Genomic DNA, 102342 nt, shown 5'->3' on the forward strand with positions numbered 1-102342 from the left:
CTCTTTTCTCATTGTCTATTAACCCTACCAAGTCTCAACCCTAGAATGTTCAATATACATGATACCTAAAGAAACCTATCATATAAACCTATATGGTATCCGTATCAGTATAATAACATAAATAAGAACAAATTAATTGTAAGGGAGCGCTCACACTACCGTCGGTGTCCGACAGGTAGTGTCCGCTCCTAGTGTCCGCTCAAAATCTGTCACGGATATTAGGAGCGGACACTAGCTGTGTCCGTGACACCTGTCATTCATTTCAATGGGCATCGGGTGCGTTCTTTTGCACTCCGTGCCCGTCCTTCCCTGTCCGCAAGTAAAGATGTCTGACTTCTCAAGCGGACAGAAGAACCCTGCATGCAGTAGTCGGACATCTTCACTTGCGGACAGGGAAGGACAGGCACGGAGTGCAAAAGAACGCACCCGATGCCCATTGTAATGAATGACAGGTGTCATGGACACAGCTAGTGTCCGCTCCTAATGTCCGTGACAGATTTTGAGTGGACACTAGAAGCGGACACTACCTGTCGGACACTGACGGTACTGTGAACGCCCCCTTACCCAAAAATAATTTTATTAATATTACAAATATTGAAAAAGGAAAAACAAAAGTTAAAAACAAAAGAAAGTTGAATCGAAAGATGAGTGGAAATCGCAGTGTCACATGTAAAATATGATAAACAGCACATGTATGACAGTGCTGTCAATATATAATGCATAATGCCTAGACAGATATAGACACATTTAGAACAAATGTAATTTGGGTGACAAAAGTAGTCATTCATGTATATGAGAACACCCAGCAAAACAAGAGTTAAATATGATGAAAGGTAAGTACTAAACAAATGTTATTAGCATCATATAGTAAGGAAAGTCTTTAAAAAGTGCTACAAAAATATACCATATACATGTGAAGGGAATCAAAACCTGTCCAAATAGCGTGCCTAAGTACAAAATAACTCCTAATAGAGCGTGCGTACCACTGCGACCTCCACCCAGAGCCCCATCCTCAATGACTACTCTACTCTGTGCCTCTTGCATCTACACCCCATGCCTCTGCCACTCTTACCTTTCACCTCTACCCCTCTGTCTTCGTTCTTCTCTCCAGACCTCAGATCTCTCTACTGTACCCCTCCGTGCCCTTCGTCTCTCTCTCTATTATCTTTCTGGCCCTCTAGGTTCCCTCCTCTACCTATGTATGACTCGCGCCTTGTGTCTCTACTAGAGATGAGCGAACACTGTTCGGATCAGCCGTTCCAAACAGCACGCTCCCATAGAAATGAATGGAAGTGGCTGGCACGGCGACCGGCCGCCGGCAAAGTGTACGTGCCAGTTGCTTCCATTCATTTCTATGGGAGCGTGCTGTTTGGAACGGCTGATCCGAACAGTGTTCGCTCAACTCTAGTCTCTACCCCTCCATGCTTCTACCTCTTTGTGCCTCGCTTATTTACCCCTCCGTGTGTTGTGTCTCTATCACTCTGTGTTTCCAGCTTTCCATATCTAGAGTATACACAGTCCTTACACATACTGACCGTGGAGATGTTACATGACAGATACGACTTTTAAAGATACCTCTAAATACATAGATACATACAGAAAGACATGGATATATGTGTGTATGGAAACATATATAATATAAAAACATTATATATATATAATATACAAACATGCTGTCTATACATATACTATTTATAGACATACAATAGTGGACAATACATACAGGGTACCTTCACCTCTGACGTATTCTTTGTACTGTGTAGAAACAAGTATAAACCAAGTAAGGTATCTACAAAGACGTGTATGGTAGAAGTAATAGTGGGCATACATATGTTCTGTATCCATAGAGGGCCAGCATAGACTATAATGTCCTCTGGTGGGCCCAGGGACCCCCGTTTGTCACTTTATCACATATTACAGATATATAAAGTAAGATAATAGGGGATAATAAAATAAGCATTTCTATCAGGGCCAGGTGTATGGAGGTGCTAGGTAGGATCAGTTATATGGACCTAATAGAATAGTGTCTGTACAATAGAAGTCACTGGCACAATAACAATATACATTGCTCTTATTTATTAGGAGACAATTAACCAATTAACCAGAAGATCTTCTAGTCCAGTGAAGTCCATCATGTTAAGTCATGCAGCAGTGAGATATATATATATATATATATATATATATATATATATATATATATATATATGACAGAATTGATATATTTAGTTTTTTTCCCCCATAAACCTAAATATGAGTCATGTATGGAGCCTATGTAATCACATTGTTATACATCTGATGTAATGTGATGATCTCCCACCAGCTTATACTGGAGCTCATACATTTGTCCTGGCCATACTCATACCTCCCAACTTTTGAACAACCGAAAGAGGGACAAAATAGCGCGTCGCGGCAAATTTAGCCCCGCCCACTTTTGTGTTGACCCCGCCCACTGGGACGCAGATCTGAGTTGAAATCGGGACATATCTCCCTCCAACCGGGACCGCGGGACATGTCACCCAAATCGGGACTGTCCCGCGGAAATCGGGACGGTTGGGAGGTATGCATACTGTCGCCTCTTTCCTACCTTTAAAGAGGACCTTTCACCATATCTGGGCACATGCAGTGTTATATACTGCCAGAAAGCTGACAGTGCGCTGAATTCAGCGCACTGTCGGCTTTCCCGATCCGTGCCCGGTGTAAAGCGCTATCGGTCCCGGTACCGTAGCGCTTTACAGTCAGAAGGGCGTTTCTGACCATTAGCCAGGAACGTCCTTCTGCCTCGCGGCGCCAATCGCGCTGTGCTGTGGAGCCGGGAGGAACGCCCCCTCCCTCTGCTGATAATACTCGTCTATAGACGAGCTGTGTGAGCAGAGGGAGGGGGCGTTCCTCCCGGCTCCACAGCACAGCGCGATTGGCGCCGCGAGGCAGAAGGACGTTCCTGGCTAATGGTCAGAAACGCCCTTCTGACCATAGAAGAGCTACGGTACGGGACCGTAAGCTCTTCACACCGGGCACAGATCAGGAAAGCCGACAGTGCGCTGAATTCAGCGCACTGTCAGCTTTCTGGCAGTATATAGAACTGCCTGTGCCCAAAAGTGGTGAAAGGTCCTCTTTAAGGGCACCCCACAGGGAGCTGGGGGATGGGAGAGAAGCTACAAGTGTCCCATTGCACATGAAATCTTATTAAAACTGACAGGAGACATTAATGTAAATGTTTCCTATTTCCTATAAACAGGAAGAAGCTGATGTGCAGAGAGACTAATACTGGTCAGTTACTCACAGTCGCCCCCTAGTGTTACCTGTAATACAGTCTGTGTAATGATCAGTCATGTCATAAGATCTTCAGTATTAGATCCCGGTCACTTACCAAAGTCCTGCCGTCTGCAGAGCGCTCACGTGGACGTCTTCTCTCATCTAATAACTGACGGCAGATAACTGATTTTTCAGATTCCTGTCCTGCAATCCTATTGGTTGTGGCTGTGGTTACCATGGTGACATATGATGCAGGCTGAGGCGTTAACCCTTTAAGTACCAATACTTTTTCAGCAACAAGGCCTTTTTATCTTTCTATAGACATTGCTGTGTGAGATCTTGTTTATTGCAGGATAAGACACATATTACTAACTCATTCACTTGTATTAACTCTTGAAGGAGCAGAATGTGAAACACCAATTCCATTACTGATTTTGCATTTTACATTTTTTGCTCCATTCGCTATGTTTATTCATTTTACTCAATGGCTCAGTACAATTAAATTGATAATCAATATGTATAGATTGTTTTTGTTTTTCCAACATAATAACCCATCTCATAGAAAAAATAAAGTTTTATGTCACCAAAATAGTCATACATTTTTGTAGGGCAATTTATATTATTTAATCTAACCATTCTGCAGTAGATATTATTGATTTGCTTTTAGTTTTGGCGTTGAAGAAAGGGGGGGGGGGTGGAATTCCATTTTTGTTGTTTGTTTTTTTTTGCAAAGGTGTATATAACATGTTAACTTTCTTATATCTTGATGAAGGTAGCTTTTTTAGTTTTACAAATAAATTCCTCTTATGTGTAAGAATAAATAAATTATTGCAAATTTTTTAATAAAGTTTTTTTTTACCATTTATACATTTTTCCCAGCATGACGCTTTACAATGTGCTCTTCTGATCAGTAATCTATTGCCTTTCACTATAGTCATTATTAATGCCAGCTCCCGTGACCCCTTCACTGTCTATACGCACACTCAGGGCCGGCTCCAGGTTTTTACGGGCCCTTGGGCGACAGAGCCTCAGTGGGCCCCCTTGTGGAACAAATCACAAGGAGCAAACTACTTGTCTCTTCAGAACCTGTCAGACAAATATCTTAGACTTCTCACATTTCCACCACCATCCTCAACGTTTTACAAAAAAAATACAGGTAGTTCCCCATAGAACATGATTATGCAGCTATAGCCCCCCATTAGGTAGTATCCCCCATGGTGTAGGCATCCCCCTGTAGGTAATCCCAGTAGATTCCCCCAATAGGTAGTTTCCCCATGTTATAGGCATCCACATAAACCTAGTGCCACCTAATAGTAAATGCCCCTATGCCTGGGGCCAGGAGGTGATTGATTGGGAGAGGTTGTCTAGATGGGAAGGGGGGATGTGGCATGTAGTCTACTGTCATTATTAGGGGTCTCAGCACAGACTGCGGAGGGTAAGAGCCTCTTCTAAGATCCCCTAATAGTGACAGTAGACACCTGCTTATTACTCAGTGAGAGTGTCTTTATTTATTTATTTTACTTTACAGGTTGAAATAAAGAAGATTGGACTACTTCGGCTAGAAAATTATTGCTTTTTTTTTTTATATAATAAAAGGATTAACGAGGGTTCTCTGGGGAGTTTTATTTCAATAAAGATTTTTTTAAAGTTGTGTTTTTTTCTTACCTATTGTTGGCTTAGTAGTGGAAGCTGTCTAATAGACGGCGTCCATTACTAAGCTGGGGCTTAGTGTAAGGAAGCGTTCACACTACCGTCGGTGTCCGACAACTAGTGTCTGCTGCTAGTGTCCGTTCAAAATCTTGTGTGGACATTAGCAGTGGACACTAGCTGTGTCCGTGACATTTTGCATTGATGTAAATGGACATCGGGTGCGTTCTTTTACTGTTTGTTCTCAAAGATGTCCGCTTGAAAAGTCGGACATCTTTGGGAACGTACAGTTAAGGACAGACAAACTGTAAAAGAACGCACCCGATGTCCATTTAAATCAATGCAAAATGTCATGGACACAGCTAGTGTCCGCTGCTAATGTCCGCACAAGATTTTGAACGAACATTAACAGCGGACACTACCTGTCGGACACAGGTGACATAGAATACAGGTGACATGTCATTTTGGCTGCACAATAAATGCCGTAAAAATGAATCCCGTAAGAAAATCGCACAAATGCACTTTTTCTTCAAATCCCACCCATACTGAATTTTTTTTGAGATTCCAAGTACATTGTACAGAATAATTAATGGTAGCATCATGAAGAAAAATATGTCCTGCAAACATTAATCCCTCATATGGCTCTGAGAGTGGAAAAATGAAAAAAAGTTATGGGGTTTGGAGGGGGGTAGTCAAAAACGAAAATCAAAAAATGCCGTTCGCGGGAAGGGGTTAAATGTTCACTAACTTTCCAGACAATTTAGTCTCATTTAATAGAGCATGTTGTTCTGGACCAAAATCTTATGTATTTAATTAAAATGATGCTTGTTTTTGTTTCAAACCTCTCTAAAGTTCCTGCCGACTGGTATCTTCCTTTTAGCTAATTTGTTGCTAAGGGTCCATTCACACGGAGTAAACGCACGCTAATTTTTGCATAATACACATGTAAAGAATACATGTGTAAAAATAAGACTCCCATTGACTTCAATGACATTTCTTAGAAGTGTAAAAAACGTGATGCGTTTATGTTGCCTTTTAGCATCGTGTTCTGTATTGTGTTCTGTTCAGCCATCAGGAATTTTTGTGCCCCTTACCGGCAAAATTTGTGGGCCCCTTCCTCCCTGATCTTAGTTTCCTGTCCTGTGGTCCCCATGTTGCATATATAGTGTTCCTCATTGCTTCCAACACTGTATAATGCTTCACAGTGGCCCTATATAGTATAATGCTTCACAGTGTTTCCACACCGTATAATGCTCCATTATGTCCCTCACAGTATAAAATGCTCCATAGTGATCCCATATGGTATGCAGCCCTTTACAGGCATATCTGCGGCCCGCACAAAAGTCTCAAACTTTGTCTCTAAAGTTTAAAGACAAAGTTTGAGACTTTTGTGCGGGCCGCAGAGGTGCAATACTCATGCGGCTACTCGCTGCTGTGTAGACGTGATGTGACGTGATGACGTCACATCGCGTCTACAACTGTTAGCGCGAGAGAGAGAGTGCGGCGGGGGAGCGAGGACTCGGAGTCGTCGGAGAAGGTTTAATGTGTGTGCACACAGAGGTGGAACGTGAAACTGAGGGCAGATGAAGGAAGGGACGGCATGACACTGGGGGCAGAGATGGAGAGGACGGCATGACACTGGGGGCAGAGATGGAGAGGACGGCATGACACTGGGGGCAGAGATGGAGAGGACGGCATGACACTGGGGGCAGAGATGGAGAGGACGGCATGACACTGGGGGCAGAGATGGATAGGACATGAATCTGGGAGAAGAGATGGGGGACATGAATCTGGGGGCAGAGATGGAGGGGACATGAATCTGGGGGCAGAGATGGAGGGGACATGAATCTGGGGGCAGAGATGGAGGGGACATGAATCTGGGGGCAGAGATGGAGGGGACATGAATCTGGGGGCAGAGATGGAGGGGACATGAATCTGGGGGCAGAGATGGAGGGGACATGAATCTGGGGGCAGATGAAGGGTGTATATGTAAACAGATAATTTTCTTTTATGAAACTAAAAATCTTCTCAGAGAACAAGGCTGACTGATCACCACTTATCATCTAAAAAAGATTGAAAAAAATCATAGCAAATAAATGTTTAGTTTTTATTTGCTGTATTTTTGTTAAATATATTAGTTGCTGTTACATATTACTACTTCATATCTTGTTTTCATGACTGCTGTTAAAATACGTGTGTGACATTAGCTGCTGTGTGCGGCCCTCGCAACAACCTCTTGTTACTCATGCAGCCCTCGAGGTACCCTGAGTTTGACATGCCTGCTCTACACTGTATATGTTTCACAGTACCTCCACACTGTAATATAATGCTCCACAGTGCCGTGCACAATATAAAATGCTCCACAGTGGCCTCACATAGTACAAATGTTCCAGAACAGCTCCACTGTAAGGATTGGAGTCAGGGTCAGGCAGTGCAAAGTGACACAACTGGGAAAGCAACACTGTGCAGCTAATGACAAAAGGGGTCGCAGGCCCTACAGCTATAACTATGCTGTAATATCTGAGATGAGGCAAACCAATGCACTTCCTAATTGAAGTGCGCCTACCACGGCTCCTAACCTTCTATCTGGTGGCTAGGATAAGGGGAGAGGAGGCCCTGAAAGTCCTAGGGACTGGAGTCACGGGGTCACACCTAAACAGAAAGCACAGTGTCAATGCAATGCAAAACAAAAGACCAAACAGCATAGAACCAGGGAGGACCACAAGTCCCAGCAAGACACAGAAGAGAAGGCGAGGTCAGACGAGCAAGAGGTCAAGCCAGGAGATATAATAAAAGGTACCAAATCAAAAGACAAGGGATAGTCAAAAATACAAGCCGGGTATAAAAACCAAGAAACATATAGAATACAAACAGACAGGGAATCAGACTGAGCAGGGGGACCAGGAAACCCAAGTGAATGGCTGGCAAGGATCCATGCCTGGGTGGGGTTTAAATAGCAGCAGAGAACACACCTGATGGCTAACGGCATGGAGACTGAAGGCAAGGAAAAGATTAACCCTTAATGACCTAAGCACACCCAATAGAACTCCTAACACGTCTCCCAGGGAGACGCCGCGCAGCAAGGAGACCGCGGCTACTCCGTATCCTGACATCCACACTGTATAAAATGTTAACGAGATGCTCCACACTGTAATGTTTCACAGCGACCCCACACAGTTTAATATGCTCCCCCCACAGTATAATCTTCTCCCCAGAGCTCCCATAGTATAATGTTCCACAGTAGCCCCACAGAGCATAATCTGCTCCCCAGGATCCCCACAATATAATACTGTACAGTGATTGGAAGCCACAAGCCGCTTCAGTAGAGGAGGTCGACGAATCCCACAAAATTTGTTTCAACAAATATTCATGAGTTTCACCCCCAGGTTCCTTTGAGTGAATTATTATACTCTGGGGTTTCCTCAGAATATTCGCAGCCTCAGAGCATTCTTGGGGTGTCTTGCAGTCTTCCAGTGTTCTTTTTAGGCCTCTTGCTGATGTCATGTCTCCTGGGGTCACCGCTGAGGCCCAACGAAACTGAGATTGGGCATCAGTGGTCATGTGGGGCGCATTAACATCATGATACATTGACCCAGCGTTATGGCTTCAGTTCACCCTATGCAGAGGAGTAGCTAGGGTTTGAGCACGGGTGGGGTGAACATATCCAAGTGGGCCCCCAACTTAGGTATAAGTAGGGAATCACTTATCTATTATTGATGATTTATGTTGAGGATAGATCATTAAGGGTGCGTTCACACAGTGCAAAATGGAGCGTGATCTGGCACGTATACGGTGTGTCAGAGTTTGAGCGCTCAAAAAGATCCCATTGATTTCAATGGGAGTTACAAGCGTATGCGCCGCGTTATTTTGCGCAAAATAACGCGGCGTATACGCTCGTAACTGCCAATGGGATCTTTTTGAGCGCGCAAACTGTTGACACGCGTAGACATGCCAGATCACGCTCCACTTTACATCATGTGAACGCACCCTCATACAAATGAGCTGGAAAGCTACTTAAGGCCAGGTCCCCATATGGCAAAAATGCCACTGAAAAAAAAACATGTTTTATGGTTCCTGCAAAGTGAATGGAATTCTAGCAACTCCTATCATCAAATTGTGTAAAAATACGTTTAGTGGACATGCTGTGATTTCCAAAACCGTTGTGGTTTTGGAAATTGGAGCATGTCAATTATACCTACAGAAACATTGACAATTTCCCTATAGGTATAATGAAAGCATAAAGTCACCTCCTATAAAAAGCACTACGGGAAAAGCCACGATGCGTTGTCGCCACGTTTTTCCTGCAGCACTTTTTTGCTGTGGCCCGCTACATGGGGCCTTAGCCTTAATAAAGCCCAAGTGCCACCTTAATTAAATTAATTGCCCCCTTATATTATGCCCGATTCCCCTTGACATAAATACTGCACCCTTAATGACCTTTTATATAAATGATGCCTCCTAGTGAATCCATATATAAATCACCACCCCCTTATGTTTATATAAATGATGGCCCCTTATATACATATATATACATTTTCCCGAGTATTCGTAATGCCTCCTAATGTCCTCATATAAAAATCACCCCCCATTGTAATAATATCCCCTAATGAGTCCTCCTTTATAATTATAATTCCCCCTCCTAACAACCCCTTACACTATTAAAATACCCACAACTGCGCTAAAAAAAAAAAAAAAAAAGCTATACTCACCTACCTGCAATCCTTTGATCAATGGAATTGCTGCCCCCTCACTGTCCATGCAAAGGAGGCATGATGCTATGACGTCACCGCACCCGCCTGTGCCGAGAAGCAGATATCTTTGTCTGTGGTCTCGGTGTATTGTAAACTGCAAGCCTGTTATCAAGCTCAGTTCTAAGTATTCTACATTTTGAACACCAGGGGGTGTTATAGCAAAGGGATAGTTGTAACATTTGTGTGAGCAAACATTTTTTTTTTATAACAATACTGTATAACGCTACTATAAAATGCATACTTACTTTTTGCCATTTGAATAGATGACACTTTGAGGGGAAAAAATAAATCTGTTTTTGTAAAGGGATTGTCCGGCTCATAGTTTTTTTTTATTATTTACTATTGATGCTCCAGGAGCGATAGATGTAACAATTGCCTGTATACAGATCACCCATGCCTGTTGTCAACTTTTCAAAGCAGTTACGTCCCAATTGTGAAGAGTTCACCGCTGAGTCCTGGGATTGGCTACAGCAGTCTTTTTTCTCACAAATGTGATGTCAATGGTGTAGTCAAACTAACGGAGCTGCCACTGCTGTAAATGGAGTTTTGTTTTTATGTTGTGCGTTGTTCAGTCAAAATGATGTGTTAACTAGAGATGAGCGAGTACTGTTCGGATCAGCCGATCCGAACAGCACGCTCGCATAGAAATGAATGGACGTAGCCGGCACGCGGGGGTTTAAGAGGCCGGCCGCCGTCAAAGCGGAAGTACCAGGTGCATCCATTCATTTCTATGGAGTGTGCTGTTCGGATCAGCTGATCCGAACAGTACTCCCTCATCTCTAGTGTTAACCTATGTTCTGTGGATTGGAACTATTACATTGATACCAAATTTATGTAATATTTTGACACCGTTCCTGAGAGGCTGGAGAATCTTGTCATATGAATGAACAAGCATAACTGAGTACCTTTATGTGTGTTTGGGCCATTTCACCATTTCTTGTATTTTCAGTCTCATTCAGTACTTTACACTTGAGATTGTCAGTGTTTTTCCAAGCAGCCCTTTCCATCATCCGCCCACTGCATCTCCTAGCAGTTTCTTATCTACACCCAGTGCACTCTCTAATGATGTGCAATGCTCTCCCTGTCTAGCTACTTGCCATATACACATACAGTATATTATACATTGTATACATATATACTGTATATATATGTATGTGCATATATATATATATTTATCTATTATTTACATATAAACATGTATCTGAGTGTTGTGGGGAACCGCTGAGGTAGATGCTTGTAGCAGTGCAGGAAACAGGGACACAGACACTGGGTTGCACACAAGTTTGAGTGTCTTGTTGTAGTGTGTGGTGACCAGTAGAGAGAAGAGATGGGGGACAGTGATGACTGTAGGGTGTCTGGGAGGTGTTGAGCGTTTACAGCTCTTAGATTCCTGTATTTGCAATAGGCTGGTGTGTCTTGCTAAGGGCAGAGTATTTGATAGTAAAGGAAAGAAGGTTGTGGTCGGAAAATAGTAGGTGAGAGTTCGTAAAGTCAGAACAGTATGTGCAGAATAGTTATCTAGCCAGCCATGTTTTGGATTTTTTTTTGCAGAACAGCAGATATGGATGACAAACTGATGCAGCACTTGACAGTTTTTGCTGACATACAGCACTGATGCTGAAGACGCATTGATGACACACAGAACACAAAAACCCAACACTAAGCCATATTTTGTGGACCACAAATTACCCACGGTCGCGTGTGTAATGCTTTAACAATAAAATTTGACATGCCTGCTAATTTTTTTTTTTTTTTATAAAAAAGGGGACTTTAGAGCTGTGAAATACTAACCTTTCTTACTCCTATACCCAGCTTTCCTTGGACTCTTACAAATGCTGTAATAGCCTGATGGGGTATAAACTAGAGCTGAGCAATTAGTCAAAATTAGTCAAAAAATAACCAAAACCAAACATTGAACCAAATGACTGAAACCAGGAGTAGGTCTCGTGTGACGTTCTCCTGAAAGGCTTCCTTATGGTGTTGCCCATGTGATCTCCAGATAATCTCTGGCTATCATTGCAAAAAAAAAATACAGGACTTATCAGTGAGGAGACAGACTTAAATTCTGGCCTTCATTGCCATCTTACTGTGCACCCAGTGCCGCACCTCTAATGAGGCAACGTGAGGCGGCCGCCTCGGGCAGCGCACGGGCTAATTTTTTTTTTTTTTTTTTTACTTTGAACCAGTGCAGGAGAGCTGCTTCTCTCTGCACTGGTTCAGACGTCTACGTATCTACGTAGGCGGCGTCACTAGGCCACGTGTGACGCTCGCTGATACCTAGACGTCTGAGTATGTATCAGCGTGCGTAGGCGGCCTAGTGACGCCGCCTACGCAGACGTCAGCCTGCATGAGAAGAGGATCGCAGAGGCGGTGGGAGCAACAATAAGATCGGTAAGTATAAAAACTTCTTTTTTTGTTTTATAATAGGCCGCTACCTGCTGGAGTATCTCCAGCAGGTAGCGGCCTATTTACCTACCTCCCCAGACCTGCTCGCTGCCGCCCCCGCTTCCCCTTGTACTATAGGCCGCGGAGGCCGGCAGTGAGTAGGCCTGGGCAGGCCGCGAAACCCACTACCGCCATTATTATACCCGGGGGTCTTTTCAGACCTCCGAGTATAATAATCAGAGCCCCAGGGAAGGTGAGGGAACATAATAAACAATGTTACTTACCTCTCCGAGAACCGATGTTACTCCTAGCAGGCTTCGGGCCTATATGGTAATGCCCAGACGTCACATGGTCTGGAATATTACCATATAGGCCCAAAGCCTGCCCTAGCAGTACCATATAGGCCCGAAGCCTGTGCTAGTAGTAATAACTTGTTACTGCTAACACAGGCTTTGGCCTGTATGGTACTGCTAGGGCAGGCTTCGGGCCCATATGGTAATATCCCAGACCACGTGTGTCTGGGCATTACCATATAGGCCCGAAGCCTGCCAGCATTAAAGAGGACCTTTCATGGGTTTGGGCACAGGCAGTTTTATATACCGCTGGAAAGCTGACAGTGCGCTGAATTCAGCGCACTGTCGGCTTTCCCGATCTGTGTCCCGGGTGAAGAGCTATTGGTGCCGTTACCGTAGCTCTTCACAGTCAGAAGGGCGTTCCTGACAGTCTGTCAGGAATGTCCTTCTTCCCAGCAGCACCTATATCGCTGTACTGTGTGAGCGGGGAGGAACGCTCCCTCCCCTCCTGATAGTGCTCTTCTATGGACGAGTACTGTGAGCAGAGGGAGGGGGCTCACACAGCACAGCACTATAGGCGCTGCTGGGAAGAAGGACGTTCCTGACAGACTGTCAGGAACGCCCTTCTGACTGTGAAGAGTTACGGTACCGGCACCAATAGCTCTTCACCCGGGGCACAGATTGGGAAAGCCGACAGTGCGCTGAATTCAGCGCACTGTCAGCTTTCCAGCAGTATATAGAACTGCATGTGCCCAAACCCATGAAAGGTCCTCTTTAACATCGGGTCCCGGAGAGGTGAGTAACAGTGTTTATTATGTTCCCTCATCTCCCCTGAGGCTCCGATTATTATACTCAGGGGTCTGAAAAGACCCCTGAATATAATAATAGTTCATGGGTGTGCAACTATGGGGCATAATAGAGCTTGGAGGGTCCACTGTGGCCCTGTAACCTCTATTATGCCCCACAGCAGCCCCCCTGCAACCTCTATTGTGCCACTGTGGGGCATAATATAGGCTGCAGGGGCCGCTGTGGGATATATATATATATATATATATATATATACAGTCCTATGAAAAAGTTTGGGCACCCCTATTAATCTTAATCATTTTTAGTTCTAAATATTTTGGTGTTTGCAACAGCCATTTCAGTTTGATATATCTAATAACTGATGGACACAGTAATATTTCAGGATTGAAATGAGGTTTATTGTACTAACAGAAAATGCACAATATGCATTAAACCAAAATTTGACCGGTGCAAAAATATGGGCACCTCAACAGAAAAGTGACATTAATATTTAGTACATCCTCCTTTTGCAAAGATAACAGCCTCTAGTCGCTTCCTGTAGCTTTTAATCAGTTCCTGGATCCTGGATGAAGGTATTTTGGACCATTTCTTTCTACAAAACAATTCAAGTTCAGTTAAGTTTGATGGTTGCCGAACATGGACAGCCCGCTCTCAAATGATCTGAAAACAAAGATTGTTCAACATAGTTGTTCAGGGGAAGGATACAAAACGTTGTCTCAGAGATTTAACCTGTCAGTTTCCACTGTGAGGAACATAGTAAGGAAATGGAAGACCACAGGGACAGTTCTTGTTAAGCCCAGAAGTGGCAGGCCAAGAAAAATATCAGAAAGGCAGAGAAGAAGAATGGTGAGAACAGTCAAGGACAATCCACAGACCACCTCCAAAGAGCTGCAGCATCATCTTGCTGCAGATGGTGTCACTGTGCATCGGTCAACTATACAGCGCACTTTGCACAAATAGAAGCTGTATGGGAGAGTGATGAGAAAGAAGCCGTTTCTGCACGTACGCCACAAATAGAGTTGCCTGAGGTATGCAAAAGCACATTTGGACAAGGCAGCTTCATTTTGGAAACAAAAATTGAGTTGTTTGGTTATAAAAAAAAAGGCGTTATGCATGGCGTCCAAAAAGAAACAGCATTCCAAGAAAAACACATGCTACCCACTGTAAAATTTGGTGGAGGTTCCATCATGCTTTGGGGCTGTGTGGCCAATGCCGGCATCGGGAATCTTGTTAAAGTTGAGAGTCGCATGGATTCCACTTAGTATCAGCAGATTCTTGAGAATAATGTTCAAGAATCAGTGACGAAGTTGAAGTTACGCCGGGGATGGATATTTCAGCAAGACAATGATCCAAAACACAGCTCCAAATCCTCAGGCATTCATGCAGAGGAACAATTACAATGTTCTGGAATGGCCATCCCAGTCCCCAGACCTGAATATCATTGAACATCTGTGGGATGATTTGAAGCGGGCTGTCCATGCTCGGCGACCATCTAACTTAACTGAACTTGAATTGTTTGTCCAAAATACCTTTATCCAGGATCCAGGAACTGATTAAAAGCTACAGGAAGCGACTAGAGGCTGTTATCTTTGCAAAAGGAGGATGTACTAAATATTAATGTCACTTTTCTGTTGAGGTGCCCATACTTTTGCACCGGTCAAATTTTGGTTTAATGCATATTGCGCATTTTCTGTTAGTACAATAAACCTCATTTCAATCCTGAAATATTACTGTGTCCATCAGTTATTAGATATATCAAACTGAAATGGCTGTTGCAAATACCAAAATATTTAGAACTTAAAATGATTAAGATTAATAGGGGTGCCCAAACTTTTTCATAGGACTGTATATATATATATGGGTTGGGTGCGTGGAGAATTGAGGAGTCAAAGATGTCTATGTTTCAAACTTTACAGAGTCAAGTCACAGCTGAAAGAAGTGGTCATGGCGGTCCAAAGGGAAGAGACTGGAAATGTGGGGAGACTGTGAGTCTTACTGCATTGTATTTATTGTAATGTCCTCCCCCCCCCCCCTGCTGTCTTTGGCTGACAATAAAAAGATGATCGGGGGGGAGGGGGGGGGCGTCTTTCGATCGTCCACCTCAGGCAGCACTGTGTGCACCCTAATAGCCTGTGAGAGTTGTAACATTAAGGCAATAGAAAATAGTTGGACATTTAACTTGTAGCCCATTGTTGTGTAAACAACTTCTTTTTACAACTCCACCCGAAATTGGCCCCAACTCTGGCTCACAGCTCTAGAGGAATCTTCTTACCGCATGTACAAATTTTACTTGAAAGTTTCCAACATGAGATTATTTTTATCTAAGAATGGAACAAAATAGATATAAAGAGTGAAACCAGCACCTTATATAGATCTTACAATGTAATCAGTTGTAAAGTGTCTGGCAATTATAGGAGGATGGGATTAGTTTAGAATAACTTTTATAGAGTGATACTGAATCAGGTTACGTGTCTATCTGACAGCAGGAATCAGCCAAAAACATTACTTGGAGTAGTCTAAGGCTGGGGCCCCACATTGCGAAAATTTGGTTTTACAGTACCTGCGAAGTAGATGGGACTCTGGCTAATCCCATCCACAGATTGCAGAAAAATATCTGTAGCGGAAATGCTGTGATTTCAGAAACCATTGCGTTTTTGTAAATCACAACATGTCAATTATACCTACAGAAATGCCGGATGTTTTCTGTATAGATATAATAGGGCAGAAGGTCAGCAGATGAAAACTCTACTGACTTTCTGTGAAAGGTGCTGTAGAAAAAAACACGATGCATTTCTGCTGTGATCTCTTCTGCAGCACTTTTTCGATGCAGCTCGCTACGTTGGGTCATAGCTTAACCCCTTCCCGACATCCGCCATAATAGTATGGCGCTGCCGGGAAGGACTTCCCGCAAACCGCCATAGTACTACGGCGGCTGCATGGTGCACACACAGAAACTGTGTGCGCACCATGCCCTGCGGGAGTCAGCGGTAACATACGGCTGACAATGCCCTGTAACACCCGCGGTCAGAACCGGGTCCGATCGCGGGTGTTAACCCCTGAGATGTCAGTGGTCATAATGGTGCCGATCGGCACCCCCCACGATGGTTTCGGGGGGGTGCCGGTGTCGGTAGTGGGCAGCCCAGGGTCTGATCAGTGACCCCGGGTCTGCCCCATCACTTCCCCCTCCACGTACCTGGTTGATCCTGCCAAAATGGAAGCTGTTAGCCCCTTGCGTGTGCACGGGGATGAGAGCTTCCTGTACTCTGCAATACACGTGTATTGCAGCGTACATGTAGTTAAGCAGTGATCAGCAGATCACTGCTTCAATCCCCCATGGGGACAGAAAAAAAAAAAAGTTATAAAAAAATAAAAATAAAGATTAAATAAGTTTAAAATAAATTAGAAATAAATAAAGCCCCAAAAATCTCTTTTTCCCCATATAAAATGTTTTATGTAAAATAAAGAAAAATAGAAAAAAAATTACAGATTTGGTATCACCGCGTCCACAATAACCTGAACAATAAAATTAAAACATTTAACCCAAACAGCGAACATCATAAAAAAAAAAGTAGAAAACCGCACAAAATAATGCTTATTCACCACCTCTGCCTTACAAAATGTTCAATAAAAAGTAATCAAATGGTCAGATGAAAGCCAAAATAGTACCAATAAAAAGCAGAGGTCATCCCGCAAAAAATAAGTCCTCAACCAGCTCTGTCTACTGAAAAATAAAAATGTTATGCCTTTCAGAATATGGCGATGCAAAAATAATTGATTATTTCCCCTAAATTGAATTTTATTCTGCATAAATAGCAACGCATTAAAAAATAATATAAATGAGGTATCGCTGTAACCATACCGACCCGCAGAATAAAGGTAGCATGTTACTTATGCTGTACGCTGCACGGGAAAAAAAAAATGCTAAAAAGCAATGCCAGAATTGATGTTTCCTTTCACATCCCACCCAGAAAGAGTTAATAAAATGTAGTCAATAAGTTACAGGCCCCAAAATGGTGGCATTGAAAAGTACATCTAATACCGCAAACACCAAGCCCTCTTATGGCCACATTGACAGAAAATAAAAATCTAGCTTGTCCAATGTGAAGACAAAAAACCCCAAAAGTCGCCAAATCATTAGGACATAAGTGGCTGCGACTAGAAGGAAATGTATAAGCTGTGCAAGCGTTTTCAGGGGACACCCCATATTTAGAGCTTATGAGAGAGAATACACTAGCGCTGATCCCCCAGAATGCGCCTCTTCCCCATCCGTGTCATAGGAGCTAGTGGGAAAATAGATTGGGATTTGGTGTACCCAAATTAGTCTGCACAGCTTACATATTCACTTCGGGGTTACTAATGCTCACTACTAGAGATGAGCGAACACTGTTCGGATCAGCCGATCGGCTGATCCGAACAATGTTCACTCATCTCTACTCACTACAACACTTGATAAATTCTTTGAGGGGTGCGGTTTTCAAAATGGGGTCACTTTCTAGAGGTTTCCACTGTTTTGACTCCTCAAGGGCTTTCTAAATGCGACATGGTTCCTGAAACTGATCACAGCCAGATCTGCCCTCTAAAAGCTCCTTGGCACGCCTTCCCTTCTGCGTCTCGCTGTGCGTCCATATATTAGTTTACACCCACAAGTGGAGTACTATGGTAGTCCGGAGAACTTGCATAACAAATTGTGGGATGCGTTTTCTCCTTTAACCCCTTGTGAATGTGCAAATTCTAGGGCTAAATGAAAATATTAGTAAAATAAAATCAAATTTGAAAATTTCACCTCCATTTTGTATTAATTCCTGTTAAGCACTTATAGGGTTAAATTACTAGGTATATGTTGTTTTGGCTTATTTGAGGGGTGCAGTTTTGAAAATGGGGTGATTTATGGGGGGTTTTAATACAAGAGTCTTTCAAAACCCCTTCATAACTGGATTAGTCCCTTAAAAAAATGGGTTTTTAGAAATTTCTTTGAAAATTTTGAATATTATTGTTTCACTTGTAAACCTTATAATGTCCATAAAAAATAAAAGGGTGACTAAAGTTTGATGCCAACATAAAGCAGAGATCTGGGACATGAGATTTAGGATATAATTGTGGCGGTCTGACTATCTGTATGCAATGCACATCATTTCAAACTTTATAAAATGCATATTTTTCAAAATTTCCACCAAATTTCCTATTTTTTCATACACAAAACATATCAACCAAAATTTACCACTACCATGAAATACAATGTGTTACGAAAAAACAATCTCAAAATCACTTTGGTAAGTTAAAGCGTTCCAAAGTTATTGCCACATAAAGTGACACGTCAGTTTTGAAATATCGAGCTTGGTCAGGAAGTCAAAAAGTGCCATCGGCGGGAAGGGGTTAAAGGACTTTTCTACTGTATAGTGAATAGTTTTGTCATTTAATAATGTATTGTAGCTTTCCATTTCTTAAAGTGTCCAAAATTTCTGCTTGCTGCCAGTAAACAAAGGCATTTAATCACATTGCTAATATCCTTTCCAGGTTAGCTACTCACTGTCATTTTCTCAGCACCTAAAGTCAATGTGACAATTTAGAGAGAAACTAAATCCAAGTTGGCAACAAGTAGGAACTCTTTGTTACCCCTTTTGCGAAAATCCTGCCACGTGAAAACAAATCAATACCACTGATATCATGTCACAGCAATACAAACAAAGCAATGATAAAATGAAGGCTGCTGGATTTAACGTCTAATTTTCTATAAGAATGTTTTTAAAATACTTTTTTTTCTAGTTAACACGTCAGAATAGCCTTAAAGGGGCTCTATCACTAGGAAAAGTCATTTTTAACTAATCACACCTTTGCATAGCCCTTAGAAAGTCTATTTCACACCTACCTTTTGTATGTAGATTGCCTCAGTGGTTTCTGAATAAGTCTGTTTATATTCATATGCTAATTAGACTAGTGCACGATAGATGGTGCATACCTCTCCCTGCTGTTTTCTAGGCTGCTGCTGGGGCTGATGATGACTCGCTTCCTGTTTGCTTCACACACATAGAAGATAATGGGAGAGAGGAGGCTGCTGGAAACTTCCTGAGCTGGCTGGAGGCTCATTAGCATATGAATAAAAACGGACTTATTCAGACACCACTGAAGCAATCTACATACAAAAGGTAAGTGTGGAATAGACTTTCTAAAGCCTATGCAAGGATGTGATTAGATAAAAATGACTTTTCCCAGTGATAGAGCCCCTTTAAGAAAGGCTATTCGTCTCCTACCTTTATCAGTCGCCTCTGGCCCGCCGTTCAGTAGAAATACAGTTTTTTACTGGTATGCAAATGAGTTCTTTTGCAGCACTGGGGGCGGGCCCCAGGGCTCAAACAGCACAGGGGGCATCCCCAATGCTGCCAGAGAACTCTCTCCAGCAACGCCTCCATCTTTAACAGCAACCGCCTCTTCTGCTGTCTTTTTCCGGCTGGGGTCATACTCCGGCGCCTGCGCAGTCGGCTCTGCCATCGGGAAGCAGGCAAGAGTCGAGTGCACAGGCCGGTCGCGGCCATTTTTTGAAGGCTGCTTACGAGTGCATGTACGCTCCTGTAGTTCTATGGAGAACAGGAGCGTACTGCGCATGTGCACATAAGCGGCCTTCAAAAAATGGTCGCCGGCCGGCCTGTCCACTCGGCTCTTGCCTGCGTCCTGATGGCAGAGCCGACTGCACAGGCGCCGGAGTGTGACCCCAGCCGGAAGAAGACGGCAGAAGAGGCGGTTGCTGTTGAAGATGGAGGCGTTGCTGGAGAGCGTTCTCTGGCAGCATTGGGGACACCGAGAGAACTCATTTGCATACTAGTAAAAACTGGTATTTCTACCGAACAGCAGGCCGGAGGCGACTGATAAAGGTAGGAGACGAATAGCCTTTCTGAAGGCTATTCCGATGTGTTAACTAGAAAAAAATGTATTTTAATGTTAGAATTCCTTTAAAACTATCTAAGCGTTCTCATTTAATAAAACATTTGTCTGGGTCAGCTGGGCTTCAGAACAGGTATTCAGCTTCTGAATGAAAATAGTAATGATACAAATTATTGAGAGCCAGCAAAAATCCTAAAAATTGTGCAGAACTGTTATGTTCAATAATTGTTTATGGATGAAGATGACAATGTGACAATATTCTCTTAATTCTCCTGGAGAATAGTCCACTTATGAGAGAACAAACATAGAAAACGTATATTGCTGGTTTTTAGTAAACCTCCCAGTTACAGTGCCATCTAGTGACACTGTTCATACATAACCGCAAACAATCACAGCTCAGTTATTATTCCTTAAAGGGGTATTCCCACCTCACATACTCATCAGTCTTTACTGCTGTAAAATCTTCTTTCTTCCTGGTTTCTTGCATCATTTGGTGGGCGGGGTTTCACATGCAACCTGTCGTTTAGCTCCGCCCCCAAATTTGTGTTTAACTCCGCCCACCCACATTGGACTATGAAGTACAGGCAGCAGCAACTCCATTCTGTGTTACATACAGAGACTGCCTGTCTCTGCCATAATGAACACAATTGAATTAGCTAGCCTGATAACTGGGAGAACAGAAGAAATGAAAGCAGCTCCTCTCCCCTATCTGCTAACAGGAAGCTAGGTCACTGTAGACACAGGAATAGCTAGATACACAGGCTGGCTCCCCTGCACTTAGCCCCTCCTCCCTCCCCCCTGAGAGCAGCAGGTACATCACTTGACTCATGAGCAGCTAAGTCAGGGCTGTGGCCACAAAGAATTGAATAAAGTAAGATAGTGGACAAATGAAGCAGTTTTGCTGAAGCAATGTATTTAGGAAAAGTCTTACATCCACATTAACAAGCAGTATAGATAGGATCCTTGTGATGGGACAACCCCTTTAAGCTGCTCCTGCTCTAGGAAAATAAAAGCTGTGCTGTGGTTGTTTGCTATAGGCAATAAAGACTAAAGGTATTACAGTTAGTTTTGATAAATAATATTGTGAATTACAAAGTAGAAGAATGTTGTATGAAAAATAAACTTCATATACAAAAAACTGCAAACCCTATAAGTATTAAAGTGATTTATTTTCTGCATCAGATATTGCCATAAATGCCCTGTATATAAAATATACATTTAATTTATACGGGTTTACAAATCCTAAATAAAATAGTAGAATGCAAGATGGAGGGTTCGCTACATATAGAAGGTTTGGCCCCTTTTACACAGACAATCTATCCTTAGGACAGGCAGCCAGTGTATGATCTTGGAAGGTTGTACCCCCCAGCATCACCCTTGATCAACAGAATAAAAGGGACAGAGCCCCTCATTACAGACCCTGACCCATGTGCATGTTGCTGTGTAATGGTTGGTTCACATCTGCGTTGGTATTCTGTCCGGGGTAGTGAGCATGGGGACCCCCTCCCCGAATGGAACACCAAACGCAGTTGCAAGCGCTGTGCAGTAAAAGCACACGTACCCCATAGACTATGATGGGGTCCGTGTGCTTACCGCCAAATCTTCGCTCAGAACATGCGGATAGGAAAGTAGTTCACAATCTACTTACCTGTCTGCATGATTCGTGTGGGCAGCGCATGGCAAGCACACGGACCCCATTATAGTCTATGGGGTACGTGTGCTTTTACTGAACAGCGCTTTCAATTGCGTTTGGTATTCCATTCGGGGGGTCCCCATGCGGACTCCCTCGGACAGAATACCAACGCAGATGTGAACGAGGCCTAAGTACTGCAGTGAAGATCCTGTCTGAAGCACCTCTATCCCTTCATTTTGTTTACTTGGGTGAGATCCTGGGGGTGATCCCTAAAGATTAGACATTAATGGCTTATCCTAAGAATAGACCATCATTAAAAAATCTCGGAGAACCTCTTTATGGCCAGGGCCCCACGCTGCATTATACATTACCTGTGACATCAATGGGATTCTGGCTAATCCCATCCACACACTGCAGAAAAAAATCTGCATCGGAAATGCTGCAATTTAAGAAATGCTTGAGTTTTTGTAAATCGCAGCATGTCCGTTATATCTACGGAAACTTTCTGTAAAAAAAAAAAAATACTGCAGAAAAAAATGCAATGTATTTCCGCCGCAATCTTATCGGCAGCATTTTTTGGCTAGCTACGTGGGGCCTTAGCCTGATGTAGGATGGGGAGGTAGAAAGGCTTCTCAGTATTATGTATGGTTTTTTAAAAGACAATTTCCACTAGGCTAAGGCACAATTCTGATTCCCAGTAGAGAAGCCTTAATGCACTTCACATCATATTTACATATTAAATATTTACACCTTTTACTAATATCGATAGAAATCTATAATCTGATCTATTTATGTACATCAATTCTCTATATATCACTGTACAGAATACTGCATGGTATTTACAACGATTGAATGCCACATAACGCTTTCTAAATCCTAACCTAACGTGAAACGGCTGTTCTGGTTAAGCAAGTGAAAGCCACTTTCTTCATAATGACCTCTATACTGCAATTTCAGAGTCTTCTGCGGAGTCATCTGCATAGAGAAGGTCTTCAGTCAATGAATTGCCATCCAGAAGAGTGTTGCTTTCACACCATGGCACTCTATTACGTGGCATGCTGTCATGTAGCAAAGGAGCACAGGCTTGTTCTGATTCACCAACCAGTTCTTCAGAGGCACCCTCCAAAATATACCTCTCTTCATCAAAATTGTTGCCATGGACCTCCACAGTGACCATAGTTGTGTCAGACCTGGAGGGTGTAATGTGTACATACTTGGACTCCACATCCATGGATATATCACTGATCTCTGGATCTTGTGTGAGAAGGTCACTGTCCTCAGGTAAACTTGTATTAATATAAAGAACATCATCTTTGTTCATTGCAGGAGGCAGTTCTTGAAGAAACTTCTCCAGTTTGTACTTCAGTTCTGTGAATGTTGGTCGGTCAGCCGGGTCAGCTCTCCAGCAGAGATACATCAGTTCATACCTTGAGGAGTATGAGAAAGCTTTTTATTAACACGTGATAACTAAACATTGCTGACAATTATAACCCTGCTTTGTAAATGGCAACAGTGAGAACAGATACAACCTGAGTCAGCCTGTTGGATACATTGAAGGCTACCAATGCTATGTAGAAGACAGTAGATTTGTTAAAAGGCAAACAGCTCTGTATACTGTGAAGTGGTGTTCTGGGTTACTGTGGCTTAGCTTCTTGTTCCTGCAATTCAACTACCATTTAAGTGAATGGAAGGTAAGCCACTGTAGCCAGAAGTAGGTACTAGACTGCTCTGACTCTGTACACGGTGCTATTTTCTGTGGCTACGGTTCCAATAACAGATGACCTATGAGGGCGCCAGGAATTGGATCCTTACCAATATGATAATCATGACCTATCCTAAGGATAAGTCATAAATGTCTAAAACCTTCTTCTCACCAGGATCCTCATTTGTTACGTAGAGAGGAGAAAAGAAAGTCTTTTACTCCGTCCTCTCCTGCATTACACAGACAAGCCATTGATTTGAATGGGCACCGTGTCATACTTAATTCCCTTAGTGGTGGTGCTTTAGAGACATTGAGTACTTGCTACAAGGTTTCCCCACAGATAACAGCTGATCACTGGCAGAATCTGAACAGTTTATTGTCAAAATGTGCAGATTATAATAAGGGTGAAATGTGTGGGGCCCAGCGACAAGTAATTGTACATTTACCCTCATTATAACCTGACCTTATTACTAAACACCTCATCGGCAGGGTGAAGAAGTGACAGAAGTCTACTGGAGGTGAGTATTTGTATGTTCAGAAGGCTGAAGAACATGAAGATCCATGCTGGAGCCCAGGGGAGGTGAGTAACACTGTTTGTTATGTTTACTCATCTCTCCTGGGCTTCCAATACTTATACTTTGTGGCCTGACTCTAGCATATAATAATAGTTTTTAAGTGGTGAACCTCAAACATTTTGGGTCTAGCCAAACCTGAATTTTTTTCAAAATTGTCAGCATGTGTATTTCTTTTTTTATTATTGATTGTCATGGGGCCCTTCTAACAAGAAGATAGCTCATGTAAGTTTTTTTAATGGTATTATTTACTTTTACTCTACAGCTCTAAAACTGTACAAAAACATAAAGATATACTAGAAGAATACTACATATAATGGGCGCTGACTATAAAGTGTATAATAAGAAATAGATGTTGACTTTCTGTCTGCTTCTAGTTTTCCCACTCTATACTTTTCTTCTTAGTCATTTTTCCATCTATATATTCCAATTTTCATTATTTAAACCCCTGGGTTGCAGTTGCAAATTTCCACATGTGATTTTATTATACGTTCATAAGAGATAGCTTCTTGTTATTTGCAAAACTCATTTACTCACAGCTCATCCAAGCAGTCTGCTGGTTGCTTCAGCCTGTGTCCCTGAAGTAAGTAGTCATAGATTTCATGGTTCTGAACCCCTGGATATGGCGTCATCCCTCTGGTTGCTATTTCCCACATGGTGATGCCAAACGCCCACTGTAGATAACAAACAGAAGGATCAGGGCGATCTTTCCAGGAGAAATGAATGAATCCTTTCACACTAAAAGGTCAGATACCAGTATCCCACTTGTGTTTAGCGCAAACATGATAGTCAATGGGAATAAAAAATTATAAGAAGGTTTTGTCACAAGATTATGTAAGAGGACAATGGGATTCAGATATGGTCACAAACAAGAAGTTCTGTCTCCACTCCATAACATTCTGCAGTCTGACACTAGTGAATATACAGAACATTTATCGCTAGCAAGAGAGAGTCATTTATAATAAGACTTCTACAGTATATGTTGTAATGAGATAAATGCATTGTCTGCTAGCGATATGCCAAGCTGTGCCCTATAGTTGGTCACATCATTCATTATTTCTCAAGTTGTTTCTAGCAATGCTAGAAAAATAAAATGGCTGTCAACTGGATTTATTAAAAGATCACCAGTAAAGAGCCTGTATAGACTCCCCGGGTTAGGTGAGCAGCTATAATGGTGGCAGACAGTACACTTTGCAGAATATATTGCAGCTATAATGGTGGCAGACAGGACACTTTGCAGAGTATAGTGCACCTATAATGGTGGCAGACAGTACACTTTGCAGAGCATATTGCAGCTATAATGGAGGCAGACAGGACACTTTGCAGAATATATTGCAGCTATAATGGTGGCAGACAGTACACTTTGCAGAGTATATTGCAGCTATAATGGTGGCAGACAGTACACTTTGCAGAGTATATTGCACCTATAATGGTGGCAGACAGTACACTTTGCAGAGTATATTGCAGCTATAATGGAGGCAGACAGGACACTTTGCAGAATATATTGCAGCTATAATGGTGGCAGACAGTACACTTTGCAGAGTATATTGCAGCTATAATGGTGGCAGACAGTACACTTTGCAGAGTATATTGCAGCTATAATGGTGGCAGACAGCACACTTTGCAGAGTATATTGTAGCTATAATGGTGGCAGACAGTACACTTTGCAGAGTATATTGCAGCTATAATGGTGGCAGACAGTACACTTTGCAGAGTATAGTGCACCTATAATGGTGGCAGACAGTACACTTTGCAGAGTATATTGTAGCTATAATGGTGGCAGACAGTACACTTTGCAGAGTATATTGCAGCTATAATGGTGGCAGACAGTACACTTTGCAGAATATATTGCAGCTATAATGGTGACAGACAGGACACTTTGCAGAGTATAGTGCACCTATAATGGTGGCAGACAAGACACTTTGCAGAGTATATTGCAGCTATAATGGTGGCAGACAGTACACTTTGCAGAGTATAGTGCACCTATAATGGTGGCAGACAAGACACTTTGCAGAGTATATTGCAGCTATAATGGTGGCAGACAGTACACTTTGCAGAGTATAGTGCACCTATAATGGTGACAGACAGGACACTTTGCAGAGTATATTGCAGCTATAATGGTGGCAGACAGTACACTTTGCAGAATATATTGCAGCTATAATGGTGGCAGACAGGACACTTTGCAGAGTATAGTGCACCTATAATGGTGGCAGACAAGACACTTTGCAGAGTATATTGCAGCTATAATGGTGGCAGACAGTACACTTTGCAGAGTATAGTGCACCTATAATGGTGACAGACAGGACACTTTGCAGAGTATATTGCAGCTATAATGGTGGCAGACAGTACACTTTGCAGAATATATTGCAGCTATAATGGTGGCAGACAGGACACTTTGCAGAGTATAGTGCACCTATAATGGTGGCAGACAAGACACTTTGCAGAGTATATTGCAGCTATAATGGTGGCAGACAGTACACTTTGCAGAGTATAGTGCACCTATAATGGTGACAGACAGGACACTTTGCAGAGTATATTGCAGCTATAATGGTGGCAGACAGTACACTTTGCAGAGTATACTGCAGCTATAATGGTGGCAGACAGCACACTTTGCAAAGTATATTGTAGCTATAATGGTGGCAGACAGTACACTTTGCAGAATATATTGCAGCTATAATGGTGGCAGACAGTACACTTTGCAGAGTATAGTGCAGCTATAATGGTGGCAGACAGCACACTTTGCAGAGTATATTGTAGCTATAATGGTGGCAGACAGTACACTTTGCAGAGTATATTGCAGCTATAATGGTGGCAGACAGTACACTTTGCAGAGTATAGTGCACCTATAATGGTGGCAGACAGTACACTTTTCAGAGTATATTGTAGCTATAATGGTGGCAGACAGTACACTTTGCAGAGTATATTGCAGCTATAATGGTGGCAGACAGTACACTTTGCAGAATATATTGCACCTATAATGGTGACAGACAGGACACTTTGCAGAGTATAGTGCACCTATAATGGTGGCAGACAGGACACTTTGCAGAGCATATTGCAGCTATAATGGAGGCAGACAGGACACTTTGCAGAATATATTGCAGCTATAATGGTGGCAGACAAGACACTTTGCAGAGTATATTGCAGCTATAATGGTGGCAGACAGTACACTTTGCAGAGTATAGTGCACCTATAATGGTGGCAGACAGTACACTTTGCAGAATATATTGCAGCTATAATGGTGGCAGACAGGACACTTTGCAGAGCATATTGCAGCTATAATGGAGGCAGACAGGACACTTTGCAGAATATATTGCAGCTATAATGGTGGCAGACAGTACACTTTGCAGAGTATCCTGCAGCTATAATGGTGGCAGACAGTACACTTTGCAGAGTATATTGCAGCTATAATGGTGGCAGACAGCACACTTTGCAGAGTATATTGTAGCTATAATGGTGGCAGACAGTACACTTTGCAGAATATATTGCAGCTATAATGGTGGCAGACAGTACACTTTGCAGAGTATAGTGCACCTATAATGGTGGCAGACAGTACACTTTGCAGAGTATATTGTAGCTATAATGGTGGCAGACAGTACACTTTGCAGAGTATATTGCAGCTATAATGGTGGCAGACAGTACACTTTGCAGAATATATTGCAGCTATAATGGTGACAGACAGGACACTTTGCAGAGTATAGTGCACCTATAATGGTGGCAGACAAGACACTTTGCAGAGTATATTGCAGCTATAATGGTGGCAGACAGTACACTTTGCAGAGTATAGTGCACCTATAATGGTGACAGACAGGACACTTTGCAGAGTATATTGCAGCTATAATGGTGGCAGATAGTACACTTTGCAGAATATATTGCAGCTATAATGGTGGCAGACAGGACACTTTGCAGAGTATAGTGCACCTATAATGGTGGCAGACAAGACACTTTGCAGAGTATATTGCAGCTATAATGGTGGCAGACAGTACACTTTGCAGAGTATAGTGCACCTATAATGGTGACAGACAGGACACTTTGCAGAGTATATTGCAGCTATAATGGTGGCAGACAGTACACTTTGCAGAGTATAGTGCACCTATAATGGTGACAGACAGGACACTTTGCAGAGTATATTGCAGCTATAATGGTGGCAGACAGTACACTTTGCAGAATATATTGCAGCTATAATGGTGGCAGACAGGACACTTTGCAGAGTATAGTGCACCTATAATGGTGGCAGACAGTACACTTTGCAGAGTATATTGCAGCTATAATGGTGGCAGACAGTACACTTTGCAGAGTATAGTGCACCTATAATGGTGACAGACAGGACACTTTGCAGAGTATATTGCAGCTATAATGGTGGCAGACAGTACACTTTGCAGAATATATTGCAGCTATAATGGTGGCAGACAGTACACTTTGCAGAGTATATTGTAGCTATAATGGTGGCAGACAGTACACTTTGCAGAGTATATTGCAGCTATAATGGTGGCAGACAGTACACTTTGAAGAGTATAGTGCACCTATAATGGTGGCAGACAGTACACTTTGCAGAGTATATTGTAGCTATAATGGTGGCAGACAGTACACTTTGCAGAGTATATTGCAGCTATAATGGTGGCAGACAGTACACTTTGCAGAGTATATTGCAGCTATAATGGTGGCAGACAGTACACTTTGCAGAATATATTGCAGCTATAATGGTGGCAGACAGTACACTTTGCAGAGTATATTGTAGCTATAATGGTGGCAGACAGTACACTTTGCAGAGTATATTGCAGCTATAATGGTGGCAGACAGTACACTTTGAAGAGTATAGTGCACCTATAATGGTGGCAGACAGTACACTTTGCAGAGTATATTGTAGCTATAATGGTGGCAGACAGTACACTTTGCAGAGTATATTGCAGCTATAATGGTGGCAGACAGTACACTTTGCAGAATATATTGCAGCTATAATGGTGACAGACAGGACACTTTGCAGAGTATAGTGCACCTATAATGGTGACAGACAGGACACTTTGCAGAGTATATTGCAGCTATAATGGTGGCAGACAGTACACTTTGCAGAATATATTGCAGCTATAATGGTGGCAGACAGTACACTTTGCAGAGTATAGTGCAGCTATAATGGTGGCAGACAGCACACTTTGCAGAGTATATTGTAGCTATAATGGTGGCAGACAGTACACTTTGCAGAGTATATTGCAGCTATAATGGTGGCAGACAGTACACTTTGCAGAGTATAGTGCACCTATAATGGTGGCAGACAGTACACTTTGCAGAGTATATTGTAGCTATAATGGTGGCAGACAGTACACTTTGCAGAGTATATTGCAGCTATAATGGTGGCAGACAGTACACTTTGCAGAATATATTGCAGCTATAATGGTGACAGACAGGACACTTTGCAGAGTATAGTGCACCTATAATGGTGGCAGACAAGACACTTTGCAGAGTATATTGCAGCTATAATGGTGGCAGACAGTACACTTTGCAGAGTATAGTGCACCTATAATGGTGACAGACAGGACACTTTGCAGAGTATAGTGCACCTATAATGGTGGCAGACAAGACACTTTGCAGAGTATATTGCAGCTATAATGGTGGCAGACAGTACACTTTGCAGAGTATAGTGCACCTATAATGGTGACAGACAGGACACTTTGCAGAATGTATTGCAGCTATAATGGTGGCAGACAGTACATTTTGCAGAATGTATTGCAGCTATAATGGTGGCAGACAGTACACTTTGCAGAGTATATTGCAGCTATAATGGTGGCAGACAGTACACTTTGCAGAGTTTAGTGCAGCTATAATGGTGGCAGACAGTACACTTTGCAGAGTATATTGCAGCTATAATGGTGGCAGACAGTACACTTTGCAGAGTATAGTGCACCTATAATGGTGGCAGACAGTACACTTTGCAGAGTATAGTGCACCTATAATGGTGGCAGACAGTACACTTTGCAGAGTATAGTGCACCTATAATGGTGGCAGACAGTACACTTTGCAGAGTATATTGCAGCTATAATGGTGGCAGACAGTACACTTTGCAGAGTATAGTGCAGCTATAATGGTGGCAAACAGTACACTTTGCAGAGTATATTGCAGCTATAATGGTGGCAGACAGTACACTTTGCAGAGTATAGTGCAGCTATAATGGTGGCAGACAGGACACTTTGCAGAGTATATTGCAGCTATAAAGGTGGCAGACAGGACACTTTGCAGAGTATTTTGCAGCTATAATGGTAGCAGTCAGGACACTTTGCAGAGTATATTGCAGCTATAATGGTGGCAGACAGGACACTTTGCAGAGTATATTGCAGCTATAATGGTGGCAGACAGGACACTTTGCAGAGTATAGTGCAGCTATAATGGTGGCAGACAGTACACTTTGCAGAGTATATTGCAGCTATAATGGTGGCAGACAGTACACTTTTTTCACCTGTATGTTGGGGAGGCTAAGTGTCCAGTCAGTAACCAATGACTGATAATTTCTCTATAAGATCTCCAGTGAACAGACATATTTATAATGATGCCATTTCTTTTGAAAATTGAATGACATAATTATTACTAAAACAGTACATATAATAAGCAAAAACACAATCACAATAGTTACAGTTCTGTTCCTATTGGATTAACCTAAAATATGAGACATCAAGCCAATTGTATTATATAGTAACACGGTTACTCAAAGTCTCAACTGAGAAGGAAATGACATCTCTATAGATATCATTTATGATTTTACATGAAACTAAAGAAGATCTCAATGAATGGCATATGCAGTGTACAAACCAACATAAAAAGAAATCTGATATCAAAAGAATAGTATGAAATATAATTCACAGAAACAATTGCTTGTCTCCCCCATCCCACTATAAATTAAACATTTCACTGAATACAGACTCTTTGGTAAGACCTTGCAGCGGTAACATATTGCACCGTTCCCTCTGGCTTCGGGGGTATTATATACCGCTAGACAGCTGAATTCAGCGCACTGTCAGCTTTCCTATTATGCCCTATTATGCAGAAATATCAGTGCCATTAGTTTCGGCACTAATGGCACCCAGGCACATACTGGCTAAGATATACATACATATTAATACATGGTTTGTGCTGTTCTGTGTCTTACCACATCACTTTTCACAGTGTAGATGCGATCAGCAAGGCTCTCCACTGCAATCCATTTCACAGGCATCTTTGCGATACGTCCTTGTCGGTAGTAATCACCACTATAGATTTTTTTGGACAGGCCAAAATCAGCAACACACACAGTCATGTCATCTCTCAGCCTAAACAGAGTAAAACACATTTTCATATAATTATACTTTTTAATGTCAGAACATTAAATGTGCTTTTTGGTTCCATGTATATAAGGTTTAGCCAGTTGTAATATGGAAGTTATTAATATACTTTGTGTTTCCATTTTTCACTGTACTCAAAAGCAATAAAGTCTCATGCGCACAACCATACTTTATCTGCAATTGCGGATATAAGTACGCACCCATACATTTGAATGGGCCCATATACACAGCTATAGTTTTTGCGGCTGTGCGGCTGGGCCGAGTTGAAGAGCCGCAAAATATAGAGCAGGTCCTATACCAATCCGTGTGTCATCCATGCAGTTTTTACTGACCTATAGACTGCACATGGATCATGTGCATGTAGCCTAACTGCTAACGCTGGGTTCACACCAGCGCTCGATCTGCGTTTTCAGGTTTCCATCTTCTGCCGACAGAAGACGGAAACCTGGCAGACCGTGAGCGCCGATAAGTGTTTTGTGTAAGATAAAGATGTAAAATGCTGGTCTCCAGACTGAAATCTCTACTAAACTTTGTACATTGATGCATTGTCTACCAGGACATGAAACAGATGTGTGCTGCTTAGTTCATACAGGATTGTAAGCATGGCTAGGTCTCTACAGGTTTCTAGTCTCCTGAATTGTTAGTACTTATACATGGATAACTGAGACAGTCCATTCCATTTACTGAGACAGTGATCACAATTGCATTCTAGTAACACTAAAGACAGAGGAGAATGTACTGAAGGATTAGACTCACATGCAGTTCCGTGCTGCCAGGTCTCTATGTAGGAAGTTTTTACTGCTGAGGTACTCCATTCCAATAGCAATGTCTATCATGAACTTAATAAGAGTCTGCAGAGGTACATGCTAAAAAATTTAAAAAAATATAATATATAACATAAATGTATGTACTTTAAAATCACAGATTGAAGAAAAAAATATATAAATTACATGGCTTGTGTCAGTTAATCGATACAGATGGAAATGTCTGTTTCTGGATCCAGTACATTCGCCTGATGCAGTTTTATGACCTAAATCAAGGAGTGGATCCGAACAGAATGAATAAGATAATGAAGAGAATTGAACTTTTAATTTAATTTGTATCCACTTTTGGCTTTTGCTTTAAAAACTGCATCAAAAATGGACACATAAGCGTGGGGGAATTCATCAAGTTTCCTAGAGACGTAGTGGAGCTGTACTGTGCTATGCTGTTTCTATAGTTCTCATTCACTTTTACACTGTCTACCAATAAGTATTTGGACACCCATGCAAATGAAGATATCTGTGGTCGTGATGTACGTCACGTCTTCCGCCATTACGTAGGAAACAGCATTGGTTGTTACCCAACAAGGGCTAATTGTGGGGTACCATAGAAATGGTTGATCCTTAAGGGACATAGCAAGCGAACTGAATTACCCAAAATCGACAGTGGCCTATGTGATTACGAAGTGGAAGGTGAACAGTGACTGCTGGAATGTGCCCCGAATCGGCAGACCCCCTAAACTGGGAGATAGAGACTGACAAGTGCTGGCCAGAGAAACCGCACACAACCGATGGCTCACATACACCAGGAGTACAACAGGCATCCGGGAGTATTGTGTGGATCAATCCCATCCGTAAGGAAGCATCTGCTGGGTTCTACCAACTATAGAATATGAATAAATGTTGTTTTTCTATCTACCACAGGTGTCCAAATACTTACTGCTTGCTTGCATACTTCAGTCTTGCCCTGGTGGTCAGCATTTATTCCTGTCCGAGCAGCGATTTAATGAGATGGAAATAACACTAACGCTAGGTTCCCACTGGCGTTCGGCACTCTGTTCTCAGGTTTCCGTCTTCTGCATGCAGAAGACGGAAACCTGTCATGCCGAGTCCGGCCGTGAGCGCCGCTGAGCGTTTTATGTTCTCCGCGGCGAAACCGTTTTTTTTAAACTGGACACAGAGTACTGCATGTCCGACTCTGTGTCTGGTTTAAAAAAAAAAACGGTTTCGCTGTGCAGAGCATAAAACGCTCACCGCCGCTCACAGCCAGATACTTTTCAGACCCATTCAAATGAATGGGTTTGAAAGATACCGGCAGATTTCCGTCTGCTGCCCTGTTTTGTGCAGGAAACAGAAACCTGCAGAACGGACTCCCGGGCGCAGATGTGAACGAGCCCTTAGTTGTCCAAACCAACAAATCTTTCCCCTACAACAATAACTAAGGTTGGACAACTTCTATAAGTAGATTTTTTTGTTCACAAAAGTTTTTACATTCCAATGTCTCAAGAAAGAAAAGGATAGAGATGTGTGCTGCTACAGTCATTACTAAGGATACATTGTCAGGTAACTGGAGCCCACCTCCAATAAAAGTGCTATTTTTAGCTTAACAGTAAAGATTTCCTACATTATAGACTTTCTGCCCAGTGTCAGCTAAGAATCTGTCCTCATTACTAGGTATTCTCTACAATGTGCAAGAGATACTGAAGGTCATCTTAGTAGTTAATATCCTCATTTTTAGTATATTCAGATTTATATTGCAAGTATTTAACTTACTTGGGGTCCAGATCCAATTCTAGAGGAAAGAAGGAAACTGTGCAGATCTCCATACTTCATGAATGGTAATATGACCATTGGTTTTGGGGTTCTTCTAGGACCGACTTCTAAACAGACACCTGAAATGGGAAAACATATGCAGTATAGTAAGGCATCAAACTGAAAAAAAATAGGTCAAATTAATAAGAGGCAAACTACAAATACAAAGAGTTTATGGAGGTTAGCCACACGAGAAGTATAGGATGTGTCTGATATTGTATTCATAGGAGTCTGGTTCATGATACATTGATGGCTGACATGATTGTTGTGGAATGTATTAGATTTACTTTATATTCTGACTGAACTCCCTTTGTTCTGTCACTTCTGTACTTTATATATGGAATATACAATAGTCCAGAATGTGAAGTGGCTTGGTACTCAGCCCAGCAAGTCAAACATTATTGAGCCTTATTTCTAGTTTCTAGCACCACCAGTGATCTTATTTTTACATCTAGTTTATCTCACTTTGTCTCTGTCTCTTTATTTTCATCAGCTGATACAGTCTCTGTTGCTCATGGTTTGTCTCTATCTGACTACTGCCTCTAAGCCCAATTTCATGTGTGAGACCCTGAGCGTTTTTCTCCCTATTTCTTCTTCCATTTCTGTTGCTAATGTACATCCATTTCTATCCCTTTGCTATTAGGGATAGATGCTGCTATGTCTGATTAGTTATTTTAATACTTTTCAGCAGTTTGTCCTGTAATACAGCTTGCGTGAACCAACTTGTGCCATATACATAATGGGCAAAATAATTATCAAACACATCACCAATTTTCTAAGTAAATGGTTTGCTAAAGGTACAATTGACATGAAATTCTCTCAGTGGGGAGCGCACATATGCCGGCTCCCATTCAAGTCAATGGGATCTGCTTTTTACGCGCTCATTCTGAACGTGTTTTTACGATCAGAATGAGCGCAGCGTAACTCCATGTGAAGGCTCCCTATATTAGGTTTAATGTAGAATCCTTACCAAGCAGATTAATCACATTTGGATGGTTGAAGTCTTTCATACAGGCTGCTTCACTTAGAAATTCTTCTATTTCCCTTTGTGAGAAGTTGTCCACTGTGGATAGTAAATACAATGTTACAATGAACAAATAAAGGATAAACCAATAACCACCCACTATAATGAACATTATTACATTTTGCTTTTCAAGTTTTCTATGTTAGTTTATTTTTTTTTTCATTATGATTAAACAATGTAATTTTATAATTTTTTTATTCACATTTTGTTATAAAAGCATAAAGAGTGGGGGAGCTTGAATAATGAAAATAACCCAGAATTTGGGAGCGATTTCTACCAACAAAACAGTCATAAAAGCCTTGTATCTGATTTATCAATAATTTTAGACAATTTTATCCTTAAGGGACATGGTTTAGTGAATAAGGGATGTGACTTAGGGGGATAAGGGTGTGGATTTAGATGCAACACTATACACTAAATATACATCAAATTTGTGGTACAATCTTTGCTGTAAACAATGCCGACAACTAAGTTGTATAAGTGAGGCTAGACAGTCTAAAGACATGCTCAGTTAATTAGCCAGCATCAGATACTGTGATAAATCTGCCACTGTTTAAGATTGTTCTAAGTTTACGGTATATAACTATTAGAGATTATTAGTAAATCTGCCCAGCAAGCTTCAGTTTCCTTACACTTCATGGTTTTCACGGCAACTTTGTGAGCGGTGTCATCAGGATATCTAAGTTCTCCCTCCATCACGGATCCAAATTCACCTATATGCAACCAAAAAACAATTCTAAATTCACAATAAGTTCAGAGAGCAGACATAAGATTTTTCATATGATAAAGTAGATTTAGTTGTACTGTGTATTAATGTGCTCCCTAAATACAGGATGGACATACACACTGAGTCTGGTTGTATGACAGATCTTCTGTAGGTAGTAGCCAGTACTCAAGAGCTACAACGTCATCAGATTTACATCAGGCTCTGACCACAATACTTTCTTACCTACCAATGCTTTTTACTGACTCAAACAATTCTCTTATGAAATCATACAAAAGGTGGCTGTAAAATAATGTAAAATTAGCCATATGGTACCGATACCATTATATCTATGGGTTAAACTTTAAGACATCCTCCATGATTTCAAATTTGCCAAGCCCTGCATTTAGTAGACTGCAACATTTACTGAAATGTCCAAGTAGCTAGTTATAATGCCTACCCTCTCCTAGTACTTTCCCAAGGGATAGCAGGTTCCTCTCAACCATCACATCTTCCAGCTTCTGTTGCAGATCTTCACTGATCCCCAGAGTACTCACTAAAAGCAGAAATTAAGCCGCATTTTATTGACAGAATTGTGATCAGAAAGTTAGTTTATGCCAACAGGTGGCAGTCTTTCAACATTTATGTGTAACCTTCTTCAGGTTGGTTACATACAAATGTCAACCATTCAACTAATGCACCAAAACTGAAAAGCACATTCCAGCGCATTGAAGAGTTGCCAACTTACATGTCACTTTGATGCCTTTCCTGTTGTAAGACTTCTTTGCCTTGTAAACTACGATGTCTGAATCATCTGAACTGATAAATGCATGCCTGAGTAAATAGAATAAGACATTGAGATTGAAGTCATGCAGAAATCCAGATACATGAATTCCATAAACTTCCTCCTTTGCAATCTTATTCCACAGTGCTTCATGTCTATATGATATAATACAGTACTGATAATGCAGTAGGAAAAGAAGTAAGGGCTCGTTCACATCTGCGACCGGGGTCTCCGTTATGCAGGTTTCCGTTACCTGCCCAAAACGTTTTCTCTGGCCATGAGCGCCGGTGAGCGTTTTATGCTGAGAAAATGTTCTAAGATATAGAAAAATTAGCTATATATTTCCTAACATATAGCCACAACAAATGACTCAGAGCCATAAGGGAACGTAGATTTCCTGAAATGAATGGGTTTGAACAGTGTCCGGCCGTGAGCGCCGGTGAGCGTTTTGGGCTCTCCGTGGCGAAACCGTTTTTTTTTTTTAAATGGACACAAAGTCGGACATGCAGGACTTTGTGTCCAGTTTAAAAAAAAAAAAAGGTTCCGCCGTGGAGAGCATAAAACGCTCACCGGCGCTCATGGCTGGACACGGTCTGACAGGTTTCCGTCTTCTGTCTGCAGAAGACGGAAACCTGAGAACGGAGACCGAACGCTGGTGTGAACCCAGCTTAAGTCTTCACATAAAATGCTATATAAACTACCTTCCCATGTTTTACTATTATGGGCTATGCTTTAGCAGCTTTTTCTTTTTTTTGCACCAGAACATAGACCTGAATATACTGTAACTTAAATGTATCCATAGAGCTCCATTAACCCAACAGTATCCAAAAAAAGGTGGTACAGAAAAGATAGAGGTCTATCGCAAAATAAAACTATACATATACCATTTGGGGCATAGCACATTACTGCTTCCTACCATCAAGGATGCAGGAACTGCAGTTTAACTGCAAACAATAGCGGCTGTATATATTGAATATCGTCCTCCTGAGGAGCCATGCGATATGCATTGGCGAAACGTGTAGAGGAGCTATGAGGAGTACATAGCCCACATTAGGTCAGAATAGGAGAGCAGTAATATCTATTTTATGCCAAATCCATATACCCTTTGCTTCCCCAAGTGTTTAATTAATCACAGGGGTTTAGAGTGACTGTTATAACCAGTACAGGTTAGGGTAGTATATATATATATATATATATATATATATATATAGATAGATGACTGAGGGGCAGTTGCTCATGGCTCTCCTATCTACATTCTCCTAATTGGGTCACTATCCTTCTATACAGTGACTACAGTTATGTATTGATGAATTTATTAACGCACACGGACACCATCATTCCGTATAGTGTGTATCATTTCTCAATTTTTAGCGCACATTGGGGCTTGTTTGTTTTTGTTTTTTATCTTAAAAAATTAAAAGTTATGTTTTAAATTTACTCTTTCTGTGACAAAGTTAATAATTGAGTAAATTACCCGTCAGTGAATTTATACATATACCATGTCGTATATCTTTGTCTTTTATGAATGGAGTTAATGCGCTGTGTATTGCCATACATTAGCAAATATCTGAGCCATCCATCCAAGTTACATATGTTAGTGAAAATGAAAGATCTGCTCCAACATTCATGCTAAAAATATAATGAATACCTTCTATCTCAGGTTCGTGATAATGTAGAAATACTTTGAGGAAATCTATGTTACCTTATGGCTCTGAGTTATTTTTTGTAGCTATATGCTGAGAAAATGTTCTAAGATATAGAAAAATTAGCTATATATTTCCTAACATATAGCCACAACAAATGACTCAGAGCCGTAAGGGAACGTAGATTTCCTGAAAATATTTCCCCATTAATACAAACCTGAGATAGTAGGTATTCGTAATATTTTTAGCATATATATTGGAGCAGATCTGTCATTTTCATTAATACATGTAACCTAATAGAGATTCAAGTGAAAATCACATCTGTTTAGTCAGGCTTATTTCGTGACCTGATCACATTGTTCTTCATCTCCGCATGCTATAACATTTCTTATCCTAATCTATGCTTCCTACTCTTTTCTTCAGAACCTGACCCTCCATCTAGAAGTTACTCTGAACTCCATGCACTTAGTATCTGTATATTCACAGATACCGGCTGGTGACGGCTGATTCAGCTTCAGTTATATGACCTTTATTAAAAGATGGCTGGACCATTGTACAAAACAAGCCCTCTTAACTATCATATTGTCTCATAGCTTGTAAGCTCTTGTGAGCAGGACCCTCACGCCTACTGTTTGGTATATTAATTCTTTGCCACATTGTAATGTCAAATACTGTCTGTTCATGTGTCATCTGATTTGTAAAGTACGGTGAAATATGTTGGCGCTATATAAAATTATTATTATTATGGCGGGGATGTCATGTACACACACCTAGTACCAAAAATTTCAGTGCTGCGCATCCAGATTAAAAATCCAGTAAAGCAATCATAATAAATCTAACATTGGAACAAAACACAGCGGTCAGATGTGAAGAAACCCAGTAGTGACCGAGCAGGCCAAGGAATTGTTGGAATCTTGTGGATAGATTCCTGGGAAACCCTTGCTTTGTGTGGACGAGCATTTTTCTGCTGAAAAATTCCAAGTGAAAGCCCTGCCTTGAGAGACAAAACATGTGACTGCAGGATACTCTACAAATATCACTCAGCTTTTTCTGTCCCTTGTATCAATACTATTCTAGATTTCTCATTCATAAAACCACAGCAAACAAAGGCATTGGTGGCTGACTGTCAATGGCAGGAAACATAATGGGTACCTGATTTGCTTCTACAGAGCACCTGGCAATGGTCGAGCAGAGAAGGGATATGTAATGAAGGTGCCAACTTGTGAGCAGATCGAACAATCCTCTCAACTAGTGATCTTTTTGAGCCATTTGGAGCCTGTTTGCCATGTATGAATGCCCTCTCGTAACCGCTGCTCCCAACACTTCATCAGGGCCAAGTAAGAATGGCCTAGATGGTGGAAAACTTGTCAAAACAACCACCCTGCTTCTTTAAGTCCAATAATGAACTCCTCTCAATGTTTGCCAACTGAGCAAAATGTCTTCGAGTGCATCATAGAAGACTGTCTAGCAAATAACAATGTCTTACCAAGAGGTACACTAGCCAAAAGTAGCCTCTGAGCCTTGCCACGAGAGGGTGTGAAAATGCTTTCCCGATGTCCTATAAAAGGTTCTCAGTGTCTAATCATAGAACACTTAGAATCATTTACAAACTACAGGAACATAACCGCATGCTGAGATTTGCAGCAATACTATTTTGTTAATTGTCAATATATATATAATGAATGTTTGACATATATCAATGTGAACCACAATAACAAGTTACACTGAGTCATACCTACAGCTGAAATTGCAATAATCTCCAATCTCTGGAAATATTTATTTACATAATCACTCAACATAATTTCCAGCAGGCATGGAGAAACCCAGCAAGCAGGATGTGACATTTAACTCCATCATACATAGGTCCACATGTACTGCTGATTCCATGTCCTCCCAGGGGTTGATGGAATCACAATGACATTTTTGCTATGTGCTTCATTTCCATGTCTTTGAACTCAGGGTTTTTCTGTGCTATTAATGTTATCTCACAAAAATAACAAAACGGAATCCATTGTCTAAAACTTCATACCGATAGCGTGACAGATGGGAGATAACATTCCCATCACGTATTTCTATTCAGTACTATTAGGCTCAAAATAGGAATGATATCATCTAAATGCTCAAAAAAAATTGCAAACTCATTTTCATTATTAATAGGAATTGTTTACATTTTGGAAATCTTATTTTTCTATAGAAATATGAAAAGTCTGATTCCAAGGATATGGGAGGGAGTCCTCTGCTTGCACTATGTATTACATCACTTAAACAGTGGTTACACATGGAGCCCAGTGGATCCCATTGGCTGTTGTTTTTAAAGGGGCTCTATCATTGGGAAAAGTCATTTTTAACTAATCACATCATTGCATAGGCTTTAGAGGTTATTCCACACCTACCTTTAGTATGTAGATTGCCTCAGTGGTTTCTGAATAAGTCTGTTTTCATTAATTTACTAATTAGACTGGTGCACGATGCATCATGCACCCCCTTTGCTATTGTTTCCTATGCACAGGCTGCTGACGATGATGATGATGACTCAGCTTCCTGTTTGCACACACACACATAGGAGATAATAGCAGAGACCAGTGCTGCTGGGAACTTCCTGTGCTGGCTGGAAGCTCATTAACATATGAATAAAAACGGACTTATTCAGAAACCACTAAGGCAATCTACATACTAAAGGTAAGTGTGGAATAGCATTTCTAAAGGCTATACAAGGATGTAATTAGTTAAAAATGACTTTTCCCAGTAATAGAGCTCCTTTAAATTTAAATTCAACAGACCCGACATCCACCATAATAGTATAGCAAATGTCCGGAATAAGTTAAAGTAGCCCTTTTTGTTTGCACTCTTTTAGAATGGTTTTCAAACAGACTTGAAGGAGTATCCAGAAGTGCTGCTTTCCTTTAATCTTGGTCCAATTTATCCCAAGCAATCTTAATTAGGTTAGATTGGGTGATTGTGGAGGATTGAGAGAATGCCAAGAGTGTGCAGTCCTGGTATCAAAGCAAAAAGGGGCAGCTTTGAAGAATGTAAAATATAACATACAATATATTCTGGTTTCTTTAACACTTTGTTTACTAAGTAATTCCACATATTATTTGTACCCCAAAATAGTGCCAAATGAAAGTATAAAGGATTGCACAACTCTAACCCCAGTGCATGACATTAAAACATATTAATCTTTTCAGTTATAACTCTAGTGCCAGTTGATCTTCTGGGTGCTAGAATGGTAATGTACGCACAGCATAGATTTCCTATGTAACTTACAACAGTTTATAATAAATATGTTGGTCCGAAGGGTTCCCGCCTGCCCCACATTGTCAAACTTCACAGAAATTCCCAAGCAGGAGACATCTTTGGTGAAAAAAAGGGCCATGCGCCAAAGATTCACCACATTGTCACCCATCTATGCCAGAAGATTGGCGAAGATGGGTTGCTAAATTCCCTGCATTGTGAGCCTCCCGCTAAAACTATATTTCTAATATATTAAACCTGTCAGCAGAAATATACTGTTCTGACGGTCCATACACAGATTATATGTTGCTGCTTGCTGACACTTGCAGTAATATTTCTGTTACTTCATTCTACTATTCATTCAATTTCCTCCTTTATTTTATAATGGAAATAATGCAAAAGTAAAACTTTTAACATGTATAGACTATTCAGGAGAGGATATGTGGATTTATCCATAATAACCAAAAGCCTTGACTTTATTGACTCGTTCACATCTGCGCCCGGCACTCCGTTATGCAGGTTTCCGTTTTCTGCACAAAACTGAGGCAGGAGACGGAAACCTGCAGGACTCTTTCATACCCATTAATTTCAATGGGTTTGAAAGATGTCTGGCTGTGAGCGGTGGTGAGCGTTTTATGCTCTCCGCCGCAAAATCGATTTTTTAAAATCGGACACAGAGTCAGACATGCAGTACTCTGTGTCCGGTTTCAAAAAACCGGTTTTGTGGCAGAGAGAATAAAACGCTCAACGGCGCACACGGCTGGACCCGGTATGACAGCTTTCCGTCTTCTGCTTGCTCAGAACGGACTCCAGCCGCTAGTGTGAACCTAGCGTAACACAGTCAGGATTAGGATATTTATATGCAGTTGTATAATATATAATATATGAAATCCCAATCACAACTGTGTATTCAACCAATGATATTTCTGGAAATAATTTAGATAGCACAAGAGACTCTCCTCTTTCATATGACAAGTTTTATAATGTCAGAGATATAACTATTTTGAAGTGACCCTCCCCACCCTTATTTTCTCTACATATTACACAGCCCCATACCCATGTACACATACGCAGTAACATTCAGTGAGAGGCAGGAACAGCTATCAATACAAAGACAAGGGAAAATGTGAAAAAAAGCAGGATTTCACAGAAATTATGCAAAATTTAATAATAAAGTATTTTACATATTGTGTTAATGACTCAAATACTGCCAGAAAATCTAAAGATGTCCGAAAGTTTAGTTATGCTTTAAAGATAACAATACAGGATGTAAAACTATACAACATTTATCACGTTCAAGACTCACCCAAAGTCTAACTCCTTTTTCCTATTTATTAATTTAACCATGCCATAGATGAGAAGGAGAAGGATACTTAAGCCACATATAAAACCAAGCAATATCATGTAGGAGCTGACTTGACCGGATGCTGGAGTTGAGGATGTCGCAGATGCTAATGAGCCTACAAATGAAATAGATATTTCAATCAGAAGATGTGTGTTAGTGCTCCAGGCTAAAAAATAATAATAAAAAAAACCTATGAGTTATTGTCTGCTAAACTGAAAAAAATAGGAGCCAAATAGAATTTCTAGTTACAACATTTACAGTAAATACATGTAGTTCTAAAAGGAATATCCTCATTAACACGCATTACCTATTCCCAGCTCAGTATTTATGGCAATATCCATAGGATCAGGGACAAGCCCAATGGGTCATTTTCAACTTGGCTACTGTTCAGTGATAATATCTAGATGATGAACAGCGGCCACGATTGTAAGGTTAATATTAATCATAAAGGTTTGAGGTTTGCAGTGAATGATAAAATAATTAGTATGGCTATTTGTGACATTTTATTTTGGGGTACCCATACCCAATAAACCATGTTTATCCACTTTGTGGTATTGTCGGCCCATACAACTACATAGTATCAATCAATGCGAAAGATATATTGCATGTTTAGAAAGCATCTTAACAAGCTCTTACCATCACCTGGAATAATAACCTGGACTGCTTGGCTGTACGGTCCAATACCCCCCACAGAGTAGCAGGCAACAAACACTGTGCAGGTAGCATTAGTAGCTCGAATAGGAGTGACAAGAGCAGCGGTACTGACGTTCTGAAAATCAGATATGTTCTGCAAAAAAAATAAGTGAGATGTTTATCTAAAGGTACTAAATATTCTGGTGAATAGCATTGTGATTGATAGCTTTGGGTGATTTGTTTAGGGTCATGTTCATAATGTTGAGATTACAGATTCAAAGGTATTGTTTTCATAGTGGCACTCTGACACGCGTTGCGGTGCATTCTCATATGGTGAGACTCATGTTATACATTTATACCACCACCTGTGTCCTTGTATTATATTAATGTTTTTATTCCTCCATATGTGATGCATTAAAGGGGCTCTATCAGCAAAATTTTGCTGTATGAGCCCCACATATGCATGAATAGCCTTTAAAAAGTCTATTCAGGCACCGCTAATGTTATTTTAAACCCCGCACCCATTTAAAATAAAACTATAATAACATATATGTAAATCATATCTTTGCATGCACAGGGGGCGGTCGTGCACGGTCTGTCATCTTTGGTCCCGCCTTCCTCGGTCCCGCCTTCCTCTTCTTTCTTCTTCCAGGGATGTCCTCCTGTCCTGGCTCTTCTCCGCCTTCATCTTCTGTTCTTCCGGTGGGCTGCATTCAAATCCCACGTGTGCGCAGTAGCGCTCCCTCCGGAGCGCTACTGCGCACACACCGGCCCCATTTTTGTTGTAGTTCTAGGTATCCCTTAGTACTACGTGAGCATGCGCAGTATGCTCGCGAACGTCTTCACTCCGGAAGAAGAGAAGATGAAGGCGGAGAAGAGCCAGGACAGGAGGACTTGCTGGAAGAAGAAAGAAGAGGAAGGCGGGACCGAAGATGACGTCGGATCGTGCACGACCGCCCCCTGTGCATGCAAAGGTATGATTTACATATATGTTTTTATAGTTTTATTTTAAAATAAGATTTTTAAAGGCTATTCACGCATATGTGGGGCTCATACAGCAAAATTTTGCTGATAGAGACCCTTTAAGACAACATGAGCCTCCCTCTTTCTTTGTTTGTTCCTTTTACTATTTGCTATTTTTGTCATGTCATTTTTTTTATATCATTAATAAATTTATACCATGTCGCAATTGGTGGTTCTGTCTTTTGACAAAGTGCTTCTTGTTAATATTGAATATACCATACATATACGTTTGTAGCCTGTTAGCATTTGTGTATTATCGTAGGTAGAAGTAGTGTTTGCATACCTCCCAACTTTTGAAGAATTGAAAGAGGGACAAAGAGTGTGGTAAGCGCCGCGGCAAATTTAGCCCCACCCATTTTTATGTTGACACCACCCATTCTCATTAATTTTTCATGTGTCCCCACACAGTATAATCCTCCTACAGTCACCCGTAAAATATATGTGCCCCCCTCCATCTCGTCCCCGTTTCATGTCCCCCCATCTCTGTTCCCAGTTTCATGTCCCTCCTCCATCTCTGCCACCAGTTTCATGTCCCCCAATATCTGCCCACAGTTTCATGTCCCCCATCTCTGCCCCCAGATTCATGTCCCCCCATATCTGCCCAGTTTCATGTCCCCCCATCTCTTCCCCTAGAATCATCTGCCTCCAGATTCACGTCCCCCCATCTCTGCCCACAGTTTCATGCCCCCCATCTCTGCCCCCGAATCATGTCCCCCCATCTCTGCCCCCAGAATCATGTCCCATCTCTGCCCACAGAATCATGTCCCCCCATCTCTGCCCACAGAATCATGTCCCCCATCTCTGCCCCCATATTCCTGTCCCCCCATCTCTGCTCCCATATTCATGTCCCCCCATCTCTGCTCCCAGATTCATGTCCCCTCATCTCTTCCCCCAGATTCATGCCCCCCCCATCTCTGCCCCCAGATTCATGCCGTTCTCCCTGCCCTTCATCTGCACCAAGTTTCATGGGCCCCCTTCATTATGTTCCACCTCAATGTTTAACACAAAAAAACACTAATACTCACCTTCCAACGCTCCCACGCCGCTCTCTCTGCAGTCTCACTAACAGAGTTGTAGGCGCAATGTGACATCATCACATCGCGCTTACACATCCACTAGTCGGAGCGCCACGGCAAAGCAAGGAGCTGAGCTGTAACAGCTCCTTGCTTTAGTCGCATATGTAGTCAACTCAGTTCTGCGTCCGGAGGACACAGATCTGAGTTGAAATTGGGACACACCGACCGGGACCGTGGGACAGGACACCAAAATCGTGAATGTCCCACGGAAATTGGGACAGTTGGGAGGTATGGTGTTTGCCATCCATGAGAAGAAGCCAACATTATGTTGTGGTTTGCATTTATAACAGAATCCACAATGCAGATGTGAACAGAGCCTTAAATTGTGTTTTTTTGCATTAAAAGTTTGTTTAAAAAAGCATTGAGATTACAATGATGAATGATAATTGTATTGTTGTATACATCCACCTAATGCTTACAGTACTGGATGAGTAAGACTAGATTCACACTTTTCAGTTTGTTGTTCTTGCAGAATGACAGATACAGACAAAGCAGCCTCTGTTGCAACAACCTTTTGGAATACTTTGCTGATTTTGCACTTTTGTACTTGTTTCTGAGTTACAGTACTTTATACATTACGGTCCAGAGTAAAACCACAAAAACAGAATCTTATTGCAAGACAAAAAGGATGACTCTCATGTCTAGCACCAGAGTTTTTGGAGTATGTTGCAATAGTTTTAGTTCCATCCATCACATGTCAATGCCCTTTATGTCTAATGAAGAAGTAGATGAGGTGATCTGTGCAATTTCCAGATATATCAGCAAACTCTACACCACACAACACAACAGTGATTTCAACAGTTTAGGCCACTGCCAAACCAAATGTTCTTTCTTTTTTTGTTTCTTTTAGAGGAGTGTTCTCACCTTAGTCTAATACCCAAACTAGCTGCATTGTTGGGGCCTATGATGTAGCTAGTTCACTTCTTCAGACCCAAGAAAGGATTTGCAGTCAAAATGCGGCCCATATATCTTATCTTATATAACACAAATGCATTACAGCCTTAGAAGCTCTATGCTGTCTCTCACAGATGGGGGATTCCGAATGCATGGCCAACTTCTGTGATGTCCATCTTATTGTATCATCTCTTTGGTAACAAGGTTGCTATTTATGTCAGGGTGAGGCTAGGCTGATATCTGCACCGGAATATACATCAAAAACTCCACCACAGGAACTGTAGAAAATCAGCAGAGATAAAAGTTCTGCATGGAGGACTTTTCTCTCCACCAATTTCAGTATAAAAATGGTGGACACCCAGCAGACCCCATTATAGTTTATGGGTCCAGGAGTGTCTTCAGGTAACTGCTGTTTTAGTGGTTTGGCATGTGCACAGATGTGAACCTAGCCTAAGAGATTTTAAGGATGAAATGCACCAGTCTATACTTGTTGCTCTAACTAAGTCGGCGAACCTTCATCTACTGCTTTATTTGGATGCTGTGAGTGTTGTACCTGCTATTGCACAACACCCAGCGCCGCACCTCCCATGAGGCGACCTGAAGCGACTGCTTCAGGCGGTGCTATGCCGGGGCCCGGGGGGAGGGCGGCATTTTTGCTGACCTAAGCCAGTCCAGGACAAGCTGTCCTGGACTGGCTTAGCGTCACCGAGCGGTGGATTGGGGCAGCCCTGTGGACGCAGCGCTGCTCCAGCGGCCACCCCTCACGCACAGGCAGAGAGCAGGTCCTCTCCCTGCCTGCTAACGACGCTCGTCTCTGCTCGGCCCTGCCCCCTCCGGGGGGGGGGGGCGGCTTTCTGACGTCCGCCTCAGGCGACAGAAACCCTAGGTTCACCCCTGACAACACCACCAGGTGAGTTCGGACATGCATTGTTCCCACATTTGCTGTCACACTAGACAATTCTTCATATTTGTGCACCCTTCTTGTTCCTTTTTGTTTTTATATTGGTATTTATTATGAGAACATTAATTTTCCTGACCAACGTATTTCTCTGTAAAATGAGGAACCCTCCTCCCTAAAACATGCCAGTGTCATAGAAGGGCAAGATGACACACCTTAGTTAATGCTTGAGTAGGCATCTTTTGTTTGTTGAGACTGGACCAGAAAGTATAGACCAGCAGGGATATGGTAACAATTGTAAAAACTCCTCACAGGACAATCTGTTTGATATAGCATGGAAGGATGTCATAGGCCAGGGCGCCTCGCTGCAAAAACACAGAATTTTAGCCACGATGGAAACGCTGTGGTAAAAAACGCTGCAGTACCTGCAAAATGGGTGGGATACTGGCTAATCCCATCCACACATTGAAGAAAAAAAATCTGCAGTGGAAAAGCTGCATTTTCCAAAATGTTCAAGTTTTTGAAAATCGCAGGGTATCGATTCTAACGACGGAATTGCTGGTGGTATAATAGGGACAGGGACTTTCTGAGAAAAATGCTGCAGAAAAAATGTGATATGTTTTCACCACATTTTTTTCCACAGTGTTTTTTTTTTTTTTGCTGCGACTTGCTATGTGAGGATTTAACCTTAAATGGATCATATCATTAGAATCCCTTTTTTTTGTAACTAACACATAGGAATAGCCTTAAGAAGGGCTATTCTTCTCCTAACTTTCTTTAGATGTCTTCTCCACGCTGCCGTTCAGTAGATATTCCATTTTCCATCTTTATGCAAATGAGTTCTCTCGCAGCACTGGGGGCGGGCCCCAGCACTCAAACAGCTGACCGCACATGTGCGCAGCCATTTTTTTGTGGCCGCTTACCATAAGAGCTTGCGTAAGCAAGCCAGGCCGGAAGACGACACGTAGAGGCCGGTTCCTGAGAAGATGGAGGCGGCGCTAGAGAGTTCTCTCACAGCATTGGGGACGCTGTTTGTGCGCTGTTTGAGCGCAGGGGCCCGCCCCAGTGCTACAAGAGAACTCATTTGAATAAAGACAGAAAACGGAATATCTACCGAACGGCAACATATAAAGGTAGGAGAAAAATAGCCTTTCTTAAAGCTATTCCTACTTGTTAGTTAGAACAAAAGGGATTCTAATGATAGGATCCCTTTAAAGTCCAAGTCACTGACTTTACATGCACAGTGCAGGAGCTCCTGATTCATGGTGGGACATATTTTAGTAATAAATTAAGTACCCACAGTAGCAATTCCTCCAAACAATTTTTTGCTCATGTTTCTTATAGAATCAATACTAGTAAATTAATAAACCTCAATACAGCATATCATTTTTTTTTTCACTTTTGATATTAAAAGAAAGCTTGTTTGATGTTTCTTTCTTATCTCCGTGTATTACACACATACACTACTTCAGATGCAGCAAATTATTACTTGCCAGTGATAACTTGCTGCAGCAAACACAACAAAAATTATTGAAAAGGTTGAATTAAAGTTTGGTGCCTCAGTTAGTTGACACTTTTAGTGTCAATTTAAAGGCACTCTCTGAGAATTGGGCAAACTATAAAACAAACGTCTGAGTGTTTGACCTGATGGATACCTGAGTAAGATACAGGAGCTAGTATTGCCTATACGGGTATGACTGTACAAAATAAATTTGCCACTAGTGCTGTCCCCTGTGGAAAACCAATCCTATTATGTATTAGGACGAGTTCCTTGCTGCTTGAGGGGCCTTGTCGGGAAAGGGCTTATCGTTTGTTTCTGCCGAGATTGCTAAAGCACTGAATATGGCTGCAGTATCAGTAGATGATTGGGAAGCCACATTCCTCTCTTCACAATCGTCTGATGACAGGAGCTCCTCCCAGTTGCTTTCTAGGATGGGTTTTATGTTTTGCCCAATTCCCAGACAATCCTTTTAACTTCACTATATATTTACATCAATAAAGTGTTTGTTGCAAAATGTCTTATTTGCACAGTCATTTACTTTCAATGCTGATGCTGTATATTTGTCAGTTTTGCTTTCCATGCAATTTTAGGCAGCATACATCATATATGGTAAGTTTAAGATAAGCACTTTGTAGATTCATTGCTAGTAATACTCATGTTTCATCTAAACTTTAGTAAGTTCTGTGAGATTTGTTTAAAGGGAGTCTGTCAGCTTTAAGTTGCCTATAAACCTAATCTCAAGGCCTTTATAGAGAGGATTCTACCGGGTTTTTTTTTAACTGGACACAAAACCCTGCCTGTCCGACTTTGTGTCCGTTTTCACCGCATAGAGGTGGAAGAAGCTCACGAGCGGTCACTTTGCAAACTCATTCAAGTGAATGGGTTTGAAAACTGACCACCGGGTTTCCGTCTCCTGTCCAGCTTCTATCAGCAGGAGATGGAAACCCGAAAGCGGAGACCAGGTGCAGGATGAACCCGCCCTTAGTGCAGATGGACACAAAACGGAGGAGGTTCTGTCTTTATCAGTCACTCAATATCTGTTGTGTTCATTGTTTAACGATGAAAGCAACAGACATTAATAGCAATAGTGTGAACCTACTCTTAGGATTGGCTAATCCCATCCACATATTGCAGCAAAATATCCTCAGTGGAAATTCTGCCATTTCAAAAACCATCATATTTTTGTAAATCACAGAATGTCAGTTATTATTATTAATAATAATAATTTTCCGCATAGGTATAATAGGTATAATAACAGCAGACTATCTGTGAAAAGCGTTGCATAAAAACATGTGATGCATTTCCACTGCTGTCTATTCTGCAGTGCTCTTTGGCTGCGGCACGCTACATGGGGCCATACTATTCACTCTACTGTCAGCTTGTCAATATAGAAAGGGCAGACATTTCAATGGATAAATGACAGGTTATATTGAATCTTTTCCCATAAACACATATATACTTACTTACATATATAAACTTCTGCTCTATAACAAGTTGACTACAGATGGAGCAGCATATTTGTTGTAACCTGAGGTCACTAGTTACTGTATATACAGAAATTGCAATGCTAATGCTGTTATTGACTGCAGTATCTAAGGGGTTAACCAGCTGCAATCACAGTTTGACGACTTTCCTCATCTACTTTCCTGTCTGATGACTACATTCAGTCAAATGTCACATGAATAAAGGAAGTACATATGTGAGAATTAAGAATCAAAGTATATCTCAAGTTATAAACAAATCCTTAAATGGGATGTCAGCTGATAGATGATCAGTGTTATTGTGACTTCCAGTGATCAGTTGTGATCTGTGGAAGAACCACAGAGCCTCATAGACTTGGAATAAAGGAACAGTGTGTACGCACAACCATTGCTCACTGCTCCATTATACTGGGTGGTAGCCACTTTGGACCATATAATACTGTGTGTGGGCCACTGTGAAGCATATATTACTGTGTGGGGGCCACAGTGGAGCACATAATACTGTTTGGGGGCCACTGTGGAGCATGTAATACTGTGTGGGGTCCACTGCGGCATGCAACCTTTCCCATTATTGTTAACATACCGGGCGTTGCGCTGATCACTCAAAGTATTCTTGATAACTGCAGTTGTGGGTACTAAAGCTGTACCCCTTCCAAGCATCTGAGATGTCACTTCATTGACGGTAACTACCACTATCAAGAATTTACTCTAGGAAGGGGGTAGGGGGTCCTGGACAAAAGTTTGCACCAGGGCCCACAAGACTTTAATTAGGCCACTGATAGTGATCTATTAGGTGACAATATGTAAAGGAGTACCATTAATATGAGTATGAGTACAAGTACAAAAGCTAAATACCATTACCGCAGCTCTCCAAGTCACTCAGCATGAAATTCAGCAGTGGCTTTTTCCCTGCAGGTATCAATGAAGGTCTTCTCCAGCTTCCAACCTTTGCATTATTAAAGCTGAAAGCCATCGACTAAACCAGCAAAATAAACTGTAGGCTTGGGCTTCAAAGTTTAGTTACAGCATATGGAATGGATGAGGTCCTGTACAATGTCGTGGGTTAGCCACGGACAACTCCACCAATAGCTAACCTGATATGTGTATGTCCCGTGTGGAAGTAGCCTAACAAGGTAATTCCCCCACCCTGCATCAGCTCTGCCTGGCCATGAATCACAGTGGACCCTTACCTCCCATTCCACAAGTTCAATGCTTATAAACTTCCTTTATTAATACCTTTCTTAACTCTAATAAAAAATCAGGTCTAAAATAATATTTTCATAAAGTTCAGGAATAACCTGTGCATCCTGGTAAAAATAAGTAGTACAGTGTTGCCTAAAAGTATTGGCACCCCTGCAATTCTGTCAGATAATACTCATTTTCTTCCAGAAAATGCTTGCAATTACAAATTCTTTGGTATTATTATCTTCATTTAATTTCAATGGAAAACCACAAAAAGAATTGTCAAAAAGCCAAATTAGATATAATTCCACACCAAACATAAAAAAGGGGGTGGACAAAAGTATTAGCACTGTTTGAAAAATCATGTGATGCTTCTCTAATTTGTGTAATTAACAGCACCTGTTACTTACCTGAGGCACCTAACAGGTGGTGGCAATAACTAAATCACACTTGCAGCCAGTTGAAATGGATTAAATTTGACTCAACCTCTGTCCTGTGTCCTTGTGTGTACCACATTGAGCATGGAGAAAAGAAAGAAGACCAAAGAACTGTCTGAGGACTTGAGAAGCAAAATTGTGAGGAAGCATGAGCAATCTCAAAACTACAAGTCCATCTCCAAAGACCTGAATGTTCCTGTGTCTACCGTGCGCAGTGTCATCAAGAAGTTTAAAGCCCATGGCACTGTGGCTAACCTCCCTAGATGTGGATGGAAAAGAAAAATTGACAAGAGATTTCAACGCAAGATTGTGCAGATGGTGGATAAAGAACCTCGACGAACATCCAAACAAGTTCAAGCTGCCCTGCAGTCCGTGGGTACAACAGTGTCAGCCCGTACTATCCGTCGGCATCTGAATGAAAAGGGACTGTATGGTAGGATACCCAGGAAGATCCCACTTCTTACCCAGAGACATAAAAAATCCAGGCTGGAGTTTGCCAAAACTTACCTGAGAAAGCCAAAAACGTTTTGGAAGAATGTTCTCTGGTCAGATGAGACAAAAGTAGAGACTTTTGGGAAAAGGCATCAACATAGAGTTTACAGGAAAAAAAGAGGCCTTCAAAGAAAAGAACACGGTCCCTACAGTTAAACATGGCGGAGGTTCCCTGATGTTTTGGGGTTGCTTTGCTGCCTCTGGCACTGAACTGCTTGACCTTGTGCATGGCATTATGAAGTCTGAAGACTACCAACAAATTTTGCAGCATAATGTAGGGCCCAGTGTGAGAAAGCTGGGTGTCCCTCAGAGGTCATGGGTCTTCCAGCAGGACAATGACCCAAAACACACTTCAAAAAGCACTAGAAAATGGTTTGAGAGAAAGCACTGGAGACTTCTAAAGTGGCCAGCAATGAGTCCAGACCTGAATCCCATAGAGAACCTGTGGAGAGATCTCAAAATGGCAGTTTGGAGAAGGCCTCCTTCAAATCTCAGGGACCTGGAGCAGTTTGCCAAAGAAGAATGGTCTAAAATTCCAGCAGAGCATTGTAAGAAACTCATTGATGGTAACCGGAAGCGGTTGTGCGCAGTTATTTTGTCTGAAGGTTGTGCTACCAAGTATTAGGCTGAGGGTGCCAATACTTTTGTCTGGCCCATTTTTGGAGTTTTGTGTAAAATAATCAATGATTTGACTTTTTTTTTTTCATTCTCTTTTGTGTTTTTTCATTGCAAGCAAAATAAATGAAGATATTAATACCAAAGAGTTTGTGCTTGCAATCATTTTCTGGAAGAAACTGAGTATTATCTGACAGAATTTCAGGGGTGCCAATACTTTTGACCAACACTGTATATGGGTCAACTGACTCCAAACCCAATAAAGGGTTATTAAAAATCTGTACAAAATATGATTCCTTTGCTTTAGTTTTTCACTAAATTTCTTTCCAGATCATTCATGTGGACAATTCAATGTCAAAACACTGTCAGATTGTATTTTGGCATTGTGTATAAATAGCAGTATGACTTTCTGAGTGATTTCATTGCAATCTTTGTGTATTTACTGTAGTTTAGATCTAAGGAAGTAAAATGTGATTATTTAATACAGCAGCAAAGCAATGTCCCCAGGATTATACAGAATAACACTGCTGACTGCCTGACATTTCAGAGGGAAAGCCACTGAGCAAAAACAATGCTTGATGGCAAAAAAAAAAACAAGACCAGGACATTCTTTATTGTATGGGCAGTTCTCAACATCACATATTCTCGGAAAGCAAGGACAATGGAGAGGAGGGATTTATCAAGACTGTATTCACTTGTTTTATGATGAGGCACAGGCCTGGTCATAAATCAGGGCTTTGCTGACCACAGGATAGATAATCAATATCTGGTTGGTTTGGGTCTGACACCAATCAGCTTGTCCAGCTGTCTTCAAGCAACAAAAACTATAGAGATGGAAGGAGTGAAAAGCATCTTGTGTTCCTACCAAAACAATAAGACCAGAGCACCTAACACCACCGCCGCTATACAGTGGATGGGGCTGCAGTTCTGGGCCTAGGTGGACATGAAATTCCTCTTAAAGGGATATTCTTTTTTTACTCAATATATAATGAAAAAAAATTATACAATCTTTCTATGTACTTTTTAACACTAATTGCTTACACTGTTAACGTCTCCCACTCTGTTGTTACATGTTGTTACATGGGATCCCTCATTATCTATCTCCATTGGATAAAAATATGTCCCTTCCTGCCTATATATTATTATGCTTACTTATATAGCGCCATCATATTCCGCAGCGCTTTACAGATATTGTCAGTCACTGTCCCATATAGGACTCACAATCTACATTCCCTATCAGTATGTCTTTGGTGTGTGGGAGGAAACCCACGCAAACACGGGGAGAACATACAAACTCCTTGTAGATGTTGCCCTTGGCAGGATTTGAACCTAGGACTCCAGCGCTGCAAGGCTGCAGTGCTAACCACTGAGCCACCGTGCTGTATATAAGGCATCCAGGGTGTTCTTGGTCTGCAGGTCCTCATCCCCTAATCAAATCCTCACCATCCCCCTCCTTTTTGCCCTATCACCAAGTTGACCCACCAGCTTGACACTTATCCTATCGATGATAGATATCCTGTAGCAGACAAAATTAAGATGGAGTGCCCTGCTCTGCAACAGTCAAGCGCCACTTTTCCTATGTTCTTGGATGTGCCTCATATCTGAACTTCATTGAGTGACCGATTACCTGATCTTTGCCTGCTGAGATATCTTTAACGATAAATTAGTCCTCTCCTCCAACTCCCTCTATCCCCATCCACCCTTGGTATATATTGTAAAAATACATAATTGTCTCTTATATACAGTCCTATGAAAAAGTTTGGGCACCCCTATTAATCTTAATCATTTTTAGTTCTAAATATTTTGGTATTTGCAACAGCCATTTCAGTTTGATATATCTAATAACTGATGGACACAGTAATATTTCAGGATTGAAATGAGGTTTATTGTACTAACAGAAAATGTGCAATATGCATTAAACCAAAATTTGACCGGTGCAAAAGTATGGGCACCTCAACAGAAAAGTGACATTAATATTTAGTAGGTCCTCCTTTTGCAAAGATAACAGCCTCTAGTCGCTTCCTGTAGCTTTTAATCAGTTCCTGGATCCTGGATAAAGGTATTTTGGACAAACAATTCAAGTTCAGTTAAGTTAGATGGTCGCCGAGCATGGACAGCCCGCTTCAAATCATCCCACAGATGTTCAATGATATTCAGGTCTGGGGACTGGGATGGCCATTCCAGAACATTGTAATTGTTCCTCTGCATGAATGCCTGAGGATTTGGAGCAGTGTTTTGGATCATTGTCTTGCTGAAATATCCATCCCCGGCGTAACTTCAACTTCGTCACTGATTCTTGAACATTATTCTCAAGAATCTGCTGATACTGAGTGGAATCCATGCGACCCTCAACTTTAACAAGATTCCCGATGCCGGCATTGGCCACACAGCCCCAAAGCATGATGGAACCTCCACCAAATTTTACAGTGGGTAGCATGTGTTTTTCTTGGAATGCTGTTTCTTTTTGGACGCCATGCATAACGCCTTTTTTTATAACCAAACAACTCAATTTTTGTTTCCAAAATGAAGCTGCCTTGTCCAAATGTGCTTTTTCATACCTCAGGCAACTCTATTTGTGGCGTACGTGCAGAAACGGCTTCTTTCTCATCACTCTCCCATACAGCTTCTATTTGTGCAAAGTGCGCTGTATAGTTGACCGATGCACAGTGACACCATCTGCAGCAAGATGATGATGCAGCTCTTTGGAGGTGGTCTGTGGATTGTCCTTGACTGTTCTCACCATTCTTCTTCTCTGCCTTTCTGATATTTTTCTTGGCCTGCCACTTCTGGGCTTAACAAGAACTGTCCCTGTGGTCTTCCATTTCCTTACTATGTTCCTCACAGTGGAAACTGACAGGTTAAATCTCTGAGACAACGTTTTGTATCCTTCCCCTGAACAACTATGTTGAACAATCTTTGTTTTCAGATCATTTGAGAGCGGGCTGTTCATGTTCGGCGACCATCAAACTTAACTGAACTTGAATTGTTTTGTAGAAAGAAATGGTCCAAAATACCTTCATCCAGGATCCAGGAACTGATTAAAAGCTACAGGAAGCGACTAGAGGCTGTTATCTTTGCAAAAGGAGGATGTACTAAATATTAATGTCACTTTTCTGTTGAGGTGCCCATATTTTTGCACCGGTCAAATTTTGGTTTAATGCATATTGCGCATTTTCTGTTAGTACAATAAACCTCATTTCAATCCTGAAATATTACTGTGTCCAGCAGTTATTAGATATATCAAACTGAAATGGCTGTTGCAAACACCAAAATATTTAGAACTAAAAATGATTAAGATTAATAGGGGTGCCCAAACTTTTTCATAGGACTGTATGACTTAATTTATTTAATTTGTAGTAACCCTATAATGAGATATTACTGCGGTGAAACTCATAGAATCTATACTGTCTTACAAGGACGAGGAGTAAATATACATTCTTCAAACACATTTGGCCATTGTGAAACCTACTGAGATACTTAAAGGGGTTGTCCACTTTCAGACCAATATTGAGAAACAAATGTTATTGTTTGTACAATAAAAGGATATACAACTTTCCAATATACTTCCTGTATCAATTCCTCACAGTTCTCTAGATCTCTGCCTTCTGTCATTCATTCTGTTTCTTCTAGTGAATCAAAGCCTGACCATGGTCATGTGATTTACGGTCCATGGTCATGTGATGAGCACACAGGTGCTGCTCATTACAGTCACAGCACAATAATCAGACATCTGCCTGGTAATCAGCTGTGCATCTGTGTGCTCATCACATGACCATGGACCGTAAATCACATGATCAGAATTTTAGCCACTAGAAATAACAGAAGCACTAGCGACAAGTGAATATGGTTTGGGTATTTTTTATTTATTTTTTTTTTTACCTCCCCTGGCCTATTTCAAAAATATTTTTTTTGCCAGGACAACCTCTTTAGTACACAATGCAATACACATAATTTTTTGGGACAGAATTTTCAGTTTCATTTTTAAATTTAAGGTAGCTTCATTCAGTATAACAGAAAATCAGACATCTCAGAATCCTCCTTACATAGCTGGTCAGAGGTAGTATGTGATTCAAAGACCTTGAAATCTTGAGGTATGTGCATGTCTTATAGGATAGCTTGCTACTTCAGAAGCATGTGTATGTTCTTATTCACAGACAAGGATACATAGCATGTACAAGGAATACATAGCATGTCTAAAAGACAGCACATAACAAATGAATTGCATTTCCAATGAATAAAACAGTCCTGCTCAGCAATGTGAAGTGAAACCATTAATCAGCCGCTTGGTCAATGCTGATGGCATTTTCCGTTCTCCCCCTATTCTGGAAGTTCAACCTCTTTCTGCAAAGTAGGATTTCCCCAATTTTCATCCCATGCTCTGGTAATACAACAATGAGCTGATATTGCCTCACTTCTCTATTATTTCTGCTGACCATAGTGGAGTTTTACCGATAAGAGACTGTATTAGGAAAGGGGGCACATGACAGCTGGGGAATTACAATAAACATGGATTTCAAGTAACAAACAATGTAACTAGACAGGATCTCTCTTTATAAAATATAACCAATGTATCATAACCAAAAGTTCCTGTGCCAATTGTACTGTGTGTTCTACATCACCGATCTCTGGTTTTAGACATTGGGGTGTAAAAATATGGTACCTTGCCCAGATCCAAGTATGTTCAAAACTCTGCACACTGCAAATAAGTGCAATTATTTTACTGATTTTCATTAGAAAAATACAAAAAAGCTAAATTTTCAGCCTGCTAGCCCTCATGATATCACCAGATTACCCAGTGGTCACATATTCTGTATATAATGTATAGTGTTTGTAGATCTAGTGAGTGAAAATTACAAACTACAGCTCCACAGCGACATAGAGGATGAGGAAGCAACTGTGTGCCTATTACTTGAATAGGAGCAGAAGAGCCGGAACGCACCAGTCAAATATTTATTTCCTGTCCCAAGGATAGATCATCAAGTATGGAAACTACCAAGAAATACCCTTTAACCAGAACTACTTATCTAATGTATGTAGCACTGTGGCGCAAAATATTATCACATCTAAGTTGAAGCATATTGGATCATATATGACCTTAAAATATCTACATAGAACAGGGGTCCTCAAACTTTTCAAACAGGGGGCCAGTTCATTGTCCCTCAAACCACTGGAGGGCCGAAATATAGTTTAAAAAAAATTAAGATTTGCTCCACAGTAGCGCCCCCCACAGTATTATACGCTCCACAGCAGGCCCCCCACAGTATTATATGCTCCACAGTACTCCCTACATACACAGTATTATATGCTGCTCAGTACACCCCCCCACAGTATTATATGCCCCTCAATACGCCCCCACGCACAGTATTATCTGCTCCTTAGTACGCTCCCCCCACACAGTATAATCTGCTCTTCAGTGCACCCACCCACACTGTATTATATGCTCCTCAATATGCCCCCCCACACACTATTATATGCTCCTCCGTACACCCCCCACTGTAGTATTTGCTCCTCAGTACACCCCTCACCCCACTTTATTATATACTCCTCAGTACGCCCCCACTGTATTATATGCTCCTCAGTACACCCCCACCCCACTGTATTATATACTCCACAGTACGGCCCCCCTCTTTATGATATGCTCCTCAGTACACGCCTCACTGTATTATATGTTCCTCAGTACGCCCCCCCACACTTTATCATATGCTCCCTAGTACATATGTACCCACCACACTTTATTATATGCTTCCCAGTACATATCCTGGATTCCCCATTAGTGAGCGATCCAGTCGACGGCATGCGGGCCACATGCGTCGGACTGGACAAATATCCTCAGCGGGCCGCATGTGGCCCGCAGGCCGTAGTTTGAGGACCCCTGACATAGAGTTTGAATGTTGACTTCGTTTAGTCGCTGCCACAGATGAAACACATAATAGTTATTTAACTTGTATGAAATTTATTTTATTATGTAATAGGGAAATAAAAATGTAGGGGGTCTGGATGAACGAAGATTTTACATACAAAGTTATCACATCACAGACGTGAATAGTACTAAAATAATGACACTGAAAACCAGCTTTAAGTTGGGGCCCCATATTGCAAAAACACTGTGTTCTACATTACCTGCAAAGTGGATGGGATTCTGGCAAATCCAAACCACACGCTGCAGAAAAAAATACGGAGAGGAAATGCTGTAATTTAAACAAAAACGCTCACGTTTTTGTAAATCACGTCATGTCAGCTATACCTACGGAAACGCTAGCGTCTTCCATATGGGTGTAATAGAGACAGAAAGTCCGTGGAGGAAAACTCTGCAGACTTTCTGTGAAAAACACTGAGCAAAAAAACGCGATGAGTTTCCGCCGCTGTCTTTTCCAAAGCATTTTTTGGCTGCGGCTTGCTACATGGGGCTTTAGCCTTCAACAGTAAATTAGATCATAAGGAGCAAGGTGGAATACAACCACAATTCAATGCAACACCAGAACAAAAGCTAAAACAGTGACGATGGTGGTTAACCACATTTTGTTGTTTAGCTGAATGAAAATGCTAAGCAAGCTATTCTAAGAACTAAACGGAAGAACACATGAAGTCCCTTAGTCACCAGCTGAAACAGCAGCTTTATTCTGGTCACAAGTTGTGACATCTACTGCAACTGTATGAGCCATTACAATTACATGAAAGTGCAGGATATCAATAAGAACAGTAAGGATACATGATCATCATATGTATGTGCAAGTGTTCAGCTGAACAAGTTTTTATTATACTAACTTTTATGTAGGTGACATCTATAGCTGTAGAATAATTCTATATTATTTCTATTTCTGTTTCACCCCAAGATACTTTGGTCTTTAAGAGGCAATTTTGTTGCATTTCAAGAGGCATAAGTGTTTATACATACATAGGGCTATATACAGTATGTAGCCCTATGTGGGCTCGGTTTTTATGAGACAAGTTGTAGGTTTTAATGCCACCATTTTGAATATTAACTTTTGTTTGTTTTTAGAGACAGTGGAAATGCAAATAAAACCAACAACAGTATCAATTAAATAATAGATTAATATAAATCCACAGCACGGTATGAATACAGCAATACCAAACATACATACTTTTGATATTCTTAGATTATAGAAACATGTTTGATGGGAAAATTTATCATGTGTCACCCCATTTCCAGAGCCATATCTTTCCTATTTTTTTTTTTTAATTTTTATTGATGTAGCCATATGAGGGTTGGATTTTTGGGGAATAAACTGTACCACCAGTTTGAGGTACATACTATTTAATGTATAAGGGAATCCAACATCTAGTAGAGGATACACTAGACAGCCCTGAATCACTGCTATGATGAGGAGACTTCTAGTGTCTGTAAAACTTAATATAGAAACCTCCTTACTGGATTCCCTTTCACATGTATCTGAATACTGCTGCCTGGCATTTCTGTGCACCCTTAGGGGGCATTCACACAGAGTAAAGCCGGGCGTGTATCACAGCCGTACACGCGGGCGTTACGGCAGACTGCCGAACACTTCCCATTCACTTCAATGGGAGCGCTCGTATACCCCCTTAGACTGAAACAAACGTGATGCGGATGCTTTCTGGACTTTACATATAATTTATTGGCCATCTTTTATAGGGGTTGTGAGAAACTGGCAGGCAGGGTACTGGAAACTCACTATATATCCCTCAGGTTTCTGGAGTAGGCTTCAGCTTCATGTGTGACTCCTTGGCTCATTACTAGGCCAGAAAAGGCTGCAGATTCTGCATTCCAATGCAGATCCTTGGCGTGAAAGGAGGTGTATGGGTCTGTCCTGTAACCCTGAGTTCGGTTTTGTTTTGTATGTGTGGCTGGAAGTAAGTAATAGTTAGGTTAACCTTACTGTTGAGCTAGTGGCTCAGACGAGCAGGTTTTTATTTTGTTTTTGCCTGAAGTTAAGGCTGTATTTTATTTTGCTCATTTTGTGCCTGAAGTCAAGGCTTATTTATTTTCTTGGGTTTTTTTTCCTAAATAAACCGTTTGCATATTTTGTGTCTGCGTCTTTGACTGTTTGGGCCTGCACCACTGCTTCTACCAAGCTACATTCACAACAGGGTGATGATAAAAAAAAACAAAAAAAATAAAAAACAGAAAATCTGCTACAATTTTAATATCATATGCTGTGAAGGATATAGAGCTTTACAACTGTGCAGTACCATTTATTCTTATTTTATGGGGACTGGGGAGGAGACTTTATCTGCAAAGTTGTACTACTAGAGAAATTATTGCAAAATGCTATTGTGTAGCTTTGACATATACAGATGCAAACATGGGGTCTTCAGTAGACCAGTAGACCATTGGGTCTTCAGTGGGGTTTATGGTAACCCATCAGCACCCTGCAATGCACAAGATGAATGGGTTTATAAGGGATAAACTTAGTTCTCTCATATCCTGCCGTTTGTGTCAGAAGGACAACCTTGTGTTATAGCTGTACTCCTGTCTGAGATTTAGTACACAGTACCCATGCATCTTGTTTATCTATGTCTTCTTTACGGCTTATTATTCATATTATCATCATAATATTTTAAGCTTTGCTTTTAAATATGTCTCTGTGCAACTTTTATTGCTAGTTCCAGTTTTGGATCATGTTGGGTAGATCTTTCTCTGGTGCTACTGTAGCTCTTGTAGTGTTTTTTTTTTTTTTTTTTTTTGGGGGGGGGGGGATCTACAATTCCAATCTTTGGGATCAATAAATTGTAATTGGGTTCCTGTAAGACTTATGCTTGGTAATAAAATAACAATAAAATCAAATTGTTAACAATACATCGATTGTGTCCACCAATGAAGCCAGCATTATACAATTGAGTCAGTTCTGTCCAATTCACAAAAAAAGGAAAAAAATATTTTGCATTTCTACTAATAATAAAAAGATGTTTATGACACAATGTAAACTAGAAAGATACTTTACTCTATATCGGTAGACTATAAATGTCTATGACTAAGGTCACACAACCTCCATTTTCAGATTGACTGATATGACTATATGATAGCACAGATACAAGTGGTCGCTGCTATATGGGATTGTACCTTGTGTGTACAGTGAAGTGTCCTAACATACTGCAAATGTTTCTATTGCTGACTTTTGTACCTTCTTCTGCTCTTTTCTTTTGGACTACTTTTTCAATTGTTTGAGAGAATAAAAACATAACTTTTTTTCCAGTCTCTTTCTATCAGTACGCCTGGGGTGTAGTTTCCAAGCACAAGAACTACTTCTAAAATACATTGTGGAAAAACCTTTACTATTATTATGTAAACCGCTTCTAAACTATTTACCACAAAAATGTTACTAAATTGAAAATAAATAGCTCTTGGGTACTTAAAGGATTCAGCCAAGTTTACAATAAAAGCACATCAAGATGAGAATACTAAAAGCAATGTTTCTTTCCCCTGCTGACTTTTTAGACAGTCATTGTTGGTAAATGCAAATACAGCATTTTGTATGGGGTAGAGGTGCTTCACGTGTAAATGTTAGGCCATATCAATTGTAACTGCATATAACTTTTTGGGTATAAGGTAGACTACTGAAGCGTAATACAGGTCATTAGAGAGCATGAAGCTGCTGTACTTTATAGGTCTTAAGAGAAGGGGCCATTATGACTAATAAGCAAGTATGACTTCCAGAGGCCTGGACAAGAAGATCACGATGTTCGTGCTGCATTTTATACTGTCAGAAGGTCAGAGTTGCACCAGCTTATTGTTCATGAGAGGGGCCCAAATCCCCTCTACCACATATGAAGATCTCAGTGTTAATAAATGGCACAAAGGGGGGTCTGATACAATAGTTTTTTTAACTGGAGCCAAGGAAATTCTGCCTTTGTTCTGCTTTTAAGTAAAATAAAATAAAGCAAGTCTTTGGATTAGCATCCTCTCTGCCATATTCACAGTACACTTGTATCAGCAGAATAAAACATAAAGCATATTTATACAAGGTGGAAGATCAGTCGGCATGACTCTACAAGTATCATCTGACATATGAATGCTGAATTTCAAGTGGTGCTCAGTGCAAGGTATCTGAATAACAGTCAACAGGAAAGAAGTGGCAGCACTCAACAGATGATTTTCACTGCACAATATCTAGCAATGGCAGGCATCAATGTGTTGGAACGTAAGCAAGTAAAGGCAATGGCTGTTTAGCTTTATGCTTCCTTACACCTCCAGGAAGCTTGAAGTAGGCCTTAGGAAATGTGTAGCCATGCGAAACAACCATTGCCTTAGTCGATCCTTGTTCCAACCTGTTGTTTGTTGTCTGCCTTGGCTAAATAAAATGCATTGTAAATCATCAGGTGAGTCTTTTGCTTTACTTTACTAAGCTTACAATCTCTACAGCACCAAGTGCACTGAACAACGTCACATTATACGCTGAACTTTCTGGATATATATTGGATGCTACCATTGCCAACCATATTAGCTCAAAACAAGGTTCTGCCCCTTCTCATTCTGTGGTCTCCTTGGCAGTCAAGCACAAGGAGTTACCTGATACCATATACATATCCTGAACAGTTGTTTTTTTTTTATTAATTCAAACGTTTATTTGATTTTTCATAAACATTTTTAAAAGAACAAAACAGACAGTGAATGTCACTGCAAAGCAACAAGAATGCCAGAAAAGATACATACAGTACATATAAGCAACAGTTTGGGTAACACCCAAGAAAAATGTACACCTCATAATTCAGATAGTCTGCGTGTTATAACCGGAGGAAGTAATACTTAACACCATCCATATCATATGCGTATATACTACATCTGAGTAACCAACATACTCTCAAGAGTAGACGTGAAAGAGAGTAGAAGGAAAGAGAGAGAAAAAAAAGAGTGTAGGAGAAGAAGTAGGAAGACTAGGAGAGGAGAATGAGGTAAGTAGAAAGAGAGGGGAGAAGGAGAAGGGGAGGGAAGGGGGCAAGTTGAGTTAAGTCAAGTCAACCAACACAAAGGCAGTCCTAGTGCTTATGAAGAATCCAGGGGGGTCATCCCGAACAGTTTTTGGACTATCCTTTGAATTACATTATTGACAGGTCTACAATTTTTTTTTAAACTTTACAAAACCATATAAGACTACGGAAATATTTTACTAAAAGGGAAACTGGTCCCATCATGTGCAAGATCAAGTTATTACCTTCCCATATTTGCCCCTCCTTAATCTTTCTATTGCAAAAGTCACAATTTGCATATGACTTTTTCTGATTTCAGACATTTAGAACTTCACTTTAATCTATTTAGTCATGGTGGGCAGGTAGCAACTCCAGGTCAGAGTCTCTGTTAGTGACTCCATCTCGGAGACCATCGAAAATAACCGGCCTCTTGCTAATCGCACTTCTTGAGCAATACTGATATCTCCCTCCCTAGCAAGGAAATAGCAAGACTAGGCTGATGCTGCCCCCCACCAAATGTGACTATTTAGCTTAATTTACATGATGTTTTATGCCTTTAAACATTTATGCATTCCCTTTACTTCAACAGAAAGATACAAGAGGAACAACAATGGATCCTGAATAATTCAATATTTTAGGGACTAGTCTTACTTACTTTATTTCCACTGACATTCCAGATAAGCTTTACTCTATAACCCAGCAGAGCTCCATTTGCGACACTTAGAGGAGGCTGCGTCCATGTCACTTTCAAAGAGTGTGAGCCATTTATTACAACTGTGATGTTTTGAGGAGTAGTGACTGGAGCTAAAACATAATTAGAATAATTCCATTAATAATTACAACAGATAATACACATGTTATTTTTCTTGCACTAAATGCTATAAACATGCTTAATTCAGCAGCCTGCATGTAACATTTCTGCCTGTTGAGGTCACTGCGCCACCCTCTGCTCGCATGCGGCGGTGCAGGAGTTGTGTGCAGTTTAGTTCCTTGCTTAGAGTTTTCGGTTGCACTGTGTGAACACAGCTCTAGTTCTTTAATTGAATTTGCACCGCACCCGTCTTCTGCCTTTGTTTGCCTCTGTCCACGAAGTAGTTAAATTTGGTCTTGCCCTGTGATTGACAGCCTGTCTTCCTGTCAGGTCCAGGGCGGGATCATCCTCCCCTATTTAGTCTTGGCTCACATTCACACTGGTGCCTCTTATTGCCTCGTGCTTGCTGGCTTTCTCTTGCTGGCTAGCTGACCTCCCTTTGTTGTTGTTAGTCTTGTCTGTGTTTTGCGTGTTACATATATAGGAAGGGATCGTCTCCAAGTTGCTGCCTATTACATAGGATAGGGTCTGGCAAGAGGAAGGGACAGTGGGGGCTTCATCCTAGGGCTCACTATCTCCTGTGCCCCTTCCTCCAGGGTTCTCCAGCAGCTACTGGGGAACTGTCATCTAAGCAATTCCCTAACACTGCATTCTGAACATCTAAGTCTTGTCTGAACTAAGCAAGTATTGATGAAACAAAAAATGAATCTTTAAGTTTCCCAATTTCACCTTATTTTCCATCTATAATGATTCATTGAAATTGCATCTCTTTTCTCATTTTTTTAGAGCCACACAATGTCATGTGTGTTTACAATCTAACAAAATTTTGTCTTTCAAAATTGTTTTCATTTTTTTTTTCAGCCGTTAGGTTGTTATTCCATTGTAAATCTATTTAATACTTTCAATATTACTTGTACTATATCCCATGCCTCTCTTAAGTATTAGAAGATCTAAAGCTGTCCAAAGTGCTGATCAATGAAAAACACGATTATCAGCACTCATTTACATTGGCCTAATTATACAGGCAGATGACAATTGAATGGGGGAGGAACAATCTCTACTGGCCCTTTAACGCCAATTTTGACAAAAATATTTTGACAAAATTCTGGTGCATTTTAAGGTATGTTCCCTTTTTCATTAAGGAACACTCTGATTTCTAGACATAATCTAGATACAAGTAGAACTTCTGTTTATATCATGACAATAAAACAAGAATAACTGCACTCACCTCCTTCTGTTGTTTTAGCCACAATCCAGGAACTTGGCAAGGACCAGCCTACTTCATTCATGCAGGAAACACTGATGTTGTGTAGGGTAAATGGATTGAGATGACTAACAGTATATGTGTAAGGAGGTACGGATGTATTATAGTGTACTCCAGAGCTGGCATTCTTTGTTACTTCTTTCACCTGTAACGATACAATGTTTTACATTACGTTTTTTACTTAGCGCAACATTTCATTATCACACAAGCTATAGTTATTGATATGAGAGGTGAACATTGGCTGTGAAAGTGTGCGAGGGAAGACCCCTATGCTACAAAGAAGCAGCTAAGTGTAAAACTGCTCCAGGGGTATATAGACAAGTGTCTAAACAATGGTTCAGCATACTCCATATGGGGCTCCAAAGCAAACTGATGGTCACTGCACTTATGTTAACAAATATTCTTCAGAGAAAAAAGCTTCAATTTGCCTGACCATATTGGATATGGACCACCTCTGATTGACAAAGGGTTGTCTTCTCTGACAAGTCACATTTTCTGCTTGATGTTGGCATGTCACGATAGAAACAGAGAACAAACACCCTGCGGCCATTGCTGAAAGACCACAAGTTGGTGGTGGCAGTGTCATGGAATTCTCTTGGTCCATTCACCCATGTTGAAAGCACTCTGAATCTATCCTTGCAGATCACGTATACCCATACATGCTGTTTGTCTTTGATAGGCAGATGCCATCTTCCAGCCAGACAGTGTGACATGTCACATGACTAGAACTGTCTAACACTGTTTTGAAGAGTATGAACAAGGATTCCAAGCACCTCTCAAGCCCACTAATTCCTCAGACTTGAACCTAGCTGAGCATCTGTAAGACCATCTTGATTGTTGTTTTTGCACTGTGTATCCTTCCCCATGCACCCTCCAAGAAATGTCGGATGCCCTGCTGTTCGCATGGCTCCACATGCCAGAGACAACCTACTAGCACCTCACAGATTAACAATACAATAGCAATACAACAGAACATTCATGATATACAGTGCTCCCTTGCTTACAATATGCACTTGTTATGGAATGATAACCGTACCTTGAAATCATTGTAATTAAATATTTGTGAATCATACAGCAATTGGAGCTATGGTGTGCCAATCCAAGTGTCTGAAGGACACACACAATTACACCAGATATTATTACATAAGCAAAAGCACTGATGCCCAATATTAAAACATAACATTTATTTATTCCTATATAAAATATACCTTGATCCCTTATAAAATATCCTTGTGTAAGGACAACAGATAGTCAAGCTTTCAGACTCAGCACATGAGTATTATTCTTTCCTTACCATGTAGCAAAGCCCGACCGTCTATCAGATGTAATAAATAGAAACGGTCTTACCAGGTCTAGTCGCCGGCAGGAGTACTGTGGACAAAGGGTTAATTCAGGAATCCTCCCTATATATAGTCTCACAATGACCCTCAATTCCCCGTAACTCCCGCCCTGACAAGGGCAGTCCACAGCTGTCCCTTACAGTTGCCTGGTATAATATAGTATATATCCCTACGCGTTTCCTGGCACCGTATTGCGCCAATCATCAGGGGATTTTCAAAAACACTAAAGTATCCAAGTGCTATGCCTGCCCACAGTGGTGAGACTAGACTAACTTAGCTAGACAGTGCTAACTAGCATGACTACCAATGATGACTATGATAGCCAAGTCTGATAGTCTGAAAGCTTGACTATCTGTTGTCCTTACACAAGGATATTTTATAAGGGATCAAGGTATATTTTATATAGGAATAAATAAATGTTATGTTTTAATATTGGGCATCAGTGCTTTTAAATATTTGTGAACTATTCATTTGTATCAAGCCCCCAACATTGGTTACAAATCAATTTAGTTACAAAAAAAATATCATGAAAATTAACGTACATATACATACAGGTCAGAATGATATGATATTAAGTTAATATTGAAGTATAAGTATCATAAGTATACTTTATTGCATGTTTTAATCCTTTAGTTTAAAAGCACAATGCACTAATATGGAGCTTCTACCGCTATTTAGACTACACTTGGATGCATGCCTCTTGGATTTATTACTTTGTCTAATTTTTTCCTTGGTATTTTTAACTTTCCATTGTTGGAAAATAGAACAAAATGTCATGACCTGCAGTATAATCCAAACAATATTTTTAGTAAAGCATTGGACATAATGAAGCGCCTCTTTAAGTAACAATATCATTTTGTTCTGAGTTGACTATTGTTCAGATAAAAACATCATAAGATTACATAATGGTAAATTCTGAAAATAATCAGGATTCATGGTGTATCCACACAGTGTGGCATAAAGCAACACTAATATTCATAGAGGCCACGACAGTGGTAAAATTGTGGAATATGAATGTTTTGCACATTGTTTTGCTGCGTATTTTGCCATATCAGCATTTTAATATAAGTAACAAAGACTGCATCATTTATTGTAAAGTTGTAGCAATGACAGTCACAGGTCAGATCTCTATTCTCTTCACTGCAATTGCTTTACCCTTTAATGGACAGCATTTATTGCTATTATTGGTTATGTTTGGACAAATATTACAATCCTCGCTATCCATCTTATTAAACTGTGACTATGCATAATATGGAGAATAATTCTGATATCAGGACTGACTTGATGTGTCCCAGCTCTGAGAATACATAATGTGACACCATAATCACACAAAACAGAGAACACCCATCCTGTTACCAGCAGGGAATACAGGAAACTACTTCATTTATGCAGTTTCCTGAACTACAATAAAGCAAGTGAAAACTATGGTGAAATTTCATTTTCACTTTAGGAATCAAAAATTAACCCATAAGGAATCTTAAATCAGACCAAATCTATCAAATTCCACCTTAAATTTGTGCACCCAATCTATCCAAGTATATGAATCTGAGTGAACAGTCTTCATAGGTGAATCACTTTATTTTCTACTCATTACGCGCCCTATAATAGTTACTAATTTCCTCTTAATGTGTTATTTTTTTCTGACTAATAGGAAGCTGCCTAAATACATTATAGTTTCTTCTAGCACCTGTTCTGAGAAGGTCACACTCCCATGACAAGGATCCAGTATATCTAGAAGAAAGAAATTCTAAAGGAAGTCTGGAAGGTAGAAAAATTATTACAGGGGTTGTCCAACCAAGTCAGAAAGAAATAAGCCCCTAAACTGGAAAAAAAAAGTTAAAGGGGTTGTGGCATTACATGTATTCCTACTCCACAGGACAGTGAATATTGTCATATTGATAAGGTCTGACCACTGGATCACCCTGTAATTTGGAGAATGGGAGACTGAAAGCCCCACTATACCCTCCTTGTGAATGGAGTGGCGATCACAATCCGTCCTTATCCTCTGGAAAGGGAATAAGTGTCTGTAATGGGACAGCCCCTTTAACTCCCCTTTAATAGGCCCGGCAGTTTCAGTGGTTGCAGCTAGACCGTGCTTTATTCTTTATCTACTGATGATGTCCCCATTCTTATTGTTGGTGGGCTTTCCAATAGCTAGATCCCTACTGATCAGATACTGATCACCTATCCTGTTTAAAACTTGGTACAACCCTTTTAACAAAGATGATCAGAATCACTTATTCATTTATAACTTTGAAGGACACTTAAGGATCTGTCATATAATTCCCTGCTATATGTTCAATTAGGGGACATTGCGAAGGAGATCGTGATAAGGACCCTGTCCCTGCATTAAAATCTGTTGTGACACAATCTTACACCCCCCATCTGTGCTCAAAGTGGTACCAGAATCGTGCTTCAGTGACTTAGATAAATCTAAAAATGGTCTCCTAAGACATAACAGTCAGAGTTCATGACAAATCTTGTACTTTTCTGCTGTTTGCAATGATTTACCTGTATGCTGCAGAGGCTGATGGGAGAATACCCATCAAAACCAGAGGTCCAGGAAAGCCTGATGATACTCGATGAACATCTCAAGGCCTTTAAATCAAAAGGAGGAGAAGGAATCCCTATAAGAAATCACATGGAAACAATTACATTCTTGTCAGTGGTTAGAGAAGGAATACTATGGTACAATGGTACTCTAGTGAGTAGTACATTTTATGTGCTTCATGAATGGCAGCAGTAATAGCACCCGCCAGTATACAGTCTACTATGTGCATCTGGCTCTAAGCACTGTATAGTACAGACATCAGATACAGCCCTGAAGAGCTGATCTGCATTGGAACCAGCTGTCTACAACCCACCAATCACATATTTATGGCCATAAGATAAAATTCCTAGAAAACCCATTCAATGTTATAAGCATTGCTTTTAAAGTACAATGTACTGCCTTATATCTACATGAAGGGCATCAGCCTGTGTCTTAAGTCCTTCCTCATACCCTGGTTGAACTTGATAGACTACTGTCTTTTACAACTGTACTAACTATGTAACAGATTGAGAATTGTTGCATTATATCACGTATATCATGTATAGCTGATGCAGCAGTGGAGTCATTTGAGAAATATGTCATTTTATTGCTTGCCCTATACTAATTCTGAATGATAGTTCAGAGCTGTATTCACAATTGTGCAGACATCTTTTAGTATTCTTTGCTAGCCTGATTTACATACACAATTTTGATCTGGTAATGTGCATTCTGGGAAATTGCCACATTAACAACAGGCACCAAATAGTAACCTCTGGGAAAAACTCAATAACTAACCATGATATATAGGAAGTGAAGAAATTGAGCTAATGTGTCTGGATATATAACAAACAGCAGATTATTAAGGCAGCTATGTCATTATAAATAGGCTAGAATAGATTGTAATAGACTATAATACAAGCTACAATACTACACAACTCAGAACTGGTAGAGATAAACAAGGAAATTTACTGTTTTTACAAACTTACTCAACTTTTTATATAAGTTAGAAATTCACCTGATATTTGTCTATACGGTTGACAAAAGACATTTACAGGCAGCCTCAGCTCTTTTTGGAACTTTTGTAAAACTGAATGGAGAGACATGCAGATGTGAGACATGGGTTAGGGGACCTCCATTCTTGAGACAGCTGTAGGTCCCAGAGATGGGATCCTCATCTTTTGGGCTTTTATGGCAAATTCTTTGGATATAGCAATAAACAATAGTGGACAGAAAAACCTACCTATATACAACCTAAAATGCTGTTCAAAAAAATAGGCATGCTACATTATATCTATGTTTTTCCACTTTTAATCACCTCCCTAATTTCAGTTTAGGCTCTATAGCTAAACTGTAAATGACAGCTCTGTCACAGGTTAGCCAAACAGCAAGAACAGAGAAAATGGGAGGTAAACAGCACCTACAAACACGGTCTATGAGGCTGATGTCCCACGTTGAGTAAACATTTGCATTTCGCTACATAGGGCCTTAGTAGCCTTACATATTTTTATATAATTTCATTATTGCTTTTAGACTAGATTCTTTTTTTTTTTTTTTATAAAGTCTTTATTTTTAAATCGACATAGAGGAGGTGAAACAAAACAGGTAAACAACATAGCTAAGGCACAGCAGCCCTAAACAGCAAAACATACAAATAAACACGGCCATATGGACAACAAAAACCTAACACACAAAAGGTAGCCCACAAGGGTAGACATGGCAGGCAGAAACAGGGATAAAAACCGGATTAGGAGAAGGGGAGAAAGGAAAAAGAGATAAAGGAGAAAAGGGAAAGAAGGGATTGAGGGGCAGCTCCGAGCACCGACCAAGCAACCAACTGGCATCAAGGTTCCAACCAGGCCGCAACAGCAGAGGGTACCCTAAAAGAGAAACCATGGGATACTAGAGTCTATACAGATCTCTCGCGCAGATAACTAGGAGAACTCGGGATGGGAATGAAGAAATGCGACAGGAGAAACAGTGAACAACCCAAAGCATCCAAGAAGGCCACACTACACTATCAGGTGGAAGGGCGAAGAAGCCACATACCGGACCCCCAGAACGAAAAGTCAGGGCAGCAGCCAAGATACGAAGCAAGAGATCTAGAGAACGATAGGATGAGGGCCGAGCCTTCCCTAAAATGTGGCAAACAACACTTAGCATAAAACATAACTTTTAATGTCAAATATGGTCAGCTAAAATCTTTCAATGGTATAGCTAGGGCTAAAATTAGAATACATAACTCAATAAGAAAAGTAGGGAACACTATAGAGATATAGCTTTTTTGCAATGTTCCTAGATACTGCAGGGTAGTTCAGCTTAGGGGAGTGATAATCACAACTTAACAGGTGACGGTTAGCACTAAATAGGTGCCTAGATGATGATAATCTCACTGATACTGTAGCTGATAACAATGTTGTATAGAGTAAATACCTTCTTCCCCCCTACTGTTTTGATGCTGTTCACACTGCCCTAAAGCGTCCACTCAATAGCAAAGTTAACCTGACACCTAAACATATAACTAGTGTCCCTGTCCACTTGATAAATATGCCATTCTATAGGGTTCACAGTAGATATGCTGTAAATAATTAATCTCTCTACGCGTTTCGATTACATATTCTCATCAGGAGAGGATAAGGAAAAATAATAAAGAAGATGTTGCAGTAAAAACCGCATTTCCCGGTTCCCTGATAGTGGGAGCCAGTACTCAGTGACACTATCTCAGTGACACTATCTCAGTGACATTTATCAAGTGGACAGGGACACTAGTTATATGTTTAGGTGTCAGGTTAACTTTGCTATTGAGTGGACGCTTTAGGGCAGTGTGAACAGCATCAAAACAGTAGGGGGGAAGAAGGTATTTACTCTATACAACATTGTTATCAGCTACAGTATCAGTGAGATTATCATCATCTAGGCACCTATTTAGTGCTAACCGTCACCTGTTAAGTTGTGATTATCACTCCCCTAAGCTGAACTACCCTGCAGTATCTAGGAACATTGCAAAAAAGCTATATCTCTATAGTGTTCCCTACTTTTCTTATTGAGTTATGTATTCTAATTTTAGCCCTAGCTATACCGTTGAAAGATTTTAGCTGACCATATTTGACATTAAAAGTTATGTTTTATGCTAAGTGTTGTTTGTTATAAGAGAAAGTGTAGCAGTCAGTGCCCATTGAGATTGAGGATTCCCTAAAATGTGGGTCTAGAATAGAAGCTACAAGGAATCACACATCCCATAGTAATAGAGCAAAGGACACTGCACCGGAGAGCTGAGACCATGGTCGTGAAAGCGAGCAAAGGATGCGGGGTCCAAGGACGGCAGCGGAGCAAGGGGGAATGGAGGAAGGGAGGAGAAAAAGGACAAAGAAAGGGTAAGAAAAGAAGGAGGAACAGGACGAACATCGGGGAACTAGACAAACATCAATGGGAGAGGCAAACAAAAAGGAAAAGAGAAGGGGGAACACAAAGCCATGAAGAACAAACAATATCAGTAAACCCGAACCAAGCTAATCTCGGAACAGGTAACAAACCAGGACCGGGCCCAGCTAATCGGCACGGAAAACACCAAACAGTGGGAAAACCCACTAATGCAGGTCTCCGAGGCACACCGCAGTACACACTCGGAGAGCTGCCGAACCCTGCTTTTAGACTAGATTCTATCACTTTTTTGCTGTACAATCAAGGCATAAGTGAATGAGATTCTGGTTAATCCCATCCACATATTGCAGGAAAACAAAACGCTACACAAAAGTTGCGTGTTCAAAAACGCCCGCATTTTTTTTTTAAATTGCAACGTGTCAATTAACCTGCCAAAATGTTCGTGTTTTCCCTATAGGTTTAATAAGGGAGAAGAAAATCCGCAGAGAAAAACTCCACAAAAAAAACGTGGAAAAAAATGCAATGGGTTTCCGCTGCAGTTTTTCCTGCAGCATTTTTATTCTAAGGCTAAGGCCCCACGTTACGGAAACGCAGCTTCTTTTGTTGCAGATTTTGCTCTGGTTTTTTGAGCCAAAGTCTGGAGTGGATTGAAAAGGAATGGAAGATATAAAGGAAGATCTTAGATGTTTGCTTTCTGTTAAATCCACTCCTGACTTTGGCTCAAAAAACTGCAGCAAAATCTGTAACAAAAAAAGCTGCGTTTCTGCAACGTGAGGTCTCAGCCTTAAGGTCAGGGGCCCATGTGGTGTAAACGCCACAGAAGAAAGAGCAGTGTTTTACAGTCACAGCAATACAGTCATTACAATCGCTAAAATCCCATCCCACTTTGCAGGAGAAGTGATTTCCAATTAATTTTTCCGATTTACGAAACCGATACGTTTCTGCCATGGGTTTTCACGAAGTGCTTTTTTGCGTGGGTCCTAAGCCTTAGCTGCATTTCATTGCAATTCTTTTAATATGTCTCTCTCTTCATTTCAGTTAGTAAATCAATCTATATTTTATGGACTGTACTGTATGGACATGTGAAATGCACTTAGAAAACTAGCTAGGTCTGTAAGCAGGTGTATACACTTGCTATTCCCTGCCAAGCAGAAACATATTAATGTCCTGCAATCCTATTTATTATACTGCTGGCTGGATTAAATAAACACTGGCAAACCTTATTTTTCCACTGCACAGTTTAGGGAATCAGCCTATTAAAATCTGGCCTTCTTCCAAGGTTACGGGGTAAACCAAGGGAAAAAGCAGAAAGTCTAAACGAATTGTACAGTAATGAATCTATCAGAGAGACATCAACAATACCATCACTATGCAGAAAGCGCCAGGCTAAACAGACGTGCTGCAATCTGATACTAAGACAGACAGTAAAATAAAAAATTCTCACTTGTGGACTGAATCGTGAAAATCACATCAGGACCGGTCAGTGTATTGTGCACATTTAGTTTTACATTTTAAGCCTTATTTTATTCACATTTTATGGAGTAAATCTGGAATGGAGTTTGCATTGGGGACAGATGAGTAGATTTATTTCCTATTAAATATTCTGTTGGTTATGATATATTTAGAAAAATTTTGTGCATTGTTAGGCAGCATTCACACTGAGTAACGCTGGCGTTTTTTGTGCTTATTTGGGCACGTAGCGCCGCGTAAACGCCGCGTTTACGCCGCGTTTGCGCCGTACAACGCTACCGCAAAATAGCGCGGCGCAAAAACGGCGTCTACGCGGCGCTACGTGCACAAATAAGCACAAAAAACGCCAGTGTCACAGCGTTACTGTGAATGCTGCCTAATGTCAACCACTTGACTGGCATCAAAGTGCACTGTACGGAACAAAACAGCATCTAGCGCCACCATGTTGTCAGGCTGAAAGTGCTCTCTCTGTAACAGAACACACAGCTTATAGTTTAATGATACCAGTATAATTACATTATAGGCTGAGGCCCTGAGTTGTGGAAAAGCTGCTTTTTTGTTGCAGATTTTGCTGCAGTTTTTTAAGCCAAAGTCAAGAGGTCCTTAAAAAGGAATAGAAAATATAAAGAAGCACTAATACATTTCCTTTCTGTTAAATCCAATGCTGGCTTTGGCTTAAAAAAACTGCAGCAAAATCTGCAACAAAAAAAGCAGCTTTTCTGCATTGTAAGGCCTTAACATTAGGGTATGTTTACAGTTTTTTTATGTTAATACACCTCAAATCCAAAAGTTTGCAAAAGTTTTCTAATTTTCTGTGCACATATTTTTCTGCAATATGTGGATGGGATTTGCTAGAAGTCAGTTAGCATTATGGTGAAACTCAGGTACAAATATATGTATTTTAGCACAAAATCTGTGCCACTGTAAAGTAATGAGGGTGAAATCAGCACAAAACTGCTACATGTCTACTATGAATCCAGCAACAAAAACATTTGGTGCAGTTTTTACCAATGCAGAAATGGTGCTCAAATGCTGCAAATTTTTAGTGAGTATTAGTTTTTTGATGCATTATACTGTGGGGGCAGCAGGAGTGGGACAATATATATTGTGGGGGACCAGAAGGAGGACATTATGCAGTGTGGGGCCACAGAATTATACTGTGGAGGGATATTCAGGGAGACATTATAATGTGGTGGCCATATTAAGGTGGGCATTGATGTGGGACCATAACAAGGGGACCTTATACAGTGGAGGTCATATTAATGGGAGCATTACATTGTAGGGGACATTATAAGTTGGGGGCCACTATGAGGGGGCATTATGCTGTAGAGGCTAAAAGGGACATTATACAATGTTGGGGCCACTTTGAGGGGGCACTATACTGTGTCAGGACTACTAATTGGGCACTATACTGTGTGGGGCATAAATGGACAAGGATGGCAACAGGTGGAATCAAACTGGAATTGGGTGGAACTGGAGGTGAAGTTGACAACTAAATTTGACACGTCCTTTGAAAGTTGGGAGGTATGCTTTCACTATATAATAATATATTTAATACTTATACATAGACTGTTTTGTGAGGTATACATGAACCCTGAAGTTCATGTACCTAAACCAGTGTGTCAGCTTATTCATACAGAATTACAATAGTAATGAGCTCATACATTTAATTTAATCAAACCGTATACAAGAGTGATTTTCACTTAGACTCAACTAAAGCAACAATTGACTTTTGAGAAGATAAATTCCCTTAAAATTTGATTCCTACATGAAACATGATCCCTTGAGAAGGCCAATAATAAGTGCTAGAGCTCAAAACTTACCTTTAATGTTAATGTTCACATTATTAGATACAGTCAGTCCTTTCTTGTTGTGGGCTTCACAACTGTATATTGCTGCATGATCCAAGCCTGTAGCAGAATAATACTGAAATAAGAAAAGAGTCTAGAAATATGAGAAATAATTTATTGACCTGATGATTACCGTGACCACACATTTTAGACAATGAAGATAATTCATACATAATAAAAGAAGGAGACAGAAAATGGGGAACCTTAAAGTAAATCTGTCAGATGGTTTCTACTGCCCTGTATTAGAGCATGGTAATACCAGCGATATAAATATATATTCGAAACAGGATTTATGAGTGAAAGCAGAGTAAGACTAAGATGCCACATAGCAAAATGTCAAAAAAAAAAAAAAGTTGCTGCATTTTTTCCGCAGCGCTTTTGCGCTATAGCCCGCTACGTGGGGCCTTAGCTTTAAAAAATGTTTTTTTTCTGCAGGAGCCAAAAACAGTTTCTGCAACAGGGGCCTTTGTCTACTAGGAGTCTGGTCAGAATGTAGACTGAGTGAGAGTCCTGCTGACCCTGCACACACACAATGATTGACAGCTTTCCCTATATGATTGTATATACAGAGAAGGCTGTCAATCAGCCCTTGCTATGCATTCAGTACATCAGGCATATCACAGACTATCAGTTTTGCCCAGTAATGAATCATGAAAGATTCTCTGTAAGACACTGAAGAACACAAATGTCTTTTGCTTTGTCTATCACCTTTCCCCACCAGTTACATTATAGATATTATAGGATGAAATCTCAGTAAATGTATTTTCAATCCACCTGAGAATGAGTTACAGCGCACTCAGTGACAATAAAGTGTTTTCAATAAACTCCATGACATAAAACATTAAGGCTCCAGTACATGCTGTGCTCTTAATAAATGTTTACTCATATAATAGCTATGGACTAGGAACAGCAAATCCTGTAAAGGGTAAAACACTGCTTCAATTCTTGACAGTTTCAGTAGCAGGAAAAAAAAGGTAAATCTTCAGGTCTACAACAGATTTTCTAATATATCTATCAGCTGTTAGATGCTGCTGAGTAATATTCAGCTATAAAGTAGAAGTGCTATAGTTTATTAGTGTCAGTTAACAAAATTAAGTATCTAAATCAGGGGTGCTCACACTTTTTCAGCATGTGAGCTACTTTATAAACTGACCAAGGGATAAGATCTACTAACCACTTCTTATGGGCGGGCCGGGGCGGGCCTGTGGGTGGGGATAGGGTGTGTCTGTGGGTGGGGCCAGGCATGTGGGCGGGGGCGGGCGGAGCGTGAGAGCAGGAGACAGCGGCGTTCAGGGATCCCCGCTGTCTGCTTCTTCACTGCGCAGGCTGAGAGTTATCTCTGGACACTGGCAGGCTGGAGCTGCGGCAGCCCCACCTGCCAGTGTCCGGAGATGACTCTCAGCCTGCGCTGTGAAAAAGCAGCACCCCGGCTCCCTCCATCCCTAAGATCGGGCAGCGCGTCATCCCCCGGAGCTGCTGCTGCCCAGCCTGCAAGTGTCCAGAGTGCTTGTTCACAGTGCAGGCTGAGAGTCATCTCCGGACACTTGCAGGCGGGGCCTGCAGACACCGGGGATCCCTGGTTGCATACCACGATCGACCCATACGTCCTTCATGATCGACCTGTAGATTGTGATCGACCTGTAGATTGCGATCGACGTATTGGGCACCCCTGATCTAAATCATATCAATATTTGGTGTGACCACCCTTTGGAGGAGGAGTCCTAAAAGGGATGAAGTGGTTCCCATAGCACCCTAATCTCAACATCATCAAGTCTGTCTGGGATTACATGAACAAACAGAAGGATTTAAGCAAGCCTACATCTACATAGATCTGTGGTTAGTTCTCCAATATGATTGGGACAACTTTGGTTCCTTAAAATACTGTGTACAAATGTAAATTTGTTAATTGAAAAAATAAATAAATTATTTACACTTCTATTTTTGAAATCGTTTTTCTTATTTTTCAGCATTTCTTCCATACCCGCTTAAAGGGGCTCTATCAGCAAAATTATGCTAATAGAGCCCCACATATACGTGAATAACCTTTAAAAAGGCTATTCAGGCACCGTAAATGTTACATTTAATCCCGGTCCCGTTTTTAAATAAAAGTATTAAAACATATATGCAAAACTTACCTGAACGTGCACCATAGGCGGGGATAAAGGATGCGAGGTCAGCTTCGGGCACGCCTGCCTCTTCTGTCTTCTTGGAGTGACGCCCTCTGGTTCCGTGTCTTCCTGCTTCTTCTCTTTAAATCCCGCGCCTGCGTAGTAGCGCATCTCTCCGAAGCGCTACTGCGCAGGCTCACTCGCGAACTGCCATTAAGTAAAATGGCGAGTGAGACTGCGCAGTAGCGCTTCGGATAGATGCACTACTACGCAGGCGCGGGATTTAAAGAGAAGAAGCAGGAAGACACGGAACCAGAGGGCGTCACTCCAAGAAGACAGAAGAGGCAGGCGTGCCCGAAGCTGACGTCGCATCCTTTATCCCCGCCCATGGTGCACGTTCAGGTAAGTTTTGCATATATGTTTTAATACTTTTATTTAAAAACGGGATCGGGATTAAATGTAACATTTACGGTGCCTGAATAGCCTTTTTAAAGGCTGTTCACGCATATGTGGGGCTCTATTAGCATAATTTTGCTGATAGAGCCCCTTTAAAATCCTAGCATGGTACTATATACATTTACATTCATGAGAAAAACAAGGTACGTTCAGAAAAAAAACAATCTTAGAAGGTCTTAAAATTATGTAAATACAACCTTAGATGAACAGCACACAACAAATTCAGCATGTTGCCATATGTCGGCCTACACGTGAGGAGTTAATCACTAAATTAGCATACAAAGCTAAATCTCTAGACATACTTGGTTATATCAGTCAGTTACACGAAAAACTCTCCAGACAATAGAATCCCTTTAATATGCTGCACGGGACTCCAAAAATAACACGTTCCAGTCAATGAGCTTTCTTGTGTTATATGCAGCAAATGCAGAGCGGATTTTCTAAGCAGCTTAAATGAGAAATTCTTGAAAATGGTGTGACTGAGAAGGATTAGATATGAACATGGAAAACATAGTCACGTGAGGTGATTGCACGCCGATGGAAAAACAGAGTGATCTCAGGGAAAGCTACAACTTCTACAGAAGAAATTCTGGCAAACCCTCACAGCCAACCCTATTCATCTGTACACAAATGAAGACCTTTTGTGGAATAGATAAAAATTTTCATGGGTAAGTCAGTTCATAAGGCATTAAAACCTTAAGGGTACAGCCAGTTTTAACCTTTGGGATGCAGCATTTTTTAAAATTCTATATATAACTTACCAAATATATATATTTTGTTAATTTTGTGCAATAAAAACCCAGGATAACCATGAGTACCCCACAACCAATGTCCAATAACAATGCCAATACCAATATACCCAAGTGTATCTGGTGCTTATGTTGACTATGTCCAACCCTCATGACAATATCATAAGGGCACTACATTATTGGAACATAACCTTTGTAACCTTAAAGTGGTGACCAAGCTGTTTGGATATCCAATTTATTCCTTAGGTCTTACACGAAATACAGCGTCTGCCCTATGGTTGATAGGAAGTAAAAATCTAAAATAGGTTAGATCAGTGATTTTTAACCTTGTTTGAGGTACCGAACCCACCAGTTTCATATGCACATTCACCGAACCCTTCTTTAGTGATAAATAAATAAATATTTTTTTTTCCAAATTCAAGATATAGGTATATGTTTTTTTACTGGTACACAAAATGAACCGTGCATAGGGCCTAGGGTTCAAACCACTGGGTTAGATATTAGTTTTGCACCTCAATCCAGTGTAAAAAAAAGGCTTTTCAATCCTGGGAGGCAGCAGAAGAACAGCTGATCGGTGGGGGTGCCTGGTGTTGGCCCTACCAATCTGATATTGATGACTTATTCTATGGATAGAAAAATCTTACTTACAAGGACTGAAAAACCTCTTTAATCCTTAAGTACTATCATGGCTATTAGGATAACGATATGTCTATGGTAGTGGAGTATGATACATCATGATAGTACGTAAGGGATAAGGTCGGGGTCCCATATTGCGATAAAAAATCCACGGCGCAAAAGCTGTTTACAAATACACGTCAAAATTGCAGCAAACACTGGCGTATAGGTATTTTTGCTGTGGCCTTAGCTTTATGCAGACTCTTGGGAAATTTCTTCACATAAAATTGTATGACAATGATATAAAGTTATACAATGTAAATTTCTGCTGTAGCCCCGAAGAAGCTGTCAATACATTACAGACTGCTGTGTTGTCACCGATTAAGTCTATGTACAACAGTAAACATTACTCTGGTGTTATGCAAACATGGTCTTATGTATATTCTGGAATAAATTTCCAGCATGCTTCTTAAGGATGGACGTACCTAATACATGAAGTACAGCTGGTGACACCTCTGCAATATCATTGATCCGTGTACTGTTTTGATACCAGTAAATCTCCACAGGTTCAGGTGGTCCGACAGCTTCACATGTAAGATTGAATGGCGTGTTCCTAGTAACATTTAAAGTCTCTGGCTGTCGAATGAAATGTGGGAGGCCTAAAAAATAAAAAAGGCAAAATACATAAATATAAGTCAACTCAATTCAACTCAACTCAGCTCAATTTTTATAGAATGAGATGTCATGGAAAAATTAAATATGCATGTATGTATGCAAGCAGGTTTGACGGTGAGTGACATTCAGAAAACACATGTATTCTCAGCACCACTGAGATATTCAATACTCACTTGCGGTGAGATTTACTACTGGGATCAATGATAGTGTACAATCTCCAGCAGGATCATACATTGTTTTAGTAGCTGGATACAGCTGGCTACACAGATATTATGAAATTTTTCCTTATTCATGTAAATCATGGTTTACTGTAAGTTGTATTCAGCAGGATCTTCAAATAGCTTGTTACTTGGTGTCACAATTTTGCTGGTAATAGCCACAGTTTTAGCCACAAAACCATGGAGCCATTATCAATCAATCCTGCCACATGCATGTATACATAGAGCTCATTGCTATTTTTAGGCCAGGGCCCCTCGGGATAGAAATGCTGTAATTTGCTTGTGATGGAAACACCGCAGGAAAAACAGTAGTATTGTACAGTAGGGGCAAAGTGGATGGGATTCTAGAAAATCCCATGCTCACTTTGCAGTAAAAACCGCAGTGTCGACACGCCACTATTTCCAAAACTGACGCAGTTTTGAAAATCACAGCATGTCATTTATAATGAAGTAAACACCAGCGGTTTCTCATAGGTATAATTGTAACAGAAAGCCCACGGAGGAAAACTCTGCAAACATTCTGTCTAAAGGGCTGCGGGAAGAACCGCGATGCGCTGCTGCCGGAGTTTTTCCTGCAGCACTTTTTCGCTGCGGGACATTCCGTGGGGCCTTAGCCTTATAGTCTAGTTATTTACATGGCAAGATTTAAACACTCCCCATTTATACAAGCCCTATTATAAGGAAACATATATATGTGTCTCACCTTCCACCTGGATGTAGATAGGGTCTGAAACTATTTCTTCATTCTTGATTATTAATTTGCAAGTATACGTGCCATTATCAGTCCTCTGTACACCTGTAATGCTTAATACAAAAGAATAAAACAATATTAACATCAATTACAAAAATCAGTGATCTTCAGATTTTAGAGAAGCAAAATAACATACAAATAAGATATTTTCTTAATATATGCTCTGTGTATCCATAGATCTTCAGTCACACAACAGAGGCCTTTAGCCTATTGTAGGAATCTAAATCATCTGAGTCTTCCTATGTGAATGACCACCCCACAATATTTTCTGTATGTTTTTTCTTAAGATGGGCGGCTATGGGCACTGTATGCCACTATATGGCTATACAATAGCATATAAACACGTCATATAAACCCATTAAGGCTAAGGCCCCACGTATAGCGGGCTGCAGTAAAAAAAGTGGTGCAGGAAAGAACACAGCAGCAACGTATCACGGTTTTTTTCCACTGCATTTTTCAATTAAAGACTTTCTCCTTTCATTATACCTATAGGAAAATCATCGGCTGGTACTTATTATGGACCACCAGTCTGTGCGATTAAAAGTCCCATTTTTGGAAGTCATAGTAGTGAATAGAGAAATATTACATATGAATACATTAGTAGATATTAACACCATTGTAACCAAAATATAAGAATGTACAGTGGGCTTAATGGAGGAATATATTGAAATTATCCATATTTCTGAGTCTCACCTGCATAACGATAGCATAGTGGTCATGACGCCATCTGGTATTTCAAAAGACTGGACAGAGATGCGTTCAGAATGGGAGATCAACTGTCCATTCTTCCACCATGTAATCTGTTCTCCACTATCCAGATTAGGAACTTCAATGGAACAATTGAACTTGATATCTTTGTGTTCAGAGAGAACAATATTGCGCACTGTGGGGATGAATTTGATCCGTTGGGAAGGATGAGTTGACTGAATGTTTGGAGTTGGACTTGCTCCCATGTCTGTTACAAAGTACTGAGGATCTCTGTGTTCTTCATTTTGTGGCAGTAATGTAGGTGTATGAAGTCCCTCGCTCTCTCCCAATATATAGTTATCTATAGAATGAAATTACATACATTCATGAATAATAATGGTGATAGTCAATAGTGGAAGAGTCTGTATTAGAGATGAGCGAGTACTGTTCAGATCAGCCGATCCGAACGGCACGCTCGCATAGAAATGAATGGACGTAGCTGGCACGCGGGGGGTTAAGTTCTATGGAGCGTGCTGTTTGGATCGGCTGATCCGAACAGTACTCGCTCATCTCTAGTCTGTATGTTTAATATGCATACAAATAGAACAATGTTCACTACAAAAGAAATGTTAAAACACAAATTTTACAAATATTAAATATCATATTGATGTTCAATAGCCCTGTTATTTTGCAAGTTCCTTCTAAGACAACTGCAGCCATCTCCATACAGTCTGACACAGAACTTTGTTTAGATGGGGGACATAGCTTAGCTCCTGAGACACATAGAAAACATTCTTTAATGTAGGGTGGTGTAGGCTAGTTGCTATGATGTCTATCATACATGGCACACAGAGAAAATAGGAGATCTCTCTATCTAACCATTAGTAGCACCATATACAACATTCTAGAGAAAACCTATCACTGCAACAAATGACAATGACAAATATTTGTCACGTACTTTTCTCACACGTAGAACTCACTCAAAGTGCAAGGAGAGTTGTGCCCGTCATACAGACACTCTCAGTAACACAGCACCAAGTGTAAGGTCCAACAAGAGGTCGGTATGATACACTAGAAGTCTAATCTGGTTCACATATAAATCAGTCCAAAGTAATTAAAGTAAAACAATTAAAAACATAACTTTTAGTTAAATATTAAAAATAGGGCCTTAGTATGAAACATATATAATCCAACACAAAACGTGATGAATAATGAGTGGTTGGGTCAACCATGCTCAAAATAGGTACGTCGGGACACCTTTAGTTAGAGAAATTGAAAGTTCTTACATTCTCATAAATACGTATTGTTGAATCATAGAGTAACTTATCAGTCTATATTAATCGGTCCAAGTTTCCCACCAGGTGAGAAGTGGTTAACTAACCCTCACACTCATCTTAGGTCGCAAATTTAACTCCCTCCCTAACAAGGGTAGTCTCCTATTCTTACCCTGTATGCAGTGCTTACCGTAAATTGGGCCGGAACTCAATTCCGCCATAATTACAAACTGTCTTTTCCGGTATAAAGAAATCAAAGCCTCAAAAACTGAATATATCTGAAAAATTTTGACACATTCAATTATTGAGGCTTTGATTTCTGAAGAGGAATGTGGAACATAAAAAACACTGTTATGCTGGGTTCAGACCAGCGCCCGATCTCCGTTTTCAGGTTTCCGTCTTCTGCCGACAGAATACGGAAAGCTGGCAGACCGTGTCCGGCCGTGAGTGTTTTGTTCTCTCCGTGGAAAAACCGTTTTTTGGTTTTTTTTTAACCAGACACAAACGACTGCATGTCTGACTTTATGTCCAGTTTAAAAAAAACTGTTTCGTTACGGACAGCACAAAATACTCACAGGCGCTCACAGCTAGACACTTTCCAAACCCATTCAAATGAATGGGTTTGAAAAATGACTGCAGGTTTCCGTCTCCTTTTCAGTTTCGGGCAGGAAACGGAAACCTGCAAAACGGAGACCGGGGCGCAGATGTGAACGAGCCCTTACTTGGGCTGTGGCTTGTGCCCTTATGCTTCATGATGCAAGCCCGGCTCAAGTGACATCTCTTCCATCATGGCCGACATCAGCCGGGAGTGCACAGGAGCCCAAGAGAGGTAAGAACCATTGGTTTTTTATGTTTGTATCCTCCCCTGGGTCTCAAATTATTATACTCTGGGATCTGAAAAGCGATTGATTATTCCCGAGTTCCCCCTAAATGTCCCAATTTAAGAACTGACCAACTGTGACTATCAAATCTTTGTGTGAATAAGCACTTGGGATGAGAAAGAAAATTTCCTATTATCTGCAGCAGCCTATTAGTGTTTGCCTCCGCTTCCCTGTCACTGGATTCCTCCTCCCTGCACTGACCTTCCATCTTACCACACTTCAATTTCACCTCACAGAAGTATTAAACCTAAACTAAGTATAATAACCTTCTTCAGATACCAAGTCACATTTCTCTAGAGATTTCAAACTGAATGTCACTTTAGCTGTTGGGGCAGGAGGAAAATAGCTGAAAAAAAAAGAGTTATATTCTTTTAAAAGGATGAATAAAGTTTTATATATTTTCATCTACTCATGATTTATGCAAAGTTTAGTGTACAGCTTTTAATCACATTAGCTGTTAAACACTATCACATAAAGGTATATATATATATTGTTTACCTTGGCAACTTGCCCAGGACTCTGTGTTATAGCATATGGTAAAATACATGTTATGGAAACTACATGGAAGGTTATGTCAGGCACAGAGTACAATATAACTAGGTCTGTAATTTCTTTTCTAATACTTTTATGCCATTTAAAAGGTAAAATGACAACTGATCCAAACAAATGGACAATGAGGCAAACGGCGAGAAGTCCCTGTTATGATTTACGACCATATTATGAGGATGTAATGGCGGTCTATGCCTAATTTCACATACAATTTGATGCAATTGCTCAGTTTTGAAAATCTGCCACAGTAAAAATTCCATTTTTCCAAATTCTTAAATCAGAGGATAACCAGCTTGGATTATAACCAGATATTTTTATAATCATATTTCCAAGATTACCAGAAATACAAATATTTTTAGTTTTAATTTTTAGACTTTTGCTGTCAATAACAATATAATAATGTCTCTTGCAAAACAATCTAATGGAATGACAAAGCAGAAGATAATGGAGAGAAGAAAACATTTATGCTTTAATGACTTTCCCTTCTAAGGCATCGGCCACTGATGTTGAAATCATTTTCCTTATGAGACTGTAAAAGGCCTTATCAGTGACTGTGATGAGAAATAAGCTTCAGTTTCTTGAAGGTCAAAGGTAGTATATCTTATCACGTCAAGTGCTTGACTAGACTAGACTGTAGGCATGACTTGAATTTTCAGAGTAGGTGCTATCTGAGAAAAACAGGGTTTCTCACCTTCTAAAACCTAAATAATTAAGCTATACAGTGCCAAATAAAGGTACAGTACGTAAATTATTGGTCAGCTTTGGCTAAGTTCACATCTGTGCTGACTCCGCCGCAGAAACTGCCAGAAATAAGCGGAAAAAAGTCCTCTACAAAGGACTTTTCTTTCTGCCTGTTTCAGTATAAAAATGTCGGACACTTGACAGACCCCATGAAAATCTATGGGATTTGCCAGTGTCCACAGTTAATCCCTGTTTTGGAAGTTGACTGGATCCGAACGATGGAGCCCAAGCAGAAAGTCCTATAAAATAACAGAAACAAGAACTGTCACCTTTATAGTAGGAAAAGCTGACCAACAAATACAGTATGTGTTTGGCATGAGAGTAGATAAAGTAGTCAGATAAAGGCCACATGTATATATAGGACTTGTCCTAAGCTTTGCCACAGGCTCATGGACAATGATACATGGGTGTGTGTGTTTAGAACTATAGAAACAAATAAGTCAGTGTGCTTGAAGCCTTAGGCTAAGGCCCCACGGGCCGTAATCGTAGCGCTAAAGCGCTGTGGAAAGAACCGCGGCGTGAACGTGCTGCAAAGTTTTCCTCCGTGGACTTTCTGTTATAATTATATCTATGGGAAAGCCGCTGGCGTTTCTGTAGATATAATTGACATTCTCCGATTTTCAAAACCGCAACAGTTTTGAAAATCGCAGCGTGTCCGCACTGCGTTTTTTTTCCGCAAAGTGGACATGGGATTCGCATGAATCCCATCTCCTTTGCTTGAACTGCAAAACGCCGCGATATTTCCCGCAGCGTCTCTGCTGCGGTCAAATCGCGGCGTTTATGTCCCGTGGGGCCTCGGCCTTAGACAGAATTACTGCACTGGACTGAAGGAGTATGGCTATGTGCTTCAAAACTAAAAAGACTTGCATAAAACTGGAACATTTTTTTTTCTTTTGCTGGTGTACTGGTATATAGTAACTAGAGATGAGCGAGTACTGTTCGGATCAGCTGATCCGAACAGCACGCTCGCATAGAAATGAATGGACGTAGCCGGCACGCGGGGGGTTAAGCGGCCGGCCGCCGTCAAAGCGGAAGTACCAGGTGCATCCATTCATTTCTATGGAGCGTGCTGTTCGGATCGGCTGATCCGAACAGTACTCGCTCATCTCTAATAGTAACATTTCAGTCTTCTGAACCTCTTGGACTGATTGACTGGGACTGCACTGTTTAACAGGAGCCCTGCCTGACTTTGAGGACAAAATGTTGCAGATAAAAAATTGTCAGGATTTAGGTTAACTTCTGCTGGCTAATCAAGAGTTAAGTAAGCAGTCAAGGGATTGGTCAATGGGCGTTGCTAACCCCATTTACACAAACACAGCAGGTTTTATAGTCTTTTGTGCAACATTAGGAAATTAATGGTGCACTCATGTCCGTCCATCATCTGAGTATTTTTCCATTGTGGTCACAGATATTTGGGGAGAGTGGTAGAGTTTTTTTAAGCTACACAATGTGATGCACAATCCATTTTGTCCACTAAAAGTGGTGCACTGCATTATAAGATCAAGGATATCAATCCAGCCCACAGATTTGCTCTTTTATAAATCATTGCCTCAGTTGCAAATATTGCTGTTTTCGACAATATTCAGATGAGCTCTTTGTAGCAATGAGGACACTGCCATTGTTTCAAAGAGTTAAGTAGCAATTGGCCTTGTTGCTCCAAACACTTTATTTGCATATAAACAAAAATAGCAGTAAAGCCCTGCCATACTTCAAAAGATTTTCAGGAATGTTTTAAGGAATGTGACAAAAGGTTTAAGCAGTTGATTTGGCTTCTAAATTTCTCCAATCTCAATCCAACTGAACATATGGAGGATGTGCTGGAAAAACTAATTTGGCTCCACCTCAAAACCAACAGGCAAGAATCTGCTGCTAATATCTTAGTGTCAATAGAGTCAATGCCTTGATAGATTACAGATGTTTTGGTGGAAAAAGTGGGAACTACACAATATTAAGAAAGTGGTATAATTGATATGGCTGCTTGGTTTACGTTCTGCAGACTTCTAACTTGAACAATAAACCATAAACTCTGATCCCAGTCTGCACACAGCCTAACTGGGTCTGACCGAATCTAGTATTTGCTGAAAGGTTTGAGTAAAGCAGATAAAACATGAAAGTCTACCTATGATGAGAAATGATGCCTACTAGTTTATTATAAACATATACATGTAGGCAATGCAAGACAAAAAGGATAGAATAAGTTGATCCATGGTTGAACTGATTCCTAAATAATATCAACAGATACAGGTATTGTATTTACTATAGTTATTACAGATGGGGCCATTTTAAAGGATTTCAATTTCAAGCCTGTCAGAAAGAAAATCAATAAACTATATGGGAATATGGGATTTGAGAAATCCTTTTGTATGAAGTGGCCATAAACAAATTTTTCAACTGGAATGCCATAAAATCACTGTTATGTAGAGTGCTGCAAACCCTATGTAATCATTATGTCCTACTGAACTACTTGTGTGTAGTATTAGCTATAGGCGGAGGCCCCATTTTGCGTAAACGCAGCTTCTTTTGTGGGACATTTTGCCGTGGTTTTTTTGAGCCAAACCTAGGAGAGGCTACAAAAGCAATGGGAACTATACAGAAAGCTTTTATATTTCTACCTTTGGCTCAGTCCTCTCTTGGCTTTGGCTCAAAAAACCGCAACAAAATCTTTAACAAAAAAAGCTACCTTTGCCAGGTACTGCATTTTACAGTACCTGCAAAGTGGATAGGATTCTGGCTTTTCCTATCCCTACATTGAAGAAAAAAATTCAGTGAAAATGCTGCAATTTCAAAAACACTTGTGTTTAAACTGTAGTATGCAAGTTATACCAACAGAGGCGCTGGCGTTTTTCGAGTAGTTATAATAGAGGCAAAAAGTCCAAAGGGAAAACTCTGCAGAATTTCCGTGAAAAATGCTGCGGAAAAAGACACGATTGGCAGCATTTTTTTTGCAGCGATTTGCTGCATGGGGCCTTAGCCTAAGTCTGTACTGCAGCGCTTATAACTCGAAGAGAACAGGTATGGCCATCGAACCCATGATCTCTCCAAACACAGAAGACATGTTGATCTGGTGCAGTAATGATTTACTAGGAAACACAATGGATGGTGATAGGTTCACATCATTATATGTAATAGGTCTGAAAGCCAAAAGAATTTGTTACAGCAGAACCAGATCTTGAGATAATCTGCCTGAGAACTCAATTCAGACTTCACAAAAGGTGGTCAAAGCAGTTTAGTAGGCCTGGCACTAGCAACAATACAAAGGGCAGTGCTTCCAAAAGTCATTGTGTTTGTCAAAGCTGTGTGGATACCTCATTTTCACATTTCATTTTATATTGTAGACCAGTGGTTCTTAACCTTGTTTGAGGTACCGAACCCACCAGTTTCATATGCACATTCACCGAACCCTTCTTTAGTGATAAATCAAATATGTTTTTTTTCCAAATTCAAGATATAGGTATGTTTTTTTACTGGTACACAAAATGAACCGTGCATAGGGCCTAGGGTTCGATCGAACACCGGTTAAGAACCACTGTTGTAGAGAAATGAAGAAATTCACCAAACTGATGATGGAGAAAATATTAATTTTCTCTAAAATAAATAAAATCCATTTCCACAGTTGATTCATGTAGTTATTTGTCTTCTCAAAAACTAAATAAAAACAAAACAAAACCTCTATTCAGCTCTTTACAGGTTTCATGACAAAGGAGGACACAGAAAGGTTAAAATATTATTATTAAAGGAATTGTCCAGCCAAGTATTTTAAGAAAAAAACTTAGCTTAGAAAATAATAAAAGTAATATTTACCTTACCAATCCTCTGCCGCTTCCATTCCACCACTTTCCAGGCCCCAGACAGTTTTCTGTTTCAGTGATGACATCCTGACATGGACATGTATCATCATTGCTGAAGCAGGTATTGGAACAGGGGCAGCGGGGTTTGGTGAGGTGAGTATGACTTATTTTTTATCTTATAAGTTGTAACCTGTGCTAAAGATAAAATTTACATGGCTCTTCTCTAATAAAAATACTTTTTGACTGGCATAACAGTAACGCGTCTTAGGGTAAGTTTACATGGAGTTTTTCGGTCCTGCATAGTACTAGAATCCAGGACATACAGCGGGTCCCGGCTCAACCCCGCATTTTGCTCACCTTATCCCGATGAGCAACAACCAGCAGCTGCTGACTCCTCGCCGCCGGTACACGGACCGGTGCAACATGCCCCACGGCCTGGTACTGGTCCACGGACCAGCGGTTAGGGACCCCTGCTCTAGATCACATGTAAGGTCTTGATGACACCAACCAAACACCAAAATATGTATCAGTGAAAATAAGTTCTCTCTTATTTATGGAGCTCATCCAGACTTTGACACCAACTATCATAAAAATAGACAATACATAGGGATACAAGAGTAATATACGCAACAAAGATATAACACTGAGATTCTATATATTACAAACAAATATAAAAGCATTTATGTAAAGAAATGAGATGCAAAGCAGAGCAGGATTTTCTATAACAACTGACATATAACGATAGTTTAATAGTGTAGCTTCAGCCTGAAGGAGCAACTACAAAGAATATAGATCAGCAAACGCTACTACTGGTCTGGTGATGACCTTTGTACCTCTATATAAAAGAACTGGAAAAAAATCTCTTCTGAGGTGTCAGTCATTTGCTTCAGCGACAATAATAAATGCTATGGCCAACCCTCTATATACTGATTCTCTAGTGTACTAGGCACATGAAAAGTAATGTATGGTTCCTTGCGGCTAAGACCTCATCGGATTATGTGTAAGGCACAGTAAGGTCACAACAATACCATGACCTGCAAGTGACTTCATTGTTTACCTCTGGGGGAGGTAAAAGTCACAAAGAAAAATTCATGTCATACCTGAATTGCAATATTCTACATATGTATTTTCCTTATTTCACATTGTGCCCCGCTCAGCTGTAAACTAAGGGGAGTTGTCCGATACATGTGACATAACTGCTTCCATGTGTCTATAATACAGCTTGTGGCTGCTACTGGATAGCCTTACAGCACATCTGGAAGACATCAGCAGTTTAGGCAACATGTGTCTGTCCTGCAGTCAAGCACACTTCTATATCTGGCCAGCAGGTGATGCTGTGAGTTGTAGTACCTATAACAAATATTACACATCAACATTTTGCTATCCAAAAATGTAACAGTCTTTACCAACTATTACCCTTACCTTTTGTAAATAATAGCAGGGCGAGAAGTTGCCACTTCAGTGTTGCCTGCATCTCTGCCATAAATCCAGGGGGCTGAGACACCAAATCCAGAGTTACCAGCGCACAACCCAGAGGTGACTGTCAGACTACCATAAAGAATCCTGCTACCACCTTACAAGACATCACACAGAGAGCTGCCACAAGGGGTCCTCTTGCTGCCCATCAGATACCAATCTCTGAAGACCTGGACTTAGCCAGGGCAGCTACAGGTAAGTCCCAGCCTCCTGTTCACACTACACTGTGTGTGCACTGGAAATGCTTAGTGTTAGAAATTTCAATCCCATAGACAATGACAGTGGGCATTCAGAGTGGAGTCCTCATGGGAATGCTCTTTTTAACTCTTTCCTTTCCAGCAATGAGACTAAGCTGCTGCTGGTCACAGTAGTCTAAGTGAGTCCACAATAGTTGCAGTCATACAGGTTGCAGTCCAGTCCTTTCCAGCTTGCTATGCCAGGGTTCAGTCTACGACACCAGCAGTAGGTCCGCCGCAGCAGTCCAGATGCGTGTACTGCAGAATGAGTGAGCAGAGCCAGTGACGTGCACACTGCAGCCTCCTCTTCTCTGCTCACTATTACTGCCTATGGAGCCAGCATACCAGGCAGAGGAGGAGTTCACACAGGGGGAGGGCAGACCTGGGAACCTCCGCACTTTTCTTCTGTTTATTTTCATAGTACAATAGTCTAGAAGTCACTACATCCTGATCCTAGTAGTCACCTTAAAATGATGGCTTACTAACATTGCACACTGCATTGAGAAGTGTTGTATTTTCTGTATTTTCACCCTCCTTATAGAAAGCCATTTGTGCTCAGTAATTAACATTCTTCTCCCCCTCCAAAACCTTTGTAGTCCCCCCACCCCAACCAGCTGGTCTGAAGTTGGAATGCAACAGGAAAACTTTCACTGCTCAGTGACAGGAGACAAAGTGTAGAGAACTGTACCAAAAGATAAGATTAAACAGAATACAACAAGAATATAAGAGAAGTAACACAACGTATAAGAGGTGCAAAACCAACAGATACAGTGTACAATATAATATCTCTTTTCTCTCTATCTTACAAAAATAAATTCTTGTCTGTCTGTCTGTTCTTTATGCGCGATCAAACGACTGGACCGATCGTCACCAAATTTGGTACAGAGATACTTCAGGTATCCGGGAAGGTTTAAGACAAGACTCCAACTCCCTCGGAAGTACCGTTGCTGAGATACAGCATTTCCAACACAATGCCCCCCTCCCCCCCCTTAGCCAATACAAATCTGGAAGTCTTTCACTCATATTCCAACTGCAATAGACACGGTCACTCCACATGCACAATCCAACACTGATATCCAAACTGAGATACACGTATCAGAGGATTAGATATCCAGATCACAGATCAGCACACAGTATCACACGCCAGAGGATTAGATACACGCGTCTGCACGCAGTTCCACACGCTGAAGGATTAGATACGTGCGTCTGCACACAGTTCCACATGCCGAAGTATTAGATACACACGTCTGCACACAGTTCCACACACCAGAGGATTAGATAGGCGTGTCTGCACACAGTTGTACATGCCATAGGATTAGATACATGCATCTGCACACAGTACCACATGCCGTAGGATTAGATACACGCGTTTACATACAGTTCCACATGCCGTAGGATTAGATACACACCTCTTCACACAATACCACACAGGGGAGGATTAGATACGTACGTTTGCACACAGTACCACACTTTGAAGGATTAGATACATGCCTCTGCACACAGTACCACACGCCAAATAATTAGATACGCGCGTCTGCACACAGTTCTACACGCCATAGGATTAGATACATGTGTCTGCACACAGTACCACATGCCGTAGCATTAGATACGCACGTCTGCACACAGTTTCACACGGCGGAGGATTAGATACGCGCGTCTGCACACAGTACCACACGCTGGAGGATTGGATACCACATCTGCACACAGTTCCACACATCAGAGGATTAAATATGCATGTCTGCACACAGTACCACATGTCGTAGGTTTAGATACTCGCATCTGCACACATTTCCACACGCCAGAGGATTAGATACATGTGTCTGCACACAGTTGTACCCGCTACAGGATTAGATACACGTGTCTGCACTCAGTACCACATGCCGTAGGATTAGATACGTGCGTTTACACACAGTTCCACACACCATAGGATTAGATACGAGCCTCTTCACAGAATACCACACAGGGGAGGATTCGATATGCGCATCTGCACACAGTTCCACACGCTGAAGATTAGATACGTGTGTCTGCACAAAGTGCCATGCAGAGGAGGATTAGATACGCACCTCTTCACACAATACCACACAGCGGAGGATTAAATACACACATCTGCACACAGTTCAACACGCCGGTGGATTAGATACGCATGTTTTCACACAGTACCACATTCCGTAGGATTAGATACGTACGTCTGCACACATCTCCACATGCCAGAGGATTAGATACGCGCATCTGCACACAGTTGTACACGCCATAGTATTAGATACATGTGTCTACACACGGTTTCACACTCCGTAGGATTACATACGCGCCTCTTCACACAATACCACACAGGGGAGGATTAGATACGTGCATCTTCACACAGTACCACACAACTGAGGGTTCGATATGCGCATCTGCACACAGTTCCACACACTGAAGGATTAGATACCTGTGTCTGCACAAAGTACCACACGGGGGAGGATTAGATACACACCTCTTCACACAATACCACACAGCGGAGGATTAGATACGCACATCTGCACACAGTTCAACACACCAGAGGATTAGATATGCGAGTCTACACACAGTACTACACGGGGGAGGATTAGATACGCGCATCTGCACACATTACCACATGCCAGAGGATTAGAAACACACATCTGCACACAGTACCACATGCCATAGTATTAGATACGCAAGTCTGAACACAGCACCACATGTGGGGGGATTGGATACATGCATCTGCACACAGTACTATACCACATGCCAAAGGATTGGATACGCACATCTGCACACAGTTCCGGAGGATTAGATACGTGTATCTTCAAACAGTACAACACGCCGGAGGATTAGATACGCACGTCTTCAGACAGTACCACATGCCAGAGGATTAGATATGTGCGTTTACATACAGTACTACATAAGAGAGGATAAGATACGTACATCTGCACACAGTTCCACACACCGGAGGATTAGATACGCGCCTCTTCACACAATACCACACAGGGAGGATTAGATACGTGCCTCTGCACACAGTACCATACACTGTAGGATTAGATACGTGCCTCTGCACACAGTACCATACACTGTAGGATTAGATAGACGCCTCTGCACAGAGTACCACACATTAGAGTTTTACTCCAGGTTTCCATAGCAACCCAGCCATTTTTCTTCACTGCTGTATGTCAGCTTTAAAGAAGCAGGGCTCTGTGGATGACACTGTTACAGAAGGTCACATACACACAGCTTTACTCCAGGTATCCATAACGACTGATCACAGGTTTTTCACTGATATTCAAAATGAGATACACATGATCACATGACGCTTATGGACACACACAAACGTCATACAAAATACACCAGTGCAAAATTGGACAATTCTTATGAGGCTACTACACAAACAAAAAATGCAATATACCTGTGCGAAGCTGGGTCCTCCTGTTAGTCTCTTATATATATAAAAATACATTTTTGTCTGTCCTTTATGCTCAACCAAATGACTGGACCGATCTTCACCAAATTTTACACACAGATACACAGGTGTTCGGGAAGGTTTTAGACTAAGCCTCAACTCTCTCAGACGTACCGTTCCTGAGATACAGTATTCCCAAAACAAACCTGCAAGTCTTTCACTCATCTTCCAACTGCCAAACACACTGTCACTTCACATGCACAATCCAACACTAGTATCCAAACTGAGGTACACACATCAGGGGATTAAATACGCGCCTCAGCACACAGTACCACACACTGGATTAGATACGCGCCTCTGCACACAGTAGCATATGCTGGAGGATTAGATATATGCCTCTGCACACAGTACCACACGCTGCAGATTTAGATATGTGCCTCAGCACACAGTACCATACACCGGAGGATTAGATACGCGCCTCAGTACACAGTACCACACGCTGGAGGATTAGATACACGGCTATGCATACAGTACCACACGTCGGAGGATTAGATATGCACCTCAGCACACAGTACCACATATATCCATGATCAGCAAATAGAAGCTCGCAGGCGTTTAGTTTCCACATGTACCCAGCTTTACTCCAGGTTTCCATAGCAACCCAGCCATTTTTCTTCACTGCTGTATGTCAGCTTTAAAGGGGCAGGGCACTGTGGATGACACTGTTACACAAGGTCACATTCACACAGCTTTACTCCAGGTATCCATAACAACCGATTGCAGGTTTTTTACTGATATCCAAACTGAGATACACATCATCACATGTCACTTATGGACACACACATAAACAACATATAAAATATTACAGTGCAAAACTGGGCAAGTCTGTTGGGGCCACCACACAAACAAAAAATGCAATATACCCTTACAAAGATGGTAATCCTGCTAGTCTCATATGTATATATATATATATATATATATATATATATATATATATACAGTCCTATGAAAACAGTTTGGGCACCCCTATTAATCTTAATCATTTTTAGTTCTAAATATTTTGGTATTTGCAACAGCCATTTCAGTTTGATATATCTAATAACTGATGGACACAGTAATATTTCAGGATTGAAATGAGGTTTATTGTACTAACAGAAAATGCGCAATATGCATTAAACCAAAATTTGACCGGTGCAAAAGTATGGGCACCTCAACAGAAAAGTGACATTAATATTTAGTACATCCTCCTTTTGCAAAGATAACAGCCTCTAGTCGCTTCCTGTAGCTTTTAATCAGTTCCTGGATCCTGGATAAAGGTATTTTGGACAAACAATTCAAGTTCAGTTAAGTTAGATGGTCGCCGAGCATGGACAGCCCGCTTCAAATCATCCCACAGATGTTCAATGATATTCAGGTCTGGGGACTGGGATGGCCATTCCAGAACATTGTAATTGTTCCTCTGCATGAATGCCTGAGGATTTGGAGCGGTGTTTTGGATCATTGTCTTGCTGAAATATCCATCCCCGGCGTAACTTCAACTTCGTCACTGATTCTTGAACATTATTCTCAAGAATCTGCTGATACTAAGTGGAATCCATGCGACCCTCAACTTTAACAAGATTCCCGATGCTGGCATTGGCCACACAGCCCCAAAGCATGATGGAACCTCCACCAAATTTTACAGTGGGTAGCATGTGTTTTTCTTGGAATGCTGTTTCTTTTTGGACGCCATGCATAACGCCTTTTTTTATAACCAAACAACTCAATTTTTGTTTCCAAAATGAAGCTGCCTTGTCCAAATGTGCTTTTTCATACCTCAGGCAACTCTATTTGTGGCGTACGTGCAGAAACGGCTTCTTTCTCATCACTCTCCCATACAGCTTCTATTTGTGCAAAGTGCGCTGTATAGTTGACCGATGCACAGTGACACCATCTGCAGCAAGATGATGCTGCAGCTCTTTGGAGGTGGTCTGTGGATTGTCCTTGACTGTTCTCACCATTCTTCTTCTTCTCTGCCTTTCTGATATTTTTCTTGGCCTGCCACTTCTGGGCTTAACAAGAACTGTCCCTGTGGTCTTCCATTTCCTTACTATGTTCCTCACAGTGGAAACTGACAGGTTAAATCTCTGAGACGTTTTGTATCCTTCCCCTGAACAACTATGTTGAACAATCTTTGTTTTCAGATCATTTGAGAGCGGGCTGTCCATGTTCGGCGACCATCAAACTTAACTGAACTTGAATTGTTTTGTAGAAAGAAATGGTCCAAAATACCTTCATCCAGGATCCAGGAACTGATTAAAAGCTACAGGAAGCGACTAGAGGCTGTTATCTTTGCAAAAGGAGGATGTACTAAATATTAATGTCACTTTTCTGTTGAGGTGCCCATATTTTTGCACCGGTCAAATTTTGGTTTAATGCATATTGCGCATTTTCTGTTAGTACAATAAACCTCATTTCAATCCTGAAATATTACTGTGTCCATCAGTTATTAGATATATCAAACTGAAATGGCTGTTGCAAACACCAAAATATTTAGAACTAAAAATGATTAAGATTAATAGGGGTGCCCAAACTTTTTCATAGGACTGTATATATATATATATATATATATATATATATATATATATATATGAGTTTCTGTCTGTCTGTCTTTTCTTTATGCGTGACCAAACGACTGGACTGACCCTCACAATATTTGGTACACAGGTACATCAGGTCTCCAGGAAGGTTTTAGACCAGCTCTCTAGAACGAACTATTCCTAAGATACAGTATTCCCAAAAATTTACCTGCATTAGCCAATATAAGCCTATATATCAGCCTAATATATCAGCCAATAAATTCTCACAGGCACTTAGTCTCCACATGCACACAGCTTTATTTCAGGTTTACATAACAACCAAGCCATTTTTCTTCACTGCTGTGTGTCAGCTTTAAAAGGGGAAGGCCGCTGTGGATGACACTGTTACACAAGGTCACATACACACAGCTTTACTCCAGGTTTCTATAACAACCGATCGCAAGTTTTTCACTGATATCCAAACGGAGATACACATTATCACAAGATGCTCATGAACACACACACACAAACAACATACAAAACAGACCAGTGCAAAACTGGGCAATTCTTATAGGGCCACTACACAAACAAAAATTGAAATATATCCGTGCAAAACTGGGTCCTTCTGCTAGTATCATATATATGTCTATATATGATATGACATATGACATATATAAATATGTCTATGTGTGTCATGATGACTTATTTTCCTATACAAGTCAATCTACAGTCATGGCCAAAAGTTTTGAGAATGATACAAATATTAATTTTTACAAAGTCTACTGCTTCAGTTGTTCTAATGGCAATTTGCATATACTCCAGAATGTTATAAAGAGTGATCAGCTTAACAGCAATTACTTGCAAAGTCAATATTTGCCTAGAAAATGAACTTTATCCCCCAAAACACATTTCAACATCATTGCAGCCCTGCCTTAAAAGGACCAGTTAACATCATTTCAGTGATTGCTCCATTAACACAGGTGTGGGTGTTGATGAGGACAGGGCTGGAGATCAATCTGTCATGATTAAGTAAGAATGACACCATTGGACACTTTAAAAGGAGGCTGGTGCTTGGCATCATTGTTTCTCTTCTGTTAACCATGGCTATCTCTAAAGAAACACGTGTAGTCATCATTGCACTGCACAAAAATGGCCTAACAGGGAAGAGTATTGCAGCTAGAAAGATTGCACCTCAATCAACAATCTATCGCATCATCAAGAACTTCAAGGAGAGAGGTTCCATTGTTGGCAAAAAGGCTCCAGGGCACCCAAGAAAGACCAGCAAGTGCCAGGACCATATCTTAAAAGTGTTTCAGCTGCGGGATCGGGCTACCAGCAGTGCAGAGCTTGCTCAGGAATGGCAGCAGGCAGGTGTGAGTGCATCTGCATGCACTGTGAGGCGGAGACTCTTGGAGCAAGGCCTGGTCTCAAGGAGGGTAGCAAAGAAGCCACTTCTCTCCAAAAAAAACATCAGCAACAGACTGATATTCTGCAAAAGGTACAGGGAGTGGACTGCTGAGGACTTTGTTTAAAGTCATTTTCTCTGATGAATCCCCTTTTTGATTGTTTGGAACATCTGGAAAACAGCTTATTTGGAGAAGACGAGGTGAGCGCTACCACCAGTCTTGTCTCATGCCAACTGTAAAGCATCCTGAAACCATTCATGTGTGGGGTTGCTTCTCAGCCAAGGGAATCGGCTCTCTCACAGTCTTGCCTAAAAACACAGCCATGAATAAAGAATGGTACCAGAATGTTCTCCAAGATCAACTTCTTCCAACCGTCCAAGAGCAGTTTGGCGATCAACAATGCCTTTTCCAGCATGATGGAGCACCTTGCCATTAAGCAATGGTGATAACTAAATGGCTCAGGGAACAAAACAGAGAGATTTTGGGTCTATGGCCTGGAAACTCCCCAGATCTTAATCCCATTGAGAACTTGTGGTCAATCATCAAGAGACGGGTGGACAAACAAAAACCTACAAATTCTGACAAAATGCAAGCATTGATTGTGCAAGAATGGACTGCCATCAGTCAGGATTTGGTCCAGAAGTTGATGCCAGGAGCATGCCAGGGAGAATTGCAGAGGTCCTGAAGAAGAAGGGTCAACACTGCAAATATTGACTTGCTGCATTAACTCATTCCAGCTGTCAATATAAGCTTTTGTTACTCATAATATGATTGCAATTATATTTCTGTATGCGATAAAAACATCTGACAAACACACATAAAAACCAGAGGGCAGCAGATCATGTGAAAATATAAGATTTGTGTCATTCTCAAAACTTTTGGCCATGACTGTTATGTACAGTTAAATGAAGAGAAAAACTCACTTTTTTTTCTTTAATGAACTCAACAGTGTATATTACATGATAATAATGTAGAGATCCATATAACTTTATCTTGCAATATCTCATTGCATCAACAAAATTTCTCTGTCCCTATTCCCTCAGGTATCACACCCCCATCATAACTAGTGCACATTATTTTCAGAAATTGTTCCCTCATTATTAAAAGGATTCTACCATTAAAAAACTTTTTTTTTCTAGGTAACACGTTGGAATAGCCTTTAGAAAGGCTATTCGTCTCCTACCTTTGGAAGTGATCTCCACCGTGCCGTTCGTTCGAAATACCGGTTTGTACCGGTATGCTAATTAGTTCTCTCGCAGCGATGGGGGTGTCCCCCAGCGCAGGAGATGCGATGTGGGCGTCCCCATTGCTGCTCGAAAGCCGACTCCAGCGCCGCCTCTATCTTCTTCTGCATCCTCCCCTTCCTTCTTTGGCTTGACGTCGGACGCCTGCGCAGTACGCTCTGTTCGGGGAACTTGCGGTGTCGGCATTATGGCCGCGGGCATGTGCAGTACGTTCAGCGAAGTTCGCCGAACAGAGTGTACTGCACAGGCGTCCGACGTCAAGCCGAAGAAGGAAGGGGAGGATGCAGAAGAAGATAGAGGCAGCACTGGAGTCGGTTTTCAAGCAGCAATGGGGACGCCCCCATCGCATCTCCTGCGCTGGGGGACGCCCCCATCGCTGCGAGAGAACAAATTAGCATACCGGTACAAACCGGTATTTCGAACGGCGCGGCGGAGATCACTTCCAAAGGTAGGAGACGAATAGCCTTTCTAAAGGCTATTCCGACGTGTTACCTAGAAAAAATAGTTTTTTAATGGTAGAATCCCTTTAAATATGCATTAAGATAGAAAAAGTATGCCTTCAAATCGTGTCACCCTTTCTCCTAATGTAAAGCCCTTATTGTTTCTAGAACATTTCATATGTTCCCTCTTATGCCCTGTCCATCTCCAACTTATCCAGATATCTGAGCTTCTTCAGAGTGCGGATCCACTTTCAATATACACCTCTGGGTGCACCTGAATTATTTAGAGGCTTCTAGAAAATCTTCTTACAAACCCATCATATAAAGAAGCAAACATTAAACACAGAAATATAATTCTCCAAAGGTAAATCAAAAGCATATTATATCATATGTATAAGGCTGAGGCTCCACATAGTGGGCCAAAAAGCGATGCGGGAAAATGGAAATGCAATGCATTTTTTCCCACAGTGCTTTTTCATAGAAAGTCCACAGAATCCCATTAATTTTGGGGGAAGGGGCTGTAAAACACTGCGGTTTTTGTTGTGGCGTCGTGGCTTTATGCCACGTGGGGCTTCAACCTAAGGTTTAACCCCACATTTCTAAACAATATAGTCAAAGTAATGGATCTAAAACTGGTACAGCAAGAAAACAGTTTTAGTTAGCCAAGAGTTTGAAAGAAGGAGCCAAGCAGCTACCAGACACTTGTTGCAGTTCCTCTGACAGGCAATCTCTGAAATTTTGAAATTCTTTAGAAGGCTGTCAGCGGAATGCTGAATTCACACGATGGAAACCTTTTCCGAACTTTACAATTATACCTATGGGGAAACCAATGGCATTTCCTTGCCACAGTTTTTACCACAAAGTGGGCATGGGATTAGCTAGAATCCCATCCACTTTGCCATTACTGTAAAATGCCACAATTTTTCCAATAGTATTTCCACTACGGGCACATCGCTGTGTCTCTGTCCCGTGGGGCCCCAGCCTCATTAAGTAGGTTTTCTTTAATTAGGTTCACCTGACAAACTAATTATCACAGGTGTTTGAGTTTAGTGATCCAAAGAGCCCTGAGACACAATACCATCCATGAGTTTTATGGAAAAACAAAACAGTAAATCTTTATGACACTTTTTGCATAACTATTTGGAACATGGTGTAAATAAAGCAATAATAAGCACACTCAGCTGCTGCTCCATTCAAACAGGAGCATGCAGAGGCACTGGTTTCCTATTTACATCTTGGAAAACAGATTTGCACATTTTTCCCATGTCCTTGTGATTGATAGAGGTTCCATCAGATACAGGTGCATCTCAATAAATTAGAATATCATCAAAAAGTTTTTGTTTTTTTTAACAATTCAATTGAAAAATGAAAAACACATGAAAAACTGTGAAATTCCAAAAGTTTGTTTTGCTTTTACACAAAATAATATTTCTTCTAAATCAAAGATCTATATCCATTTCAAAGCTCCATATAGCAATATCTGAATGATTTACAGGAATCCAACACATCATTCTGATAAACTTGGTATATTACAACAGAAATAGCGGGAGTTCTGCTTTCAGGTCTTGTATGTAAGTTACTTGCTATGATTTTTTACATTTCTATGTCTCCTATTTAATTTCATTTCACTAATGTATTCATAAGAAATGAAACGGGACCTTAACTAATATAAGTAACAAGGTGATTTCCAAAGGAAACTCTGGCATTGCCCTATATGCAGTTCCTATTCCATGTTAATGATTACCTGTTCGATCTTTCATGAGATGGGATCTATCCTGATCTAGAAGACAGTAT

The 102342-nt window shown here is 40.9% G+C and overlaps 1 protein-coding gene across 1 annotated transcript; it reads right to left on the reverse strand.

Annotated features, from left to right (window-relative positions):
- Positions 1-21204: 21204 nt before the first annotated feature.
- MERTK (MER proto-oncogene, tyrosine kinase) lies at positions 21205-91776 on the reverse strand. The gene is made up of 19 exons (XM_075267688.1): positions 91220-91776; positions 82571-82925; positions 81830-81930; positions 80719-80892; positions 76279-76365; positions 69589-69704; positions 65702-65882; positions 64318-64466; positions 43165-43315; positions 42490-42643; positions 36271-36356; positions 35983-36078; positions 35452-35532; positions 34766-34858; positions 33757-33875; positions 31979-32088; positions 31051-31210; positions 24456-24592; positions 21205-23071 (listed from the first exon to the last, which is right to left on the reverse strand). Exons 1-19 carry the CDS (start codon positions 91278-91280, stop codon positions 22585-22587), a joined length of 2898 nt encoding a protein of 965 aa, XP_075123789.1. The 5' UTR covers positions 91281-91776; the 3' UTR covers positions 21205-22584.
- Between the last annotated feature and the right edge of the window lie 10566 nt (positions 91777-102342).

The sequence above is a fragment of the Leptodactylus fuscus genome, chromosome 3 (assembly GCF_031893055.1).
Source record: "Leptodactylus fuscus isolate aLepFus1 chromosome 3, aLepFus1.hap2, whole genome shotgun sequence".
Classification (NCBI taxonomy): Eukaryota; Metazoa; Chordata; class Amphibia; order Anura; family Leptodactylidae; genus Leptodactylus; species Leptodactylus fuscus.

Bases quoted from the DNA above. Each gene is read 5' to 3' on its own strand.
- MERTK (XM_075267688.1), bottom strand. From the start codon at position 91,280: ATGGCAGAGATGCAGGCAACACTGAAGTGGCAACTTCTCGCCCTGCTA. The intron at 65,883-69,588 runs GTAAATCATTGC...GTATCGTTACAG, and splicing joins TCAGCCTCTGCAGCATACAG to GTGAAAGAAGTAACAAAGAA. The intron at 64,467-65,701 runs GTGAGTGCAGTT...ATTATGTTTTAG, and splicing joins GGCTAAAACAACAGAAGGAG to CTCCAGTCACTACTCCTCAA.